Source organism: Anabas testudineus, chromosome 18 (assembly GCF_900324465.2).
Source record: "Anabas testudineus chromosome 18, fAnaTes1.2, whole genome shotgun sequence".
NCBI lineage: Eukaryota > Metazoa > Chordata > Actinopteri > Anabantiformes > Anabantidae > Anabas > Anabas testudineus.
The window spans coordinates 29,330,887-29,462,050 of record NC_046627.1 but is presented as its reverse complement, the minus strand read 5'-3'; the positions used below and the strand labels follow the sequence as shown (position 1 = coordinate 29,462,050).

The 131,164-nt window shown below is 39.7% G+C and overlaps 9 protein-coding genes across 16 annotated transcripts; 5 read left to right on the top strand and 4 right to left on the bottom strand.

Moving 5' to 3' along the window:
* Positions 1–2,958: 2,958 nt before the first annotated feature.
* Positions 2,959–15,599, bottom strand: slc1a1 (solute carrier family 1 member 1). Its single transcript, XM_026353156.2, has 12 exons — positions 15,340–15,599; positions 11,852–11,992; positions 9,875–9,967; positions 9,584–9,698; positions 8,522–8,564; positions 8,304–8,399; positions 7,739–7,923; positions 7,086–7,193; positions 5,544–5,666; positions 5,228–5,422; positions 4,724–4,858; positions 2,959–4,635 (listed from the first exon to the last, which is right to left on the bottom strand). Exons 1-12 carry the CDS (start codon positions 15,437–15,439, stop codon positions 4,395–4,397), a joined length of 1,575 nt encoding a protein of 524 aa, XP_026208941.1. The 5' UTR covers positions 15,440–15,599; the 3' UTR covers positions 2,959–4,394.
* A 3,770-nt stretch (positions 15,600–19,369) lies between these two features.
* On the top strand, positions 19,370–41,767 carry rap1gds1 (RAP1, GTP-GDP dissociation stimulator 1). 3 transcript variants are annotated; one of them, XM_026352917.1, is made up of 15 exons: positions 19,370–19,750; positions 22,890–22,997; positions 23,235–23,357; positions 25,962–26,087; positions 29,443–29,589; positions 32,503–32,631; positions 32,889–33,014; positions 34,076–34,219; positions 35,730–35,861; positions 36,077–36,211; positions 37,373–37,498; positions 37,610–37,749; positions 38,206–38,332; positions 38,705–38,833; positions 39,654–41,767. In XM_026352917.1, exons 1-15 carry the CDS (start codon positions 19,747–19,749, stop codon positions 39,779–39,781), a joined length of 1,824 nt encoding a protein of 607 aa, XP_026208702.1. In that variant the 5' UTR covers positions 19,370–19,746; the 3' UTR covers positions 39,782–41,767. The 3 variants fall into 3 exon arrangements, with proteins under 3 accessions (XP_026208702.1, XP_026208703.1, XP_026208704.1); XM_026352918.1 differs by lacking the exon at positions 29,443–29,589; XM_026352919.1 differs by lacking the exons at positions 19,370–19,750; positions 22,890–22,997 and having other exon boundaries at positions 23,306–23,418.
* A 444-nt stretch (positions 41,768–42,211) lies between these two features.
* On the bottom strand, positions 42,212–52,902 carry tspan5a (tetraspanin 5a). 3 transcript variants are annotated; one of them, XM_026352998.1, is made up of 11 exons: positions 52,524–52,902; positions 50,983–51,033; positions 49,554–49,700; positions 49,274–49,444; positions 48,561–48,686; positions 47,921–47,968; positions 47,042–47,158; positions 46,868–46,929; positions 45,376–45,490; positions 44,432–44,471; positions 42,212–44,316 (listed from the first exon to the last, which is right to left on the bottom strand). In XM_026352998.1, the coding sequence occupies exons 1-11, from the start codon at positions 52,602–52,604 to the stop codon at positions 44,288–44,290; spliced, it is 987 nt and encodes a 328-aa protein (XP_026208783.1). In that variant the 5' UTR covers positions 52,605–52,902; the 3' UTR covers positions 42,212–44,287. The 3 variants fall into 3 exon arrangements, with proteins under 3 accessions (XP_026208783.1, XP_026208784.1, XP_026208785.1); XM_026352999.1 differs by lacking the exon at positions 45,376–45,490 and having other exon boundaries at positions 52,524–52,899; XM_026353000.1 differs by lacking the exons at positions 42,212–44,316; positions 44,432–44,471 and having other exon boundaries at positions 45,417–45,490; positions 46,869–46,929; positions 52,524–52,901.
* A 1,326-nt stretch (positions 52,903–54,228) lies between these two features.
* On the bottom strand, positions 54,229–56,199 carry LOC113157827. Its single transcript, XM_026353443.1, has 2 exons — positions 55,914–56,199; positions 54,229–54,647 (listed from the first exon to the last, which is right to left on the bottom strand). Exons 1-2 carry the CDS (start codon positions 56,197–56,199, stop codon positions 54,229–54,231), a joined length of 705 nt encoding a protein of 234 aa, XP_026209228.1.
* A 2,381-nt stretch (positions 56,200–58,580) lies between these two features.
* frem1a (Fras1 related extracellular matrix 1a) lies at positions 58,581–82,888 on the top strand. 2 transcript variants are annotated; one of them, XM_026353208.1, is made up of 37 exons: positions 58,592–59,236; positions 62,423–62,806; positions 63,770–63,864; positions 63,956–64,266; positions 65,495–65,691; positions 65,793–66,116; positions 66,218–66,326; positions 66,825–66,956; positions 68,621–68,965; positions 69,059–69,201; positions 69,877–70,073; positions 70,151–70,241; positions 70,347–70,514; positions 70,602–70,810; positions 71,073–71,166; positions 71,258–71,510; positions 71,679–71,870; positions 72,158–72,343; positions 72,429–72,625; positions 72,718–72,928; positions 73,070–73,214; positions 73,315–73,456; positions 74,071–74,266; positions 74,346–74,610; positions 74,776–75,193; positions 76,786–76,987; positions 77,075–77,219; positions 77,302–77,431; positions 78,313–78,385; positions 78,930–79,076; positions 79,236–79,435; positions 79,525–79,572; positions 79,671–79,841; positions 80,208–80,339; positions 80,747–80,862; positions 80,963–81,048; positions 81,771–82,888. In XM_026353208.1, the coding sequence occupies exons 2-37, from the start codon at positions 62,561–62,563 to the stop codon at positions 81,977–81,979; spliced, it is 6,525 nt and encodes a 2,174-aa protein (XP_026208993.1). In that variant the 5' UTR covers positions 58,592–59,236; positions 62,423–62,560; the 3' UTR covers positions 81,980–82,888. The 2 variants fall into 2 exon arrangements, with proteins under 2 accessions (XP_033182675.1, XP_026208993.1); XM_033326784.1 differs by lacking the exons at positions 72,429–72,625; positions 72,718–72,928; positions 73,070–73,214; ... (14 more) ...; positions 80,963–81,048; positions 81,771–82,888 and having other exon boundaries at positions 58,581–59,236; positions 72,217–72,305.
* Positions 82,889–84,771: 1,883 nt separating this feature from the next.
* Positions 84,772–88,532, top strand: LOC113157826 (leucine-rich melanocyte differentiation-associated protein). Its single transcript, XM_026353442.1, has 4 exons — positions 84,772–84,935; positions 85,379–85,570; positions 85,687–85,764; positions 88,340–88,532. The coding sequence occupies exons 1-4, from the start codon at positions 84,772–84,774 to the stop codon at positions 88,530–88,532; spliced, it is 627 nt and encodes a 208-aa protein (XP_026209227.1).
* A 1,695-nt stretch (positions 88,533–90,227) lies between these two features.
* LOC113157372 (zinc finger MYND domain-containing protein 15) lies at positions 90,228–103,687 on the top strand. Of its 2 annotated transcripts, XM_026352836.1 has the most exons (14): positions 90,228–90,508; positions 90,618–90,864; positions 91,692–91,941; positions 92,430–92,615; positions 93,778–93,917; positions 94,738–94,881; positions 95,074–95,169; positions 95,328–95,444; positions 95,995–96,083; positions 96,536–96,637; positions 98,345–98,480; positions 98,683–98,741; positions 99,775–99,935; positions 101,579–103,687. In XM_026352836.1, exons 2-14 carry the CDS (start codon positions 90,627–90,629, stop codon positions 101,784–101,786), a joined length of 1,926 nt encoding a protein of 641 aa, XP_026208621.1. In that variant the 5' UTR covers positions 90,228–90,508; positions 90,618–90,626; the 3' UTR covers positions 101,787–103,687. The 2 variants fall into 2 exon arrangements, with proteins under 2 accessions (XP_026208621.1, XP_026208623.1); XM_026352838.1 differs by lacking the exon at positions 90,228–90,508 and having other exon boundaries at positions 90,544–90,864.
* A 157-nt stretch (positions 103,688–103,844) lies between these two features.
* paqr9 (progestin and adipoQ receptor family member 9) lies at positions 103,845–109,140 on the top strand. The gene has a single exon (XM_026352839.1). It carries the CDS (start codon positions 104,787–104,789, stop codon positions 105,948–105,950), a length of 1,164 nt encoding a protein of 387 aa, XP_026208624.1. The 5' UTR covers positions 103,845–104,786; the 3' UTR covers positions 105,951–109,140.
* Positions 109,141–111,907: 2,767 nt separating this feature from the next.
* On the bottom strand, positions 111,908–122,814 carry aco1 (aconitase 1, soluble). 2 transcript variants are annotated; one of them, XM_026353013.1, is made up of 21 exons: positions 122,734–122,814; positions 120,969–121,101; positions 120,700–120,868; positions 120,215–120,352; positions 119,989–120,058; positions 119,705–119,888; positions 119,359–119,498; positions 119,085–119,256; positions 118,801–118,901; positions 118,488–118,604; positions 118,232–118,391; positions 118,017–118,152; positions 117,486–117,570; positions 117,041–117,197; positions 115,397–115,521; positions 115,187–115,291; positions 114,525–114,667; positions 113,967–114,114; positions 113,710–113,832; positions 113,288–113,473; positions 111,908–113,206 (listed from the first exon to the last, which is right to left on the bottom strand). In XM_026353013.1, exons 2-21 carry the CDS (start codon positions 121,075–121,077, stop codon positions 113,090–113,092), a joined length of 2,685 nt encoding a protein of 894 aa, XP_026208798.1. In that variant the 5' UTR covers positions 121,078–121,101; positions 122,734–122,814; the 3' UTR covers positions 111,908–113,089. The 2 variants fall into 2 exon arrangements, with proteins under 2 accessions (XP_026208798.1, XP_026208799.1); XM_026353014.1 differs by having other exon boundaries at positions 122,726–122,809.
* Positions 122,815–131,164: the final 8,350 nt, after the last annotated feature.

Here is a 131,164-nt window from a genome sequence, read left to right as displayed (position 1 = left end):
CCCTCTCTAAATTTTGAAAAATCTGGTGACAACAGAACTCTTAAAAAACAATGTAATAATACAATTGCACCTAATGAAACTAAGTAATTTCTTCCTAGCACTTTTACTTTAATGTTTTCTTATTGGCTTAAATGTTTTGCTTGCCCTTGTACCTCACTTACAAGTTGCTTTGGATAAAAGCATCTGCCAAATGACTAAATGTAATGTTTCCCTTGTGTATCCTGCATCTATTTATTTTGCACATTGTGCACATCATCAGAAATAAATGCTACACATACATGAAATGCAGTTCCACAGTATGGCAGGTTCAAGCGAACTCCACAACAGCTTTCAAATTAACACAACAATTGTTTAAAAAAAGTAACAACTGCTTAGCCTTTCCCCCAACAACCTGCACCTACATACATGCCATTTATGTAAAGTATGATTAAGCTCTAGTCTCCCTCATGGCTAAATGCTTTAAACATAAACAAACTATGCAAGGATGTTTGTGAACAATGATGCTGATGGTGCTGCCATTATGTATAACTATGCGTTAGTAAACAGCAAATATATCCCCTGCCTAACATGAATAACATTGTATCACATTGTAAGTCGTGTTGTGGATATGGTGTTTTCTGTCAGGAGACAGAACAAAACAAAAAACAAAAAACTGTTTGCCTACCTAAAAACAATGATATTATCATGCTGGGATGCATTTTGAAACATATTTTGTATGACTAGCATAAATTGTACTACAGAAAACCCTCAGTCATACTAAGTCAAGTCTATTCCAATTATCTCCACCCTTCTAAATACTCATTCCAAACTAAAGTACTGTATATTCATGTGTATGTATATACATATACATGTATGTATATATGAAGCAAACACAAATTCTAAAGCCTAAAGTTACACTTTCAACTTGCTTGTTTCATTCATCAACTGGTTTAAAAATCTAAATGGCTTTTTGCATTGTGTGTTTGTTGTTTGTGCTTCATAAATAACTTTGATCCACGAGTCAGTTATCAAAGTGTAGTGTGAGTTATTCTTGATTGACAGACAAATTGCACCGAGTGATAAGCCCTTTTGAATTTAAGGGGCCCACAGCTTCTCCTTTAGTGCTGCTCTTAAGTGTAACATCAACTGAAGTTTTCAACTGAAGGAACTGCATGCCTATATTCATTTACCTTAATTCACACGTACTTCATGTCATGATTGGTCTGCAGAGTTGGGCAAGTAACTTAAAAACCATAATAAATTAATTATTACATATGTCTCGTTGAAAAACTAATTATATTACTTCACTAATTACTCATCAGCCCAATAATGTGTTATATTACTTGTTGCATTACTTATAACTCACTCACTTTGTATTTTGACAACTTTGAATATTACATTTAAATTTACATTTAGTCATTTAGCAGACGCTTTTATCCAAAGCAACTTACAAGTGAGGAACAAGGCAAGTTTGAGGGTAACCTCCAACCACCATCTGGTGTTGACTGACCCTTGGTAAAATAGCAAGCAAGCTAACAAACTATTAAAGTAATGGAGTGTTAATAGAAATAGTAATGGTAATATAATTTTGAAATTCAAATGGACAGAATAAACCTTTCCTGTTTTAAGTTTTATTGTGTCTCTCCCCTCCCTGTCACAGCCACTTTTTTCTCTTTGCTGTCTAGTTTGGCTGTTTGGATCAGGCAAACACAAGTGTGATTTCCAAAGTGGGAGTAGCACATTTTAAGAACTACTTCTGGGAGACCCTAAAGCAGCCCTTAGTTGTGCCACTGATAACATTGAAAGAACTGAGCACAAGCTGTTTATTTTGCCCAACAAGCATTGTTGTGGGATGTGAACATTGCAGTCTATAGATCACTAGCCCAGTATCACATATAGCCCTTTTTAGTGGTCTGTCTGTGTTGTGGCAGTGCAATTTAATCAGTCATAGCCCAATCGACACACGGCTGTCTGCACCCACATAGCCCACTTAGATAGTGAAAAACATCAAGGCTGTAAGTAGAAAGCAGATGCTGCTGCATCGTGATAGAAAGAAGCTTAGAAGAAAAAAGAGAAGTACTTTGACCGTTACCTTGCTATTTGGCTAACACAATAGTTTCTCATAGCAAAATAAAATATACAGTAAAATACATTAAATCATCAGCCTCCCTACCCTTTGCCAAAGAAATGCCCAAGCATTTATCCTAACCAGCTAGATACAAGAGTAATGTGTAATAATGCATTGATTAATAGAAGCTGATAATGTAATTTAGTTCAAAGGAAGCATTTGGTTAGTGTGGACATGACAGACAATGGTGGGGAAAGATGCAGCTCAGCAAGCTTACCTCGCAAAAATGATTTTCCTGTGAAAGCAAACTGCAATAGCAAATAAAGGACATTTTTTTAATCAGTGGCTGAATTATGTTCTGATGCAATATATTTTTTAATGAATAAATCATTTTACATTTAAATATTTATTGATATCTGAATTTGAGTGTTCAGACTACACCTATCATTATTTATACTGTGGCTGGATAGTGTAGTGGTAACATTGCCGCCCTCTATGCGGGAGACTGGGCCTACCTCCAGTAGGGGTCCCTAAGCAAGACCTCCTTGCACGCCTTAACTCAACCATATCAATAGTTTAATAATGCTGTACAGTATTCAGACAAACTGGATGACATATAGTCAAATTTGATATTTCGGTGGAAAAGTGTTTTCTGTATGAACATTCTGTATGTCATTTATATCAATTATCAACATATCCTGATTATGTTAAGAGAAACCACAATTAGCAATGTTCCTTACAAAATATACTCTATGTATGTTTGTTTTATGGGAATGTGACCTTTTAGAACACAGCGTAGAGTTTAGAAAGAAAAAAAAAACATTATTAATAATATGTAATAATTACTATTTAGTGTTTTTGAGTCACTACAAAGTACCAGTTTGTAGTCATATAGTCATTTATCTGCTGTACAAGGCGATGTTGTGGAGGGCCGAGTCATTTTGAGGTGAAAAAATTTGGTTTAGTTTGGCTGTAAACTATTGGGAAAAGTAAAAGTGACATTTTGGTTTTAGAGCTTTTAAGGCATGTGTTAGTAATATAAGCTAGCAGTTTCCCCATTTTCCCAGTTTCTATGCCAATCTGAGCCAACAGCCCTCTGAATACACATGAACTCTGTGCTTCACACAAAGACATGAAGGTGCTATTCCTGAATAGATGTGTACAGGGGTTTTCATGTGTTTTAACAAAAAGTGTTTATAGCCAAGTAAACTCAGTGGAACAGGTTGAAGAGGTTAAAGAGCATTTAAACATATGTTTAGAAGAAGCAACATTTTGAGTAATCATCAGATTATTATCTACAAAGAAGTCTCAGTATATTCTCAGAATATTCAGACTTTATTCTCAGTATATATTCAGATTTTAGTCTTAGAATATTCCCGTTTCATTCTCTGAATATTCTGACTTGCTTTATTTTTGTTTTACTGTGGCACTGAAACGCCATCATAAGTAACACAGAACTTAATTAGCTCATAGTCAAAATGGTCTGGTTTGAAAAAGTACAATTTGGGGTATTTTACATACTGTAATTTCCCCCCACACTGCCTAAACACAGACACTATTTATGATTACTATACTTTGCAATGCAGCAGTAAATGTCAGTGATGTGGGTCTGAAAAAATATCTTCAAATTTCACAGTGATTATTGAATTCAGAAGCCTTTGTCAACCATGTCCAAGCTCTGTCTAATCTAAAAAATAAGTCTGCAGTTAGCGATCAGCATTTCTTTAACATATTGCTTCATGCAACTCGGTGAAAAAACTATTTTTATGTTTGGCACAGTTTAAATATACACATAGATATACAGGCAGTGCGTCATGGGACATAGACATTTAACAACAGCCGCGCAAAAGGTGTTCAGAAAATTTAGAGAAATATTGTCTAATAGAGGAGCAAATAAAATACATAGAATTCATGTGTGGAATTAAGATTGTTTTTTGCATTAAATTCATATTTTCTTACACCAAAAAAAAAAAAAAAAAATTCCAAAAACAATGTTCTCATGCACTCACAAACACACACACACACACACACACACACACTTACATACACAGCTCATCTTTTGAGTGGCTCTTTGCTAGAAAGAACACACTGCTATTCAACGTTTTTCAATCTTGGCACAATTTGAGAGTAAGAAGGAAGCACTTTCATCAAGTCATGGTTGTAAATGTCCAATGTGAAGGGCGATCATCTGGGATAAGCTTAATGGAAGCTGCTATTGCTGATGTCTGAGCTTGGATGGGTCTGGTCGAATCCTCTCTCGTCATGGTGCTGATACATGATGGAAGGTTTTCTGCTTTAGATCCATAGCAGCGTGGCACTTTCTCTGCTCCGCTGAGACAGCCAAAGGCTAAAACTGGGAGGTTTCAGTGAAGGAGATGGCATCTGTTTTGTCGACAGTGAATCCTCCGTTCACATAGGATTTCTTCTCACACTCGTCGTCATCCAAAGTGGCTTCCAGAGCGAAGGGGTTGGCAACGTCCACGTCCGATGTCAGATCCATCCTCTCCAGTTCCCTCTTGGATAGTTTCTGTACAATGCCTGCTCCGTACGCATCACCAAGCACATTGATCATAGTACGGAACCGATCCCTAAAACACACCACAAATGAATCTACAATGGCTGTCTTGTAGAATTTACATTTTTCAGTAGGAAAGGTAAGAAGTCAGATAAACTTACAGGAGCCAATCCACAGCTACTATCAGAGTCACATCACTTGCAGGTAATCCTACAGCTGTTAAGACTATAACCATGGTGACAAGGCCGGCATTAGGGACTCCTGCTGCTCCAATACTGGCAACTGTTGCAGTTATACTGAAATAAAGAGACACAGCTTTATAAATGTTCCTCTTAAAAATGAAGATATTAAATAATTAGGTTACATCTGTGGATCCTGCACATTGTTAGTTTCAACTGCCAACACAAGGCCACAAAAAAATCATGACATCATTATTGACACTGTACTAGGGCTGAGTATCATCATAAATCATAGGGATTTATGTGACTGAATATAGTTTGACTATTTAGTATTCATTATATGTTGTGCTGTTTCATTGTTTTATGCTTTTATGTGTCCTACTATCAAGGTGTGTCAGAGTCATACAACTTTAATCCAAATGCTTTATTACTTTAATCTGCTGTATCATAACATGAGGTTATAAACACTGATTATCTAAACTGTACCTGATAGTAACGATCTGGCCCACATCGAGAGGGTAGTCATTGAGCTGAGCGATGAAGATGGCTGCCACCGCCTCATACAGCGCTGTGCCGTCCATGTTAATGGTGGCACCCACTGGGAGGACGAAGCGGGTGATCCGCTTGTCGATGCGATTGTTCTCCTCTGCACATCGGAAAGTGACGGGTAGAGTGGCAGAGCTGGAACACATTCACAGTGGTGTTGGATCTACTATTATTACAATGTCTTAACATTCACATAAGTAGTGTTCCTGTTAACATGTAGAGAATATTTGTTTGGCTTTAAGAGCACAATTCTGACCTTGAGGAGATCATGAGAGCTGTCACCAGGGCTTGAGCCATTCCCAGTGTGAATGTATAGGGGTTCTTCCTCACAATGATAAAGAAGATCAGTGGCAGACAAATGGTAGCGTGGATTGCTAGGCTAAAACAGATACATATCATTACAAAACAACACACTTCATCACTATATATTATAAGCACAACATTAGAGTCAGCATTTAATGTCTTCTAGTTCCCTCGTCCAAAGTCATTGTCACATTTTATTCTACGACATGAATTCGTCAGTGACTTCAAAAGGAGGTTGCTATCAAGTCATCAAATGAGACTCGAGAGGTTGTTGGGAACATTAAATATCATCCTGGCCAGTATACTTTTTCAATTTCCTCTGTAAAGAGGATGTGAGACTGACAAAACCACGAACACTTACACAACAGATCACACTAAGAGGAAAGGTTTTTGAGCTGAGTTCAGCAAATCAAATTACAACCTGCAAGCTTACAGGTGCTGACTTTGACGTCATGTGACCATGGTGAAGTTTTTTTTTATAGTCTAACAAAATCTTTTCATTTGTGATAGCTGTGTTTACTGTGGGTTTATAAACTCATAAACACAGTGTTTATTTGTAAACATTATCTTGCCAAACAAGACATGTATGTAAACTTTTGTTTATTACAGAGCTTATTTTCTGCAATAATCCAAAAGCAAATCCCATTGGCTTTATTTGGTTAATGATAGAATAAAGGATTTAGACAATTTGGAAAAAAAGGAACCAATCTGCTGCAGGTACTCAATTCTACGTGTGAAATCGCAATTTCAAAGCTAATTGCTTTGTTTTCAGTTAGCAGTTAGTTGTATGAAAAATTTTAATGCATAAACAGTCTTAGATACCTCAAGTATTGTTGTCCATGGGAAGGTAACTGGATAACATAACAAAAATGTCAGACTGTCTTAACTCCAGGGAAAAGAAATGTAAATAACTCCTTTTCTGACACTAATTAATTTGATACAGTCCTCCCTGTGTGGGGTATTAGTGACTTGTGAGTACACTCCACTTATTAAAGCCATAACAACATTTCTAATCAAAAGTAATGGCCAATGAATGCTGGACATACTGATTAGGATTCTGCATTAAGGGAGCAGAGTTAAATGTTTTCTGATTTATTAATTGATTTTAGCTGTAGTGTTTCTAAAATGGCTGATGTTTGACATTTATATTAGAATGGCTAAAACCTTTCTTAAAGTTTTTGTATGCTGCAATCATAACATTAGCAGAAAGTGTTAACACTGTAACACAAACGCACTCAGAGCCTTGGACTAACCCTGTGACCTAACTGGTGGGATTTACTGTACAGTTTTTAATGGGGCCACTTAAATTTAGAGGCATGAGCAAAGTTTTCATTACTGCATCTGCGGGTTGAGCAGTTTTAAATGTCCTTGGCCCTTATCAGCGCCCACACAGAGCATGGCTTTTACTCTATCACTGGGGGGAGAATTGGCCCAAATGTCAACCATAAATCCCAGTGTTTGGAGCAGGCGGATAAAGAGTAATGGGACAGCTTACCCACTCAGCACCGTCACCATATAAAGACCCATCTTCTTGAAGATCTCCCAGTCTTCTACCTCGATGATCTTAGCAGCAATTAGGAACAGGATCCCCACTGGCATGTAGCTAGAAAACACAACTAGAATAAATTATTGCTATAAGATAATAGCTAATTTTGTTCATTTCAACTACAGTTGAGATAACAAATTAATTCTATCCTCTCAAATGTATATTTTTGGTTAACTGTATATGTATCTTTAAGTCTCTGTATCTATAAGTTACTTATTTTGCCTCTTTGAAAGCTAAACAGTGGATCATGCCATTTCAAATGTAACTTGTAAATTGTCTGTCCATTGGTGTCATGTGTTATAAGTACAGTAACTGATGCTGTTTTTAGTGTTCTCCCTTTTTATAGAGCTTTCAACTGCTCTTTCTCAGTGCATATGCTTTGCTAGCTTTTGCTTCCCATGGCATCAGCAAAAAGCAGTTGTACCACATAGGATAGTATTCTTTAAAAAAAAAAGTGTGGGTTTGTCAGATCAGGGGGATCAACCTGATCTGGGTCTCAGTTTTACTCCGTGGAGAAGTCTAATGGTCCGTTCAGTTCAACACAGAAGGTTTACCTTTTGTTACCTTCGAAACCCAGCTGTAAACAAGTCATTTATACATACCACATAATTATCTGGACCAGTTTCATGGTTGCTTCATTCAGGGCATCGAAAAATTCCAGGAGGATGCGTCCCTTTTCTCCCATTTTTCCAATGACAAGGCCAAAAGTAACACAGAACACGATAATCCCCAGCACGTTGATTCCATCCGAATATGCCCCGACGATTTTATACTCCTTAGTTATATTCTACCAAGAAGAGAAACAAGGGGGTGATTCATTTGACTAAGACCCGTCCAGGAAGCTGCCTTCACAACCACATTAGCTGACTCTAAAGACCCATTGATGAGCTGTGCAAATGTTTTTTATGGGAGCACAGCCCACTGACCCATGACTACCTGCTGCTCATTATTGAGACATCTGATGCATTTAGATCAGACGCTGGTTGCCAGGTGCAGAAACATGAAACGTAAAGTGGAGCAGATGGCTCAACAAGGACAACCCTGTTGTCATGTTAAGATCAAAACCCAGGAGCCAACAGATACTGATGAAGACACTGGTAAAATAAATGGTAGCCTTAAGGTAGTAAGTGCTGTAGATGGACTGAGCAGAGACACTTGCACACCTACCTCAACTACTGCCATGACAGCATGTGTTACAGGTGGAATTGCGGTTGTGTTGGTTGAAACCTTTGGAGGCTCCAGCTCTTTGCGTGTTGTCTTGTACTAGAATGTAAGTAATTGCATTTCATCAGCATTACATTTACATGAAACATACGTAGAGATGACGCTGTAAATGTGTAGGAAGCGGAATAGGAATGAGGGATGGATGTTTAACAACCTCCTACCTGTTGAAAACAGGCCTGCACCAGATTTTCTGGAAACATATTTCTGTTGATGAGAAAAGACTGTTTGAATAATTTGGGGTAAATTACATTCCCAGAAGACACTGATGTACTAAAGTCAGTTCTTGACTAATGGGTCACTGCAAGAAAGTTTTTTCCTAAGTCAAATTCTAAGATGAGTTTCATATTCTTAAGTAGGCTGTGAACTCAAAAAATTAAGTCAACATTAAAGGTTGTTGGTTGAAAGGTACAACAGCTAGAATATGTTATACTGTGCAGGATACATGCCTACATACAAGATTTTTTAGCAAGGCCTTCCATTTTTAAATCTTACAATATTAACTTAAGTTCCATATTCTAGCGTTAACACATCAACACAACTCAATTATACACACAATCTTTAAAACACAATCTCTTTTAGTGATCGGGCTAGTTAATAAAGTTAACAAGTTAATATGTAGCAGCAGGCCAGAAAAGAAGTGACAAGAATGTTAGACTATGAAAGAGAAACACGAGCCTGTAGATTCTTTAACAAAAATCTGTCTTCATTTTAGAAGTTTGCTGCTTCTTTCACAAGTTATACAGGAAAAAAGGTTTGAGAGATTTGAGCTCAGTCTCAGTCCAAACTTTGCGATTGCATAATCACTGATTTATAACTGTGGCACCGATTATTTTTAGTATGTGAGAAGAATTGTGCAACTACATTTAAGTTATTTTAACATTTGTAATAATCGATGCTCTACGCACTTCCTGTTGACAATAACATGGATTCATTTTGACTATTAAAATTACCAAAGTAGTTACATCCAGTGCTTTACAATGTCCATTTTAGCTAAAATCTATTGCTAGTAATTGTGCTGAACCAAATGTAAGCTGTTTTTGTTTTGTTATTGTGTTTTTACAGAAGAATTAAGTAAAGTTACATTGAGGTTGTGCTCTCAAATTTAATCCCACTCTCAGGAATTAATGCTGTCATATGTTAAATTGCAGACTGAGTAGCATATTGAAATTTGGTTTGTGGTCTCTCAAACCTTTTGTCGTCAATATAATTCCATAGAAGTTCACCTGACAAGGTCCAAGAGTGTGTCAGTTGTTGTGACGTTGGGTGTGGTCCCAGTCCTGTCAATGTTATCAGCTGTCTGAGAGACTCCCGGTTTGATAGTCATCACCAAAATAATTCCTGCAGTGGATGACACTGCTCAGTGTGCTGTTAGGACAATATAGCCTACCTATAGAATAGTTTTCACATCAGTGCAGAAACTGACAGATTTTCTTAACTTCCTGTCTGTTAAAGCAACTAAAACAAACAAGAGATTTTAAATACAGTGATACTGAGTGAAGGAAACACCTACTCACCAAGAATAACTGCAATGATAGTTGTTGAGAAGTAATAAATAACAGCCCACAGACCTATCTTTCCAGATACCTCGGAGTCCAGGGCTGCAACACCTGACACACAGACACATGAGGTGAACATATTCTGTATACCTTTCTGTCATAGCGGTGCACCTGTAGAGCATGTACAATTAGGTACAGTGTGTCATAATGTAACCTGGGAACTTAAAAGTAACTAATGCTATTACTTGTATTTCTAGCTTGCATTTAGGATCAATATAATGAGATCTTATACTGCAGTTATATTTGGGGAACCTGTCCTAAAATGACAGGTTCAGGATGAACAGAACTGAGAGAGTTTCCACAGAAATGTACTGCCTGCATATCTTGTACCGTACTTAACTGTAACTAGGATGGATACTTCTTAGTAATACTGACTACGATGTAGCAATAGCATTTTTTACTATACTTGCCTTGAAATTAACATAACTTTGCTTTCCAAAAATATACAGTATCAACTGCACCAAGTTGCATGGTTTTATCATGCTACATTTGGATTTTACTTCCTTGAAATGGACGTCCTGCACAGAACTGAAAAGGTAAACTTGTTATCTACTGCTGTGCACCTTGCAGAGTGAGCACGGAAGCATGTTAAGAGCACCACACAGGCATAGAACAATCAGCCACTGAACTGTGCTGGTGAACTACACTTTCACCTGGTAGTCTATATCATTTTGAAATGAAATCATAGAGTTTCTTTGCATCTGCATGTTTCCGTGTACCTTCTAGTCTGTATTTGTATGTACTGTACTGGTACGCCACTGTTACGTTTCCTTATGAAATATGTAGTTCTGTTTTTTACAGCTGTGAGCCATAGGACTCAACTTCCTAATTACATCTCAGCTTGAGCCTTGATATGCTGCTGTGAATGACTAAAGGGAAATAGTCAGAGCAGATGTGATTCAGATCCTGAATGACTCTTCATCATTCTCCTCTGTACAGCACAGAATGAACTTCCACTTGAACACAAGGGTGAATGGATTTGATTTGGGTGGTTGTGTCTGGACAGACATGCATGTTAACTGCCACCTCAGTGCTTGGCAGATGCAAACAACCACAATAGAGAAATACTTTATGACTCGACCTTTGTAGCTTGTTTGTTGCTCTTTCAGATGTTTCTTCCTTTTTCCCATTAAAGGAGTTTTTCCTTATCTGATTTGAGGGTCTAAGTACAGAGGGAGGTGCAGATTGTTCGGCCCACGGTGGCAAAGTTCAAACCTCAGACATCAGGTAATGTTGATTTGACATGATTTTATATTAGTGAATTTATTTTTTAATGCATATGTGAAACATCTTTAATTGCCGCTGTGTATGGAACATGCTGTACAAATACATTTTTACTGCGACAACTGTGCACAGTCTGACTGTATCTCATCTTAAATACCATCAGCAATCTTCATTCTGTCTTATTTTATTTTGACACGCGGTAGCTAACAAGCAATGAAAGACAGCTTCTTGTTGTGTGACTTTCAGTAGGACAAAAACCATTAATTACTTATTATTAAGTCATTTGTATTCTTTATTTTATTTGAATTTTAATTATTTCCATATGTCATACGTCAACCTTATACCCATAGGGAACATTCATAATTATTGCAATAGTGGCAAGTTAGCAGCTAGAACACTTGGTTACGACTGAAAAAGAATTCATGATGCACAACATAGAACCTTGATACCGCTCCAGTGTGGGAAGTACATGTATATGAATGTTTTTAAATGCCTCCCTCTGTCCTCCCTTCTAGCTAAAAAGGACTCCATATGACATTATCTGCAGGAGATTTTGAGCTCCTCTGGTGGAACAAGTCAACCAAGACTTGATTCATTTTAGGATATACTGCACTAATCTCCAGTTTATGAAATGAAATCCTAGATTACCACACACTGTATCTTAAAGATCAGGATGAGAAATACAAGTCGAAATAGTCACATTTATGTTACCTGTTATCATGCTTGAAATAATCAGTGGAAGGATGACCAGCTTCAGCATTCGCATCAGGATCTCTCCTGGGAAGCCAAAATACTGCTTGTCAAGATTGGAGAGGGATGCATACTCTCTGACCAAGACACCCAAACCGATCCCTGTGAAATTGGAAGAGAAAAAGAGTCAAAAGTCAAATCGTAACAGCTGCTTACCTCCCTTTGTTAAAATGAGCTTAAACCATAGAACAGACATCTGTGATCTTGATGACAGTCAATGTCTGATTAGTTTTGAAGAATTTCAGAAACCACAGCCCTAAACAACCTACAACTTATCCTGCTGCTTTTGACTGCGGTGACACCGGTAACAGCTGTCTCATCAGTCCATAGAGGGTTCTATATGCTTCTACAGACTTCTACAGAAAAAAAATCTTCTGTAGACTAAATCTTCCTTCAGCACAGATATGTCTACCTCATGGAGTGTGTTCATCATCTGACCAGTTGTAGAAGAGAGTTTTTCTTCACAAGAGAGGAATGTAACACATTGTTAACTTGACCATACCTAGTGTTCCTTCTCTCTCTGAGAAATTATTGTAAATTAGGGAATAACACATCTTTTTTGCCCCCCCCCCCCATTTGTTATATATATATATATATATATATGCTCTCACAAATAAACTCTGGCCTATTAGAGTTTGGATGGTGACACAATTTGAGCGCTCTTGAAGGAAGCAAATAAGACACACATCAAGTGTTTTGTCTGGAATTCTACAGTGTTCTCAGGACCTTTGCACAAAAAATTGAAAAAGGGATTTCTAATAAACAGTTATCTATTTGTATTAATAAACCTGCAATAGCTAACATACTGTCCAGTAGAAAGACAGTCGAATATTTTCTGATGATAGGAATCAGTACATTTCAATAAATATTCCTATTACAAGGCAGTTGCTTCCAGTTACTATCGCCATTTACGACATCAAAAATGTCTACACAGTATTTCTGATCAATTTGATGTTGGTGAAATGTGGTTTCCATTTAAAACATGGTCATATCTATATGTGTCCAAACCTTTGACTGGTAGTGTGTATTCTGGTTGTTACCCTTTTCTTTGACAGATAGATAAATAGATTTATAGGACAACAATAGAAGTAAATATCAGGATACACTTATCTGGACCTGCCATACAAGTAGGATAAACACACAATAAAGCTAAAGTTTTATTTTTTATTGGTTCCTCCCCAAAATAACTAACCTGGACCACAGTTAAGCTGCAATAGCTGGTTTAAAATGTAAACTATAAAATGTCTAACACACACATTGACAGCACAAGGTTAGGTTTTTGCATTTAGATGAGGCACACTAGCCTCAACTGCAGCACCTGATATAGACCTGAAATCTGCTCATTCTGATAAATCACTGTGTCCTTGTTAATTTCACAGCTGCAATTTACTGTACGATGATGGTCATTGTAAAGACTGATGCCAGGATTTTATAACCGCACCAGACTGCATGCAATTTCCTCCCGTCCCACTTAAAATGTTTTGAAAGTTAATCTTAAACTGTGCTGAGTTGTAGGAAATGTGCGCAAAATCATGACCTTTAATACTGACTTCTATTTGATGGTGCAAATAGCGGGAAAGCTTATGTGTAATAAGAAAACAATCTGAAACAAGCCTGCTTGAAAGTAAGGTGGACTAGAGCTACTTCCACTGACAAAAAACACTCAAACTTTTTGAGAGAAGAATATGCTTATGTAAGCCATGCCTCACCAAAAGAAACTTTCAGAGGATCTATGATCATGATTTCAAAGACATACAACATTTCACCAGTCAGTTAGACAAACAATCTACAGTGGCTACTCTACTAAGAAATGGACGGCCAGTCTAAATGCTCTTAAGAGCACTACAAACAATCATTAATAAGGTAAAGAATTAACCCGGAGAGACAACCATACATTTGAAGGCGTTGTTGGTACTGCATATCATCATGAAAACATCATCCCAGTCATAAAGTATGGTGGAGGAAACATCACGATTTGGGCCTGCTTTGCTGCATCAGGGTCTGTTCGGCTTGCAGTGATTGGGGGGAAGATAAATTCAGTGTATCAAAAAATTCTTCAGAATAATGTGAGAATGTTTGTACTATGATCCTATGGAACTACTTAAAGAGAGCGACACAGGGGGGGTGGGGGATGGGGGGGTCAACCAGTAATTAATACCAAGGGTTCACATACTTTTAAAACTATCACTAGGTTTTTATGGTTGTTCTCAATAAAGACATGAAAGATCAGAATTATTTTGTGTTATTATTTTAAGACACAACTGAAAACAGGACTACTTATGTACTTACGTATATTTGTAGGATAGATATTGCCGATATTAGCAGGGAAGCTAGAATCTACAAACCAAAAAACTATTTTTCTGCAGCATCAGAGAAACATCATCACTCTCACCGGTAGAGTGGGGTCATGAAACTGATTGGTTTCTCAAATGATTACATATAATACTGCAGAGCATATTTTTTGGATAGCAGCTTGTCCACACACAGTTCAAGAGTCAGACCTCAAACCACCGACCCCAGAGTCAATGGACAGCCACTCAACCAACTGATCCACTGCTGCAATAGGCAATTAGCACAGCTTAGCATTAAGACTGGGGGAAGTGCAAAGTAATATTAAAAATGTCAATAATTGGATAACAGTTTTTCCACCTGCCCAATGGTTCTGTGCAGCATTGCTAGCAATAGTCAGCAAGCACAGAATTTTCTTTTGGTCTCCATATAAGCACAAAGATACCAAACTTTCTAAGCCACAGTTCCAGTTAAGGTACATAACCCACAGCTAGTTTTTGTGTTTTTGTGTCAGTTTTATTAGTCACTGAGCTCTGGTGCTGTGACGTGTATTAACCAGGCTATCTGTTTCCCCCTACCTCCAGTCTTTATGCTAAGCTAGGCTAATGTCCTAACTCCAAATCTGCACTTAAACCACAAACATAAGATTCAGATTCAGAGAAAGCAAATGAGCATTTTCTTTCCTCCTGTTTGAATTCATCTAACAGCAGACAGCTGTGATCAACCTGGATGTCACCCTATATGTTTTAAGTATCTGCAGGTAGATGGTCCTGTACCCACTACCTCACACCGACTCAGCATCAGTTGTCACTTTAGTCTGGTCACGTTTGACTGAGACATGTCCAGACGCTGGTCTACGAGACACGGACACAGGCTGCTTTCACTGCACACCAACCATTCTCTTATAAAATATAATTCAATGCATTTACTGCTTAACATGCATCTAACACATAGTGTTGCTGTTTAGACAAGCAGTGACCAAATGATGCAAAAGAGGCTGATGTATTTCAACCATGAGGGCAGAAGGAAGGAAGGCTGAATGGTGAAATATTAAGGAAGGAATAAACAGCAATGAAGACAAGGAATTATTGCATCACTGAAGGTGACAGAGTGTCTTTCTCTCAGCATACATGAGCAGACGTTAAGGGGCTTCCACATACCGAGCACCACTGATATAACAGTGGCAATCAGCAGCCAGTTCCTCTTCAGCAAGCCTTTAAAATTCACGCCTCGTCGCTCTTTGTTGCCCATCATGTCCATAGTGCTGCCTTTTCTCCAGAAAGGGTTCGAAAACAATAATGGCTCCCGTGGAGACACAAAAGGCTCCCGTGGTTGTGTGGATGTCAGATGCAGATGAGGCAGAGGAGGATGCAGGAGCTGCTGTGTTGCTACCCCAAATGGTGCAGCCTTCAGACGCTGCTGATAGCCAGCCTTGGTGTGAGGGAGGGAGAGAGTGTGGGGAGAGAGAGGGGAAGGAACAGAGGGAGGGAGGGTGACGTTTGCCTACCCCCTCCACCACCCTTCCCCCACAAAAGGTGTCTGACATTTCTCTTTTTGGAGTGACCCCAGCCTGTGTTGCAGGCAGAAGACTTAGCAATAAAACAGGAATTACAGCAAATTCTGTGGTTTTCCCCTGTTATAAATGAAAAGAAATCAAAGACTTGAATCCATGATGGATTGTGACCTCAACTAATTTTCACAGACTCAAACTGTTAAACTTATTTAATTTAGTAATTTAACATCACAGCATTAAATGTTTGTTGTCTTGTTGTGACTGGTGTATGAAAAGTAACTGGTTAAATTTTTTATTGCTTTATTACCTGGTTTGTTATTGCTGGACTCAACAGCAATATTTCCATCCCTCAGGTACATACAATAGCCTAAGCTTATGTCGCACCTGTACACGTACTGCAGGTTCAGTTTTCAGCCACAACCGATATCTTTCTAAAGAAAGATCACCACAATGACCACACAAAGAGACGATAGAGAAACAGGCACACAGAGGTGCAGTCACAAAGAGATAACATGATCCCAAAGAAGGACAAGCAGTTCACTAATGTTGCAATGTAGAATGAAATCGACCAGGAAAGGCAAAGGATGAGCAGGCACGGAGACAGATACAAAATGACGACAGAAAAGCCCACTGTGACAACCTCATGTAGGAGGGATAGAGCCCTCTACATGTCTGTGCCTGCATCTGTCATTGCTAGTGGCTGTTTGGAGTTCTAATGGTCTGTATGTCAGTATGTTCATATTAGAATATGTAAAGTTGCTTGTTTTTCAATGTTCAGGGTTCAGTGCCATGTTCAAGGACACCTTGACAAGTAGTTAGGATAGTATGGGAATAGAACCACTAACCACTGGGGTTTGTAGACAACTGTGTGTGATAGTTTTCTTCTTAGATGCTGCTGGTAGTAGATTTCACACTGATCAGTAGTGAGCAATCACTGAAACACCATTTGCCACAGACAATCTTTGTATCAAGTCAGAAGAATTTAACTGTCTGACGCTCAAAAACAGTGACCTGTGTGAGGGCACGCACTGCACCTTCTGTTACTGCTGGATCTTCCTGTTCCTCCTGACCACGTCTGCTATAAGTTGTGCAACATTGTGCGATAAGTTACAAAAAGTCAAAAAAGAAATGAGGAAGGACCTGTTTATTAATGAATTATTAATGAATAATATGTAGTAGATAAGGATGAGTTAACAGAGAACAGAAGTCTGCGCTGCTCATGACATAATCACTACTCTGCTATACGCAGCTTTGAAGAAAGGTGATACAAAGTGGTTATGTGACCTTTGCTGACCATTTTTGTGTGACAACAAAATGATGAGCTGCTACACAGTGAACATTAAATGAATGTCGAGTTCCATACATCCTGTTCAGGAACCACTTCTTAACAATTAACTAATAACTACTCTGGTGGAGCGTATTGTAAGTGTTACAGCTGCAACCATGTTTCAGTTTGGGTTCACAGAATAATACAATAATTTCACAATGATTAGTCAGTTTTACTCAGATATCAACATCATCAGTGTTTGTGAACATAGTTATCAGGCTGATCACAACACTACAGTGGATTCAACAAAAACGTCTTTTTGTTCCAGGCGTTTTGAGGGCCCTCGCCATGTTGAGGCCCCTGGTACCTGTTTCCTCTTATCACAGCTTTCTCCCCAGATCTGTGATGTCACCATGCTGCCATCTACTGTACCACTGACTTCTCACCCACACACGTCCTCATTTTAAGCTCATGTTTGAAAAGACGATGCATGTTGGATATTGAGATATTCTTTACTGGCTGTATACAAATATTGAAAGTTGAATGACATGTAGCAGAGAAGAGAGGAAATATCTTTATTCATTCGTTAGTCTTAAGGCCAAACATCCCCCCAAAAGAAGCTGCTGTATATAAATATTTTTAGAATATTTTCATGGTAGAAATATGCTCCAAATGAGTGCTGTCAAAGGCTTCTGTCACCATATTCATTCTTCTAAACTTCTAAATGTCTTAGTGAGTCTTGTCCTTCTAACAAATCCATCAGTTTCAGTTATTTTTGCATGACTGGTGAGTTTTTATTTATTGTAATTTCTTAAACCTTATACAAAAAGGCTTTGATGTAGTGGAGCAGGGAGAGGGTAGGCTGAACAAGCAGAGTGGATTATACTTTGCTAATGTAGTCTCATGCTATGAAACATTTTATTCCCAAACGTTGCATATTGTCACATGTTTACATGTTGATAAGTTGTGTAAAATGTAGATAAAACCAGAAAACAATGATTTGCTAATCATTTCTGAAAAAAAGCGCTTCTGCATCACTGCACTATGTTATTATTATTATTATTTATTTTTTTTTTTTTTAATGCAACATTTTTCTAGTTTTTGCTTGATAAACTGATGTTTTCAGCTACTCAACAGTTTGGGGCCTCCTTTGTGCTTGTTTTCCACCTAATCATGATACCGATCTTGCCAATTAACCAAATTAGTTGAGACTTTCCATGTGTTGTGTTTTTTTCAACACTGTGGGCCTTGGACTGTTTTGAATCAATTATAGGTTTTAAATGATTTGCAAATCATTGCATGGTGTTGTGGTGGTTAGCACTGTCACCTCATAATAAAAAGGACTTGGGTTTGTGCTGGGTGCCTTCCTGTGTGGAGTTTGCATGTTCTCCCTCTGTCTGCATGGATTCTCTATAAGTACTCCAGCTTCCTCCCACGTCCAAATACATGCATGTTAAGTTAATACACTCTAAGTGTGAATGTCAGTGTGAATGGTTGTCTGTCTCTGTATGTCTGCCCTGTAATGGACTGGCGACGTGTCCGTGGTGTACCCTGCCTCTCGCCCAGTGACAGCTGGGATAGGCTCCAGCAATGGTCTCCTCCGTGACCCTTCAGAGGACGAGGGGTTAAGATAATGGATGGATGCATTTTGGTTTTATTTACATTTTACAGTGTCCCAGCTTCTTTACAGACATGTTTTTACTTGGTAAGCCTGCCCTTGCTCTCTTCCATTAATAGCCACAGTTAGAAAGGAGTAATTCTCAAGCACCTCCTCAGAAATAATACACAGCGCAAGGGACAAATGAACCAAACGTCCATCATCAGAATCCTTCATGAACTGGATATTGGTGTCACAGTGCCCCTGTGTGGGCAAACCAGGATCAGAACCACTTAAAACCCCCAGTTTGAGTTTAGATGAGCAAAAGCTTCCGAAGTGCTGCTAAGTGGACCAGGCTGTGGGACTGTTTTATCAACCAGGAAGTTTATTTTAAGCTTATGCTGCATATTTTCCCAAAATCTAATCCTAGGCTGCAGTACTCAAACAAACAAAAAGATATGCTCAAATGTAACTATCATTTGGAAAATGCAACTGGTTTCAAACATCTTTTTAATCCTATTGAATGGAAAAATACTGCACATGGATTATTTTTATGTGCAGCTGCAAACTGACATACACTGCATGTACCACTGTACTGTATGTAGTGAGTGTAACACTACGACAGACTTTGATTACTGAAGAGATATCCACGATTTTACATCCAGTGGTTCCCAACATCTTTGCTTTGTGTGCCCTGTTCTCCAAAGTGAGGACAAATACACAGTATGCTTCGTTAGTTAACGCCTTTGCGCTTAGGCTGTTTTTTAAAAATGGTTTTATTTTGAAGGTTGGGCCCGGAAGTCGAGCGCTTCCTCTTGCCTGGCAGTGACGGTGTCATGCTAAACTGAGCCAGTCGTCCTGGGGCGCGCCAGCCAGCCGCTTCTGTTTGTTGGTGTGGCTGTGAGGGGAAATCAGATGTGTTAAGCTGGTAGTCACCTGGTGTACAGGCCGCTGTACAGCACTATCTCTCCAAGCGGGACTGTCCGACCGCCCGGCAGCTGCTCTCGCTAACGTAACCTAACTGGCTAGCTAGCTAGCTAACATCCATCCACTAAGTTAACCAGTTTAACTCGGTTTAAGGGGCGAACAGCGTTGGAGAAGCGGTGCCTCCCGGCTAGCACGACACGGTTCACAGCTGCCCTGGAGAGCTTAGCACCCCGGTTTATTTCCCGGAGCAACATCCTGCTGAGATGGGTGAGTACATCAAGCTAACGAGCTCACTGTGAGCCGGGTTAGCCAACACTGTTTTTCCTTTCACTATTTAGTTAAAGAGCAAAACGCTCATCACGAACACACTCTCAGGAGCCACGTTCACGGTTGTCAAGCATGAATTTCTTTGCGTTTCTGTGTTTCACCGTTTGTCATTTGAAATGCGTGCGTCTGCCTCAGTACTCGGGTGGGGTAGCTTCTCTGACTCTCTCCATCCGCTGTCCGCTCTCAGCTGGTCGTGATTTATTTATTTATTTATTTTTAATCTCTTTAGCAATGACAGCTCAGCACATCTCATGTACTGTAATTGCTTTCGCGTTTGCTTCGTGTTAATTCACCTGGGACTTGAAGCGGTGCGAAGGTGTCGCTTGGTATATGAATGCACATCCTCTGAAATGGCAGTGTGCTGCTGATGGTGTAGATGGCACTCCTCCATCTCCACAGCTGTTATGCAAGAGGATCCAGCAGCCCACTTTGTGTTGCTGTTAATACTGCACTGACTCTCTATACTGTTTGTACTGCTTGCCGATGATGGACACACACAGGCTACTGTTTGTTTGAGCACTGACCTACAGCTACTGCAGCACTACATCTTCCAGGAAAGTGAAGACCAAGTGACATGTTTAGATTCACTAAACATTACTTCACTCTTCAGAACCTTGTGGAGCAGGGGCATCCAGGGGTGGAGGGATAAAAGGATGGTGGATGGATGTGTGGGTTGTGCAGCTCACTAGCAACAGACAGCAACAACCAGGTCACTGCAACAGTGTCTGTAACCCTTATGTAATGTATCATCACCTGATTTGTAGGTACAGTGTTGGAAACAAGTCCATGAATTACTGGGACTTTATTTTCAGCTGATGATAAATGAGTAGTGTGTCAGCTTCTGGAGTAATTAGACTGCATTCTGGACAAAACATGACAGGGCAGTCCTAATCAGTTTATACTGATACTGAATCAAAATGCTGCCAAAATGAGGCTGCATACAGTCCTGGTGAATAAGCATCACCCTGGTTATAATGGATGTGCTGTATTTAAACTGCCTGCTTAATCAGTTTGCTCTAGTTATTATACTTGATTAATATGGGTCTATTGGATCAGACTGTGAATACGTCTATACTGTAAATCCAAGAGGTATTACTGTGGCGATGTGGGGCAGCTGTCAGATGTTACAAAATGTAGCTCATTTCTGAGAAGAACCTTGTGGCGAAGCCTTGATTAGTCACTGTTATATAATGTTATTAGGAAATGGCCACCCTGTAATTTGTTTTTTTATGCTCATTAATACGAATAACAACAATGATAACCTAATCATTTGTCATGTGCAGCAGCTATAAATCACTAATTTGTGTTCTGGCTGGGAGAGCAGCAGATTGACGATAATGGAGTAGAAGAGCAACAGTCAAGCAGAGATATAAAACTAAAAATAAGTAATTGACCCCTTCCAGTCAGTATTTAGTAGATGCAGCTTTGGCAGCATTGACTCTGTGTGGATAGGTCTCCGTTGGCTTTGCACATCTGCACACTGAAATCTTTCCTTCACTTTTTCTTGCAACTTGTCTTTTTCTTTTTGGTGCTGCCACCACAGCACTTCACGGCAGGGACTGCATGGTTTTGATGGTGATGATTGGATTGCACTTAATGTAGGGTTTAAACACAACCGTTCCATTTTGTTCTCATCACACCACAGAACTTTCTCTAAGACCATAGATGACTTCACAGTCTCCCACATGCCTTCTGACAAATTCTAACTTAGAAATAATATGAGCATTTTTTTTCTCTTTGCAACTTTCCCTTAAAGCTTTAACTGTTGAAGGACCCTGCCCACAGCTGCTGTGTGCACAGTCGCTTACCTCAGTTGCAGAAACTTGAATCTCCTTTAGAGGAGTCACAGGTCTCCTGGTGGCCTACTATTTACTAATGTCAAATTTCCTTCAGTTTTTGACAAAGTTAACTGTGTTTCAAGGGAGACTCAGTAAGTTAGAAATGTTCTGGTATCTTCCCCCTAACTTATAATTTACAGTAATCATTTTGCAGACTTTCTTGGAGTGTTCTTTAGTGTTGGTGTAGTTTTTGACTATGATACTAATTCACCAGTAACTTCTGGATCTTCCAGATCCAGTTGTGTTTATACTACACTCTTGCTTTCACTGAGCTTGGGTGATGTCAATTTAAGTCTGTATGACTTCTAAAATCAGAGATCAATATCGATAATGATATACTATAAATATTCAGCACCTTTATGATATTTTAAGCTAAATACAATCACCAGATGTAAAAAACTATTGTCAGACTATAAACAAACTTCACCACAGTCACATGACTTCAGCGTCAACCTCCTAAGCTTTCAACTTGTAATTTGATTTACACGCTTAGCCCTTGTACAAAAGTATATTCTCTTAGCATGTCCTGATCTAGAAGTGTGCTTTGCCGTGTCAATTGTTAGTCTTATGTCCTTTTTACAAAGACGGTCACAAAACTAACTGTTGTGATTACATTTAATGTTCCAATGCCTGTAGTGTCATTTAGACACTTGTTAGCAATGTTTATTTAAAACAAAAGCTTTAAAAGAATCACAAATATTTACTTTCATATTTTTGTTTTAGAATAAAATGTGAGAAATTCCTGACCTGGTATTAAACACAGACATTGTTATTTCAGCACTTTCTATCACACAGCCGTTTTTTAGAACAGAGGTACTCGCACAAAGATGTTAACCTGAAGTTTAGCACTCATGATACCAGTGTCTCTTAAATTATTTTGGTTGACCTTTAACATACCGTACTAACTATATCCTTCTAACTTGCTTTAGTGTCGGAAGAATAAGAATCAGGATATGCTACTAGATGTTGACACATTATGTCTGCCCAGACAGTAGTTGTTTTTATGTATAGGCTTGGATTGGTGTTTGTGTCACTGTTCAGTTTAGAACCGTTACACCTCACAGTACAAAATGTACTGTAACTGTTATTTAAATACATTAAGCACCTACAATAACTGCTCATAACACCTAAATATTTTTTTGACCTCGACTTGGATGTATTTTTATGCAGAGGTCCTTTAGAGCTTTTCCCTCAATTACAGCATTGTTTATTGCATGTTTATTTAATGTTTGTGTTTCCAGACAACCTGAGTGAAGCCCTGGAGAAGCTGAAGCTAGCGTCTACAGACAGCGCCACTGACAGCGTGGAGAGCTGTCTGGACTGCCTGCTCAAAGCACTCGCCAACAACAGTGAGCAGAGCTTTGATTTTTCTTTTGTTGCATAGAAAGTGGCTACGTGCCTACTTTGGACGTACTGCCAGTTAGATCTACACAACATCTACACAGCTCAAACGTAAATAAAGAGTAATCATAGGATTTGAGCTCTCTCATTAATGATGTTTTTCATCATATGAAGGCACCATGTATTTCTGCTTTTTTACAGCATGCATCAGTTGTATTGAAACTGATTCTGTTTTTCGTTCTCAGACACTGAGGCCAGTGTGAAGATCCAGGAGATGGGTGTTCTTCCGCTGCTCCCTACCCTGCTAAACCCCCAGTCTTCCTGCACCCCTAAAGTAGCCAACATCATAGCTGAGGTGGCCAAAAATGGTGAGGTTCGGTTTCCAAGCCCATCCACCCAGGAACATCCTGAGTTTCTGTTCTTCCATTCGTCAGTATTACATTTTTACACTTCCTCTTGCTCTCACTTTTTTGTTTCCTAATGTTTTTTCAAGAATATATTATTTGATGTAAATGGAGCAACCGTGTAAGCGATATTTTAGTACTTTTGTGTGAATTTGTTGAATTGAAGAATCAAACAGGAGTGTGTTTGATTGACAGGTCATTTTAGACCAGGGCTAGTTTTAGCAGCCCTCCTTCAGATTTCAGAGCTGATTTGTTGCCAACTGTGAGCTTATTGTGTGAGGTGTCAGACAGCTTTCTTTTTCCATAAAAGCCTCTGTGTGAGCACAGGAGAAGGTTTTTAAGTAGAAAAGAGCAGACGTGAATAGAACTCGGGGCAAGAAAAGGTTTGGATAATGAATGGGTTTTTAGCAACGTCAAGACTGCAGCTAATGATCACTCCCCAGCAGTTTGCCAAGCTTGGCAGCAACCCGCTGGCATTTATCTGTCACTGCTTCCGGAAAGTGTGCGAGCAGCCAAGTGACTGCTGGGCTAAAGACAACTCCCTTTTTCCTTTCAGTCTTGTCACCAGACAAGATTTAATCGAAAGCCTGTATGACTTATTAACATACCTGTAAACCATGACCACCACAGAGAAGAGTCTCTTCCACAGTACTACCGAGCAGAATCACTCTGAACTGCACATACAAAAAGTCATTATAATATGGTCACTGGTGAGAACATAGTGACTCACTGTCAGAGAGAAATGTAAACTGTGTCTTAGACAGTAGTGAGTAATCACCTCTTCCAGAGAAATCTTGACCCCTCTGAGTGAGATTTTGATCTCAGAACATTTGCTTGTAGATAACTGAGTGGGCAGCTCTGGAGATGCTGCGATTTGCTGATATTGTAAACCAAAGTCTTTCTATTTGGAATGACTTGAAATCTTGCCTAAGCCCAAAATCAGAAAAACAAACCTATAGAGTATATAATTTATACTTTACTCTGAACTTCCAACACTATAGATGTACTTATGAATGTAAACAGGGCTGGACTATAAAGCAATTTTGATAATTATTACAAAAGTCAAATTAAACCAGAATTCCTGTCCTGACAATTATAAGTTGATGAGTAAATTCTAACAATTAACAAACAATCTGTTCTGCACTTGAATCAATCCTCTGCATAGCCTTTTTGAAAGTTGGACAGCAATAGAGCAGTGTCTGTTGCAGGCAATCTGTGTCATACAGGAGACTGTCTGTTCGCTAAACGGCATTAGCACCTGAGTTTGCAAACAAGACTTGTGGTAACAAGCAGCACTCTCTCTTTGTACTACAACAACAACAACTTCAAATTTCATGAAAGTAGAAGAACAGATTTACACATGTTGCCTCCATGTAGTCCAGCTGCATGGCAGAGTCTAACATTAGCCTAATAACTGAATATACCCATGTAAATTTTAAATCAAAAGGTTAATTATGCAGTTTTATTTAACTTAATATTCAGTCTAATACATTATGTTTATGTTTGCAATCTGACAAACATGCTAAATGCATCTCTGGAATGAATTATTAACTATATCAATAACTCATACTGTATAGACCAATATAAAAATAATGTGATTATTGTTGGATGGGGTGTACAGTATTTGTCCCATTCTCAGTTCCCAGTCAAACCTAACTGTGGCCATCCAGCAGGTCCACCCAGGTTCCAACAGGCTAATGGTGGAAAAGTGAAACAGCTGGTCATGAATTGGTCATGTAATTTGATGAGATCATCTTAATGATCCATTTATACAGAGAATTAGGAAAATGCAAATAGCTGACTTACTTTTTCTTGCCACTCTATGTACACTATCAGTTAAACTGTACACATGATGACAGTTTTCCTGCATGTTTATTTTTAGCTTTTTCCTGTTAACTGTCACAGTTAAACTTTTGAGTGACCTACTCGAGGTTATTAGATCTGCAGGGTCAGTAACTTCCTTTAAATCTCTTAACACTTAATTCTACTATTGGAAAGCCTTCCCAGTTTTTATTTTGCTCCAATTTCTTTATTCGACTATTGCTGGGTTCTTTTTAATTATGTGTGCTCTTTTGTGTTTTTGCTTCTATTGTTATTGCCATTATTGCAATTTGTTTTGCCCTTGTGAAGCACTTGAAAAGGCAAGTTTAGAAAATACTCTATAAATAAAGATGATGATGATGATTATTATTATTATTGTTATTGTTGTTATTGTTAATTCACTATTTCATTATTTCATTAGTCCAACTTTGATGTAGTAAAAGAATTCATGATGAAATTTGTCTGCTGGAGTCCTGGAGTTTTATAGGGAATAATGTACCTAATGGTGCGTTTGTTTGGGATTGGTCAGTTTTTCAGGAAGTTTGACCTGTAACTTTTAAACTTTCTAAAAATTTAAAAGTGATTTAGTATCTTTGGCCAAACCAAAACACCACATTTAAAACAAATGTTGTCATTAAAGATTTTGTACATGTCTGTTAAGAGAGCAGATTGATGTTTTTAACTTTGACGTTGAACTGGTGACAGTTTTATTCTAACCTGCTATCTGATATGGTTGCTTCTCTCTAGAGTTTATGCGGAGCCCCTGTGTTGAAGCTGGCCTTATCCCTCCTCTAGTTCAGCTGTTAAACTCCACCGACCAGGAGGTTTTACTGCAGACCGGCCGCGCTCTTGGCAACATCTGTTATGACAGTCGTAAGTAGGAGTTTTCTTTTCTTAGGGATCACTGAATCCCTTGTGAGTCTTGTCATCACCATCACAGACCGGATAGAAGACAAAAAAAATTGAACTGCTTTGGGCCTACAATAGCCAACACTTGATATTTGAAGTGTTACAATTTAATTACACTTTATTTGTATAGTGCCAAATCACAACAGAGGTCATCTCAAGGCACTTTACAGTGTAAAGTATAATTGTATTAAGAATGATATAGAAAACCAAACAATCCCATTTGAGCAAACATTGGACAACAGTGAAGAGGAAAAACTCCCTTTAGAGGAAGAAACCTCCAACAGAACCAGGCTCATGGTGGGTGGCCTTGACTGGTTGGAGTGAGAACATTGGGCAGGTCAACTGGATTCTGTAGATAACAGCTTAGAGGCATAGAATACCTGCAGAGGTATAGAGAGAGGGAGACAGAGAGGAGGAAACACAACTACAGGAGAGAGAAGACACAAAGTTAATGACATGCATTGTGGTGGCATTTGAATGGATATAGGAGAAAGGAGAGAGGAGACGAACTCAGTGAATCAGTAGAGGTCCCCCAGCAGACTAACCTAGCAGCATAACTAAGCAGAGTCACCTGATCCATCTCTAACTATAAGCTTTATAAAAAAAATAAGTTTAAGTGTAGTCTTAAATGCAGAGAGGACTCTGACTGCTTTTACTTACACAAGGCTTTAATACATAAGGATTCTTTATAATCATAACTATAACCAGATCCCTTTTTCTGCATAGATGACGCTGCAGTCACTCCCTGAATACTTAATTTAGGTTTTGTCTGACACTGAGGCTAATGGTTTGGAGAAGTTGGAGTCTATATGCAATCATACATTGTGACTACTTACACTGCTCCACTTTCACAACTCAGGATTACATACATCATCTCAGTGATAATACTTTTTTCAGGTCCAAACTGCTTCATCCTTGTCTGTTTAATGTGCAGCTGTGTGTTTCTATTTCTGAAGGAGTTGGATGTTAAGTCACACTTAATGAGCAGATAGACACAACATGCATGAGCTACACTTATTTAGACATTCATCTAAATGAATAATCTTTAGTCTTTTCAGATTATATATATATATATATATATATATATATATATATATATATATATATATATCAGTGGGTTATTTGAGTATTGACCTCAGGGACAAGCAGCAGAGTTTAAGCCTGATTTTTGCAGCCTGCTTTGGAGGCTTCATTAACAGCTGTGTCATCTGGTATAGTTTCTCATTTTGCTGAAAAGCTTGGCATGTGTGGAATTTGGTGGGGTGTGACATTTGTTTTGAGTGGAGGGGGTGTCTCACAAAGGAATAAGAAAGTGTAAAGAAGCAGCTGCTAAACCAGCTTAAAGGAACACATACTTTTAATATGTGAGACATTGCTTCAGTTGCCTCAGTAAAATACAAGACAAACTGACTTTGGTAACTTCACTCTTCAATATGATAGTTCTGTATGAGTGTACATGTGCGCACCTGCATTCATCTCGTGCCCCATCCCAACACAATTGAGCAGTGTCACTTGTTATATCTGTAAACTGGATAATTAGTGCTTTGCTCATAGAGATACATTACATGAAAATCACATTAAGACAACAAAGGACTTTGCAAAGGTTAGCAACCACCAGGCTGCTTGACCTGGTTCTGAGGAAATGAACCCAATTCTTACAAGGACTTGCAAGGACTGGATAGTTTTTTTAGTGACACCAGCACCACAGAGCTTCACAGCCCTCTTCAAGCCATCCAAAGGAACATGGTCCGCAAAGCATGCGTAAACTGCGTGCAAAAACTACCAAGACATCTCTGGTATCCTTGCAAAGAGTAAAGAGGTGGTCTACTATCCTTATTGCTTCTCCTGAATGTCCAGAAATGTCCTGAAGATCCATCAATAAATTTCGAAATTCGAAATTTCAATAAATTTAGTCAAAGAGCTAAAAAAAATAAATCTGCATTTACCACTTTTAAAAGGACTCATATACCACCACTTTTTAGCATCTCAACAAGCACAGAACAGCAACATTTCCAAGTCTGGTCTGCACTGTACAAAAAACTTTGAAGAATAAAATCTATGTTGATACTGATTTTTTTTTTTTAAACCAATGATCAGTATTTATGTGCAATGCATTTTTCATAAGGATCCTTAAATTGGTAAATTACCAGTATCTAAGGTATATGTCACTGAAAAGTATATGTAGTCAAAGGGCCGAGATATCTGCAGATAATCTACCATTAGCAACTAATATATGCTCACCAATATATTGTTCTGGTCCTGCTGGAGATTTGCAGAGGATCTGTGAACACTTCATGCATTAAATGTGTTCCATCAAAAACGTAGTTCATTTATTCTTTTTACCCAGGGACAAAAGCTCAATGCACATAACTGACAGAGGTTAAAGCATTAATAATGGTCAGTAGCGCTTGCTTTTTTGTAGGTAGCTCTCACATAGCCCAACAATAGCTAAAATCTAACTCTTTAGAGACTAGCCACGATATTCAAGCTCCTGCTGATTTTTTTCTTGTCCTACCACTGCCTGTTCTTGGGACAGATTGTTGAGTCAGCATCACATGAACAGAGCAGAATTTCGTGTGCATGCCGTTGCCTTGTAGCTGAGAGTTCAGGCATGGCATACTGCCACGAGTAAATGAAAGTAGCAGACGCACCGATACTGAAAGGACTGACTTGTAACAATTTATTTGGCAGTTGCTCTACCAGAAAAAGAGAGACCTTTTCCCTCCTGTGTATTTGTTTCTCTAAAGAAGTGAAAGAACAACCAAAGCACTTGTGATGAGTATCAATATCAAAGGTAAAGTGTCCTGGCCTTCAAAGGACTGCTATCTGGAAATGGACACTGCACACAAAGGCTTCATTATGCAAAACAGAATCCATGGTCAATGGGCAGTTCTTTTCTGTTTTATTTTTAAAAATTGCACTTTCTTTGCTGTTGTGTTTAGTTTTAATTCATGGCTGCAGCAAAAAAATGGTATTAAGTTGTGCAGTGAGAGATTTATTTTTCAGGTTTCTGTATGTGTTTTATTCATAAAAAGGCTTCATCAGATGGACTATTACCCTCATGTGAATCCTTATTCACCACACTCAAAACATAGACATGGATCTGCTTAATGCTATGTAGCTGTGGTCACAGTTTTTCCATTGCATTTATTTTAATCAGCCTTGTGACTGTTTTATAGTTGTAGTTCCACTGATTTGTTCTGCCTACTTAGCATTGCTTTCATGTGTATTTTTCAAGTTGTGGTTAATTTTCTTTCTTTTCTTTTTTTTTTTTCTTTGCTTTGTGGTTGATTTGTGTCCTGACCTCTTTGTTTTGCAGATGAGGGCAGGAGTGCAGTTGACCTGGCAGGAGGGGCTCAGATAGTAGCTGAACACATTAAATCCCTCTACCAAAATACTGAGCCGGAAAATGTGAAGCTCTTGACTGTCTTTTGTGGCATGCTGATGAACTATAGCAATGATAATGGTAATGACCATCTTCCCCCAAGAAAAACTGTTAACAAAGGTCAACTAATCAGCGGATGTTCTCTTTCTTTTACACAGATAGTGGGATCTAACTGAACCAGATTCTGTGCTTTTCTGGTTTGGATTGACCTTTTCTATCTTTCTTCTATGCTCTCACTTGCTATTCTTCACCTCTGAGGTAAATTGCCATCATGAATAATTGCTAAGAGACAGCATTCATCTTTGAAGTACCCATTTTGAATCTATGTGTCCCTGTAAGTTTGCTTTGTTGATAGATTGAGTAGGTAGAACAGCCCTGCTAGTGGCATTGCTTCACATGTGTCCACCATTTTAGTCCACATTGACACAACTACACTTTGGAAGGTCATAATTATTTAGTTATTAATTGTTCTCAGATGATAAATTCCTTGATCCACTTTGTTGATCCATTGCCCTTTTTGTCCAGTCCCAACAGCAGCTCAAAGTTGTCACTTGTTCAGTATCTCAAAAAGATGTCCAAACATTTGTAGAGACATTCAGCTTCTGAGATGATGTATCTTAGGGACTTTGGCAGTTTGTGGTCAGTTGGACCCTTTTTTTTTGGAATTGTGATTGTGAGTACAGTATCACAGAATGAACTTGTCACTATTGGATGTGGCGCCACGACATTTAGTGCACATAAATTGTTCCACCTTCTGTCCCCAACATTTTCATCTTATGCCTTGAAACACTTCGGTTTATACAAATGAACAAAACGACTTCCACACTAGCCTCGACTGTTCCCTGTGCTTAGTACTAACTAATACATTTTAATATGCTAAATACAAAATTCAGATGGTGACTGTGTTAAAAAAGCATGTTAGCATTAGCATTGTAAGAGTGTTGCTTACTGACGTTTGTGCACAGATTAAATGAAAAAAAAGATGTTGTAAAGCTTTATTTTTAAACTTTGGAGAGTGCCAAGCTAGTTGTTTCTCTCATTTTTCCTTATGCTAAGCTAAGCTAAACACACCACTCCAGCTTTAACAAAATGAGAATCTGATGTTTTTAGCTCTCCACAATAAAATATCCCAATTATAAATATAAAGTAAAATAAAGACATTTACATTGAGCAGAAGCTTTTATCCAAATTGAATTAGGAATGAGGCACGAGGCCAAAAGTGGATCAATAGATCATTGGCCTTAGATGCAGAAGGTTCGGGGTTCAAACCCCGTCACAGACACCAGGTGTGTCCTTGAGCAGGACTCTCCACACTAGCTCCCCGGGCGCTGGGTTAAATGCAGAGGATCAATTTCATTGTAACATGTAAATGTGATATATGATGATTAAAGGCTTTCTCTCAAGGACCACTACTCTATGTAGTTCACAGCTGGGAGCGGTACTCTTACCACCACACTATGCAGCTGCACTGACAGACTGCTATAAACTGATGTGATCTTAGATAGATTGTGTACTATGTCTCCATCATCCATATATATTCATGTATCTCCGTTACTTTCAGTCGACTTAACTGTGATATTAACTTTACAGGTGTTTACGAAAGATGAGAGAATGGAACCTGTTCATCACTGTGTATGTGTATAGATGCTTGTATGGACCATCCTTCAGTTTGTGTCTTTGTGATAATGAGACTTGTTGAGAGTAGTAAGTATTTGGTCTGACAGACTCCTACCTCCTGCCAAAGTGTCTTTTGGCACTGGATGATGTTTAGATCTGTTTAGCTGCGGGGATAGGATGTTTGAGGTTGCATTAACAGTATAGGTGGGTCTTTTGGCTTTCTGCAGCCTTCAGCAGCCTTAATCATCTAGGTAACTCTTTATATCCAGCTAATGTTGAGACACTTGCCAACATTGAATAAACTGCCAATTCAAGGAATCTCAAGAAAACATAGACATCACGTCTGAAGAAGGCACATAACTTTTAAAAAAGGATTAGTACAGGTGTAAGTGATGCAAAGTTATAAATACAGGTCTATATTTAAATGTATTGGAAGCTTTTGTATTTATACTTTATTAATTGCTGTGTCTTGGTGCAGATATTGTAAACACTTTATGTGACACCATGGTTGATGTAATAAGGCTTCTGTCTCACACCAGTGCTTAAGTAAGATTTGTCTGTGCAAAAAAACCAGTAAAAAGTACAGCAACAGTTTTTAATGAAATGGCAGGTTTAAAGTTCAGTATAGTAAATTGTAGAACTCACATGAGCAGTGTCCACTTTCTGTTTTTGTTTTTTTTCTTTTTATGATTCTGATCTGAGAATCACAGTGTAAACAGCTGTGGAGGCTGAAATAACTTTGTAACACCATCTGTTGCACATCTTTTGTTGTTTCCAAACATTAAATTGCTCAGTGGTATTACATTGTATCACACAAATTTAATTTAATTTAATTTACTTTTACATTTTATGGTTTTATGGTTTATCTAGCACTGCTACAGCAAGTTTCCCACCGGCACTGAATAAGGATCTGACCTTTTTTCTTCTGTTCTGCTCATCTGCCCACCTTTGTCTACTTTGACTCTTAATTAATCTAATGTTTTTTATCTGAATACTTTAATACTTTCCCTGTGCTCTTTGGGTGCTTTCAATATTTGACAATTTCTACAGTTTGAACCCATCAGATAAAAAATGAGTCTATACTTTTCCTGTGGTTTTTGAAATCTCAGGCTGTTAATCTCTGTTTTTAAAAATTTGACAAATCTTTGTTCAGATTTTATTGTGAGTTCTAAGAAAGAAGAAGAAATTGGTTTTGGTGACTTTGTTATCGTGTCAATCCCTATGTAATGTAATGAAAATACTCTTTTAAAAACAGATTCATGCAGGAGATCTGTGTTTTAACTATCATAGCAGCTTTCAAAATAAGTTAAAATGTTGCATGTTATGTATAGAACGACAGATGGACTGCCCATCTTTCTGTGTATTTATTTATTGCAGACTCCTTGCAAGCCCAGCTGATCAATATGGGTGTTATTCCCACTCTGGTGAAGCTGCTAGGCATCCACTCCCACAACACAGCCCTGACAGAAATGTGTCTAATTGCCTTTGGGAATTTGGCTGAGCTTGGTGAGTACATCTATATATATATTCTTAACTCTTTAGTCAAGAAGTCTGTTATCTTGAGTGGCAGCTAGTATAATTTCTTGACCCGAACCGTTAACAAAACATTGAATGACTCAAGCTAAATGCAGAAAATATATAATAAAACTGAATGAAACACACCTGACATGTCTGAATGAGCAAGACATGCTTCATACTGTGTGAGCTTTGTATAGAGGGGGACTTTTTAATGCCACATCTGTGATAATTATCTTGTTTTTCAGAGTCCAGCAAAGAGCAGTTTGCCTCCACCAACATTGCAGAGGAGCTGGTTCGTCTTTTCCAGAAACAAACGGAGCACGAGAAGAAGGAAATGATTTTTGAGGTCCTGGCTCCACTTGCAGAAAATGGTAATGTGCTTCTTTTTTTTTTTTTTTCCTTAAGCTTTACAAAAGGCTGTATAAGAAGTCTAATTTCAAACACAGAACACTGAGAGACTGCTGTGCATGCCTTTGGATGAAAATTATGTCCACCTACTGTATAGTAAATTATCCTCTCAGTGTGACTCATGCGTTCCAGGCTAACTGCTAACTGCACAGTCATGACAGGCAGCTCCTGCATTTGCTTAGCTGCTCAGTTTCAAATGTCTGTGTGTGTGTGTATCTGTGTGTGTGTGTGTGTGTATCTCTGTGTGTGTCTCTGTGTGTGTATCAGTAGCAGAGAGAGCATCTTACTGACTGTTGTTATCACCATTTCAGGCACACTGAGTGCTCCCAGATTGTCAGTCTCCAGGACAACGTCCTACTTAACTCTACTCTAGAGAAAGCTCTCTCTCTACTTCTCCAGCTCTTTCATTTGCCTCACCGTGTGTTGTTGATTAGGTTTCTAGAGAAGCAACAATGGAACACTTGTACTTGATTAAAAAGTCAAAGGACAGCTGACAAATATTGAGTTTTTTAATTATTATTGAGTGCCTTATTTTGTCTACACTGGAGCAGTTTTAAATGAGAAAACAAAACCTCAACGGAACAGAAGTCTTTCCTAAATAAGCCAACAGTTGTTTGGTATCAATAATGTGTCAATTATTTTTTTTAAATCACCATTTATTGGCAAATTAATTTGTGATTCTTTGCCAATTTGTTAGTCAAGTGATACTTTCTGGAACTTGCTTGTACTACTATAGGATATACAAGACTTATTATACCAAGCAAAAAGTTAAAACCAAAATTGCCTTTGGGATGAGACGCAAAACGTTGTCTAGAATTTAGAGTCCAGTCCAGTTGCCACTGAGCAGAACCTTTGGCATAACCATGAACAATGTGTATTATCTATATTTTATATTTTTATATGGTAATTTGATCCTTTTTTTATCATAAAATGCATGATATACATCATGTGCCACAGATCATTTAAGTGTATTTCAAACTTTACTGCTCTGTGTCTGAATGTATTGCCATTGTTTTCTCACCAGATGTGATAAAGCTGCAGCTGGTGGAGGCGGGCCTTGTGGAGTGTCTTCTGGATGTTGTGGCTCAGACTGTGGACGGAGAGAGGGAGGAGGACATCGCTCAACTGAAGACTGCCTCTGACCTCATGGTTCTGCTGCTGCTGGGAGGTAAACACCAGAATTTGACCAACACATGGTTCCTATCTTAATAACTGCTGTTAGTGTCATCAGTTACGCAACAACCTTAACATGGTTGATGAAAAGAATCTTGTGTAACAGTAATTATAAATTCACAGTTTCTCCTGACTGCTGCCAGATTACAGTTGGAGCAAGGACCCTGCTGTATCATCCCAAACTGACCAGATTTGTAGATGGAAAATTTCCCCTACACATACCTATGACCAATGAGTACAAATGCTCGGAGTCCTCTGTCCATCACCGCTGTATAGAATTAATAATTCAACCCTTGTGTGAATATTTTATTGCAGTAGAATAGGGCTGATCATGGTGTGCTATAAAAATTGTCTTATGATCAGTTCACATTCTCTTGATGAGGTTCTGTTTAAGCAGCATGAGGCCTCTCTTTACTTTACGCCACCAAGTAGGGGTGGACGATCTGGCTAAAAGATCATATCACAATCCTTTTAACCACAATTACAGTCCAGCATGTGAATTGTGATTGTTCTTCTCAGTTTTTATATTTACATTAGAAATCAGACTCACTAGAAATGACCAAAGATAGAAGGCATTTTGGTGTTTCTCTCCTTTGGAACTTGTACACCGCATTGCATATGGCTGTAAAAGTTCTGGAAGTGAGACCAAAGCAGACACTAAAATGTCCACAGTCTTGTGTCGTGTTTTAGGTCTTGGTTTCAGAACTCTTACATGCCTATGTATTATATCATGGTTAGCAATGTGTATAAATAGCAACAGAAGGCCAAATGGCAAATGGTGGATGAACTATGTCTTCACACATTACCAGCTGATACACCTTGTTTTCCAACAGCTTCTTACTCTTGATCAGCTGGTGGTTGTACAAAAGAAAGTTTGCATTCTGTTCCAGTCAGAGCTACAGACGGTTCGCCATGGTTTTTCAGAGCTGTAATAGAGTGATGCCTCTTCCAAATCATCTTTGGCTTTCAGACAGCATTGTTGTGTTCAAGTCTGTCTCTCCACCAACCTACACAGACAAGATGTTGTCACACAAGCCTGACAACATCTTGTTTAATTTTGGCATTGCATCAGTTTAAGTGGTAAACTAATGTTAGAAACCTGACACGGCAAGGATCAGTCCCAGCTCAAAACAGGAAGCTTCTACCTTACTGTTTTCTGCACTCAGCTTTGCAAACGACAGTGGAAGAGCTCGACAGTCACTCACACTGGGGAACCCAAATAATTTTTCACAATCACACTTTTAGTTTGACTGGCAAGCTGTAAATCAAGTCTGTAAAACGTATAAAAACTGACTTTATCGTTGCATTATTATTATTATTATTATTATTATTATTGACTGATGACAAAGTGTGATGCTTCCACAGCACCACAAAGCACAGTTGTAGAAGTGACACTGTCCAACATTACTAACAACTAAAACATTTGTAAGTGGTCTACCTGCCAAACAGTAAGATTTGCCAGATAATAAATTGCTACTGAAACCTGTCTTCACTCTGTTGTGTAGATGAGTCCATGCAGAAACTGTTTGAGGGAGGAAAGGGCAGTGTTTTCCAGAGGGTTCTGTCCTGGATACCATCTCATAACCATCAGCTGCAGCTGGCTGGGGCTCTGGCCATTGCTAATTTTGCTCGCAACGGTAAGCTTTACTTTGTGTTGTTGCAGCAGCAGAAAATATGAAGCACCAAGGGTACAATAAAGTGCTCTGTCTTTTTCTGTAACAATAATCTGGTAGGTGGTAAAAGAACACTAAGAAAGAATTGGGTTATTATAAACTTCATCTAATATTTAAAAATGGCTTTGCAAGTGATGACATAGTGGCATTGATGCTTCCTTGCCTTGTATTTTACATAGATGGGAACTGCATTCACATGGTGGACACTGGGATTGTGCAGAAGCTTCTGGAGCTGTTGGATCGTCACGTTGAGGAAGGGAACGTCACTGTTCAACACGCAGCTCTCAGCGCCCTGCGGAATCTGGCTATACCTGGTGAGCTGCTACTAAGTCAAACACACAGGGGCTTGCATGCACATCTGTCAGAATTAGTGTCACAGTTCAACTGGGACCTGACCAAGTCCTGGGTATATTCAGTCAATTAGAGTTTGTTAAGGTACCATTGTACACTTAGATTGGCTCCAGTTCACTCTTTCTTGCATACTGCACATACACACCCCTGTGATGGTGCGTCCTCAAACTCCTACCTAGTTTTGATACATTTCTCTGTGTCATCATGCTGCTGCTGTCATCATGAGTTATTGCATTAATAAAGATTAGTGATTCTGTTTTTAGAAGCAGCTGTGCAGCTCAAGATATGATGCCATTTCCATTGTGCTTCACACATGAGCTTGTATGGTTTGATCATGGGTAGATCTGTCCTTCCTCCACACTTTGGCCTTTCCATCTCTCAAAAAGTTTATCTTAGTCTTCAGTCCATAAAACATAGAACTTCTCTGTACATTTCTATACAGTTCCAACATGGTTTTCAGATTCTTACTAATGATGGGAGGTGTGCATCTTGTGGTATAGCCTCTGTATTTCTCCTCATGAAGTCTTGTTGTAATAACATTACCCCTGGCCTGTGGTTGTTGGTGATGTCACTGACGGTTGATTTTGGGGTTCCTTTATAGCTCTCACAGCTTGTTTTGCTTAAGTGACCCCTCATGTGTATGTTGTTCAGCACACCAGTAGTTTCTTTCTTTTTCAGATTATTCCATATAACCAATGTTTGTACAGTGTAGGGTAAAATTATCTTTATACCTAAAACCAAGAGTCATTTAGAGCTAATTATTTGAAAATCAATCTTGCAGGACGTACCTGGGTAACAAGACACACCCGTCAATCACATGTTCCAGTTATTGTGCACATATAACATTTGACTCATCAAAAAGTGCCATCTTCTCTGTTGCTTCATGTACTGAGTTACATACCATCAAAAAAGTCTTATAAGCATTTAATCTTTTTGTTTACAGTAAAAATGGCAACAACTGAAAAACCTCATCATTCCAATACTGTAATTTGGGCATGTTTTTTAATATCAAGCTTGCCATGTGCAATTGTTGTTGTAGAAGTTAATGTGGTGCTATTGATGTGTGTTTAAATAGATGTTATTGCTTTCAAGCATAAAATACATTTATGGTTTTCTTTACCCAGTGGTAAACAAATCCAAGATGCTGTCAGCGGGAGTAGCAGATGTGGTGTTGAAGTTTTTGCAATCAGAGATGCCTCCAGTGCAATTTAAACTGTTGGGGACGTTACGTATGCTCATCGATACACAAGGTAGAGATTTGATCATTTCTTTGTCGTCTGAAATCCTCACAGCAAAGCATGTCTGTATAGATACCCCCTATAGATTCCTACATTTTAATGTACATCTTCTCCTGGTAATAGCTGAAGCTGCAGATCAGCTGGGAACCAATGGGAAACTTGTGGAGAGGCTAGTGGAGTGGTGTGAAGCCAAAGATCACGCAGGAGTGATGGGCGAATCCAACAGGCTCCTGTCGGCCCTCATTCGACACAGCAAGTCAAAGGTCAGACACCATATGTAAAATACAAAGCCTTAAGAGTAGTCAGTTAATTACCTTAGTGACAAACAGTCACGATCAGAGTGATAGCTTCTGATGTCACTAAATGTCCAGTCAATCTGCGCTGTAGAGCTACCTTGGCTTAGGAAGACCCAAACTATCACGTTTATCACGTTTAAATCTTTCTTCATGGCTGCTGTTACGTTTCTGTATACTGGCTATTAGGAGACAATACACAGGTATAAAAAAACAATAGTTCTGACAAGTGATTATTTCATGGAAAATCTATTTAGTTTTTAGTATTTAGCAAGTTACTGCAATTTCCTCTGTGATTGATCGTGTAAACAGCCTGTTGTCAGTTGGTGTGATGCTAAAAAACAGGAAATGACAAACATGTTCACTATTTCTGCACAAAACTGCAGCTTCTCTGTTTGTTGAAGTGATCTTATGTATGCATTTCAGGAAGTTGTCAGAACTGTCATCCAGGGTGGAGGAGTCAAGCACTTAGTTACCATGGCAACCAGTGAGCACATGATTATGCAGAATGAAGCACTAGTGGCTCTGGGTCTCATAGCAGCGCTGGATTTGGGTAAGAACAGTGACATTACATTTGGAATTTGGTTATTGTTTATATTTATAGTTTAGATTTTTGTATGTTTGAATTCACTGAAACTACAAATGTACTGCTTCTATATTATTTACATGCAGTGATCTGCTGATAGCTTAACACTGATCACAAAAAGGGCAAAGCAGAAGTGAGTGAATAAGTAGAGAGCGGTTTTCTCTGCCTCATGCAGGATCTGTGGAACAGAAGCTGGTAGAACTGCATGGGAGCAGAAAACCATTTTAGCTTGCATTATTTATCATATCTTGAATTTGACAGCAGTCTTTTGCACATACTGTAGAAAACCAAGACTCATATCCATCATGGTAACACATGGGCACTTCTTCTGCATTCCAGTTGCAGCTGAGAAGGACTTTGTTGGAGCCAACCTGGTGTCAGTGCTTCACAAGCTGCTGTCAGATGAGAGGAGTGCTCCAGAGATCAAGTACAACTCTATGATCCTCATCTGTTCAGTCATGGGCTCAGGTGAGACTTTCTACCTTAATTGTCACTTGAAGGACTTTGAGCTCCTCTCAAGTATTTTATGGTTTCTGTTTTACATTTGTAATTTCTGTCTAGTCACGCTTGACTTTTAATGTGAAACATCAACAGGAAGTGTTGCGTTTCATTGATAGTTAATACACACTTAGGATGAAAAATGTCAAAGCAGAAAATAATAAGGGAATGGAAAGAGAAATTCTGTTAATAAGAGAAATATTACTATGGTCCTGTTGTGTGTAAATGTGACAAATTAGTTCAATGCTCCTGCTTCGTTTTGTTAACAAAGCCAAAGGCCCAAACGTGTAATAAAAAAAAAGAAAGAAAAACTCGGTCGATTCTGTTTCCTGTTTAATGTCAGCAGCTTCACTCTCAGTGAAATCAGCGACTTCAAGTGATGCGAGGCCACATGTAAATGTCACTGTGGGTTTATCCTCTGTTAGTCTGTGAAGAAACACAACACTGCTGTGCAAAGTCCAAAGACTGAGTGTCTGACTGGAGTGTTTCTGTACAACTGGAACAAAATAAGAATCTCCCAGCTAAAGTTTTAATTCTTAAAATCAATGTAAGAATAAATAAAAAATCAATGTAATCATGATTTAATAAATAAAATGCATGGAATTAAGGAGGTACTGAGGCTTGCTGGCGATGAACATGTTAAGTAAAGAACAACATAAACATGATGGGAGGAGATGTCGATCACATATCAAACCTCTGTCAGAGACATTTTGTCTTTTAAAAAAAGTTCTCACATCTTTTTAAATTGTAGCTGATACTGAACAGTTCTTCCTGTTTCCTTTTGTTTTAGAACCTCTTCACAAAGAAGTCCAGAGCCTGGAGTTCATCGATGTGGTGTCCAAGCTGAGGGCCCACGAAAACAAGACGGTCTCACACCAGGCGTCGCTCACAGAGCAGCGACTAACTGCCCAGAGCTAAATGACTGTGTCCATACCCAACCCCACTCACCCTCCCAAATGCCTGCCTGACCACCTAATCACCTAATCACCCCTCTTGACTGCTCTCCCCTCTACCTGTACCCCATTGTTATGTGCCAAGGTACCACGTCACATTAACTGCCAGCCAGACATACAGTCGTGTCTTTACCCTCGACCCTCTGCCCCACCCAGCTCCACTAGGGTTAGACTGAAGTGGCTTTATGTTGAAGTCCTTCATTTGAGCTTTTTCTAATTACATTTTTAATTTTCAAAAACCCACAATCGAATTGTTAGGGTGGAAAAGCCGCTGGAACTTTTGACTCTAATCAAAACTCTGATTCTTCTGAAAGCCATAATAATAAGATTTATTTAGGTGGGTTAGCAGGTTGTTACGGCAGGATGAGGCAGGCTTCATTTCAGGCTTTACAGACTGATTCCCCCGAAAATACTCAGTGCAGATTATCTGTGTTGAGGTGGACACCACTGACTTGCATGTATCTTTTTTTCTTTTTTTGGGACGGGGGGGCAGGGTACACCAGTCTAGCCCTAGTCGCCACACCTACTTGTGCATGCATCTTCTGCTACAAGTAGCTCCACACGAGCTGAAACGCCATAGACAGCCATATACGCAATAGATTAAGAGACGACTCTTTTACGACCATAGCTGTGAGACCATCCGCCGGTACGCCACCAGTGAAAATGTGCACAAAAGTACAAAAAATGAGCTTTCTGTCGTGATTTTTCTTTTCATTTTTAAGAAAAAGCAGCCATCCATGATGTGCCCAGTTGTGTTCCATGTAGCCCAAGTATAAATTGACTAGAAGCTGTGCATGTTTTAGTCCTGTTGAAGGTGTGCCAGTGTTCATTTTCCCTCTCTGCCACCCACATACTCCAAAATACAGCCTCTCCTCTACTTACTCCTCCAGTCTCGTTTTGCACTCGTTCTTCAAGACTTGGATCTAGAGATTTTATTCCGATTTTTAATTCCACAACTGTCCAAACACACGTCCCCTGGTCCAACAGCTCAACCGTGAAGCTAGGGGCTCCACGTCTCCACCCCATCGCTGATAGAGAATCACGGAATAATCTCTGTAGCAGAGATGTACCACTCTCTGATCCAATAGTCAACGTGCTGATGTCTCATATTGCCTTCTCCTGGAACTTAAAGTGGCTCCTAAAACCCACTGTGGTAAATGAAACATAATGACGTCAATGTTTGGATGCTTTGCAGAGCCAGATGTTTTACGGGTAATATAGTTTAGGTTGTAGTGATGTGGACAGAATAAAATAAATATCAATAAAAGATCATTTTAAATATTTTTAGATGAGCAGCCAAGAACAAAAGAACTCAACAAAATGTCAGCAACAGACTACAAAATGAGAGTACCCCTGTCCAGGTTCAGGTTTCACTGTCACTGTCGTAACACACAGTAGTGCCCCAAAAATCTCTACATTAGCAGAGCTGTTGTATAAGAGAAGCAGCGAGTGTCACTTTATCAGTACGAAACCCAGCCGCCACCGTTCATGCCAGTGAGAGTGTATTGTTAATGCACGGTGTGGAGCAAAGTCTGAGATCTGGACAGGACGGGTAACTGAATGCAAACACAGAACATGCTGTGTGATGCTGTATTTGTGCTGTTGAACCCCCTCCCCTCCCCTCCCCTGCAGAGGACAGGTGTCTCTGGTTGGTCCTTCTAGTCTGAGGGATTTCTGCTAACATGCATATCTCAGCATGTGCGACACTGCACCAACACCCTGTGAATACCACAGTGTGTCTCCTGGTCTGGGCCCACACGTTTTGTTTTTTTTTAAAAGGTATGAATGGTTATTTATCAAATCTGTGCTCTTCTACAGACACATGCCAGTGGAGATGTATCCATAGTAAATGCGTAAATTACTCTAAACTTAAATGTTTGTTGTAAATGTCATGAGCTGTACATTTGGACGATTGTAACTCAGCACATAATTAAAAGATGATAGCTGGTGACGGCTGAGCTCTTTATTCCTACAGTGTCACATTGCATCATTTCACCAGTGTTCAATGATGTCTCTCCCCTTCTAAACTTCCCCTAATGTTCTCACAGTAAAGCTGCTGTGGACTGAACATACAGGTGCGTCTTTCCACAGAGTTCATGGTTACAGTGCAAAATGAGACCGTACAATGTCCAAGACGCATCCAGAATTTTTGAGGCTGTGGTGTTGAAATCATTATTATTGATGCAAGTTATGTGTCTTTTTTATGAGTTTTACCCATTCAGTCATATACAGTGACCAGGAATTAGACTAGTTAGACTCATATCAGCAGTAACGGACACTGAAGATGTCCAGGAACAGTGACAGATGATGTGTGGGAAGTGCAGAGCATAAACACATTTGTGTTTGTTTCTCTTTGCCAACAGCTTAGAGGAAAAATAACACTCGCAGAAAACTCTTGTGTTTTATCACCTTTATTAATTAATTTTACTTGATATTAAAATCCATCAAATCTGAGTGGGACATGAGACAAGGAAATGAGAGGAGGTAGTTACATTACAATGTTTGCGGGAAATACTGTGGACATTTAAACAATACATCTCATAATAATAATGACATCCTTTATTAATCCCTTGGGGAAATTGCTGTTGGGTAGCTGCGCATAAAAGATTTGGATGTCTTGTCCAAGGACACCTCGACGTGTGGCCAGGAGGAACCACAAATTGAACCCTGACCCTGTTGCATGAACTGTGTAGATGCTGATAAAACCGGCTTCAGTAGTTCTACTTCACTTTAACACAACTGGGAATTTAAAAAAAACCAAATCACAATAAAAATCACATATCAAAAACAGTGTTTATCCCTTTTAAGTAGCTTTACACATGTTTCAGTGTTTCCCACCTGAAGCAACATGAAAGTTAACACTTGACAACAAACAAAACAAGTGATGCATGCTCTCGGCAAATAATCACTTTAAACCATCAAAACCAACACTTTCCTTTTTTTCCCCTCAACGCGTCTCAACGCTTTCCACTTTCCAAAGGGAAATTTTATCTCTGCACTGGATTAAAAATGACGTGTGTAGCGACTGGACCACACAGTGAATGAAGTCAAAGGATACGTGTGGCAGATTTAATTGAAGTGCAACGATATGAGGAAAATATCGAGCATGTTCAAAAGTGGCCCTCTCACTTTTTGAAAAAGAAAAACTAAATTTGACAGTAAGTATTAGCAGGATCCAAGCATCCTGATGTAATTTGGATGACTCATAGACACAAAGCACACGATAAGCCAGCAGGGCTCATCACTTTCCTCACTCTTCAGCCAAATCTGCTGTTTTCCACTGGAAAATGACAAATTTCACTACAAATACATTTTTTTTAACAAATGAATCAGATTTGTTTCTACTGTAGTGTGTACATACTGCATTTTAAGAAATCAGGGAAATCTGTGGCTTCTCAAAACCTTTTTAGTAGTCTGAATTAGCCAAACACATTTAGCTTAAGATGGACTTTGTACTTAGCAACTGGAACAGAACTCTGCTCTGGTTAGTTCCACCTAAGTACTGTATACATGTGTCCAGTCCAAAGTGCAACATGATGGGAAATATAACCGCTGTGCACAGAATTTCCCCTTCAGTCCATTAATAAGAGCAGTAACTCATTAGTAGCTAAAGTCATTTGTGGCCACGTTCTCTCTAATGCTGGATGAGTTAGTGCAACAACAAGCATTCTGTAGATAAAGCAGATCATGCAGTGATGAACAAGTTGGTGGAACTGCTGTGACAAATAGTCCCTGATTCTCAACTTGCTGTGGTTCTACAGTAGGTCTTTAAGCACATGAACAGTATGTGAGGGGTGTTAAACTTCTACTGCAAAGTCACATCATCTAGAGGAGTTTGTCAGTGCAGGTGAAGCTGAAAATGAAGAAGTTGGTCTTCAACTTGTTGAACCCGAGCCCCCCGGTATAATACAAACAGCATATCATATGAAAGCTGAGGCTTTTAAATGGTGTTTGTTTGAAGTGCAGCTGCCCTCGATACCAGGGGAGCTCGGGTTTAACAGGTTAAATGATGCTTAGGAGAAAATACATCCAGCTTTCACTCCAACACCAGCATCTACTTGATAACTTGCTAACTTCTGTAACATCTGTGACTTGGTCCTCTCTGTCCTGGACAAGCAGAGCAAACATTGAACTTGGAGAAAAGTACCTTTGTTTGTTTTTTACAGTATGTCACAGATCTGTGTGATGGGATGAGCAATGGAACATCATTTCCACAGTGAAAAATGGCAATCTACTATCAAAAAGATGTATCAAAACCCCTAATCTCTACACATAGCTATCAAAAGTGGTGCACTGTGATGATCTGCATGTAGCACGTTTAATCATCTTCTCCAACTGTTAACTTTTTTACAGTAGATACACACAGTGTTATATACAGAGTGTTTTTCACACATTAGTGCTTTAAAAAAGGTGCTGGGTCAGTGAACTAAACTGTGCAGGTGATCAGTGGCATCCTCTGAACGGTCCCCGACTACGTGTTCAAGGAGGTGTCATCCAAGACTGGCAAAAAGATGAGACAAACTAATGAACAACATTCTATTTTTAATGTTCATGTGATGATGGTAAACCCTACGTTTCATGTCTAAATGTGTATTTCATTGAAAGAAGAGGTTACCTGGTAGAGTTGAATTGCTGCTCAGCATTAAGTAAAGAAGCTGGAAAAGAGCAAAGATTTAAAAAAAAAGTCAATAGAAATCAAAAACAGATGCAAAAGCTCCAACACTCCTGTAGTTCATCAAGTTTAAGATAGGTAAGAGGTAAGAGGACGGGAAAATAAGCAGACAGCAGTGAAGTTGAGGATTAGGTTGGGAATGCCTAGTAAAGCTTCTCAGCAAAGGATCAGTGGTCTATGCAGCAAACTGGAGAGAGAAAACTCAGGGTTACAAGTGGGGGCAGAGAAAAGACAGAAATGTCCTCAGCTGGACAGAGTCAAAGTGAACAGGGTGGAAGAAAAGGCCACAAAGAAAGAAAGAAACAAAGCACTGCTGTCTAAGTCACATGACTCAAAGCAGGATTAATGCAAACCACCCCGACTCTACAGCTCAGCGGGAACATGGAGGAAAACCCCTGGCATGAAATCACACAATTATCTTTCTGACTTGTGAGTGCATTTTGATTTAATGCCAACAGACTCCATCAATACATTTGTCTTGTGAGCAAACAAACTATTTAGTCAGAAAACAACTGTAGATGATATATTGGAATTACTGTAGACTTCTTGTCCTGTATGGACTGCATCTGTATTTTTTGGTCTTGGATTTAATTAAAATTTAAAAGATGTAAAAACATTCATGCAATTCAAAATGTTATGTCTCTGCTTATTATTTAGCACTTTTAATGCATAATTTTAATGATCTGCTTTTATAATTATCAAATTATGGAATTACTACTTTGGCACTTTTTTGCCTCCATATGACACTTGTGAGGTTAGAATGAATACAGCTGCTACTTTGCCAATATGGACATTAGATGGGACACAACACCAAACAGAGATCATCCACCCAATCACAGCAACGCTGAAGACAAAACAGAATGAGCAAATGGATCCTTCACACCCACCGGCCACAAACACACATACAGCATGTGTGCGTGTGTGTTTCTCATGAGTAGTAAGCCGATGCTTTCTTGCTGGAGTGAGGTGGGAGTCGACGCATGGAGAGAGGGGGGGGGCACCCTGACGAAGCATGGAGGAGGAAGAATGAGGTGTGAGGTAAGTTCTGGAATTGTGATGGTTAAGCTGAGCAAACGGTTTTCATGTTCCTGCCCTGAGTCAGCTATGAAGGAACTGATGCAGTTCTAGTTGTCCACTTCAATCTGGTAAGCTCATAATGTCATTTGTTTTTTAAGAGTTGTATGTTTGTACACTTCAACAGGAAGATATGTATTAGTGCCTATAAGCTGCAACTAAATTTCTTGATTTGTATAAGTGTCACTGTACAATAAATAACATTAACTACAGTGGCTTTCTATGGAAGCCCCGAAGGATCAAACTATGTATATCTGCTGTGAACAAGACGTTTGCTCACATGTAAATAATAACTTTTGTACTATATATGTATCTTTTGCAAACAAGAAAAAAAATAGTTCACAAAATATGGAGAGGTTTTCCCACCCAAGTCATTTCATAACTCGTTTTAGCCGTCATATTGGACGTGTTGCCAACTAGACTGCAGCACACGGGCTCCTGTCTGCTAATTTTTCAACTGTGCTTCCTACAATGTCTAAGTTGTTACTGAACAAACTGTTAAGTGGACTTGATGTCTGTCTCCATCTCTTCTACAAATAAACTGAATTTTTACCCTTTTTCTTAAAAACCTTCAAAGGTTGTCCAGTGTATGCCAAAGATGTTGAAATGTTTTCCAAATGCTGTATTTTGCACTGCACTGATTTGTTGGTACATATCGATTAACTATTACTTCACATCAAATGTCACGACAAATGGCGACAAGTGCAATAAGGTGAGGCTTCAGTGCTCGTATCTTGTACACAGCAAACAAGAAAACACCTTTTATCACTTTGTGATACTCTCCAGAACTAATACCAGAAAATAATTCAGCTTTCTGTTCATTGCAAAAAATATGGTATAGTGCACTGCTATGATGTCCTCTTGGAGTATAGAGATAACGAAAGGGCCTTCATTCTTCATATTATCCAAAGAAGTAAAAAATGTGACCTTTTATAAACTTTTACCTTTGCACATATGCTCACTGGCCACTTTATTAGGTACAACTGCACACTCTAATGCACGTCATATTGAGCAGTGGAGTCATACTGGAGTATATAGTATCAAGAGGTGGTCTAATGTTTTGGCCTCCTCATCAATTTAAACAGGGTGACTTGTAAATTATATCTAATAAAGTGGACAGTGAATGTGTGTAATCCACAGATCTATATTTACCTGCATTTATACTATGACAAAGAACTGGAATACCTTATTTTGTGAAATGGAAATAGTCAAATCATATGATAATCAGGGGAGGTGTGCTTAAAAGAACAAAACTGTATGCACACACATGTAGAGACAGAGTAGTGAAAAAGAACGTGTTCTCACCAGCTTGCCCGCACAGCCTCAATGTCACTCACTAAGTTTTGGGCCAAACAAATCCCAAAAATCTGTGGATGAAAGAAACAAAATTATGTTAACATTACAGATTTTCAAGAATGAGAGTGTATTGATGCTTTGGTTTCACCTTTTTTCTGAAAGTTAAACATGAATAAAACTGGCCTGCAGCAGTGCAACTCCTATGAAAATTCCAGCTACTAAGGTGAGGTTGTCCTGCAGCCACTTCTCAAACTGCGGCACACACCCTTTCACGTTGATGTAATCCTTCTGCTCTGAGTCCTGCGTGGACAAAACCACCTGTCGTCATCTTCAGTCATTTAGGCATTTAGTCATTTGAAGGAATGTATGTTTTGGATATACCATGCAAACTGTGTTTTACAAAATAACCAAAGCACAAAAAAACGTTATTTTGCAAAAAACACAGTGATTAAAATTAGAGAGCAGCAATGACTGTAGCGCAGAGAATGATTACAACAAAATGTACTCAAGGTTACAAAAGTCAACAATTGAATAACTGGATAGGACATCACTAGTCTGTCACCCTGCTCTGGAGGGATGTTGGTCCAATCTTAAGTGAACTTTGGACCATTTCTCCTCTGCCCACACAACATGCTCCTCAGCAAAGGTTAGTCCAGCCTTTTGAATCATTCTGCTAATGAAAGGTTTGGTCACTGCAGAGTGGGTTTTCAGTCCAAATGCTCTTAAATATCGAGACACTGTATGACGAGACAGATCTGTATCCCGCTCAGCACTGAACTGGCGAGCAATTCCAATTCTGACCTTGATATTTGTAGGTTGTTCTCTGATTTTGATCTCCAGTGTAGGTGTTAAATCTTTACTGTCACATTTAATAGTGGCTTAATTACTTCAATACTTAACGTACCTGTGACCTGCTTCAAAAGTAAAACACTAAACCAACACTAAGTCAATAACAAGTCAACAGACTAATAAAACCTATGGAATCTGTGAGTAAGCACCGGTAAGAAACGGTAAGAAATTGAAAGGTTAGATCCAGAGGGTATGTAGACATATGTTACTTACTGGTTTAGCTCGAATGTCGTATCCACACTGAGTGTTTATCACATCCTCCTAAAGACATAAAGAATATTCGATGTTAAGCAGATATAATGTTTACTGTGTTCACTATTCAAGCTTAGCATGTTAGCATGCTAATGTTGCTAGTAATTAAAGTTGCAATATGCAACTTTTGGAAAGCAAGATAGCAATAAAAAAAAGATATAAAAAATCAGTCCACTACACTTAATCGGTCCCTTCATGTATTATTATTATTACATTACAGTAAATAAGCAGCTGCAAAACCAGTTAAGAAATTCTCTGATTGGTTAGAAGGGTGAGTCTCACTCGGAAACTTCGTCTCTGCATTTAGGACATATTTCTACTATAGTAATTTAAAATGACATGCTCTACTTTAAGTATATGTACAGTTGAAACTGAAGAATGAATGACATGTCTATGATGGTATATTAGAATGTTTACTTCTCAGAGGTTTGATACATCTTCATCAACTTTTGAATTTTATTGAATAGCAAAATGTTTCAGGTTGCAGAAGTGTGTACAAGCATGTAGCTGCAGCCTGAAAGGCTGTGAACTGTGTTCAACAACAAAGCTGCCCCAAACTGTTGAAAGTGAGCTACCAGACCGTGTCCATGCAGGCACTCACCGCTGGGTCCTTGGTGCAGCAGGAGAAGGGAACTCCACACTTTTCCCGACTGGGATTTCCATCAGTACAGTTAAAATAGATGTTCAGGTTCCAATCATCTGCTCCAAAGGCTCCACAGCACTCCCACTAAAGTCAGGAAGACAGGACAAAAGTGTTTTTGTGTGCAATTCAACTTCAACAGAAATTACAAAAGACCATTGTGCAGTTTTAGAAATGGATCAAATCTGTGAACCAATGGTCTGACTGACTTGATTCATTTAGGAATTCAACAAGTCCAATGAGAACAGTTTGTAGCATTTCAAGAGTAAAGCCAAAACACAGCAGGTTAACCTCATCTAAAGTAGAGGATCTGCTGCTGTTGGCCTAACAGATTTCTGATCTCTGTAAGAACCTATACCTCAGTCGCTGTCCAGCACACGCCAGTGTGCAATAATAATATCATGAGTATGCTTACTGTCAATTTTACCTCCAAAACATGTGTTAGTGGTAGTAGTTTTGGCTCCACTGTTGACTTATTTACAACATGCCTGATCGTTGTTATATTGCCATGTCCTTAATAAATAAATGTGAGTATGCTCTCATGACATAAATACAGGTTGAGCAGTTAACTAGTAAGGCAAGTAAGTACTTACTTGGCTAGTAAGTGCACTTGTATAAATACATTTTGTCATCTATCTAAACTTTAAATGTTCTCCTCTGTCTTGTCAACGTACATATTCCTGAGTGAAATCGATGAGATTCTGTAGATCAATATCATCCCGGTATGCTCGGATGTTATTATTGATGAAAAGGTTGAGCTGGTCTTTAATCCAGTCCTTAAAGACAAATGCCAAGACTCCTGTTGTCAGCTCCAAGAAGAAGATGATTCCCAGGAACACAGAGAACTACAGCAGAACACAAAAGGATGAATTCACACACTGAGCTCAGCTGCAGTACTCTGAAAATGTTTATCATTCTTTTCTGTATTGGGATTTGTCATAATGTGGAACTTACAAACTTGAGAAGAAACGTGTTTTCCCGCAGTGCTCCAATGCATCCAGCAAAGCCCAAAATGAACATGACCCCCCCAACCACCATGAAAAGCCAGACTGGGTCCAGACCGCCAAGGTCTGTGATGGATGAGAGGTTGGACAGAACCCCCTGGAGGGGAGAGACAGAACATAACCACGCACTCAGTGTAAGCCAGGCAGCTGCGCCTCTTTCAGACACATTTACCAAAAGGGTCACAGTGACAGACGTGTAACTTAAATGAACTCAGAGTGGAAATAAGGCTGCACAACCTGGGTTTTATAGAGGGAACAAGCCTTTACTATATATTAGAGAGTGAATGCACAAACCCAACCTGACAGGGACTGTCAATACCCAAGAGTTTATGTTGGGTTCAGACAGAAATTTAGAAATCATGTTTGGGTTCAGTTATGGTCTAACTTTAGCCTAAGCAGTGAATTTACTTGTAGCCTACATCTTGTTACTATTTGGAACTAAAGAATGGACTGCATTAATCTCTATATCTTCTTTAGACTAATTTTAAAGTGATAATAATATTCAAATGATGCACTGGGTCTGCATCATTTGATGTGGTTTCACATTGAGGGGACTGGGACCTTTCAAACAAGGATGACCTACACTCTGTAATGACCCTGAATGCCTCTCAACATTCTGTACTGTCCCTAAATACAGCACACCAAAGCAGCAGCTGAGCTGATAGACCGCCAGTGCTACTGGGCCTGGGCACAAAGGCAAATGAAAGGTCCTTTTACAACCAGAAACATCAGACTGCAGGGATACTGTATCGAAAGTTGGGCCTCAGGGTTTATTAACATGCAAGAGACCGCACCACAGGAAAAGTGGGATGTGTCCTACAGGGATTTTTACTACAGGGATGTGTCCTACAGGCTGGCATTGGGTCGGGTGTCACAGTTCCAAGATTGTGGGTATATTCTTTGAAGTTTCATCTCACCAATCTGTTACACCCCTACTGCATATACAGTACATCTAATTTAAAAGTTAGAACAATTTGTTTTACGTATAATAAAGTTATTTTAAACATTTATATAACAAACATCAAAATTTGCCAGAAGCTCTACAATGTTCGTTAGCACAGTTGGCCTTATTACAGCGTGTTGACAGAAAACAGCTGTCAGCTGTTGATTAAAAGAGACAACAACCTGAAGGCTACTGCTGAAAGGGGGGGTCATTTTCTCTGTGTTCATCACTGTAAGAGACACCTTTAAAATTACACATCATTATTCATTTTGTTGTTAATAATAAAAAAACGTAGCAATGGCAGAGGGTTAGTATCATATTAGTCATGATTGAGGTCTGTTGAAGATCATTTCAAAGGAACAATTTCAACTGTTTTTAATGATAAATGTTGGGGTAAACTTTTACAAATACAACTATATTTCCAATAATAACTCACCTTCTCACTCCATGCCCAAAGTCCGATTCCAACCAAGGCCATGCCCAGCAGCTGCGAAAACACCACAGTCACATCATGTTACTGCGAAGATGTGATCATGCAAAATGACGTGATGTTAGTCTGTCTCAATGTTGTTAAGTCAAAATACAGAAACATTTCCTCTGAGGGCACTGTGACCCTGTGTGTAGGATCAGTGTGCTTTTTTTACTACCTCTCAATATTTAGTCAGTGCAGTATTACAGTAGTTTAGAGTATGGGTAATATTTTGCAAATGTTTCTTATTAAATAAAAATCAATATAAAGCATATCTTATATTAATAGAATTTATTATACTGTAAATTTATAGCATACTGAGCCTTATGTTGACATCTTTAACATTTTCTATGTGCCGATATCTTTTTATGACAAGACACAGCATATGTGTAATTTAACAAAGATGGGTCTACTTGGATTGTGTATTGTTTAATGTGGAAATGTATTTTTGTTTTATTTGTTAAAAAAAAGAAACTTTAAGTAAATCTAATCAAACATATGGATAAGGTTAATTGGCTATTTATACAAAATATGCATTAAAAGATATAATAAAGCTGACACATTATGTGAATTGATTTATTCATTATTTAACAGAAAATCCACTGGCAACATCAGATTTAATACTTTATTACTAATTTAATTGTTTGAGTCATTTAACTTTTTTTTTATGTAAATGATGGACTATTTGTTCCATGTTTTCTAATGTGAGAGTTCCTGCGTTTCCTCTGCTTTTACTATGTTAGATACCTCATTAGGAGGTTTTGGGAATCTGATGTCATACACTGCAGTCACTGGCTTTTTCTACACTTCTGTAAAAATGTAATTTAACTTGTGAACTTGATTTAAAGCTCCAATATACAGCTTAAGCTCACACTAACAATAGTGTCACCAGCCCAACTCTCCCTCTTGCGGGAATAACTGTAATAATCAACTAATGCTGCTGTATGATTACAGAATAAACAGAGGTTCAATCAGCTCCACCTTTTGTTTCACACCAACTCTCTAGGTAACTGTACAGAGTGTGTACTTGAATCTGAAAGTAGTTCTACTTCTAGTGGAGTATAGTTATATATAAATACTTGCACTCTTACTTGAGTCCTGGCTTTGTGTACTTCCTACCTCAGCTGTCACAGTACAGATGCTGTCAACAGTATGTATGTGTGTGTGTGTGTGTGTGTGTGTGTGTGTGCGTGTAGTCTCAGGTGGAAATGTCAAACCAGCCTCCAGTCTTTCACCGTCAGGTCAGTGGATGATAAGCCTGCTGGCTGCAGGTTCTCTGCAAAAAGCCGCTTATGTCTGTGCTGTGATGTGAGCAGGACCATTACAGGACGACCCGTGACAACAGCAGCTGTCCTGTCCCTCAGTGTGAAAGTGAAACACACAGCAGAGCCGCGCTAAGATGGAGGGACGCCTTCCTCTGTAGCGGCCGCTGGACAGGATAATAACGGGACTGTCCGTGGACCGAGGACAGGCGCCCCAAGCCCAGACCCAAGCCCAGCAGCTCTTACCCAAAACAGGATGTTGAATCCAAAAATGAAGTATTTGATGCAGCAGCTGACTTCGTGGCCTTTATAATGATTCCCCGACATGTTTGAGCATCACCCGCTGTCTCGCAGTGAGGGAAAACACGGCCTGCTTCACGGGCTTTGTGTGCGGGATGGAGCTGGTCCAGCGTCCCGGGGATGCATTTCACTTGGTCCGCTTCAGACGGTCACGCAGCCGCTTCCAAGCCACGATAGGAACATGGCGGACGAGTGAAAGACGCGCTCAGACGCGCTCCGTTTAAAAACAGAGACGCCGTTATCGCGGACTATAATAATGGAGGTCCTCGATACATGAGACGACTGCGCCTGTAGGAGGCGGTGTCGCTGCTGGGGAATGACTTGAAAGACAGACTCCAGAACCAATCAGAGGAAGGATGGCGTACTTCCGCTGTCGCAGATGACGTCACTATAAAAGGTTAGCATAATCCCATACCGACTGCTGCTAACCAAACTGTGTTAGCTATGTTTAATCTAACCATTAAAAAAAAGAAATCTATCTATCTATCTATCTATCTATCTATCTATCTATCTATCTACTGCCCATCCAAAAAAAGTCACAGCCTTTATGTTTGATTACTACATGGATTCACCATGGCATCATTTAATAAGCTTCTGCAGTGTCTCAACATTTAATCCCCCCCAGAGCTGTTTTCATTTTTCGCCAAGATCTTGTATTCATCATGGGAGAGTTGGCCGCTGCACAAAGTCTTCTCCAGCTCATCTCAAAGATTCCCAGTGGGGTTAAGGTCTAGACTGTGGTGGCCAATCCATGTTTGAAAATGATGCATGCTCATTTACAATTTAAGTCTGTGGAATCCTGGCATCGTCATCTTGGAATATACCTGTGTCATCAGGGAAGAAAAAATGATGATGGAATAACCTGGTCATTCAGTATATTCAGGTAGTCAGCTGACCCCATTCTTTGGCCACATAATGTACCTGAATCTAGACCTGACCAACTGCAGCAACACCAGATCATAGCACTTCCCCTCAGGTAGTTTAACTTGGAAAGCAGGGAGCAGGAGAACAATGCTGTATCTTCATTGATGATCATCTCCTGAGGGCTGCTGAAAGTTAGATCCCAGCAGTTGGAGGACAGTGGAAACAAAAGCAGAACCTGAGCCAACCGTGGAACAGTTCTGCTATGGGCCAGTACGTTCCTTCAGTGGAAAAGCCCTGTTAATATACAGCATCTATATGTTAACAGTAGCAATGCAGTTACCAATACTGATGCTACTAGTGTCACTTCTAATTAAGACAATATGGTAGATATTAGAGATGGTAGACTAGTTGTTAACACAGTTGTTTTTTCTGGTTAAGGGTATTACTCACTATGGTAATTACTACTTTATCCACTAGAGGGCAGTACATAATCATGAATGTTATACTAACATGACAGTCAATCTTCTAAATAAAAAAATATAATAAATATATATTATTGGTTAACAGTGTTAAATCAGAAATTGCAGCACAATGCAAAGGAATGTTTAAATATATATACAATAAAGGGTTTGTATCATATATTGTATTTTATCATATCATATAACTTTAAAATGGGTTTGAGAAGCACCCCCTTTTTTTAATTAAAAAAAACAACTATACTATACTACTATAAAGTAATCTATAGAGATTTGATTAAAAATAGTTATAGTAGTGTCCCCAGTAACAGTTAGATGTGGAGCGGCTGTGCCTGGTAAAGCACCAGTAATGGTTCGCTTAGAGAACCTCTGTTCAGACAGTACAGACTCTGTGTTAGAGCATCATGAAGGACCAGACTCCCAGTCTCGTCTGTATAACGCAGGTGAAAGCCCACCACCTCCAGAGGCTTCACATCAAGAACAGCTGACACATCAAACACATCATATCCAGATGAGGGTCGCTGGTCCAGGCTCAGCTGTCTCTCTTCCAGAGCTGGACTCTCCTTTAGAGCTCCCTGCTGTGAAGCTGTGACACTGTGCAAGGTGACGTTCACACTGAGGGGACTTGAGTGGAGGGTTTTTCTGAACAGAACCAGTTCTGCACCCATCATGGAGGGGTTCGAGTTGCTGACATTGAACCAGATCCAGCCTGGAGGAGCCTGATGTGCACCTAGACGATCCATAAGATCAAAATGAAAGGATTAGTTAGAACCTTAAAACGAAATAAAAGTAGCTCACCACAAATACATTACAAACACATGCAGTTGATTAGTCATGATTACTTCTAAGTCTGTGAAAACAGTTGTCTTCCGGGAAAATAACCCAACGTTGGAAACAACTGTTTTATAATACAAAGTCTTGGTGAACAATATGAACAGTTTCAAGGTAGAGAAGGTCTAACAAATGAGTATTATTTACAGTTGCATTGTGGGAAATGTAGTATCAATAGCAATTTTATAGTTTGACCCCAGCAAGGGGTCAGGGTATGTTTCTGACTTTGCTGAAGTTGGTCTGAAGGCATCATTATGTTTTTGAAGCAAATTCATGAGTACATTATTGTAAGTGTGATGAGAAAAAGATCCACAAACGCAGTGTTACTTTGGGCTCAACTCTTTCATTAACCTAGATGAAGCAGCAACTTGTGAGACAAGACTAGGATGTTTCTTCATTGTTAGATGCCATTAGGAGTTTGATGGTGGAAACGTCACGACATTTAGTGACCTTTATGTGTTAGTAGGTCCCAGCTCCACATGTCGGCTTACTGGGTTGTAATTATTCACTTGACCATTGTTGTCATGATCACAACAATAAATGCAGAACAGCAATGTGCTCCTGTTCAGCAACAGAAACTCAACACCAAAAGTGTGTTAGCTGTGTTTTTAATATGTGCATGTTACGTTTTTCACAAGAATGTTACAAAATGGACAAAGAGTCTAAAAAGGGAAACAAACTGGTGTCTATCGTCTCAAAGTCCAGTGTTTTGTCTCCATCCCGCCCACCCTGACCTATGCAGACTTTTAAGTTACATCAACCACCACTGTTGCTTTTGTCATCTTTACTAAAGCCACTAGATTTAAACTAATTGCCACATATATTGTAGACCATCTACTGGCCTGCTGATAGGTAGTAGGTACAATAATGACTGATCCTTCAGTTGCTTGATAACACTTGAGTTGCAGCCAGAACTAGTAATAATGTGTCACAGCAAGTGCTTTACTGAAGGAAACATCTTCCATCAGTGTCTCATTTGGCCAATGCAAATGCATAATCACATAATGTTTGTTTGATATTTTCTGTCACTTTCCTTTTCTTTCCTTTCCTTTATTAAATTAATGTATAATAGCTAATTGCTTATAATAATAATGTAACATTGTTGTAGTTATTAAAAGAAAGAAGGTAACTTAAAATCACATGGTCATTAATTCCAAATCCATACCAGCAACACTCCGAAAACTCTGCACCAGCGTTCCGTCCGATCGCCCAAAGTCTTGTGCCTCGAGTGAGTCCAGATGCTGATAGACCTTCTTCATGTAGGGATGTGGTTTGGCCTGATGACTCGCAGACACTTTATTGATGTGAAGCATTTCCAAAATAGCTTTGTTGAGCTCCTGGTCGTCTTCTGCATCTCTGCGCTGGTCCATCTGCAGCAAGCCTGTGACAGAGCACAGCAGGAGGAAGACCAGCTTTACATTACAAAATTCCAGACAGAATGCTCGAACCATTCTGTGGTGAAATAACTTTCCACCACTGGGATATGATTCTGTATGTGCACTCCTTTCTCTGACTTGTTGCTGAGATTTTCATCTGGCACAGTAGTATACCAGTCTGTTCACTAGCAGGTATGCAGGAACCACAGGAGCTGTTAAGACTTAGTGAAGCAGTCCCTTTCTCAAGCTGAAGAATGTTACTTCCTTTTGACAGACACTGTAGCGTGGACTATAATGAAGCACTGCATTGCTCTGAACAGGCAGCTGCTGGGCTGATGCACTGACTGGAAACTCTCCACTGTGACTTGAATGGAACAACATGAGCCACAGTAAATGACTGTGGCAGTAATAACTACCGTGTGTGCAATATGAGAAATTCACACTCATACACATTGAGAATTCTAATTCAAAAAGAACAAATGGCTGGGAAACTGGTCTGATGATCTCTCTTGCCATTTCCAGTCAGAACTCTGGCTGCAGCATTTTGGATTAACTGGAGGCTTTTTAATGAGTTATTGGGACAAACTATTAATAATGAATTACAATAGTCCAGTCTGGAAGTAACAAATGCATGGACTAGGTTTTCAGCATCACTTTGGGACAGGATGCTCCTAATTTTAACAATGTTTCTCAGATGAAAAAAGGCAGTTCTAGAGATTTATTTGATGTATGAAGTGAAGGAGATATCCTGGTCAAAGATAACTCTGAGATTTCTCACCCTAGATTTCTTAACCTATTGAGGCCAATAGTGTAACAATATGTTTAGACATCATGTGTCTGGAAAATGGGAGGCTCGAAACAGGAATAGAACAGAAGGTTTATTAACACACAAATTCAAAAACAGAGAAGGACCGGGAAACTAAGGGAGGTGTCAAAAGGACACAAAAAGAAAAATGACTAAATATAAAAAGAAAAGTGACAACCAAGAAAAGTAGCAACATAAACCACAGATAATAAACAAGTAATAAACAAAAAGCATCCAAAAGTATGCAAAACCATCCATGCCAGTTGCAGGGAGCATCTGATCACTTATTTCTCTAATAGTTATGATTTAATTAGTAAAGAAATTCATGAAGTCATTACTTCTGAGAGTTGAGGGGTGACTAGGCTTGTGTCAGTCTGGCTGCGGTGCTGAAGGAAGCCTGGGGTTGTTCTTATTTGCCTCTATGAATAAATAAATACGTGGTTCTAGCTTTATGGGTTTTTTATATATTATTAAACTATCTTTCCAGGCTAGGTAAGATTCATCTAACGCCACCTCCTTTCCAGCTTATGTGATCTCTGCTTTAAGCTACAGATTTGTGAATTGTACCATGGAACTATCTTCCTCTGATTCACTACCTACCTTTTTGGAGGAACAATAGTATCAAGTATCTTGTACTGGAGTAAAGTTAGGATAACTGCCCTCCTCTGTGTTTGTACATGACTCCAAAATAAAAGATTGAATCAGTCCCTTAAATCTGTCAACAGCTTTTTCACACAAACATCTACTGTAGTGAATCTTTGAAGTAAAAACTGAACTCAGGGCTCATTCAGGGTGAAGCCTTCCTTTGTGTACCATACATTGTATGATTTACTCAACATTGCCAGTGTTAAATTAAAGCTGTGCTAATTGTTATTGTATATTAACACTAGGTCAAAGAATTATGTGTTAAATAGCCATGCAGCCCCATTTTTTTCAGCCCACAATTTTACTGTTTTGGTTGAAGCTCACTGCACTCATTAACCATTTTTCGAGCAAAAGCAGGAAGCAAGATGACTGATAAAACCACTGTACACTGTCTACCCCCAACCAAACGGCAGACAAAGGGAAGGACTAGCTGGTGAAGACTGCACCTCAAGATCTGTGTAGATCATCAATCCATCCATTTTTTTGTCTTCCAACTTCTCCTGGATGATCCAAAAACCCAGACCAGATGAAAAATAAGATGCCTTTGTTGTGTTATTGACATGAAGGAGCGGTTCCCATACAAGTTCCCATAGGCTGAGTCCCTACAAAGAAAACTCATTGGTGAAGGCTGGAACATGTAAACTGGTAACTTGAGAGATTTGACGTGTGGCTCAGCTAACTGTTCCTCACAATAGTTGGGTGAGATGTCTGCATTATTCTGCTGCTGCACCTATCCATATGTAACTCTGCCCTCACTAGTAAAAAAAGAGGCTTTCACTGGGGGCAACAGCTCGGTCTCTGCCAGCTACCATTTCCTGCAAAGAACCAGTCAGTTGTTATTAAAGTTGAACACTTGGTGCATATAGCGTCATTCTCTGACATTATTTGCAAGACATAACATGTCGGGAAAACATTGGTCATAGTTTTTTTGAAGAAGGGCACTCTGAAAAGGTTAGTTCCCCGACTGTGCAGTGTGCGACTCATTACACTACACGTTAATCACAGGGACATTTGTTGTTTTTTTTTACGGTATATCCAAAATGTTGGGCTAAGATCTGTGGCAGAAGAATAAAAACCGAACCCAGTTGAAGCAGCGGGAAAGTGTCAGAAGTTAGAGTTCTTAACAAAGGCCTCTCATTCCAAGACAACACAGTGTTGCCTTACAAAGGCGAACAGCAGGAGCCCATAACCCTTCACATCTTCTGCTCTTACAGATGTACGAGTCACACTTGTGCTCTGTGGGTTTTTTTTTTCCACATTTCATTTTCTCTCCTCACATTACTGACGTGTTAAGCCTTTTATCTTTCCCCGCTTCTGTTCAGTAATGACAAACCACCAGGCACTTTGGACCAAGACTTTGATCTCAGAGCCCAGTGTTTGTCTTCAGGTTTTTCCGCTCCAATTACTGATCCCCACAGCAGCAACAAGAGGAGAAGGAAGTCGTCTCCCAGTCGCTTCTTCCTGCCCTCTGCCTCTGCCTCTGCTTGATCCCTCCCTCTCTTTCCCTCTCTGCTCATCTCACTCCGTCAGGGGTGGAGTTTGTCACTGAGGAGTGAGAAACATTGTGTCAAAAGGTAGTGCCTGCTGAAAGCACGAGACAGCAGCCAGGTAAGGAGGAAGACGAAGAAGAAGCAGAGGCAGCGCTTGATATTAGCACCTCAGGTAAGGCATTCAAATCAATGTGTAGCACTCTGCTGGGGAGAGTTCCTGTTCAGGAACATTGTAATAAGATGTTTGCTTGGATTTAATCTTCCACTCCTCTCTTATCTTATTTGCACCATCCTTCTCTTTATCTTCCCTCTATCTCATGACTTACCATTACTTTGGTAGTCCTTGTTTTCAGTAGTGATGCTGCAGTTTAAATTTCTCCTAAACATAGCCATACCCAGCATCATCTGTAATAGTGTATTTAAAGGTGAATCATGCTGTTGTATGTGTAAAATGCACCAATGCATGAAGCTGGACTACGCGGCTTGACGCTGGCTAAACGTTAGTTGCTTATGTTTTCAGCAGAATGCTTTCTTCTTCCCCTTTCTTTGAAAGCTGCTAGTTGCTGAAGAGCCCTGTCATTATTGACATTATAACAAGAAGGTGCTGCTGTGAATGGATGTAACAGGCATTTTCCCAGCTGTGGAGGAGCAAAACCACTTGTTACATGACACATTACATTCCCTCACAGCTGTGTGCTTTGTGTTCATCACTAGTTTGTGGTCTGCTCAAATTCAGCTGGATTATGGAAGGTTTACATATTGTGAGTGTACAATTATGAGGTATTATTGAACTTTTATGATTTTTTATTGTTAACCTTGAAATGAAAAAAACATGCCAAATCATTTCATTATATTATCTTGGAGTAAACTGATCTTTCTTGGTTAAATTTGTGAAATGCTTCTTTAAGAGCATGTGGCCCAGCTAGAGAGAGTAGTACCATGCCACCCAACACTGATGTTTTGTTTAGGCATGGATTAGGGAGTGCATGTTGCACTACCTCAAGCTTGAAGGAATTTAAATGTGGTCTGTCATTAGAGCTGCTGGTTTTGACACTGAGCAGATGCTGAGTGTTCTCTGAGATGACATGCCAGTAGATGAAACAGTACGTGTCCAACATGTGAGGTTGACTCAAGGTGTGCTTGGTGGTCTATCCAGGGGGCTAAATCCACAGTATCCAGCATGACAGGAAATAACAACTTGCGTGGATGTCTCATGTTGACATTATGTTGTATGGCAACATGAAGCTCTGCCAAAACAGGAAAAGACTGCAAAAAGGCCCAAGACGTCCTGAGTTTTCCAGGCAGCTTAACATTAGGACCTTTCCCAACACTCCCACCTCCCATCTCCTGCCTCCCCACAGGGATTCACTTTACATCCACATGTTTTACAGGGATATTACTAAAGCCTTTGTACTGTGACACTGAGAAAAACATTTTAGCTGTTATCTGCTGATATGTGATCTACTCTCAACTCTGGCATGCAGTCGGACTTTGTTTTACTCTGCATCTCACTTCTGACAAATCTGTCGCTGACAAAAAGACAATTGTTCCTGTACTTTACACACACAAACTGATTAAAATTTGTTTTAAAGTTGGAAAGCTGCACTAATCAATATTTTACAGTTTTAAAATGGATCGAATTAATATGTGAACTGCAAAATAATTTGCTTTTCCCAACTGTTTGTATTTTCCCCCCGTTTTGTGTGAACTCACATTGACATGTAGACAGAAATGTATGCTAATGTTAGTTAATCTGTTTACAATGTGTGAATCAGTGATTACAGTTATTTTGCTGCCCACCAATAACCAAAAATCAATGTTTTTTACTGCATTTTTGTGATGTTATAGCATAAAAGTCACCAAAATTAATTTATTTGGACATGAATAAGTCTGTATATAATGCTTCTTTGCATTGCACGTTTGGTTAAATATCTTTGTATTTTGCACAATGACAATAAAGTTTAATCAAATGTCAGATCTTTACTTCAAACAGAGTCTGAGTTGGAATGGAGATGATGATTTGAAATACAGCCTTCACACTCAGCTTCTTGTATGAGATCAACTCCCCCAGCACAGGCATTGTTCAAGGAGGCAGGCTATAACATGTTCTCCAATGCACAGGCTGATAATAAGGTGCTTTTCTGTTCAAGGTGCTGTCTGTGTGAGGTCTGTGTTAGGTGGCCTAGACAAATGTTGAAGGAATGTGGCAAGGTGACATCTAAAACCTGCATTCAAATACAAAACAGCTTCACTACACATCCTCAGTGGAATCCGGGCTGAGATAAAATGAAACTTTACAGAGCCTCTGGAGAAAGAAGGAATTAGGTGCTAGGAGCAAATAAGCCAACTAGCTGTGATTGTAAAATTAAGGAAGAATGACCTTCACCTTTGCTTACTGTACATTAAAAAAATAAAAGTAAAGTAAATTTTAAGGATTATTATTCATTTTTCATTCTTTCTTTTACTAATTATTGTAAATCTTGCAGAGATTAGTCTTCTGCAGTGAGAGAGGCCTTCAGTATGTTGGGGGGACTCTTTAAATGTAAAGGGTCATGTCATTACTTGAGAGAGCGCCTCAGGGAAAGGGCAACATTTGTTCATAATGAACATATTTCCTGACAGACTAAGCACAGAACAAGGCACAATGCCATTAAGAGACCTGGAACATGTCTGGAGGTGATTAAGAACTCACATTGATGCTATTATTTATGTTACAATTGCAAAAACTAAGGAAGAATTGCACATTCCAGTTGTTTAACCAGCAGTGTTGGTCTGCTGGTACAGACTAGGGTGTGCTTTTGTTGGTGCTTGTATATGCACACATATAAAGTATTATATAGCAACTGTAACATGAAGCTCTTCTAAAACAGGAAAGGAATCAACTGCAAACAGGCCCAAGACTCTGAGTGCCCCAAGCAGCTTAACATTAGGACCTTTCCCAGCACTCCCACTTCATCCAGTGCCTCCCCACAGGGATTCACTTAAGTCGCAGGTCGTCCACATCTTTACCAAGAGGCTTACTGAGGCCCTTGTACTGTTACACTGAAAGTGACATTCAGTCAATTAACAGTAAAAACAACACTAGACAAGCTGCCATCTGCTAAAATGTGATCTACTCTCATCTCTGGCATGCAGTTGGACTTTGTTTTACTCTGCATCCAATTTCTGTCAAGTAGCCTAAAGTGTATCCAGCTGTCACTAAGAAATGGTTGCAGCATGTACATCAACTTGTCTTACAGCCTGTTTGAAAAACAGTTGTTGTGCATGAGAATATAAACAGAATTCACTCATATGTAAATCACTGGTATTTCCTGTATGTACATATGTCACAGACTGAATCCTTTTCCTTTCTTTACAGGTCTTTACCCATCATGTGCACTGGTGACGGCTCACAGCCACATGCAGTAGATCTATCAGAGGAAAATGTAACTTCTTCTTAGGAACCTTGCTTGGTTTACTGAAGTCTACCACTAAAGTGTGTTCAGGACACAGACTTATGATGGCTGCACAGGGTCAAACACTGGCCCGGGCCTTACTTCCAGTGTTTCTTTTGGGAATGACCTGCTCAGCACACAGTTCACTAGTCAAAGTCAATAAAGGTTTAAAGGTGAAACGGGGTCAGTCAGTCTACCTTGATGAGGGTGACCTGCAGTTCCATATTCCCCGTCAAAAGGATGCATGCAAGGTGGAGGTGGTGTTAAATGAGCCTATAACTCAACGAGTGGGAAAACTTTTGCCCCAGGTAATGGCAAAATGCTTTTCCATGTATGTTCCAAACTATTCATCATGTGTATTAAAACCAAGTTGTATAGTCTGAAGGCATGTGTGACAGCATGCCCTTTCATAGCACTGTTTGATAACTAACTTGTAGGAAGCCATGTACGTGTGGTGGTAATGATGACAAGAGCTCAGTGCTTCTCCATTTTTGGTCGATTCCATTAAGGTGCTATGAAATATGTGTATTCTGCACACATATTCAATTCAATTTAATTCAATTTTATTTGTATAGCACCAAATCACAACAAAAGTTATCTCAAGGCACTTTACAGTGTAAGGTTTAAGATCTTACAGAGTATAATTGTGTAACAAATTGCAAAAAATATGAAAACCCAACAATCCCATTTGAGCAAGTATTAGGCAACAGTGGAGAGGAAAAACTCCCTTTAGAGGAAGAAACCTCCAGCAGAACCAGGCTCATGGTGGGCGGCCATCTGCCTCAACTGGTTTGGGTAAATGAAGAGAGAAAAGAACAGCTGGCAACAAAAAACAACAACAACAAGCAGCAAGAAAATTGGGCAGGTTGACCGGATTCTGGAGATATACAGCTCCAAGGCCGAGGATACCTGCAGAAGTACAGAGAGAGAGGGAGACAAAGAGGAGGAAGCACAACTAGGGAAGAGACACAGCATTTAAACCTTCAATTACTGCTGAGTTGTTATTATAGCTACTTCAGAGTGTTTAAAAATCTAACTATATGATTGCACTTATAAGTTCATTTTATTGTTATTTCAAATACATTTTATTTTAATGGGTGGATGGACAGCATTACTGTGCAGTGTTCAATAAGAGCTGTTTGCCTGAAAGTATTATATATTGAATATTATATAATATTACCTATATATTAAAAATCCAGGTAGTTTGTACTGTACTATAACCTACTTATATTATGTGATAATTTTTCTCCCTTTTGCTCTTGTTTGTCCAGGTATTTGACTGCCACTATCTGACTGATGAGGTGAAGTATGTCCACAATGGCTGTCCATTGTTAAAAGAGGACACTATCAAGCTGCGACTGTACAGGTGAAAAGCATTAAAATTGGAAATGCATGTATTCTCTCCCTTTCTTGTTCTTGCTGTGGTGGTAGGTTGATCATCCTATATTTTTGGCCAGGTTTACAGAGACAGAGACACACATAGAGGTGTTCTCTCTTCATGTGGACATCCTGGAACCTGAATGCAGCATTATAAAGCTTGGCCCCAAATCCCTGGAAGTTTCTGAATTCTACGGCCTCTCCAATGCTGTCGATGGCAATGTAGTGTCCTTCCACTATGAGAAGAGGTCTAGTCTGGAGTGTAACATTCATCTTAGTAGCCATGAGACCCATCTACCAGCTCTAGGCCAACTGGTCACTGGCGAGCCAGAGAAAGCTACCAAGAGAGGGGATGAACCAGAAAGCTTCATCCCCCTACGTCAGCAGCTAGGTAACCTATGAAATTACTGTGAAATACTGTGAAATAGAGTATATACTTTAGCTGACACCTCTTGGGCAAAAATTGTATTTGTCAAACCGGCACTAGTTTTCTGGTCTAGCGCAGGTTTGACGTGTGAAAGCTGATGTTTGTCCAGGTCAGCTTCACTGGGGAGTGGCTGCTTACCACGCTGTATTTCCCAGTATTGCCAATAGGGGGCACTAAGTTGGAATTTCCAAATTACATGTTGAGTAACTTTAAACATCAGTCAAAATATGCTATTCAAAGGACACAAATGGAAGTTACCATGTTTTTAAAAGAAAGACACACATGGAGGCCTATCATCAGCAAACATGGCTTCTGCCTTCCAATTGCACATTATGTTTGCTAATGCAGGTTTACTAATATAAACGGATAACAGATCATTAAAAAAACATTTTTTAATTATCTGTCTATCTTCATTGATGGTAATACAGCTGAAGACATGTATCTGAAGACAGTGTCCAATTCTATACAGAAAACTTAATGTAGTTTGACATTTAATTTATTGGGTTAAACAGTCAGCCTTTAAGAAATATTAAAGTTAAATTAAAGTACTTGTACACTTGAGCAACAGTGACATAGTAATTATTTAAGGTTTAATGACAAGACATTCAGGGACACTGTAAGATGTAGAAAAGACTGTATAGTATCTGGCCTTGTCAGTTTTTAAAGATTCCAACATTAAGAAGTCAAAAGCATCAAAGACAAACTGAAGATGAGGATTTTTTGTGGACTTTCCTTTTCTCCTTCACAGAAATAATTGTGTCATAAGCATATAAATGCACTTCAATGTACTGATTAGGATGAACAATGTTAAATTGGTATAAAGTAATTGTAAACTGGAGTCAGAATAGTTCCATGTGGCACACCATTACTATTGGAAAAATAGCTTTCCATCATCTAAACACTGAACCAATTCAGTGTGTAACTGTATAGCTCAGCGGTAGGCAACCCTTGTCCTAGAGAGCCACAGCCCTGCTTCTTTTTCAGTTGTCTCTGCACTTACAGCTTCTGATTGGCTAAACACACCTGATCCAGGTAATCAACAGTGGGAAGGGCAGGGTTAATTGGAAAACAAGCAGCGCTGCAGCTCTCTAGCACCAGGGTTGCCATCCCCTTATGTTGCTCTTGCACTCATTAGGTAAAGCAAGAATGAATGTTAAAAATTTTGTTTTGGGACGATTGTGTTATTATTCAGATAACAAAGCCAGGGCTATGTGTAAATCGGAAGATTGCCTGAAGGGTCTGAAGTTAGTGAAGTTCACAAAAATTCCCTGTGATGACTTCCTGGTGATGGGGCTGAAGTATCATCACATACAACCACCATCTCCAGATATAGACTACATTGCAATCCGCTTGGACCTCAGAGACACAAGAAGTGGCAGCACATATAAGGTACCAGTCATTTGGTTACTTTACCTTATGGTCTACGTCAGCCCAGATTCCTCTGAAATATTACTTTTGTGAATTTTATCTCTTTTTATACTGTGCCGTAGTCAGAACAGGCCTGGATCCCAATACGGATACTCGGTGCAATGCCCAACCAACCTCCGAAACCATCATTCATGTCCATGTTTATCTTGGAAGTAGACCAGTTCATCCTCACTCCACTGTCCACTGCTACACTAGATGCCGAAGATGAAGAAACTCCCAAACAGCTTTTGATTTTTAATATTACCAAACCTCCTGTGGATGGTTTCATCACCCATCTGTCCGACCAAACTCGTCCAATCTCCTCCTTCACATGGCTGGATCTCAATGACATGCTCATTGGATATCAGCCTCCAAACTCCTCACACAGCCAACGTAGGAATTACGAGGTAACATTCTGTCTCATACCTTATATTTATCAGCCAGTGTGTAAGCAATAATTTTGGTAAAGCCAGTAGAAGCTGAAGATTTCTGTCGCCTTTCAATACAGGTGGAATTTGAGGTTTATGATTTTTTCTTTGAGAAGAGTCCTTCAATGACTGTCCACATGTCCGTAAGGAATGCAGACACCAATGCACCCAGAGTGTCCTGGAACATGGGTATGATAACACTGCCACATCAGAAATGTCCAAAACTTTGAATTAGAGCAATGCACCTGATTCCTACAGCAGAGAGACAAAGGTAAAGACTAGATGGTGGAGAGAGTCACACAATGTGCACATATGCAGTAGAGGCAGATATTTGTCGGTGGAGACAAAAGCAGCCTAAAATGTCAGCACTGGACAACTGCATATGAATTGGATGGACAGATACAAAACTCAAAGAAATGTTTATGAATAAAAAGTATATAATACTTATACTTATAATATATAAATTAAAACCAGTGTCAATAAAGCACCTGCATAATACTGGCTTTACTTTACGTAGTCCTAAGGTTAGAGATTTACCCATGAAAGGGTAATTTCTTTTGATCCAAAGGCCCAATGGTGATGCAGGGTAAATTTAACCCAGTATTGTGTAGGTGCTCCATTGAACCAACACTGACTCAATAGTTTTTAAAGTGTAGCTAAGTGTAGTTTTCTACAATTCCCATATAGGTCTCAGCCTATTAGAAGGTCAGTCTCGCCCAATAACCTGGGAGCAACTGCAGATTGTGGACAATGACAACCTGAATGCTGTTCGGATAATCAGTGTGGATGGCCTGCAGCATGGACAGCTCACAGTCAGAGGTACAACTTCCAATGGACACAGACAAAAAATTCCTCTTCTGATTATCTCTTCTAACTTCATGCTTATACAGTAAATCTGGCCATAGCACATACCTTAATACAGTGCATCCAGAAAGTATTCACAGTGCTTTACCTTTTCCACATTTTGGTATGTTATAGCCTTATTCCAAAATGGATTTAATTTAAGTATTGACAGTCTGTTTCCACTGATTATCCTTGAGAATTTTTTACCAACGGATTTGAATTCAGTTCATTGGACATCATTTGAAAAGGCATACACCTGTCCACATGACACCTGAACAAGGCCCCACAGCATGATGTCCAAGAATTTGTCTGTAGACCTTAGAGACAGGATTGTTGAGGCACAGATGTGTGGAAGGGTAGAGAAAATTTTCTGCATCATTGAAGGTCCCAATGGGCACCGTGGCCTCCATCATCCATGAATGGAAGAAGTTTGGCTAAACTAAGCAATCAAGAGAGGCGCCTTAGACAGGGAGAACCCGATAGTCACTCCAAAGAGCTCCAGCGTTTCTCTGTGAAGAGAGAATAATTCCTGAAGAACAACCCTCTCTGCAGCACCAATAGCCAGACAGAAACCACTTCTTAGTGAAAGTTTGCCAAAGTGAAGAATTCAAACAAGCTTCTCAGGTCTGATGAAAAAAAGATTGAAGTCTTTGGCCTGAAGTCAAGTGTCATGTCTGGATGAAAACCAGGCACTGCTCAGCACCTGGCAAATACCATCCCTACAGTGAACCATGGTGGTGGCAGCATCATGCTGTGGGGATGTTTTGTGAAGCTCACAACCAGGATAACAAATGAGTGGCTCTGGGACAACTCTGTGAATATCCTTGAGTGGTCCAGCCAGAGCCCAAACATCTCTGGAGAGATCTGAAAATGTGCACCAACACTCCTCATTCAACCTGATGGAGCTTAAGAGGTTCTACAAAGAAGAATGGGAGAAACTGCCCCAAAAAAAGGTGTTCCAGCTTGTAGCATCATACTCAAACAGACTAGAGGCTATAATTGGTTATTAAGTTGATTAAACAAAGTATTGAGCTAAGACTGTGAATACTTAAGTTCATGTTTTTTAACTTCTTTCACGTTGTCATTATGCAGTATTTGTCGCTTAATTTTGAGGAAAATAATGAATTGAATCCATTTTGGAATAACATAACAAATTGAGGAAAATGCACTGTACATTACTGATTTTTTTAGGGCTTTGATAGCCAGAGAGACCAGCCTATTACCTGTGTTGCTTCATTCACTGACTTGCACATATAGTAAGTTATTACTGGGCATGATGACAAATAAAAATAACTGGTTATTTATTGTTCAGTTAGCAACTGAGCTGCCTTGCTGACTGACAGCTTTTAAAACAGACAACTATGAAAGCTGCTTTAAATGACTACTGCATAATAGCCTGATAGTCCTGTGAGTAGTCACTTTGTATTTGTATTTGTATTGCATTTATGAAATATTTAAAATAACATTTTGGGAAAATACTCTTTCTTAATACAAATTAAGGGACCTGGTTAAACTAAAGAGACTTCCACTGGTCGGTATTAAGAAACATAACCCATTTATAAAAAAGTGATTTTCTTGTAAAAAATAAACTAAATGCGAGAAAAAAAAGTTTAAAAAAATTCTTTATGTGGGACTTCCAGGTGGAAAGGGTTTCATGTTCACTGTGAGTGACATCAAAGCAGGTGTTGTTCGCTATCACCATGACGACAGCGACTCCACCAAAGACTTCATCATCTTCCGCATCACAGACGGTCACCATCAGACCCGGCACAAGTTTCCCATCAAGATCCTCCCTAAGGATGACAGCCCTCCATTCCTCATCACCAACATGCTTTTGGAGGTGTCCGAGGGCCAGACAGCTCTGCTGAGGGGCTCAACCCTCCAGGCTTCAGACATGGACTCCAGTGACGACTACATCCTCTTTAACATCACCCGGTTCCCTCAGGCAGGAGAGGTTATGAAGATTCCAGGGCCAGGACTCACAGGTCAGCCAAATTAACATTCCTATTTCAAATGTCCTTTTACATGTAGCTAGTTTTTAACCACATCACGTCACATTTGCGTTCGTTTTAAACCAGGTTATCCTGTTAGCCACTTCCTGCAGAAGGACCTGTTTCATTCCATCGTTTATTATCGGCACCTTGGGAATGAGGTGTTTGATGATTCCTTCGAAGTGGTGCTGTCTGATTTCCATGACCCCCCCAATCTGTCAGAGCCTCAAGTAGGTAACAGAAACAAATAGTTTAAGGTATGTAGTAAGTTACTTAAGGAATGTAGCTTTAAACATAATGTATTGAAAAACACAACTAACAGGTGAAATACATTATTCATGTGACTTAAACATCACTCAGGCTTCTATGGAAACATCTAATCTGTGTGGACTGATGAGGAGACTGTAATACATGAAACATAGAAAAATGCTATCATAAGCCTTTCAGAAATTGCATTTCTATGCAGTGAAACTGCAAAGTGGATATGTTTTTGCAGTAAACATAATCATATAATAAATATGATGTGCAACATTTTTGACTAAAAGTAACAAAGTTTGAGTCCTGTGTCAAATTAGGTTTAGGCAAGAGAAGCACTCTGGTTAGGGTTAGATCAATATCGTGTTTTCGTTTCAGTTTCAATACAGTTCTGTAGCTGACTTTAACCAATTGCACTGAGCAACTAAACACATTATTAGGAATGTTGGACTTAAAAATGTGGATGTTGTAAGATAGAAAAAAATAGACCACGTATTTTGACTGAAAAATCCCCACAAAAATGTTTTTGTGATTACAGTTTAGTTATATTTAAAGACAGGGTTGAGTTGTGAGTTTTACTTTAGTTTAGGTTCTGCCTGATCAAACCAGCAACTGCAGAAGACATACAGATCATTCATTTTTTTCTCCAGATTGTGATAGTGCATATAGAACCTGTCCCAGACCAGTCCCCAAAAGAGGTTCCTGGAACCAGCCGGTGTCTTGTGATCAAAGAAACAGATGTCATCCACATAACACGGCAACAGCTTCACTTTGTGGACCAGGAGACCCCAGACAGTGAGCTGACATACACAGTTACTACTCCACCTTTCTACACCGGTCCCCACAGGTCAGTATGTCCTCAGCATCATCAGTGGAGAAGCATATTGAACAGTCTGAATCACGTGCTTCTGTTTTGATGAGCAGCAGTCCTGATGCAGGAAGGTTGTTTCTGGTGGAAAGCATACCCAAATTCACTAAAGACTCCAATGCACCTGTGCTGAGACTCTTCACACAGGTTTGTCTTTTAGTTTTTATTCTGAAACACACAGTATTATAGGTACTGTAGATGTAGTGAGAGTGACATATCCAAAATAACCTTTTTTCGTTTGTTTGTTTCTAGCATGCAGTGAACTTCATGAAAGTAGCCTACATGCCTCCTATCATGGACATTGGCCCTTATCCTCAGTACATTCAGTTTGTTCTCTCTGTAACCAACCATGTCAGCAAAACAGTCACTGGGATCTGCTTTAATGTCACTGTGATGCCAGTGGACAACCAGCCGCCACAGGTGGAAAAACTTTTCTCATTTCTATCTTTTTTATTGCATGTTGATATGAGGACATATAGAGAAAAGTGTGCATATGTTGTGTTTCAGGTCATCACCAACCCTATGACTGTAGAGGAGGGAGGGGAGTGCTGGCTCAGCCCTGAACACTTGCTGCTATCAGACATTGACTCCATGGAAGAAGCCTTGCAGGTGGAGCTGCAGAGGGAGCCACGACATGGAGCTCTGCAGCTAGATGGCCTGTCCCTGAAACTAGGCCAGGCTTTTACTGTGCAAGACCTGAAAAGCCTTAAAGTTAGGTCAGACATCTTACTTCATTCATGTCAAATTAGCCAAACAACACACACCTATTTCACCCTGTCGTCTTAACACGAATGTCATGTAGCTGTTTTCAACAGACATGTCAGCTTTTTTGAACAATATCTTTGGTAGATAGCAGTTTCAACCGTTTACAGCTCAGTGTCTGTACTGTGTTATTATGTTGTTAATTGTCTGACTTTATTTCAAACTATTTGTCTCCTAACTCATAAAACCCTTATTGTGTCTGGTATTTGTTTACAGGTATAAGCACGACAGCTCAGAAACTGTAGAGGACAACATTGAATTCATTGCAACAGATGGCATAAATTCAGCCAGTTTTGTTCTGCGTGTGGAGGTACAGTAACTGCTCATATCTGAGAAAATAACAAAAAGAATCTAGTTTTAATAGCTTTTACATTCTTGCTCCCTGACTCGCTTATTTCCAGGTGATGCCAATCAATGATGAGATTCCAGTGTTGGCTGCTGGTTTGAAACCAGTTCTCAGCTGTGCTGAGGGACAGGAAGTAGTCATCACAGTAGAGTATATCTATGCCACCGATGTAGACAGCGACAACAGCACCCTGGCCTTCCTAATCGCACGGCAGCCGTATCACGGCGTGGTGCTCCGGAGTGGCGTTGTGGTGGATCGATTTATCCAGGCAGACATTACTGCAGGGATCATCACTTACAAACACACAGGTAGACAATGGAAACTGGAATATAAATCATACGTAGGACAAATTATTTTACCATGTAGAAAGTTGTCATCAATTGCTCCATGACATTTTTTGGTTTGTTCTTTGATTGTTTATTTTGAAGAGTTAAGAGTCTCTAAGAGTTCTTCGGATTCTATATTTGTGGTTTTAGAGCTGGAGATTGGACTCAGTCCTCGCCATGACACCATCACCTTTGTCATTTCTGATGGAGGGACAGAAAATGCTGGGGGGAGAAATCCCATTGGGACCAGAGGCACGACTCATCTGCAAGACAGTCTGCCTGTGTACGACCTCCACATCACAGTGTTTCCTGTGGACAGCCAGGCACCTTCACTACAAACAGGTGGTCCATTTCTGCCTCTTCTTTGTCTTCTGTTGACATTCCAATGTAAAGTAAATGACATCACACAGTGGCAAAGAAACCAACACCACACATGTACACAACAATGGTACATTTACTATACACAACTTATAATTTCAAATCATTTTAAAACTGCAACAGGTTAAGCTAATAAATGACTGGAAGAAGATGTAAAAGTACACGTTTTATTTATTCTAGTGCACGCTACTAGTGTAGGTACAGGAACTTAATCATGATGTTTTAGCAAAAATGTTCCTATTTGTCTGTAGGAGACATCTTTAAGGTGGATGAAGGTGGGACTGCCCCAATAACTGCATTTCATTTGAAGGCCTCTGATGCGGACACTGTCGTAGACCAGCTGGTGATCAGTCTGATTTCTCCACCCCAATTTGGCTATGTTGAAAACGTCCTACCCAGTCCTGGCTTTGAGAAAAGCAACATGGGCATTAGCATAGGTAAGCACTATGGTTTTTTTTGCATCACATAGGTGAAACCAAAAGTAACTCCACATGTTTTTGTGTCTAACCTACTTCTTCCCAGCTTCATTTTCATACAAAGACCTAACTGATGGCCACGTGAACTACGTACAGTCCAGACACCAGAGGATGGAACCCACTTCTGACCAGTTCATGCTCTGCGTGTCAGATGGAAAACACAGCTCTGCCCATGTGCCCTTCTACATCATTATCAACCCAACAAATGACGAGATCCCAGAGTTTGTGGTTCAGAATATCACAGTAAGTTCAGATGGTCTGGAGACCGAGACACTCTTCCATCATGTTGTTCACAGAAGACAATCCTATATTCATTGGTGTCCCCTTGTGATGAGGTACGAGAAGGAGAAATGAAGCAGCTGGACTCGTCCATGTTGCATGCCATGGATCTGGATGTCCCCAGGAATGTCCTGCTGTTCAGCGTAGTTAAACCCCCTCAGCACGGCAGCATCATTAACCACACCAGTGAAAATCCAGGCAACAGAAGACGAGAGGCCAGTGCCCAATCAAATGCGGTCGACTTTACCATGACAGATCTAACTAATGGTACTATATTATTATATTGTTGTGTTCATGTATTATGGGATGACTTACTGCACCATTCAAAACAGAACAGAACACAGCAGAATGACGTCAAAAATTGTGAACCTTTTACTAAAACAACTGTGTTTCATCTTTTGCTTGCAGGGATGAATCTAATATATAAGCACGATGACTCAGAGAATATGCAGGACAGTTTTACCATTAGATTAACAGATGGCAGACACCACCTCCACAGACAGGTGATGGTTAAAGTGCTACCAGTCAATGATGAGGAGCCCCGTATCATAAGGTTGGACTAACACCTTCATTACAGTTTAATTTAAGTGGAGTAATTATAAGAGTGATGTAGAGAACTAATGTGGAAAATGAATCACTCTTCTTTCCTTTAGGAACAGTGGACTGGAGGTGGAGCCAGGAGAGACTAGGTTGATATCCAGCCTCACACTATTTGCACAGGACAGCGATACTACATCCTCAGAGGTCATGTACATTTTTGAGAGTCTTCCTACCCAAGGTCTACTTCAGCTTAAGGTTAGTGAAATAACATAAAATTCATAGAGATACACATCTTATCTTGTCTTTACTAATAATTAACCATAATTTCTAATGAATAAACACCCTGGATGACAGAAACTGCCATCTAAGTTTAAAATATTAGATGGCTAACTCTAACAGAAAAATATCAGCTATCTTGCAGTTCTCCTCATGTGCACTGATCATTTTAATTGACGTTTCATCACCTTTCAGCTCATTGTTTTTGGTTGTCTTTATTCGGCCCAAAAACAATTCGTGTTCCTTTAAAACAACGTTAACGCCTGCAGTGGGAAGTAATTAGAACACTCTGTTGGGAGGACATTCAGTTGTTCAACCTGCAATAACTACTCAAATATATTTAAATTGCATGATGCATCACATCTAATCAGAGGCTTCTTTTTGGACATGAAAGATTTCTGCAGCAAAGTTTTGTTTAAAAAAGATCACCTGCCTGTATAAACTAAAAAAGAGAATTCTGCATTTTATTTAACTAGGAATTTATTAACATTCCTAATTCCCATGCCCATGGGAAATACTACTAAGTGGTGACTGTAAACACTGGGATAACACTGAGGGTGCTTTGCTCCTACTTGTGATTGATGCTGTCTCAGGATGGTCGGCAGTGGGTGACACTGACAGCTGGGAGAAAGTGCACCCAGGAAATGGTGGACATGAACCTTCTGCGCTACGTGCACACAGGTCTGCATGGTGCTAAAACTCAGGATATGTTTGTTTTCTATCTGCTGGATGGAAAGAATCGATCACCCTCACAGCACTTTCACATCTCAGTCAAAGATCTTGAGAAAGGTACAAAAATCCAGTCTTAATCTTTTCAATATTGGTTTGCATCAAATGTTCTACTTGTGACTTTTAAATGTTTTTTCAGGAAATATTGCCATCTTTGTGAGGCCAGTTAATGTCAGCAGGGGTGATCGTGTGGTTCTCACCACAGATGTGCTGTTAGCCACAGACAGCACAGACAAGCCTGAAGAGCTTCTGTATGTCATCACCATACCTCCAGCTCATGGACATGTAGAGTACATCAAGCACCCTGGACTGACCATCTCCACCTTCAGCCAGATGGACATAGCAGGAAACCTTGTTGCATATGTCCATGACAACCGAGCCACCACGCCCACAGATGCCTTTCAGTGAGTTGAGAAGCTATTGTGCAACCTGCCCAGGAATAAGTGACTAGAGATAGGGTTGCTTTTTAAAATGCTGTATTACCACATGTAATAGCCCAGTGTCTAGCTTTGACCCACATCTGTCTATCAAATATTACTGAAATTACTTCCTGGTTGTATTTTTGGCAGGTTTGTTGTGAGTAACGGTAAAACCAGCCGAAATGGAAGCTTCGAGATTACAGTGGAAATGGTGGATCGTGTCCTGCCGACTCTGTTGTCCAACAAAGGCCTTTCAGTACCCCAGGGTTCTTCCACAATCATGGGTCCTGACTGTCTGGCCCTGTCTGACCCAGACACTCCATCTAGCACCTTGACATTTGTCCTTGTGCAGCCCCCACAGTATGGCAGGCTGCTTATAGCGGGTACCACACTGACCACTGGCTCAAACTTTACTCAGAGAGACATACAGGAGCTGGAGATATCATATAAACATGATGGGGGACCATCGCAGATTGATCGATTTGCCTTTACTGCCTCTGACAGCACCAATCGAGGGTTCCTTCTGGACGGGCGGCTGCATACAGAACCTATGTTCTTTACTATTCAGGTGGGTGATAAAGAGTGTCCTTCTCTTCTCTTCTCGGATGTTTTTTTCATCATCTGTCACCAGGTCATATTGTTCATGTTAATCTTGTTAGTTAAACAAAATAACACTTTCACCTGCATAACCGTCAGTAGCTGATTCCTTTGCTCTGTTGGCATTCGTGTCAATGCACTGTAGTTGTCTCCTGAGTTAACATTGCGGTTGGAAGGTTGACTGTGATTCTACTACTAAGCAACTCACTGCATCCTCCATGTAACTATAACTAAAATCCTTGAAAAAGTAGTTTTAAAGCAATTATGTCACCACCTGCAAAGATTTCCAGTCAGAATGTAGAGGACATCATAGTACAGAAACAGCACTGGTAAAGGTCACTAACAATCTCTCGGACCATAGACTTCTCTCTATCTTTGTCCTATTAGATCTTAGTGCTGCATTAGACACTATAGTTCACAACATGTAATTATACAGACTGGAAAATATCATTGGGGTTAAATGAACAACATGTGGCTGGTTTAAATTGTATCTATCAGATAGATTCCAGTTTGTGCATATTAATAATGAGTCTTCCATGCACACAAAAGTTAGCTGTGGAGTTCCACAGGGTTCTGTGCTTGGACCGATTCTTTTCACTCTATATACAGTATATGTCCCCCTTAGGCAATATTATTCAGAAACACTTTATACATTTCCATTACTATGCAGATGTATAGCTGTAGCTATACTTATCTATGAAACCAGAAGAAACTAATCAATTAATCAAACTTCAAGCATCCTGAAAAGACATAAAGGGCTGGATGGCCTCTAATTCTCTACTTCAAACTCAGACAAGACAGAGGATATTTGTTAGGTCCTAAAAACATCATAGACATAATGTCTAATCATATTGTTACCCTATTGGCCTCAAGTAATACTGTAAGGAATTTCAGAGTTACAGTATCTTGGACCAGGATATCTCCTTTATTTCATACATTAAAGAAATATCTAGAAATGCCTCCTTCCAACTGAAGAATATTGCTAAAATTTGGAGCATCCTGTTTTAAAGTGATGCTGAAAAACTAGACTATGCATTTGTTGCTTCCAGACTGGACTATTGTAATTAACTATTGATAGGTCCTTAAAAGCCCCCAGTTAACACAAAAAAGTTGAAGCCAGAGTTCTGACTTGAATCAGCAAGAGAGATTATATCATCTTCATTCTTTGGGCACATAATGTTGCTGAACCTAGACCTGACCAACTGACCAGATCACACAGCACAGCTCCCACAAGCTTGTACGGCAGGCACTAGGCATGATGGGTGCGTGACTTCACCCGCTTCTCTTCTTATCCTTTCCACATCCACAGGATGTGTCTTCCAACATATTTTTTTAAGAAATGAGAAGCTGCTCACTGCATCAGTTAGAGTTAAATAACTTGTTGCCAGCTAAAAAATAATCATCTATGCAGAAATAATCCAATGGGAGGCTCTTACCTATTTGCTTATTGAAATCCAGGTGGTTTTTTTGGACAGGCAGTGTATTTGTGATAATCAGATGTCCAATCTACTTTGTTCTTGTCAATCAAGCACAAATGTATTCACAAAGTAAGTATGATTTCAGATCAGGCCTTTGGATAAGTCGCCTCCTAAGGTTGTGACGCAGCTTCTTCTTTGGAAAGCTGAGCTTTTACCTGATGGACGTTATGGGATCTTTCTGTCATCTCGGGAGCTGAAGGCCCAAGATAGTGACAGCAGAGAAGAAGAGCTTGTATTCCACATCGTTCGCCTCCCCTACTTTGGTTACCTTGAAAACATTACTACAGGTTTGAGCGTTTGACGTTTCAATTTAAGTTTTAATTTAACTAAAGATAAAAAAGAGAAAAAAAAAGGTCTTCTCCTTGTTGCTGCAGGTGGTTTTGTGCTGCAGCACTTTTCTCAGATGGAGCTGAACAAGAGAACAATGGTCTATATTATCAATCCAGACAGGGAGTCTCTATCCGACAGTTTGGAGTTTACAGTTGCTGATCCTTTAGGGAACACTTCACCCACTCATATGTAAGAAATGAATACCCTGTTTTTTTTTAATTACATCCTCAGTTAATAGTTTAGTCTTAACTGTTCCAACTTGTCTCTGTAGACTTGAATTTAGCTGGTCCAGTGTGGAGTGGTCTCACTTTGAGTACTCTGTGTGTGAGAAGGAGGGACATGTCTCACTGGAAATCATTCGAAAGGGAAACTTGGCAGAGTCTTCATATATCACTGTCAAGGTCAGCAGCCATTTTTTTTCATTGAAACTGATGAGTTATGCATGTTCAGTTTATTTATATATTCAACATAAGCACAGTTATATTAATATAGCTTCTCAAACATACAGCGGCAAGAAAAAGTATGTGAACCTTTTGGAATTTCATGGTTTCTGCATTAATTTGTCATAAAATGTGATCTGATCAAAGTCAAGACCATTAACCAATATAATGTGCCTAAAATAATAACACAATACAAAAACATTCTAATCTTTAATGTTTATTTAGAACAGCCATAAAAACCTTATAGTGATAGTGGAAGAATTAATTACTGGTTGACCAACCATCCCCCTTGGCAGCAACCAGGTGCTTCCTGTAGCTGTGGATCAGACCTGCATATTGTTCAGGAGGTATTTTGGCCCATTCTTCCAGACAAAATTGCTTTAGGTTTATCATATTTTTTGGATGTCTCCTGTGTGGCTCTCTTAAAGTAGTTCCATAGCATCTCTGTTGGGTTGAGGTCTGGGCTCTGACTTGGACACTCCTAAAGACAGATTTCATTTTAGCCACAGTCTCCATTTGTAGATTGTTTGTCTAAGTGTAGACTAGTGAATTTCTTAAGTCTTTGAAATCACTTTGTAACCCTTTCCAGTATTATGTAAATCAACCTCAGCAATTTTTGATAGTAGATCCTCTGAAAGCTCATTTTGGCCAGGGATGGTTCACATAAGCACATTCTTCTTGTGCGGCGCAAACTTAAAAAGTTTATACTCTTGACTTACATAAAGATCAGATCACATACTTTTTCTTGCTACTTGTATGTATACTCTACAGGCTACATTGGCACAGATACTTTATTTTTGCTGTAAATTTGATGTATTTCTGAATCTTATTTCTGTATCTAGGTAATGGCAGTGACTGCAATACCTGGCAAAGATTTCCTCATAAGTCCTTCAACTCTTCTTCAGTTTGATCCAGGTATGTGCTCATTAGACTACAGTGTAACTCTACAGTCTATACAGATTGTCAGAAAATACTTTTAGATGTAATCAACTGTTCAATAAAGTAAGAAAATACACCATTCTGTTGCCAAAACAACACTTTTAACCTTTGTAACCTTTTCTTTACATGCTGTTTTTAAAACGATTCTCATACATTTACAGTTTTTGTTGTAGTACAGTATATAATGTACATTGATGTAATATCTTATTTTGTACTTTTTCATAACAGTCTAAATTCATGCTTCTGTTGTATTAGTAGTAGTATCTGGGCTTTCCTAGAGGCTATAACTCACAAACTAAGCTAGAACTCTCAGCTGGATTGTTTTTCCAACTCCAGTGATGCCCTGTGCTAATATTGTCTTTTATTGTCTCATTTAGTAACATTTCAGTGTTTTGTCCCTATAGCTACAAAAGCCACAGTTCATTTTGGTAATTAAATGTGCTGCAGGATAAAACATACAAAACTGAAAATGTCACAACAAATCAGACAAGGACCAACAGTGATGCTTCTGTCTTTGAAGGGGTGTCAAAGAGGAGCTGGCAGGCAGAAATAATTCAGGATCACCTTGAGGAAGCCGAGGAGATGTTTGAAGTCCAGCTTGTCTCACCTGAAGGCACAGTGATCGGCAACACCTATACGGCTGTTGTCACCATCAGAGACATCAGAGGTAAAAATAATTTCAGCTTTACACCTCAATAATGTTACATGAAAGAACCAAATTATACACCAGCCAATTATAACCATCTGATTAAAAACCCATGTAAATGATATTTACAGATACATATGTATACCATCTATATAGATACTAATGTGACAACTTTAACAGGGCCATGCAGCTTGAACCAGGCTCCTGTCCTGGGAGGTAAGGAGATTCTGTCAGACACATACCCCCAGCATGGATCTATTCAGCTAGAGAAACTTCCCCTAGGCACAGAATCAATCATCTTGACCCGTGGAGACAGCATCTCCACGCCTGAAGCAGGTCTCTCTAAAAAGAAACTCCGAGTTTTGGGAAATCCAAAGTCTGTAAGTAGACTACCTACTCTGAATATGACATTTTTCTTTTTGTCAGCTTTTTTCTAACCAAATTTTCTTCAAATTTTCAAATCTTTCAGATTGCTCCTTCATCAGTTTTTCGCAATGGCACAGACACAGTTTACACCGTAAGCAGCAGCAACAGCTTCTAGTAATTTCACCTAACCTCTCAAGACATTTCACCTTTAATTTATTCTCCTATATTCTTTATTTTCTTTAATCCCAGTATCACGGCATCATGCAAATGCAAGTAGTAGATGACACTTCCCCAGCGAGGAAGGGCAGAAAAGCAAATATCCGTGTGATTAGCAAGGGAGCACAACAGCAGGCAGCAGCAATGCTAAATAAGTCCAAACTGGATTCTCAGAGAACGATGTCTGGACTGCCTAAAGGACATGTGAGTATATAAAATCACTAGACCTTGTCTGATTCTTGGAATATTGGCCTAACTGTATGTTTTGCCAGGCTCTCTCTGTCTATTTTAACTCCATCTGGAGTTAGCACTTTGTTTCCATTGTCTCCTGGGTTGACATTGTCTTCAAACAATTTCGGTTTGAAATGGGTGGACCTTTTAATTTTGTTTTGGCCATCCCTACCAAGATGCATTAGTGTTGCCAAAGGAAGTGATCCAACATAGAATTTCTATAATTTAAAGCATCTACCGCACTGTAGGATGCTTTTTACCATGCATGGTACAGTGTTGTATCCAACATATTGTGCACACTGCTTCTGTGACACTCAATATAACTTTTGTGGCCCATAGGTTACTGCTGATAACTCCATCCCTAAGCATTGTGTTCCAGCACTGATGGGACTCCTGCATTATAACCAAACCACCAATCAGCTCTTTCACTGTAATGGTGTTTCATGGAAGCCCTGGGAACCAAGTGATCAGGTATTCCAGCTTCACAACAGGTGGAAATGGACCTGTAATAAAACCAGGGTCAAGCTTATTTGCATCAATAGGAGAAAGAAAAGGGTTTGTCTTAGCAAAATTCTATAAGTCTTATGATGCAATGTTGTTTTACTTGTGTACTTTACATGTGGCTGAAAAGCTAGATCAGAATCAATGGAAACACGCAATTTTTTGTCAGGGTATAATTTGCTCAGTAAAAGAGCAAAACTTAAAGACGCCAATACATTTTATTGCTTAGATTATCTGCACAAAGGGCTATGTAAAATTGGATCTCATCTGCATAGAGATGAAAGTTAATACTATATACTACTACTACTGTATCAGTAAAGTGATTTTTGTTTACCCACAAATGTCAACGTGTCTGCACATCTCCTGTTGAACTACAGATGGTGAGTGCTCAGAGGTGTCCTCAGGGCTGGAGTTTTCATGGTGGTCAGTGTTACATTCTCAGCACTGAGCACAAAGTAACCTGGAGCGCAGCTAACAGAGTTTGCAGGGAGAGGTACAGTTCAAGTAATACACCTGCGTTCACACCAACCAACACGTATGTGTTAAAGGTTAAATAAGACAGTGATGACATTCATTATCATTATTTATTCCAGGTATGGAGGAAGCCTAGCAAGTGTCCTCTCTAAAGATGACATGGACTGGCTGTGGAACTTTAGTGGAAGAAAACCATTTTGGATAGGTATTTCTTATTGCCAAATCATAATAAAAGTCATCATAAGGCACTTTATAGTGTAAGCTTTAAGACAAAATATAACTGTATATAGATATATTATTATTATTATTATTATTATTATTATTATTATTATTATTATTATTATTATTATTATTATTATTATTATTATTATTATTATTATTATTATTATTATAGAAACCCCAACAATCCATGTCTGTTTCTAATGTATCCCTAATAGGACATAACTTTACTGCAATTTTGTTAAAGAAATGGAAAAGAAAAGGTAAGTAAGAGCAAGAAATTACAGTAGATTACCACAGCAAATGGTATGGAATGTGGATTAGTCAGGTCTGGCCCTTCCTCTTATCCAGCTCAGTACTGAGGACCATAATGATACAGTAAATAAGTTCAGTGGCTCTTCAGTACACTTCTCACCTGGTAGACTGATGATAGTGCTGTTCATACAGCTTTTTGAAAGTACCACCTGTAGGTTCTTAGGCCATATTCCACTGAGGAAGATGTTCTTTTAGCCGCTTCCCAGTTCCTGCTGTGTGATGGTAGTCTCCACAAGAGCTTGTGGGGAATGAAATGTCAGAGCTTAGTTCAGACCCTAAACGTACAAAATAACCAATTTCACATGAAATGTTCTTCCCAAACATCACTAACAATAACTTGAATTACTATAGTATGTAAGTTATACTTACTAAGATTTCCTCCTACTGTTTAAGGCCTGAATGACAGGGAAGGCAGAGGACGCTGGGAGTGGACGAATGGAGAACCAGTCACCTACACCAACTGGCGAAAGACGCCACCTCGGTCAAAAATGAAGCAAAGGAAAAAGTGCGTCCTTGTGTGGAGAAGAGCAAAGTGGCAAATCAGGGACTGCAAGACAAGCAAAGGTCATTGCTTTGTGTGCTCAGTTAAAAGTCGAATATGATGGTGCATCGAACCTCAGTGCAGCAAGAGCTGCAGGAAAAGGACTCAGGACAGATTGCACAAATAACTTTCAAATCCCAATTTGCTCAAACTGTGTGTATGATTTATAATAAACTTTGAGACAATGTGCTTAAAAAGTAACCTGCCACAATAAGTGACCTTGTTTACAAAGCCTTTATTTTAATGAACTATCTAAAGTATGTAAAGAAATTGTTTGAGTATTCTGGAAGTTACTTATGTTAGACTGTGACAACACTAGACCACCAGAGACCCTGAAAGTCAAAATTGTATAGTGTGTCAGTTGGTTTAAGGTCCATGATAATGTTTGTTTATGCAAGTTCAAATGCTTTTATTATTTTCATTTATACTGTGCTTATGCTGTATTGTACATATTCCACATTGAATAACTACCACAGCGGACACACTAGCAGAGCAGTGCTGTTTGGTTTCCATGTCTAAGTAAAATGCTTTGTTTTCTCTGCTGTGTGTTCTGTACTTAATTGGAATTTTAAAGCAAAGAGGGTAAATATACAGTTAATAGACCGTAGTGGTGTTGGTGGGGAGGGGGGAACAATGGGGGCCCAGTAACAAACCTTCGCCTGGGGCCACCTAAAAGGCAAAGCCTGCCATGGAGATTTTTAACAAATATGTTCCTTTGTGTTTCTGTGAGGCTTATAATGAAGCTTAAATTAATGTATTATCTTTAGTTTCATACATCTTCAAACATTTTTAATGCCACTGTTAGACTGGTTTATTTGGCCGTGTGCTGTGAAACAGAAAAAGAATATTTCAAGATGAAATAATCTGTCTAAATTAAACAGTAATTTATAGAAGTTGCAATATGCCATTTCAATTGTATAACTTGTGTAAACTGTCTTTACAATACTATAATAATAATATATATATGTATAGCTGAGCATGCTGATTTCTATCAGCATGCTCTAATCTGGAATGTTTTAAGTGACTGCAGAGAAATGTGTCTGTGAACTTGAAAATAAGCTCACGTTTTAGAGGGTATGCTATTTCCAAATCCACTAAGATATTGTACGATTTAATCAGTAAAAGTATCTACATTAGTTTTAAGCCACAGTTATGAGCTTATGTTGTTCTTGTTGTTCCCTTCTTTTGAAAATCCAATACTGTCAATGTTATTTAGAGCCGAGCCAGTGGGTCCAACGAACCACAAGGTTAAGCACCAATGTGATTATCACTATCATGTGATCTGCAGCCGGGGTATGAAAGAGGGCATTTATAAGAGCTGCAAGCAGTTCTCAGAGGTTTGAATGCACTGAGAAGATACAAGAGACCCTCAGCCCGGTGAGTTCCACAATTCACATCTATAGCAGATTATTTCACAGTCTCACAGGTGACAGGTAGCAAGACAACATCAAATATCTGTTGTGTTTACAATAAGTGGTATGATGTTGGCACTATGACAAAAGATATTTTGCCACACTTTGACTGATGATTTACTCTCAGTGTTCAATGGATCTGAATTATTTTCTTGCACATCACAGGCTAAGTGCATTAGCAGTTGCTCACTGCTCTGTTATCAATAGTTTATCAAAATCAACATCATGTTAAACACTAAAATCACCCGTTTGTTTTCTTTAGTGAAAAAGAATCAATAGTTAATTAATAGTGTCTGTAATGAAGACTACAGAGGGCTTACAGCTGACATAACACACCCTGCGGTGCCAGTTTCTGAGGTCATCACATTATGGCCTCAATGCCTGTGGAGATCATTTTTCATATTTAATATTTTGCATGTCCACATCTACCTTTGGTGACAGATTTGATCCTTTGGATCCTGGATGATACCAGATGCCAGACAAATCTGTACAGAGATGCTCTAGATGATTCCTTATAGCTGCTCTTTGCTGGAGGGTTTTTGTTGCTCTGCTTTCTGCTTTAAAGTCTCCTAAAGATAATCTAATGGATTCAGATCGATTCGGGTTTTTAGTTTTTACTTTGTACTTGGTGTTTGGGATCATTGTTATATTGTAAAATGACTCTACTGCTGAGCTTCTTGACACTGGGAATCATCTTTTAATTCAGTCTTTAGTTTTGCAAACTTGACTCATATGACACACACTCATCTGCACACTCCCACCTCCCAGTCAGCACTAAGCAGTCACTCTGGTCGTCCTGGCCAGGTCAGCAAACATGCTGAACCAGACTTGTTTATTCTGGCTTCGTCTGAACAAAGAATGTGCTACTAATAATCATCGGGCTTCTTTCCATGATGTCTGGCAAAGTTTGATCTGCAGTTTTCTGCCATCTTGTGATCAAGTTTTTTTTTTGTTTGTTTGTTCTTTTATTTTTGTTTTCAGAGGTTCTGCCCTGAAAATGATGGAAACATATGAGGGCTAGCTAAAATAAAAGGAATTCCATTAAATATATAGTAATAAAATATTTAACAATTGAATATGTATATATTCTGACACACGACAGCTTCTATGGTTGTGGAGTAAGGATTTAACTAGATCTTAAGACATATTTTCCAGGTATGTATCTACAGAGGGCGAATGAGAATAGCTGCCCATGTATTTTAGTGTTTGCACCCTAGGTGCCCCCACTTAGTAGATATATCTTATGGAATACAATTTTATTCAAATGATAACCCAAGAGGCGCCATCAGTGTATTTCCGGGCCATGCGTTTCTGTTAGACCTTTGTCATGTTGTTTTTTATTTCATGTTTGACCACGGCATAATGTTCTGACCTCCCTTCTAACCTTCATCAGTACAAGTTGAGAGAAACTGAAGAGGTTACAGTGCTGGTTTTTTTGGAAATGGATCATCATACTTCAGGCCAAGCCAGTCAACCATGCCACACCACAAGCTTTCAGTGGCTTTCCTTTGCATACCAGAGCCTGACAGAAATCCCATATGAAACTATACTAATGCAGACAGACACCCTGGAGGTGCTGGACCTGAGTTACAATCTGCTGGAAGAGTATCCTTTTCTTGATAACTAGAAACTACAGGACAAACTACAACATATAACAACTGCCACTTAGCCTGTATCACTAAATTAAAGCTGCAATAGTCAATATTTCCTAACCATAGCTTCTAAAATTACATTTCTACACAACTAGAATGAAAGAGTAAATACACCTTTAAAGGAAAGGAAGATCAGATCACATTTTATGAAGGAAAATGACAACCCCCTACACATAGTCATTTGAACCATTGTTATTGTTAAAAATATTGATTCATGCTACTTTAAATGTCCCCACTTGTCTGTGGCCTCAGGGCATGAAGTGAGAAACAGGTCACAGTCTGCCAAGCTCAACTTGGAATCATCTAAAGAATTTCCCATCTCATGAATCACACATTAAGCTTCCTTTTAATCCACTTTAGCATTTTGAAGAGCATGCCGTGTTCTCCTTCATTCAGTCCTTATCGGAACCCGGCTCTGCTGGGTCAGCTGGAGAAGCTCAGCACTCTGATTCTGGACTCTAACAACTACACGTCTCATGTCAAGTTCCCCTACATGCCCAGTGTCACCACAGTGTGCATCAACAAGAACAAGATTAACAATCTGCCGGTGTTTGTGGAGGAAATCCGACGAAAATTCCCAAACATCAAGTGAGTCTGGAATTATGTCATTTCTGCTGAGGACCTGTAGTTTTGTGTTACAGATATTTTCTTTGCATATAATAACAATTATAATTCTTCTCCTTTATGTTTCTTTTCAAACAAAGGATCCTCAGTATGATGAACAATGAGGCAGCACCTAGCTATTTCAATGGAGGAAGTCTGACCCAGTACAAAGACTATAGGTGAGTATCAAGGTCCTGGTTAGTTGGAAAATATGTAGTCACTTATCACAAAACCAAAATGATCCAAACACCCACAGTTCACTTACTGCACTGTGACTTTACTGCTTATGACAATCAGTATTACAACTTAATGCAATAACTGTGATTATAAAATAAAAGAAGCATATTTTATTTCGGAAAACCAACCATTTAGAATAGAAAAATGTTTATGGGTGAGAATTATATAGTATGATTTCTAGACTCAGAACATGCAAGGTTATCAACATTCAAAAGCAAAAATGAAATGATGAGTGATTGAATGTATACATTTTATTATTATTATTATCATTGTTGTTGTTATTCACCAGAAGAAGGCAATGTGGGGAAATAAACCTGAGAAATGTGGAAATGAATGATTATGGTAGTACGTAGTAGACTGGTCCTACGTTTGGCCACTGACCAAAATACAGATCATGATCTAAAGAGAAAAAAGTGTTGCTAATGAACAACTGATGCAGAGCTTTTAGCAGTCAAATTTACATTTTTTTGACTTGAACAATGTCACCTCCATGTGGCTCACTAGTTCAAGAACACAGTTTCAGTTCATCAACCCTAGAATTACAGTTGTTTTTGTTTTTTTTTTTCAATCCATAGATTTCATGTTTGATTAATAGACATTTCAGACTCTGATATACAGTGGCAAAAAAAGTAGGTGATCTGATCTACAAATATAATATTCCTAAAATCATTACGCAAAATAATTCTGATCATTCATATTTATTTAAAACAACCATTAAAAACTCATAGTTATGGTGGAAAAAGTAAGTGAACACTTGACATGAATTGAACTTCGACTCAATCTTAACTTATGCTAACACCTGACTTCGATTAGCTTTTTGTGTTATTACTTTAGTCACATTATATTTGTTAATACTCTTGACTTAGACGAAGATCAGATCACATTTTATGACAAATTAATGCAGAAACCATAAAATACACACACCTTTTTGCCACTGTATACTGCTTTTCACATATGAAGTCACAATAAGAAAAGTCAGTTTCTTTTCTTTTTATGTACAGTGATTTTTATGCTAAGTAAAAACAAACTTATAACTTAATGGCACACATCTCTTTATCTGTGACAGGAGTGCCAGTGTACCTTCTACGTAATAATTGCACAACCAAAATACTGTACCATCATCTCCTTCAACGTACATAGTCTCATGTATGCTCCTGTGTATTAACTTTATTTATATTTATTTTAACATATATCTAAGCCATTTATTAGCATTGTGTTGTTGTTCACTGAAGCATCCCATTGTTCTGTGGAAATGTGTAGACCCATATTAAACACAAAAACTGTATGCCTCTGTCAGACTGATGTCTCTAACAAGCTCATTATTAAACATAGGCAACACGAGAACAGAGTTGAGTCAACAGCCAAATGTCATGTTATAGAAAACAAAACATCAGTTTAGTTCATTAGGCTTCATCATCTCTCATTCTACTAAGAACTTCTTGCTTCCTTTTCAAGCTTTCGTGCTTGTTTAAACGTAGAAATGCTACTGCAATGTCTTACTGACGGAGTTACCAACATGCACTATCAAACCCCTCCAGATGATCCAAAATGCAGCAGCACGTCTCATTTTTGATCAGCCAAAAAGGACACTGGCTTTCTGTAGCTGCTCGCATCAGGTTCAAAGCCCTGAACCTTGACTACAAAGTGGTCAACTCAACAGCACCGGCTTACCTGAACTCCCTCATCCTGGTCTACAATCCCTCCCGTCCACTACACTCTGCCAGAGAACGATGTCTTGTGGGCCCCTCACCTCAGCTCAAACAATCCCAGGCAAAACTTTCTCTGCTTGCTCTGTGGATCAACCTACCCACCTCTACGCTCAGCTGCCTCACTCCCAATTATCAAAACTTGCTATACCCCATATAACTATATATACTATGTGCTTTAGATATTTACTTGCTTAGTACCTCATTTGTATCTCGCTTTGGATCAAAGCATCTGTCAATGACTTGTAAACATAGAAATATAAGTTCTCCTGCCTTGAAAATGTCAGTTAACTGAACTTAGGTTTAAGAGTTGGTCCAATGTCCTTTTATGAATTTTGAAAATGATTAAATTAGTTCATTAAGTTAAATTTAGAGTAAAGAGCAAATGTGTACAGGAACTTCTTTTTTCCTTTTTCCTTTTTATTATTATGTAATGAAACAACCAGGGCATACAGTCTTTTCATTTTTAATATTTAAAAAACAGCTTCTCTCATCTCTGGTGTCTCTGGAGAGTTTTAACTCTCAAACAATACATGCTGGGAAATCTGCTAGTTTGGTTTCTTTAAAAACCTAACTGGTACCTATTGATTTAACTCATTATTATGTTAATTTATAATTGACTTAAACTTAATTATCAATTAAATTAAAGTCACAATACTAAAATAATTTATTTTGTTAAATTACAAAACAATTACATATTTATATTAAATTAACAACAAAAGCTTAGTGGATTTGACTAAATTCCTATATGGTGTTTTACAGTGTAGTCTATCTGTAATATGACTATGTGTTTCTCTTTATGCCTTCTTAGACAGTATGTCATCAGTCAAATGCCAGGTTTAAAGATTCTGGATGACACAGAGGTCCTGGAGAAGGAGAGAGCCCAGGCAAGAAAAACCTACAGGCTGCAGCAAAGCAGTCACAGCAGCAGAAAGCGGAAGGAGGATTCATGCAGCAAACAATTGCTTATGCGAAAAAAGTCAAATACTGTCATAGGAAAATAAGTGATAGTAACTTTTTAAACCCTTACCTCAAAAACGTCCCTTTTCGTGATACACTCTCAACATTATCTTATCCATGTGTTCTGTATCTGCTTTTTACATGAAGTCAGCATGATATATTTGATAAATGTAAATTGTCTACATCTGAGTATTGAATTCTGTTGGTTTTAATAGTACTTAGTCATATAGCCTTGTGGAAACTGGACACAACAGTTGCATCCACAGGCCGGTTGGAGTGAAGTTGCCTGCATTGCAGCTTTTGTACTACCACTAGGGGGAATCAGAGTCAAATTGAAATCTGCAGGGAGCCTTTGAACTTTGGTAAGGCTTGATATACTGTAGTTTCATCACTATTTTACTGATTTCAGTTTTGAGGATTTCAGACTAATGTATGGCCTTATAATAGGGTTATAAGATTTATTTATATTCAATGCCTGTGTTTTTATCTCACACTTTGTGACCTTATTGTGTGTACCTGTTGTGGAAGAAATTAGATACATGTAGTATGCTCAGATATAACTTAATAAATAAAGCAAATTTTTATTTAGAATTTCACTCTATTTCTTACTGACTTGAGTTTTTCATCAAAAGGAACATTATGTAAAAACATCAGCATTAAAATTATTTCTAAACAGCCCAAAATAGTTTGCCTAAGTTTATGTATAGCAGTATGCATATTCAAGATCTCTAAATAGAGTCAAGGTCAAAATGATTATCCATCAAGGAAGTGTTGAACATTTCTCTAAGATTCCGTATAATTATTCCATCATTTATAAAACCTTACATTGTGAAACATTCAACACTGTTAAGGTTCCTAGTTGGTATATATGTCAATCTAAAATAAATGTTCATGTTTGCTTTATACCAGAAGATTTTTGCTTTTAAAACAGACCTGACAAATCAATCATATTTCCATAACACCTAAGCAAGCAATCAGCATTGAACTTTACTTAAGAGACTCCAGCAAACAGGCAGTCAAATTTTTGGTAATAAGTCATTACATCATGCCAAAAAGTATAGAATCAGTCAGGCACAGGGAACCTTTTTCGGGTATATGGGATCATGAAGCATGATTATGTTGACATTTTCAGAGATAATGTAAACAAATCTGCTGTCTAGCTTTAGGCTTTAGGTTGCTGTTGGGTCTTCCAGCAATACCTGAACATCCAAGTTGGTCCGAAATTTTTGAATGACACCAAAATCAAGGTCCTTGAGTGGCCCTCTTGGAGCCCAGATCTCAATCCTTTTGAGAATCTATGGCAGGAGCTCAAGGATAACTTCCATGCTAGAAACCCACACAATTTAGATAATCTGGAACAATTTACCATGGAAGAACGAGCTTAGATCCCTCAAGACCAACCTAGGTAACAGTTCAAAATCCAGAAATATAGTTAAAAATGAATGATCAGTGTGAGAGTTAAAGAAAATGACTCCTTTTCATCATTACTGATGCTTGAGATTTGACCAAAAAGAAGTCAAAATTAAATTCATAACCCAGATCTATTTACTAATTTTTTATTCATCTCCATTCAAGATTCAAAAACTTTATTAATCCCAGAGAGAAATAGTTTTTCTTGTTACAGTTGTTCTCAACACAGAAATAAATAAAGGGAACCACAACCAGGAAAGATCCACATCAACACAAATACAGAACAACACCAATACAACTATATAAGTATATATACAGACTATGTGAGGTGGATGAAAACAGGTCAATAATTATACTCCAGGGTGGAATGACTATAATCATTGACCTATTTTTATCCATCTCACATAGTGAAAGTTCCAAAAAGAGCTAGCAAGAGAAACTGGAGTTACAATTTGAGACCGTTTTCAGAATAAATAATGAATGTTCAAGATGGAACTAGTGTCAAGGGTGTTTATAAAATAACAATTTCATCGTAGTTACACTGGTCATAGCATCCTCATCAAGAAGCTCTGCCACCACTATTGCTCAGCTTATAATTGAATTACATCAGGTAAATCATGGGCTGGATAATATTAAGGCAGCAAAATAGAAGCTTTTACAACAACAGAAAGTAAAGTAAAGCTTATATGTTGATGCAAGCTCATTTTGAACCTCACTAGTCAACAGGAATGGAACAGAAAGAAGTAGTGTGTGGTAACCGGGACCCGTTCCTGGAGTTTGCGGACACCATGGCTCAGTGGTACCACTCCTTCAAGACTGCCAGGTCAAAGCAGAGAAATATGACCAACAGCAGTAAATACCCCCTGGACGGCTCCCCATACTGGATTGTACATGTGATGGACTGTACTGGGCCTGTTCCAGCAGTGGGAAGGCTGAAGAGGGCAGGGATACGCCTGTCTGAGCTGAGTGAGTGCGGAGCCTGTTGGGGTGTAGGCCTATGATTTAGGATGTCTCCAGATGTTTAACTATGTAGCATTAAGCTAGCTAATTGTCCTTGTGCTCCTGTAAAGTCAAGCAGCATACCTTGATGTTAGCTAGCTACGTGGCTAGCAAACAAAACAGCATCTTGTCTGTCATCTGGTCAGTAGATAACATTAATATAATAATTTAACATTAAATTAGGTTTCTCTTTGTAGTTGTGAGTAGAAAATTGATAGTTAATGTTAATGTCTTAACCTAGCAATGTGTGGGTGTCTGTAACAGGACATTGATAGCCTAGCTTAGCATGAAGGCTAGGATTAAGGCATACTATAGGGGGATGAAAACATATTGTTACTCACCTTATTTTTAAGGTTTAGGCAGAACAAAGCTAGCTGACAGCTAATGTATGCTAACCACACTCAGCACCTACTTAACACACAAAAATGAGATTGATATCCATCGTCTCATCTCTCACGTAGACTAGCCACTGAGCCACTGAGAACTACTGTATTAACATAGAGACTTATCAGTTATATGAGTGCATCCAGAGACATTCAAATAGAAAGAAAGCTTCTTCTACAATTATGTCAACTATTGTGTGATCGAGACGCTGATAAATTAACAGTGTTTCTTAGAATTTAATTTAGTGAATGTCCAGTGAATGTGCTTGTATCAGGAGTAAACACAAATTCATAAATTGCTTCCATCTCCACACTCTGCACAGATTTGTGCACACAAAGTACTAAATGCATTGGCATTGCAAAGCAGTTCTCTTGAATGATCTATGTTGGGTTTTGGTTGTCTCTGTACAGAGAAATTTTATGAAAAAAGTATGCTGATGGTTACTGATGCATCTGGACTTCCACTTGGTTTTGACACCTTGGATGAAGAGTGGTCGTCCTGCACTTGCTTTAAAGAGCTTGCACGAGGGATGTGCTCAGGAGCCATGACAACTTTCTGCAAGATAGTTGATCTGCTGCAGAGGTGCATGGACGCCCCAATGGGTGGTGGGACGCCACGCCAGTTCCGCAGACTTAAGGTCAACGACAAGATCCTCCACAGGTGGAGCAGAAGCATTTCCTCCCATCTTACAGTACTTATTAAAACTTAGTTATGAACTGTGTTGTGTTTCACAGCATCGGTAAGAATTAAATGTGGGGTTTGCGGTTGATATGGGGTGGTCGGACAAAAAAATGTGTGGGGTGGTCAGTTTTCCTGTGCACTGTTTTCTCTCTGTTAGTCTAGTCTCTGTTTGGCATTCTAATTTTGTCTTAGAGTTTATCTAAAGCTTCGTCCATGCTATGCTGAACTGGGATGAAGTAGAGCAAAATGTTCCTCATACTCTTACCACAACCGTCTCAGACATCAAAAAACATGTCTGTAAGAAACTACAGTAGCCAGTTAACTACTTAGTTGAATTCCTGTAAAATTGATATCCTTTGAAGGTCTAAAGTCAATCAAAGAAAGACAATACCTTACCTAAATGCTTCATTCTGTTTGAAAAAACTATCATCCCACATCTGACTGATATTTTACTTGTTTATTTTCAGGCTGCTGCAACAGCTCTTGTTCCACAAGGGAAACAAAATGTTAGATGCAGAGCTATGGATTCACAGACTCAAAGACTGGGAGCCCCTAAATCAGGAAAGGCCCTCTGCCTTCAGTCTGCGCTGGCCTCCAATACACTACTGTAACATCTGTAAGAGTCGCTCCTTCCCCAGTCAGCTTCAGGAATGGTAAAGTCAGACCGTGCATAAGAAAGCACAAAAGAAATTCCCTTAAGAAAGATACAGTACAAGGAAGAAATAAGAAGAATCATAGTTAATGAAAGCTTATCTAAAGGGGAAGTTCAGATAGAGCTTTGCTCATGAACATTTATAATTGAGATAAAAATGTGTCTTTGCAGCCCTAGTGCACCATCTGAGCATGTGTCCCAGAAGTAAACCAACCACTAATTTCATACATTGACGTATATAACATTCATTCAAATGGCACTGCTATCATGAACAAATACAAATACTATTTAGTTTCACTTTTTCACAGTGGTCAGTCCAACACAACAAATAAACAAGTGTGTCTTCTTGCTGTTCCTACTCATGGCATCATGTTTTTGAAGTGCATGAAGTGCACTACTTACCTGTAGTGCAACTATGGTTCCATTAGAGGGCAAATGGGAAGTAGCCTATTAACTATAGGCTTTGTCTGTAAGCTATAGCACAACAACATAGGAAATAACAACAATAAACATAGTTAAAACACAAAGCAAAACAAGATTACTTGTGCTAGGCAGAATAGAGTGCATCCCCAGAAGCTCATGGTATGACATTGTTTGGATGAAGTTATATAATTGTAGCTCAGCAGTTTCAGTTCTACAGTAACATAAAAAAAAAACAAACATTCAGCCAGTTTCATATCATCAACATTATGGTCAGAGTTTGCCACACACTGTAACTGTCACGGTGTAGATCATGTGGACAGTGTTCTCCTCTAACTGACAAGGGCTCATTTTCTCTGCAGATGTTATGGATGTCCAACTTAATGTTAGATTTGAAGTTGTAAGTGGAAGAGTTCAGTAGTTTCAGGAACTGCATTTAACAAAATGTTTAGTTTTGGGGAACTTGCATGGCAGGTCAGAGACAAGAACTATTAACTAGTTCCATGCATTGTTTCCCTCTTGTTGACACATACCAACTTCTTACCACATGCTCCTATATCAGGAAAGGCTTTTTTTTTTGTTCTTTCCAATGCCACAGGGTTCATATCAATGCTCCTTTCGCCACTAGTTATCTTATCTCAGTTCCTTCCTCTGCTAGTGTTTGACTCCCTGCTTTAGTACTGGCTGTTCCCCAACTCCCCCCACACATCTCTTTAAAAGCCTGTTTCTGTGTTTCATTGCAGCTCCCAGTGTCAGGCTGTCTTTTACTGTGCAGACAAGTGCTCTTTGGCAGACAGTGAGCATGAGCACTGGTGTGCCAAAATGGCCACTTATATGGGCCATGAGGGACTGCTGGCAGACCTGCCATTCAACTATGCAGTAGGTAAAGGCATGGAGAAAGACGGGTGGCATTGAAATGGGTGCTTCATTACTGTATGCTTACACCAAAATCATATTAAGTTAATTAAATAATTAAATTAAGTTTTGATCATAAATCTGTACTTCCTGTTGATTTACAGTGTTGCCTCATGAAGCAAACAATGTTAAAGTATTATGTAACAGAAATATCTTATAATATTTTTTATGTTACTTTATTTATTATATTTTATAATATTTACCTAATTCAGCCCTAAATTAAAAAGAACTCTGCATCATTTCATATGTTGTGGTGTCTAACAAATGTAAAACCTCCTGTTTAGCTTGCTATCACACAAATATAAGCATGTTTAAAAAGTATACAGTTATAGCATATAGGATTGCTACTGTCAAATCAGTTCAATTCAATTTTATTTACTGTAGTGCCAAATCACAACAAAAGACACATCAAGGCACTTTACAGTGTAAGGTTTAAACTTAATATAGTGCACTGTGATGACATATTAGACATAATGAAACAAAGACAGTATGCAGCCTCACAGCAGTGGCAGATCTTCTGTGGGGGTATGTGAACCCTACAACAGGGAGGGCAGTGGCCCCCTTCGTCCCCCTATTGATCCTCCCCTGCCTCATAGAGCTGCTGGTGTGGCCTTACACTTGTTTTAGAACATTAACAGTTTATATTTAAATTTATATTTATAACAAATAAAAAGATTTTAAATGTCTTTTCATCGTTCATCATTTTTCAATTTTTGAATTTCTTGGAGATAATTTGAAGATATAACTACCATTGTGCACCATTCATCTCTCTCCCTCCCTCTCTGTAGAAGTCACAGCAGAGGACTTTAGTTTAGAAGACTTCCTTTGCAAAAACAAACTGGTGAGCAGCTACTGGGTGCACTGGAGCCTACTTGTGCGCTCTCCGCAGCCTAAGATAATCCCTGCAGACACCTACTGCATCTGGCTAGAAGGTTGTTGATTAGGTTGATCTGATTATAGAACTGTGCATGTCTTTACCTTTTATACCTAACCATACATTTAGCTTTTTACATATCTGTATATAACTAAATATAACTAATAATAGCAATTGAAGGTGGTAGGATTCATTTGCACTGAAGGAACAAATGAATAAAATAAAAATGACAATCCATGTGTATGTCCAGGTCACAACAAAGCCTATGAGCCTCTGGAACAAGAAGCAGACAAATTGATGTTTGGTCCAAACCCCAACAACCGTCTTTCCCTCAAGAAACCACTTGGTGTGTACAGTAGATCTGAACTAAATTCCAGAATGACCCTGAATGTATGTTATGTCAAGACCTAATTCCTGTCTAATAAGTGCCTGAGAGCATGAGATGTTATATAACTGTATAATTAACAGTACAGTGAATTTCTGCCACTACTGTCTTCCCCTCAGTGTCATGGCATCAGTACTATGAATGGAGAAGTCTCAGTCTGTCCTCTGTAGTGGCCCCTCTGCTCAGTTCTCCTCTCTCCATCTACTACATTGTAACTTCACTTGTCCCAAAGCACTGTAAGTGTTTTTGTCATGTTTTATTTGTTGCACATAAGGTTTTAATTTAAGTCAGTGGTTTTCTACATTATTATTATTTTCAACAATAATAATAAATATATTACATAAACTATTATTAATTCATTATTATTAAATAATTAACCATGATTAAATAATTACCTGTCTATTCACTGTAATGTCAGTAAATCCAGAACGGGATTTTAGCTTTTCAACTGTGCCATCGAGCTCCGCCTTGTGCTTTTTTTCTCCTTCACTCACCCCAACCAGTCAAGGCAGATGGCCACCCACCCTGAGCATGGTTCTGCTGCAGGTTTCTTCCTCTAAAAGAAGTTTTTCCTCTCCACTGTCGCCTAAAACTTGCTGAAGTGGGGTTGTTGGGTTTTCTATATAATTCTGTATACAGTTATATTTTGTAAGGTCTTAAACCTTACACTGTAATGGAATTGCTGTTGATTGAGTAAAAAACACATCGCTTAGCCACACTGTTGTACACTGTACAGTAAACAACTGATTATGTATGTACTACTGTATGTGTGTCTCCTTTTCCCAGTTCCAGAGCTGCACATCCTGAAAAAGCAGTCGCTAAGGATTCACATGCTTGAGTCGTACAAGGAGTTCCACACTCTGGTGACCTTTTGGGTGAGTTCTTCATTTAATTACTGCAACTCAACACTTGCATCTCAGCTGAGATGCGGGATAGAATGAGACATGACAACGGAACAAATGGATTCTGCACAAATGTGTAGGAATTGAATTAGCAACATGTTTCAAGTAGAACTAAACATCTGCAGTTATTTATTTAAATGTTATCAATGTTATCAAAAGAGATTTTTTTACAAACTTGAGCATCATGCCCCAAAATACCATCTGCTTCTTCAGCTCTCCGTGTTGATGAAATTATCATAATGCAAACCACACAGAAACAGCTCAAATACATATTTAGGGCAAAATATCACTTTGTGTCCTTCCCCACACTTTTGTTAACCTGACTTTTCTACAGTTTGTCAGTGGTAATTTGCAGAAAATATACAAACTCTGCATGGTGTTTAACTGGGCATCAGTTTAATCCTCTTGTCTTTCCTTGTCAACAGGAGCTATCAGTTCTACTGCCTCATGTGAACTTTGAACTTGTGTTTATCTGTGGACACCTTCCGTCCTGGTGTGACAAAATGCAGCTCTGCATACAGAAAGTGGTGAGTATACCTTTGTACTAAAAGAGAGGGACTACAGATGCCACTGGTAAACAACAAACATACTATAAATATGTATAATATGATCATCAAGACCATTGTATTGTACAAAGACAGGCTCTGGGGTCCTCCATGTCTTTACCTGTTCAGGAACCTCAGGTGTAAATCAAGTCATTGCTGGTACCATACCAGATCATACCGGACAAAGACTTTAGTGGCCCTTTCTCATAGAAAAGTTATTTGGTGCTCCTCTGTCTTCATGCAGTAACCTCATTAAAAAGTAACCAGTACAGACAAGTACCAGTATTTACAGTGGTCTGTAAAAGTGCACCTCATGGCACTTGCTTTTTTTATTTTCTTTCCCTGAATGACATGATGATAAATAAGGAGTAGCCTAGCATATGGTGGCCTTGAGAAGTAAGATAAGGAGTAGGCCAAGAGCTCAGTGCTCTGACAGGCTGTCAGACCAGTGTTCACTACTGTGCTCCGTTTGCATGAGCTGCTAGCATCATGAAAGTGACACTCTCACAGAAGAACACCTGCAACAGTGAGATCAGGGATGCTATGTGTCCATGGCACTGAAACACTTAATGTTTTCATTGTTTTTCATCAACTATATATGTGTTTTTATTACTTGATTAAAAAGATTTAGTAATCAAATGTTAATGACCATGTTTCCAAAAGTTCACACTTTCAGATTTTATTTAATGTTATTTACATCTAGATACATTAAACAACATAAACCATAGCACCTTATATATCAGGTGATCAAGATTTTAAGAGAGCAAAAGTAATGTGAGATTAATTATTCAAACAGTAAATAGCTTTAAATAACTGCTTTTGGTTTTAGCCTTGGGAGTCGATGTCTGTCAGTAGCAGAAAAAACAAGGTATTTTTAACCCTCTGTAAAGAGAGTAAAACAATCAAAGACATTCCACAAAGACTGCGTATAGCAAATACCACAATATGGAGAAAGAAAGAAACCACTGGTGTACAGAGGAACACTCACAGAACAGGTCAGCCAAGGAAAACAACCGCAGTTGATGACAGAAGCATTTTAAGAGCTGTAAAGAAAAATGCATAACAAGGTTGAAGGTATTATAAACCAACATTCAAGACTTAGGAGCAAAGATATAGGCCGCACCACAAGCTGCAAACCCCGCGTCAGCAGAAATAACCTGAAAGCCAAAGGTCTCGAAACAGTTTTATGGCCTGATGAGACCTAAATTAATGTCTTTGGGAAGGCCAGTGTGGAGAAAGACATGATCTGCTCATGATCCAAACCATACAAGCTCATCTGAGAAGCACGAAGAAGGTTGTGTCATTGCTTGATCTGCATGGCTCGAGGAACTCAAGGGACCATAGTCCAACTAAACATGCATTTCCTGCTAAGGAGAAGAAAAGTAAACATACAACTGATGGAGGCTGCAGTAAAAGCATGGAAAGACATCGTGATGTCAGTGAGTCACAGGCTTGTTCATTGCAACAAAACCTAAAAATGTCAAACGCCTTCAGTGTAAAAGAAAAAAAAATTATCTGACACAATTCTGAGGTGAATGCAGATCCTGGCCACAAGTAGATGACACTATTTATATTACATGGACCTTTGCAGACATTTGTGATTATGTGGTTCCAGAAACCATAAGTATCTTAAGACTGTCAGACCCAACCAGTAAGCCTTTCAGTAAGCTAATAAGACTGTTCCTTCAGAATGGCCGAGTGACTGTTACCGACCTCAGCCAGATGCCACTTCAGAAAGCTGACAGGAGGAGCATTACAGTCCGAGTGTATCGCAACTTCTACCACAAACTGCAGGAGCCTGAGCCTGAGCCTGACCTAGTCATAGGTGAGTCAGGTGTTTGTCATATCTTTCAAAGGACATAATGTTTACTAAAGTCTTGTTTTGTGTTTGTGTTAAATCTGTGTATGCATGTGTGAAGTGTATTGTTAGCTGTTGAATGGTGGGAAGGAAGCCAAAGCATCCTTTCCATCGACAGGCAGCCAACCAGAGTTTTATGATCCCCACAGTGCGTGTGTGTGTTTCACAGGTTTCAAGCCTGCTTTCCTGCTCAATGACTCTTGGTTCGGCACTCTTCCCAAACTTCAGGTAAAAAATACATGCATTTCCTGTGCAATGACCACATTCTTTTTATGCTACAACTGCTGACACACCTGATTGCACCCACATGACTTACACGCAGTAGTAAAAGAAGGATTCAAGCATTGAATTGTTCACTTAAAGAGTAACTGCACCCTGACTTGTTTTAGCAGTCTACTGTCACTATCTGGAAATGTTTTTTTGTTAACTGGGATTAAAAAACCATACACACAAAATGTGACTGGTATCAACAAATAAAATATCCCAGTGTTCAAATTTAATCAGTTACTAGGTTATTTATAAAATCTGATGTTTACACATGGAAACAACCAACTTGCTTTTGAATTAGGGGGAAACCAGTATGACAACTCATCAGTAGTTTGCATACCAAATATACTCTCCACCAGCAGTAGTAAAACAAAGTAGTAGTAGTAATAGTAGTGTCATATTAATTCTACCTGTATTTAGACTTATCTTTTTATATGAGCAGTAGAAGTTATACAGGTGACAAATTACGATAAATGATTACACACAACCATAACAATTCATCCACTATCTAAACTGCTGATCCTGTTAAAGGTCACAGGTGTGCTGGAGCTGATCCCAGCTGTCACTAGGTGAAAGGCGGGATGCACATGTTAGTATGGTACATGTCATGTACACAGCTTCTTTTGTTCCACTGCTTTGAGTGCACTATATAATGAACATGTTTACACACCCAACATTCAGAGTCCACTTGTGTTTTGCACTACAGTAAAGAGGGAGGGATTTTAGACACTGAGTCACTGATGTTGACCAGTAACTTTTCAGACTTTATTCTAATTTAGGCTAAGCATAGACTGACAGCTCATTAATGCATGAGCAGGAAGTGACATTATTCCCCTAAATAAACAGTTCCAGTAATGTCTTATTTCTAACATCAGAGTCTCTGTTTTAAGGCCCTCTTTATCTACATCAGCACTGTTCTGGTTACTTTCACCTTCCGGGAGGCTTAATAGGATGACCAGAACACACATTGTTGTAACTCTGACTGCCTCCTCAGGCTCTGAGGGTTCCGGCCTTCTTCTGTGAGATCAGTGAGCTCAGATGTGAGAGCAGTCAGGAGGTGATGAACAAGGCCACAGGAGGCGCTGTCTCCCCCCCAACCATCAACCCATTCCACTGCCCTCTGCGTATTAACGGAGGAGACAATAAGCTGCCACGGTGAGCAGGTTTTGAACTGTAATACCACTTTCAGGGTTTAGCATAGCAGACAGAGCAAGAGCATCACAGAGTCTGAGTCTCATGGTACCACTGGTTTAACATGAACATTATGTTTGAAGCAATTAGCTTATGAACTGCTTGAGTTTCACTTAACCTGTATGTTAAAGCTGCATATTTGAACACGAGCACTTGTTCTGCCTTAGGAGCTGCAAAAACCTGAGTGCAGCTATATGATTTTTAACTTTAGGATATCTGAACCTAATTATATCAATAAGTGATATAAAGCTGAAGCTGAATTCATCTTTTGGGCGCACCTCACCGTTTGTGTGTGTGTGTGTTGTGAAGACTGTGTAAATGTCCATATTGCTCTGGTGGAGCAGTGGCGCACCAAATATTCAAATTAGATAATGTGGTGTTGTTTAGCACAGCACCAACGAGGTTTGTTGCAGTAAATATTGCTCTGACCTGTAAAGTGACTGGAGGTAAAAGGTGTTTTTAGACAATGAGTGACTGCTGTCACTCATAGCATTCCAATCCTATCAGCCTACACCACAGACTGCTACTTTTCACCTATAACACTTATCATCTGTGAACTCCAGCTTATAATTGTGGAAACAGCTATGCAGTATGTGATACCGACTACAGTGGTATCTTAATTTTTTGGCTCGACCAGATAACCAGACTGTAAAACTGATGCTCCTGCACCATTTGCTGGCATAAAAATAGTGTCAGCAGTGTCATTCAGCTCACTGCTTGTAAAAGCAGCTCCTGTATCATTTTGCTCTCTGTAGTTTCAGTGGTTGCCATGGTCACACAGTAGGCCTCTGCTGCATGTTAAAAACCACCATGAACTTCCTCAGCCCTGTATGGTAATAGGAGGAGCAACCAACCTGCTCTCTGTTGCCATGTACTGTATACCTCTGATGTTTTAAATATAAATGCACTCTGGGAAACTTTGCCTCTATGCTACAATTGCTGTGATTGGGTATTTCCTGCTGCTAACTCCACTGTTTACCTGCATGGAAAAGTGAAGCCAGTTCCTTTATTTTTGTTGTAGACTAAAATCATTTGGGTTTGACATCAAAAGATGAATATGAGACAAAAGATCAACATTTCAGCTTTTATTTCCAGGTGTTTGCGTATTGATCAAATACACAATTTAAAATATGTCACCTTTTATTTGAAGTATAGGTAGTTGTATCTGTGGAGGTCCCCCAGCACACTAATCAGACTAATCTATAGCAGCATAACTAAGAGTCAGAGTCACCTTTTTCAAGAAATCCTCTCAAGGTGTTTCTATAATGTCACCTTCGCAGGAACTGAATAGATGTGATGTTCATGGTGACCCTAACTTTTGACCAATAAAAGCTGATCAGTTCATCCGTTCAAGAGGATTAATGCCAATATCAAATACATTTGAGCACTTAAGAAATGTCTGCCCCATATAAACTGACACATCAACAGGAACAGTTCCTGTTTACTTGGACAAGTTCTGACAATGCTGCCTGTTACTGTGGGGCGTCACTGCTCTCAGTTAGGAAGTGTTTTGACAGATTCTCACTTCATCATTTGTGTTGCCCTGTTCTGTTACACTTTAATAATTTAACTCCATCCTTCTACTTTATTCTGCCTCTGCCTCCTAGGTATTCCAACGGCTTCATCTTCCGCCTCCTGTACAAGCCCTTAGCCAACATCCAGCACCCACTGCCTGTTATTAGCTCCAGGGATCACACACAAGCTCTCTTTGAGTCACCTCACCTGACCTTCAAGGAGAGGAGGGCAGCTGGCCTGCACTGCAGACACAAACGGGCAAAAATGACTAAAAGAAAATGTTCCACTGTGTTTAAATAAAAAAAAGCAAAAACAAAAAAAAACAAGTGAGAACACGTTCACTTATCTTTTTATGGCTGCAGGATGTAAATATTTAAAGGCAGCAACATGATCTGTCAAGCGAGTGACTTGCTGCATATTTGTTGAAGCTGCAGCAAGTCTTTCTCTTGCTGATACACGTAGACTAGCTCGGGTTTCTCTGTTTTAAAGTAAGAGCTTTTCACAATGGTGTTAGTAGGTCAAAGTGCTGAAGGACCAACTTTGAAAAGTGCCCAGACCGCAGGGAGCCAAGAGTTCTCCCAGCTCCCAGAAAGAAGATCATATCCTCAACTGAGTGAATAGTGTCACTAATGGTGTCTTAGAGAGTATTATGTGTCATGAATCCTTCCAATGTAATAAAGATCCTAACACTGTTCTACTGAATATAATGTTTCAGTTCAGCTCTTCCTCTGGTCGTGTAATACGGATGTCCCCAGCTATTTATGTCCATTAGATCAGTATAACTAGCTACAGGTGTGGCTCCACATCCATGAAGTCATTTCTGCCTGTCAGTCACTAATTAAAAGAGGCGCTGTAGCTCTCTCCCCATCTGCTGTGTAGTGAAGTGTGGCCTTCAGCAAACAGCAGACTTCTCCATGTCAACGACATGTTTACATCTGAAATTATAAATTGACATTAAATGTCTTACCTTTTGCCAAACAATCTCAGCCAATCAGCTTGCTTGACATGCACTGTTGAGCTTGGGGACATGTGCACATCATGCTCCCAATTACCCATGACACCCCCCTCTACACAGATGTCTGCAGAGACGTTTATGTGTATCTTTTTTTTTTTCCGGCCTGATTCCTCAGGGGGATTGGGAAATGGCCACTCCACCACCCCACCTCCTCCACCCCATCCTGTCAAAAGAGCTGGTTCAAAGACTTCCTGACATCTGGCCACAACAGGCCCTGCTGGAGGGTGAATGGGAAGATGGATCTGTCTGTGGGCCTGGTCGACTGACGCACTCGACGATACGTGAGACGTTTCTGAATTTAACATGAATTTAATGATTGAATTGAAGACAACTGGCTTATAAATGAATACTGGCTATTGTCAGTGCTGTAGGTAACACATGTACATACAGTAGCACTTTATACATGGACTCTAGGACTTTGTATTGACAATATGAATTATAACACAGGCCTATAGATCAGTGTTGGTCTGTGGAGCAGCAGAGGGCAGGGCACCTTGTAAAAGATTAAGATATTCAGAGGCCCAGAGGGGGGCTGGGGTGGGGGGCACAGTGCTGCTCTAACAGGATTACTCAACAGGACGGACTGTGCATTTCAAGCAGATAACGGGAACACCGTTAACACGGCGCGGCCCGGCTCGGCACACTTTATCTGCTGCAATTTAGCTTTCATCTGTTCTGGTCCGATCTGTTCTCCCGAATGTCAAACTGTCGATGCAAAATAAACGAAATGAAAAATACATAGTGAGGAAGGCTTAGAGCTCTGAACCGCATCAAGAGAGGCAGCGATGCAGAACGGGGACGGAAGCCAAGTGAGGTGACCTTCAAAATAAAACTGTTATTCAATATGTATTATGTCAGTATTACCATGTTTACAGAGTCACATTTCAGAATGCCAGAAAAAGAAACATTACTACAACATACTAACACCATGAAATAACTCACATCACTTCATTAATTAAAGAATATTTAACTTAAGTAATAATAATTATAAAACTATAAAAGCTATCAGATGAAATCAAAGAGAGGAGGTCAATGTGAAAATGCAACAAAAACACAGGGTACATTATTTTTCTAATTCTGCACTCTGGGGCTCCCTGAATGACACTCACAGAGCACTGCATTACATCTTCTTCATATAACTATCACCTCATCGTGTTCCCATTTGTATGTGCAAGTGCTATCCCTCTTTCTTCCACTGAATATTCTATATTTAGCCATAATTAAGACAGCCTTTAAAGAGCCTTGCCTTGTCTCTTGCAGGCCCCCTGGGTCAGCTCAGCAGCACTGATCAGTAGTGTTACATCACGGCCTCTGGGTTTTATTTTGAAACGCCCAGGCGGAACCCCTGGCTGTTGTCGCTCACTTGACCACCGCTGGTACCTGTCAAGCTGCCTCCTGTCTCTCAGTGTTCCGCTCAAATGCCGGCTGGCTTCAGCCTCACAGGGCTCGACACTTTCGGCAGTGCTCCAGCCTCCGCTCGGGAGAATGTTTGTAGGAGTTGCTGGTGATATTATGGCGTTTTTAATCGTGACCTTGCGTTAGGGCAGAACACCGGCTCCGGCTCCGGCTCCGGGGGGTCTTCCTCTCTGCAGCGTCCTGCGTTGCAACGGAATGGAGCTGGATGGATTAAGAGTCGGGACGTGGAAACAGACTGAAGGAGCAGGAACAACCTGAGCAATGGAAGCCTGCTGTAGCCTGATATAGTACTCGGGGCCAGCATGACCTACATACCACCTCCAGGACATCTCTGCTGCGAGGACCCTTGAAGCAGTGACTGACGTGCTGTTCAACCTTGTACCACAGTAACAAGTGACCTTCATTATATTTGCTGCTGCAGAACTATGCATAACAGGATTATCCATACACATCATGTCCTATGCAAAGTAAGGGAACAAGACCAGAAGCATGAGAAGCAGTGCACGCTGCCTTGCTGGATGTTTTGCTCACCTTTTCTAGCTCTCTGGGGTCAAAGAGGAAACCAAAAAGAAACATTAACCAAGCAGGTGGCCTCTGGGTACTGCACGCTCCCTGGCTGCGTCTCTCAGTATACCGCTGGACTACACACCTGTGCTGCTCTTTGGATTGCCCTACAGCTCGCGAGGACATGGGGTCAAAGATCCACCTCTTCATGCCTTATCCACTGTTAAGCAACTGATTGTATCTTAGTGATTACTAATTATGCTGTGGTCAGCAATAAAGTAAACAGCCAAGCAATATAAAGGGAAGCTGAAAAACATCTTGTCCAAATAGACATTTCTCGGCTGTCAGCGACATAATCCCATTCCATGATGCTTCTGAACTGTGGTCAGCCATTACCTCTTCTGAGGCATACAGATGTACCACCTCGGGTGACAGAAAACTTCATCTTGACTGGCTACCGCTTCCCAAACTATACCCTAAGGGACTGCTTACTCTCAGCCTTCAGGCCTACCAATGAAACAGGCAACTTCTGGACACACTTCCTCCCAGTTTTCATCTTTTTATACTACTTTGTGGAAGTTTTTGGTTGGGAAGGTGCACCACATAGTGATGCCCCATTTTTCTATCCATTGTGGAATTACTTCATTGGAGTGTTCTGTCTTCTAATGGCTAGCAGCATGGCCCACCTGCTCAATTCGATGTCTCTGGTAGTAAGAGAAGTCTGCTTCTTTGTGGATTATGGCACTATTAGCGCCTACACAGTTGGCTCATCATTGGCGTACTACTACTACATCCACCCTCGGGCAGGGATAGCTGTGACAGGAGAACACAATGGGTCCCTTATGGACTTGAAACATGAGGCTGCACCAGCTCCCATGTCATCCTATGCAATCCCAGAGTTCAACATGTTCTTTGAGACCTTCTACATCCCAAGCGCATGTGTTGTAGCAATCATTTGTGTCTTGTCTTGCTGCAATACTCGCCAACAGTGGAGGCAGCATCGATACATCATACGAACCCTTGTTTTCCTCCTCCCGTTCCTCATCTCTTCCACACCAGTCTTCTACCGCCTCCTCACCACATCGCCTTATTCCACCACCTCGTCCTCCTTCACTGCTTCCACCGCCATGTCCACCTTCTTCTATCGTCACTGCTTGTGGCTGCTAGTTTCAGCTGTCTTCAACATCAGCAAACTCCCCGAGCGGCTAGCCCCGGGTCGCTTTGACATCTGGGGACACAGCCATCAGTGGTTCCACTGCTGCACATTTCTGTCCATCCTTGATGAGCTTCACATGATCAAGACCGAGGTGAGGGCAATCCTGCTTAGCTCGACTCTGCTGCTGCCCCCTGCCACCCTATCCCGCCTACCTGGACCTACCATAGGGTCTACCTATGGAGTGATGTTTCTCCTCCAGTCTACCATTGTCTCCATCATTGCGTGGTTCTCCTGGTGTGCCAGCTGCATCTATGGACCTCAGATTGACCAGCTAGCAAAGGAGCACCCCAAGAAATACCTGAAGTGTCACTGACAGACATCATTTCTCTAGCGTCTTGACTGGGATGAGATTTGCACAAGCATACAGAGCCATACCACAAAGAGAAGCGCACAAATATTATTAGAAACAATATTTGTATGTATATTGTATGTTTTTTCCAGCTTTCATGACAGAAATTGGGGACAACAGGAGATGAAAGGATTTCATTTTGAGCTCACCATGGATACCGAAAAACCTTGACAGTTCTTTTCCCTGAGTTGCTCCAGCATGTTCCAACAGCATGTCTGAGCAGTGGGGATAATAACTACCTCTTGGGGCTGTATACATGAGCACAGAAGAAATGTGTTGGTACCCACGAGAACATGTTCGGGTAATTGAGCTTAAAGGTCTGAATGGCCGTTTACAGAAGTCACTGATGCATTGATGCTGTCGAATCCTTCCTCCTGTTGCATTTCCCCTTCCTCTGACCTTAAATGGTATCTTTCAAAAGGTTTCTTCTGTGACTTCAGTTAAACCCATTGTTTCACACATAGTTTTTTCTGACCTCTGTTAACCATATCTTCTCTCAAACTTACACTCACACGCAGTCTCACTTCCTCTCTTTCTTTTTAAGTGATCCTAGCAGGAGGAAGTGTGGTAGCCTTGCCGACATAACAGAAATAGCTGAGAGCTCATATCAGCCTCACAGTAAAGCACTTTCAGGGGGCCGGTCAGACTTGCCCTGACATTAAGAAGCCATGCTCGCTTTCAAAACCTTAAAGGACACTGAACATTTGTACAGTATAGCATATAATGATGTCCTGCTTTCATGTTTTATTGGATTACTTGGGTTATTTAGACGCGAAACGTATTCATAAGCAGCTTTTAATGGTTTTCATCACACTGGTGACTAGTTTCCCATAGATTATGTGCACAAGTGCTGTTGTTCAGGTTGAATGCAATGTCTTTCTGCAATGTCTTTTTTTCAGTCTGTTTGAAAAGAATAGTAGATTTTAGTAAAAAAAAAAAAGAAAAGAAAAGAAAAAAAAATAGATTAACAGAATAAAAAAGGTTTTAGCAGCTTTTTCCTGTTTCAAGGCAGCCTCTCAGATTGAAAGCCATAGTTTGCAACAGTGATAAGATAATGGCAATATTGTAGTTGTACTACATCATCAGGAACTTCCTGGATAGATTTGCACTGGACATATACATCAGGTTAATTATTCAACTAGCAGTTTGCAAATTTCATGTATTATCATTGCATTTGTATCACAGATAAAAATGTTAGGCCACAAAATCTTTGAAAAACTGAAAAAGACTTAACTTAAACTTAACTTTTTAATTCACCACTCTTCTGAAGATGTGTCTTAAATCCTCAGTGATTGCCAAGACGTCTACCAGGAAAGATTGTATTTATATATAAGATTATAAAATCTGGTGAGACTCTGGGGCCTACATATTCACGATCCAAAGAAAGACAATAGTCCAAAATGTCCTTACAAAATTTGTACAGAGAAAACCAAATTTACAGATGATATTGGTCTAAATCAATGTTCCTGTTATTTTCCACAGCAGGATACAAAGCCGAGATGTAACCAGGAAAACGATTTTATGACCTGCTGGGGTTTCAAAGATCACTAAGTATTGATCATTTCAGAAGTGACTAGACTGAAATACAATGATAATACGTGCAAAAACAGGGGCTATAGTTCACCGCGTAAATGAAATGCTAACCTCAATGATTAAACGTATTTATTGATTGCATGAAGTGAGGTTTAACACTGTTGCTAACTAATATCTATCTATGTGCTGTAGGATAATATATTGCCTGCAAAACATTTGCTATCACCTCTTGTCAACATACCCCTTTAAATGTCTGCTTTGCTCTCGGGGGTGTTTGGTTATGTAGAATTCTTTTATCCGACCCAAATGACAGACACTGGACTCAGATGAAGTTCAGCTTTGGTTGTTTTAGATCCAGCTATACTGGGAAATGATCTTTTGCTCCCCCTGACTGTAATTATCTTTGTCCATGTTGTCATGTTTAAGTTAGGCACCCTCCAGGAGAGAAGTGGGAAGGAGAGATAGTTCAGTGTCGTGTCGTGTCGTGGTGGCCTGGTAAGCCAACACTCAGTACAGATCAGAGGCATTTCCCTTTCTGCTGTGTCACCTGTAGCTGCAGCTTTGTTCACCATGATTAAACTCAGCAATTTCTGTCTTCAACAAAAAAAAAAACTCAACAAAACGTCTGATGTAACACCCAATCTGCTGTGACGTCCATGAACAAGACACGTAGTGCTGCTGAGTTTCTCTGCCCTCCGTGAAGGAGGAGGAACCAAGACTACAGCTGGGCATTATAAATATGATTCCTGTGTTTTGAGTTGATTTGCACACTGAAAATGGACCGTCAGTCCCCACACTGACTTTTACAAGAGAATGTGTGTTTTCATGTTCTTTGGGATGTTGTTGTCAGAGAGTGACTGTCTTAAACTGTAAACTCTTAGTCTAATGTCACATTTACGTGTTGTTTGTCACTGTCTAATTTCAGAACTTGTATGATAATAGCTGTTAGTTCGAACCTTATCTGGACATGTGTGTCAATGCGCTCACTTGCACAAGAGAAAATGATGATGAGCTGGATGCTGGATGATCATTTATTATGTATGACACTGGAATGAGTACATGAGGACCATATTGACTAGTTGTGATAATCATGCTGTTATGGTGCACTTTAAAGCTTCTTCAAAGCTCATTTAAGGGTCAACCCTGCAGTACTGTATTATTGTCAACACATTTCAAGTTTAGGTTTGTACTTGGACTTGTGAGTGAATAATCACATCAATTCATCAGATGCATCGGGTATTGAAGCAATGCTTCTACCTCAGTAGGCATTTGTGTCCTGAGAAGACCCATCGCTGAAACGGATTTCACCTCCTTTGACCTCTCTAGACCGTGTTTAAACAGTGTGCATGTGTTAATGCAGTGCTCAGTATGTGATTGTTAGACTTGCAGACTACTGTATCCTACCTAGTGAAGTACTCAGGGGTGGCTGAAGAATGACATCAATATATTATTTATATGTGCGTTTCATTTCTGAATTACCAGAGGTGGAGATTAATTATACAGTAGTACTCAGTGTCTGGTAATGCTGAAACAATGAAATCCTCTTCCATCATGTTAACTGTATCAACTAGCCCGAATAATGTAGATGATTTGAGTTCTACTGAATAAATTATGCAGATAACTGGCTGGTATCATTGTTTTTACTGTGGGTTGTGTGTTAAAATGAGATTTGGTAGCCTCACCAGCAGCTCAGATGCATTTGGTCCAATTTGATCCACAGACAATGTCAACAATGAGATTTCCACTAAATTTGTTGCAGTTATTCAAGATCGCTAGAGCATTAATCCAGAAGAATTTAATGATCTTAATCTAATCTAAAATTATTTCCACTCAACCAAAAGTACCATTAACAGAATGATTCATGTCACTCACCTGTACTTAGAGAGCAAAACGAACACATCCTGATGGAATTGCATAATGACATGCTAAATATGAAGCACCAGAGTGGATTAGTATTGTATTTAATCTATGAATGAAGTAATTAAAAGACAGACTGATAGATTGATAAATGCAACGTTAGTATACTAACAACCTAACATTACAAATAAGCAGCATGACAACATGCCATGTTACATGCCAAGCATTAGAAAAGCATCCCAGCTGCAGTTCACCTGCTAACATTAACCATAACTGGCTCTGTCCAAAGTTCAACCCGAGTTTAAATGAACATGCATCTAATTTGTTTTATCCAAATGAAAACGTTTGTTGCTTTAGAGCTGAGACAGGCAACATGCGACCTCTACAGAATATTTCCAACATCAGCTATACCACAAACTATTGTTATTACATTTGAAATGAACAAGACTAGTCACACCCGTGTGTTATTATTATTATTTTGAACTCTGCTTTGAGTCTTTAAGCTACAGGCTAACTATGTGACTCCTGGATTCATGCACAGGCATAAGACTGATGTTGATGTTGAAAAATAAAATATTGATCTAGAATTCAAAGTTCACGGTGAACATGTCTGGCTGACGTCCAGATGACCTTAACTGGCCACTGCGTGCAAAGACCGGCCACTCTCAGAGCTGCCGTCGTGGCTGTAGACCTTCACACCTGGACTTGTAAGAGTTAACTGAGTTGATGTCAGTGGTTTTCCAAGGTTTGAATAATTCAAATGTTTTCAAATGACTTTTAGTCCAGGTACTGATTTGAAAGCCTAGTGCTCTCTCAGTTTTAGTGCATATGTTTTTGTGTGTGTGTGTGAGTATGTGCCACTGCTGCAGGTGTACTGGACCTTGACAGGGTCATGTGCACAAGCAACACGTGTCGCTGGCTTTTTATGTCCACCCCTCCCCCACACAGGCTTTTTCCATCCCTCTGTCTCTTTTTACTTGTGACGTCCCGGGTCACAAACAAATGGCTGGTGAAACATGAACCACAGAGAGAAGATCGTCATCGTGTAGTGTTGCTGGCGTGGACGGTGGAAATGTTTCTCTAGTAACACGAGTAAACGTGACTGGATTCAGAAGACGGATGACAACGAAGGAACTTCAAGACCAAAAGTGCAGAACTAGATCATGATTCATGAAATCATCCTTCTTAGATTACATTTACTTCACTTAGTGTAGGAAAGAGAGCAGCTTCAGGGGTGCACTGGATTTAGACAGTTTGTAGACAATCTCCCAGTCCCAGCTGCTGAGAAGCTCCCCTATAGCCCCTGCCATGCTTCACTGTAGGGACGGTATTAGCCATGAGAGCAGTACCTGGTGATCTCCAGACATAGAGTGCATCCACAAAGTATTTACAGCATGTCACTATTTCAACATTTTGTTACGTTACAGCCTTCACACATCTGGAGGTTGAGTCGTGGCAACTAGACGTCCTTCTTGTCTGAAGATAGAGAACACAAATTTATCCTCCAGGTTTGGTTTCACTCCATCCTTTGGGCTAAATAGTCTTGTTGGGTGAAACAACGGTAGGGGAGGATGTGAAGGATGTAATAGTGACACCTCTGCCAACCCCTCTTATGGGTCATTAGGTGTGTCCAACCTGGTGAGCATCATACTCAAAAGACTTATAGCTGTAATTTGTGCTAGAGGTGGTTCAACAAATTAATGAGCTGTGAATACTTATGCACGTCATTATAAGGTATTGTTTGTCTAATTCTGAGTAAAATAGTGAAGTGTGTCTATTTTAGAATAAGGCTGTAACATAACAAATTGTAGAAAAAGTTAAGTGCTGTAAATATTTTCTGGATGCACTGTAGTGCTGCTCTAAGAGTTTTATTTTATCAGATCAAAGAATCTTTGTCCTCCCCCAGAGACTTCTAAATGCTGTTTAGCAAACAGCCTGTGACCTCCATCCATGAAGACCTGATTGGCGTGTTAGTGTCACTCACAGGGTGATTTCCTTATCTCTGCACAGGACTTCTGAAGCAGTTAGGATGACCCATCAGTCACTCTGTCACCAAGGTCCTTATTGTCTACTTACTCTAGAAGAATCCTGGTGGTTTTAAACTTCTGATATCTAATTAGAGTTCCTTTTTTCATTGGTGCTCTGTATTTAGTACAAGTCAAATGTTGTATTATCAGCATCTCAGTACCATCTCATGAAAGCTACTCACAGCACCCTCTAGTGGCTAACACCAGGAGCTGGCCTACATAGAAAATGTCTCCAACTCAAAATAGGAAGGTACATCAGATGATAGAAACACAAAGCTGTCACCTCTCATATCACTTTCTTTCCTTTAAACTGTATAGTAGAAGAAAACTCACTTTGTTTTTTAAATATCACAGTGTATGATCAGCCTCAAGGCTATTTATGGCACTAAATGACTTAGGGAATTATTTTAAGACTGTTCTCCAGTGTATTGAAAATTAAAAACAATAGAGTAAGAAAGCATTCCAATAGAGCCCCGTAATCACAAATGAAAATGAGCTTCAAGCTGACTGGCTTTGTGTCTTTTATTCTGTTTAACATCGTTATTCTGCAGCTCAGTAGATTCAGAATGTAAAACAGTCCAACAAAAACATGGCTGGGTCAGTCAGGATGTAGATATATATAGATCTTTGAATGACGATGATCAGACATGTAATTAAGGCAGTCAAAGACGTTAGGACACAGGAATGTTTTCTATCAAAATCAAGTACAGCAAGATAAAGACAAAAATCCAGCCTGAAGAGAGACAAGCACAGAGGTAAGTGTGGGGAAAACAGCTGAGGGACAATGTACAATAACCATTAGCGTCACACAGTATTTCGATCTGGAAGTGTAATCGCAGTAATATAAAGTCACACCTGATTCTTCCTTCATGATTTGGAAGAATGTGTGATCCACCCAAAGTTGATTCTTGAGGTCTCAACACAAAGCGTGTTTTTAAAGGGCAAATTCACTTTTATTACAACTTTTCAAATGTTTCTAACTCTTGAACATCCTGCTGTTCAACAGTTACTGTGGACTAGAGAAATAAGTCCTACAACAGTAAATGCTCCACAGCCATTAGGTGTCTGAAAAAGGAGGTTGCTTACGAGTGTCTAGAGAGGTTGTCAGCAACATTTAATACCAATGCTATAAAGGTGACTAGTTGTTAGTGTTTTCTCCTGCAGGTTTCTGAAGCTGCTGGAAACTGATGAGAGTGATGACTACAGTCACACACAGGTCGCATACTAGTCAAACTGTTGTTGTTACAGCTATGGCCTCAAGCACGGGCGTCACTAACTCAAGTAAAACATAACTACGCTTTGGGCTGGACTACAATTGCTAAGTTGTAATAAACTGGAATGATTCATTATCCTAGTTCTGATGTACCGTTTGTAAAATAAAACTACCGGTGTGTGTGTGTGTGTGCGTGCGTGTGTGAAACCGTCACGTGAGCTTGATGTGACACAGTGTCTTTCTTTAAGGTTTTACTCAGCCTTGCATATGTTCACTACGTAGGACTATATGTTATTACACAAGTTAAACCGGACTCGTCGCAGCATTCTCAAAAATGAGAACATTGTTAAGTATGGAGTGGTTTCTGATTGGATGATTCCTGGACGGCATTCTTCTGTTAACCGTTACATTACAGCTGTTGGACTCCAACAGAGAATTAGAAAAATTAAGTGCTTCTTTCTTTCTGTGCTTTGTTAGTTTGTGGACATCTTGCGGATCATGTAGTTGAGGATGCCTCCGTTGTGGAAATACGCCAGCTCCACGTCCGTGTCGAATCGCATCCTCACTTGGAATGTTTTTCCTGTGTCGAGCTGTTAGGGCAGCACAGAGGCGACGTCAGGTGCGGCATTACAGGTAGATTTGGAACCTCTTGAAAACTGAGCTTAACCTACCTTAACGTCGACGTTCATCCTGGGAGTGAGCTGCTCGGGGATGATGACGGTGTAGCGCTCTTTGCCGGTCAGCCCCAGACTGTCAGCAGTGTCTCCAGGTAGGTACTCCAGAGGAATCACTCCCATCCCCACCAGGTTACTGCGGTGGATCCGCTCGTAGCTCTCTGCCAGGACTGCCCTTATACCCTTAAATATTTCAAACATAAAAGGTCATTTTCAACCCTCAGAAACACTAATGTTTTTCCAGGCAATGTTTTCCACAGTGCAACTGGAAACTGTATTCATTCGGCTCGTTCTCCTTTAGGAAAAGCCAATAAGTAAAGCCTTGAGTTTTCTCTAAATCATTCCAGACTACGTCAACACAGCTATCCTGTGTTTTTCTTTCTTTCATGAGGAGCAAAGTGAAGGTAAATTGTGCTCACCAGTAGGAAAGGACCTTTCGCTGCCCAGTCCCTGGAGCTCCCTGAGCCGTACTCCTTCCCTGCAAGAACCAGCAGCGGGACACCGGACTGTTGGTACCTCTCTGCAGCATCGAACACATCCAGCTAGATAAAAAGAGCAGAAGGTGCAGGAGGAGTCAGATTATCCAAGATCAATGAGTTATCAACATTTCTGAGGAAAAAAGGAAACAAATATTTTCTGGTTCCAGCTTGTCAAATGCTGAAAGCTTGAATCTGACCGTTTCTCCACTTGGCAGGTGAATGGTTTGTGGTGCCTGCTTGTTGAGGAACTTGTTGAAGAGACGGATGTTGGCAAATGTGCCTCTCGCCATCACAGCGTCGTTACCTCGTCGAGAGCCGTAAGAGTTGTAGTCACGAGGGGTCAAACTGTCAAAACAGAGAGTCAAACAGAAAGCTGTTGTGACCAGCTGTTATCAGAGTGCAAATTATTAAAAAAGATTTTTCCTGCAGCAGAAGTGAGTGTTTCGCACCATAACCTACACTCTGAGGTCCATGTACTGCCTTCTGGTTCTCTCTTTAAGCAGCCACAAGCTACAACCAACAGATACAAACACTCTTTTCTACCCTCAGCTATCAGTATGGTAAACTCAGAGAGAGGACAGTGATGAAAGCGCCCCCCCCCCCTTCCACTATGTACTTTTTGTGGACTGTGTCTGTTTTCTCTGTGTCATGTGCTACTATGCTGTTAGAAAAAATGATTGCCCCCTGGGGACAATAAAGTTATTGATTGATTGTTGAAGACTGCTGCTACAGCAGAGAGCAGGGAAACCACTCACCCCCTGTTGGTCAGGTAGCGAGCTGCAGGGCTGTTCCTGGCAATGTTCCCTGCAGGAGAAATGTGGTCGGTGGTAACAGAGTCTCCCAAGTTCAGCAGCACGTGGGCATCGTGTATGGACTTAGGAGGCTGTAGTTCCATGATCTGAATGTGGACAAGATGATGCACGAAATAGCCATGACAACACAACACAACAGTACCACTGTCTGATGCTAAAACAGTTCTGTCAAAATGCTGTGTGGTAAAGACTCTTCAGGATGTAGCCGTGCTGGAAGAAGCACCAGTTACTGTGGCAGAACAGTAATTGTTGGAAGCTTGGTACAGACGTTTACCTTTAATAAACAGAGGTTTATTAAAAGTATTTTTTTTTTTTTGTTGTTGTTGTTTTGAATGACATTTGGCAAGAATTTAGTAATAAGATAAAATCAGGACAATTGCAAATCAAGTTGTTCATTGTCACATTTATCTAATCTGACAATTAAAAAAAAAAGTTTCATGTTCACTATTTGTTCTTTTAATATTGTTTTGCCTTGGACTAAGCAGTAATTGGTCACACATTGCCAAGCTTTTTAATTTTTTTAATTTCAACTAATTTCAGTGTGAACAATTACATTTGTGGTAATTAAAAATACAAATAGGATGAGGTTGTGATTTTATATTTACCAAACCATCAAAGAATGGTGGTGACTTGATGTAGGTTGATTTGGGGTCCCAGGTATACAGCTTGTCAGAGGGAGCAACAAGAGAGTTCCAGCGCTCATTGACTTTCTGTATAAACACACATAAACACACACACACAGTCACACTTACTACGGCTGCTGTTTATCAAACTGTTGGAAAGCTTTCTTTCCCAGTGAATTCAGTTTACACTACCTCAATCTTCTCATAGACTTCTTTGAACATTGATGGGATAACAAACGTTCTTTCCACAGCCTGGATCTCTTCTCGTGTCGGCCAGATATCCCTTAGGAAAATCTCTTTGCCTTCAGCGTTAATGGCTACAGAGGAGAAAGTTGACAAGAGGCTATCAAGAAGGTATAAAAACAACATTGTTTTGTGTTTTAACCTAAGTGACTGTTTTGGCTGAGAATCTTATTCATAGGTGAAGTTAAAGTTAACCTTTCAAGGAGTTTAGTGTTTGAGAACCAGTAATTTGGAAGTTCAAAAACAAACTAACACACTGGGGTGGCTGTGGCTCAATAGGTAGAGCAGTCGACTGCCAATCACAGGATTGGTGGTTTGATTCCCGGCTGCCACGTCACATGCCAAAGTGTCCTTGGGCAAGATACTGAACCCCTAGTTGCCCCCGGTGAGTCAGGTCAGCTGCATAGCAGCTCTGCCATCGGTGAGTGAATGTGTGTCTGCTTGTGTGTGTGAATGGGTGAATGAGACGCAGTGTAAAGCGCTTTGAGTACCAGCTAGGCAGAAAAGCGCTATATAAGTGAAAAACATTTACCAAACCTAATCCAGCAGTATCCCTTGGTGAAAAGTCACTTTTATATTCAGGGGACAGGGCTACTGTAAGGCTCTTCTTTCTGGTCTGCCCAAAAACAATATAATTCAGTTACAGCTGATCCAGAACTCCACTGCTAGAGTCCTATCCAAAACCAGAAGCCAGAAACAGTTTTTAAGTCACTGCAATGGCTGCCTGTCAGTTCCTGTTTTATTTTATAATTATTTTACTAGTTTTTCTAATACTTCATGGTTTTGCCCTGGACCTATATGTTAAACATAATTTCACTGTATAAACCAATACTTTCTCTGAGATCCTTTGCACAGGCCAGTGGTAATGCTCAAACCTACTACTGTAGCCTGGCTTGTGATTAAAACATTTTGTGGCTTTGGGAGGTGCAGGATGCCACCATAACACTACTTCACTACATCTATTAGGTGTAGGACTCACACACCACAGTTTTAACTGGATCACCACAGGGCTGTGTTCTCTCTCCTCTCCTATACACAAATGATTGAGTATTAGCAGGTTTGAAAATCATCCCATCTTAAAATGTGCAGACGACACAATGATAGTCAGCCTGTCAATGTGTCGGCCACCATAAGATGACTCGTCTCATGGTCCTGTGGTGGATTCATTTTTAGGTGCTCTGAATCCTTCCTTGAGTTGAATGTAACAAAAACTAAGGAAGTGTGTATTGATTTTAAGCGTAATGCACCAGGTTCTGTCAGCACTGTAATAAATGACCAGACTGTAGAAACAGTCGACTCCTTCAAATACCTGGGCACCATAACCAATAACAAACTGTCATTTTGGCAGGAGAAGCACCAGTAGTGGCCAGTGAGATGTTAAAGGGGCCTGTGTAACCCCTGGTCCCCATGTCTCCCAACCTGCATGTATACAGAGCAATTTCACACTTTTTTCCTGATGTCAGCTGTAGTTGTACATATGTACCTAAAAAGCAGTGCAACATGTTCTGTACTTAACATGAATAATGACTAATGTGCTGATAAACAAAAGTTCCATCATACATTTCTTTGGATGTTAATTTCAAAACTACTCACCAATGGGCTCTTTCTCAAAGTCTATCCTCACTGTGCCTGCTATAGCATAAGCAATGACTAGTGGAGGAGATGCCAAGTAGTTTGCTCTGGTGTTGGGGTGGACTCGCCCTTCAAAGTTTCTGTTCCCTGACAGAACGCCTGCAGCAACCAGGTCTCCCTGAAACACAAGGCAGTGTAAACAGGAGTAAGTACAAAATACAGTATAAACTTAACATATAAGTGTTGGTCTAACTTGAAAGGAGAGACCCATTTTAGGACAACAAAAAGTGCTTGCAAAGAAACATTAACACGGGAAAAGACCAGTTTAATGTTTGCACAGTACAAGTGAAGAATGCTAGAAAGAGGAAAAGATACGTGAGGGAGAAAACCAGCTAGAGTGAGGCTGAAGAGGCAAAATAACACAGTAAAGATGTGCAAACAGCCTCTTACTGCAAAACACTGGTACCTTGGTTATGGCCTCCACCACCGGCTCTGGAAGCGGCCCACTGTTGCCTATACACGTCATGCAGCCATATCCAACAACTTCAAAGCTAATGGGAAAGAAAAATGATTATTTACAGGCATGCAAATCATGGTCTGTTCCTACACTGCTGCTTCTTGTTGCTTCATATTTGAGTTGGTTCAATTGTTTGGGAGTACTAGTTTTTACTGTTAGTAGGAAAAAAAAAATCTTAATCCATGGTTAAGGTTTTAACTGTTTGCTCAGTTCACATTAAGTGTGGGGCTTGGTAACGGGTGGTTGTTGCCACTGTGTTATTGTTTATAAAGCATATAAACATAATCTACATCTTTATGAGCTATATCAGTGACAGCTGAGCAAACTCTGTGTGTGTGTGTGTGTGTGTGTGTGTGTGTGTGTGTTTGTGTGTGTGTGTGTGTTCAAGCTCAACATTGTCATTGTCCTTTCTACATGAAACTCATGTGCAGGGTTGTCTATAAATGAAGGCAGGTGAGTAAAATGATCTGAGCAACCTACCCTAGCTGAGAGAGGTAGTCCATGACGCCACTCTCCTTTAGGTAGTAGGTGACCACTCCACTGCCAGGGGACAGGCTGGTCTTGATGTACGGCTTCACGCTCAAGCCGCACTTTATTGCCTTTTTAGCCAGGAGTCCTGAGGGAACAACATTCACCTTCATTTACTCTTGTCAAGAAACTGTGACAGTAATGGGATAAAGGAATGATATACAGACCAGCTCCAAGCATGACAGATGGGTTGCTGGTGTTGGTGCAGCTGGTGATGGCAGCGATGACCACTGAGCCGTGGCTCAACATGTACTCTTTTTCATTGAACTGGAAGGGGACCACAGTGTGGTGATGCTCAGGGGGCACATTGAAACCCTTAAAACCTTGCTGAAATGCATCATGAAACAGAATGAGTCATTTTGATTTATAGAACACATAAACAGTTATTAAATAAAAAAATATTATAGATGTACTTGTACCTACCTTTGCTCCCAGGCAGGTTTCAAAATCTGTTTTCATGTCAGAAACAGGAATTCTGTCCTGGGGTCTTTTGGGACCACTGCAGCACGGAACCACTGTGCTCAGATCCAGCTCCACAACCTAAAAGAGAGATACCAGGATATATTAGTATCAGTGATTTATTTTATTTTACACTTCATGACATCTCTCCACCTGATTCCCTCTGCATGTGCACCATAATAATACAGCAACACACACAAAAGAAAATGTGATTCTAGCATTGTCTGTCTTCTGACTGATCAATCAAGAACAAAAAGTGAAATGCACTACAACCAACCTGAGTAAAATCTGGATCCTGAGAAGGATCATTATAGTCTCTGAACATGGCCACCGCCTTCAGGTACTTTGTAATGTAAGTCAGCTTGTCTGCTTCTCGACCTTAATCCAGACAAAGAAGGTAAAACACGGAAGACTAAAACATATCTAATCAAATGGTGGAAAAATTAAATGTGGTCAATGGTAACAGATCTGTTATAGACATGTGGAGGTGGTAAAATCAACCAAATTTCAATCCAACATTTATCTAAGGACATGACAGTGAAGTGTTTCCCCTACACTCACCGGTCTGCTCCAGGTACTGAATGCTGACATTGTCCACGGGGAAGAATGCTGCCGTGGCTCCGTACTCTGGACACATGTTGGCAATGGTGGCTCGATCTGCGATGGACAGCTGAGCCACACCTGGGCCGAAAAACTCCACAAACTTCCCCACTACACCCACTTGACGGAGGTGCTGAGAGCACAAGGAAAGTGGAAGATAATGTGAGCTAAACACTAAATATGACAGAAGTTTCTGCTGTGTTGTAAAATGATTAACAAAACTGACTGTAAGTACCTTAGTTACTGTGAGGACGATGTCAGTGGAGGTAATGAACTTATCTGGGGTCCCGTGCAGCCTGTATCCTACCACTTCAGGCAGTACCATGCTTATCGGCTGACCCAGCATCACAGCCTCAGCCTCAATTCCACCAACACCTTTAAGTTTTACAGCAAATCATTTTTAGGACTTCAGTCCACAGTTCAAGTAAGATAGTGAGGTTTTTATTTATGTTTGTTATTGGCTATCTTTGTGCCGTATTATTCAGTGAGATCAGCAATCAGAATGAACAATTATAAATCTTAAATCTACCAAGACATAGATACAACTTTTAATATCATCTACAGTCAGGTTATCTCCTTACCCCAGCCGAGGACACCCAGGCCATCGATCATGGTGGTGTGGGAGTCTGTGCCTACGAGACTGTCAGGGTAGAAGTATCCATCATGGTTAAACACCACTCGGGCCAGATACTCCAGGTTGACTTGGTGAACAATTCCTGATCCGGGAGGAATGATTCGCATGTTCCTGAAGACTTTAGAGCCCCACTGAAGAAGAGAGCACACATTTAAGAGTTAAAGGAAAACCGTAACAGTATTAAAACCTACAGTATGAAGACCTTTCACTAAGTTTGTTAACTGTTCACACCTTCAAGAACTGAAATCTCTCTTTGTTCCGGTCAAACTCCAAATCCTGGTTTTTCTGAAGGCTGTCAGACCTAAGGCGATTCACATAACACTGTTAGAACCTTAGTAAATACAATGGGTCCATGTTACTGTGTGTTGCATCTCCAAAATAATTCAGTATCTTCTGTATGAGCTCCTCATGCCATAGTGGCGCGACAGTGGAAAGTGTTTGATGACCCTGGTCTTACTTCCTGTTGTAGTCCACTTGGATGGAATGATCGATGACAAGGTCAGCAGGGCAAACTGGATTAATCTTCTCTGGATCACCGCCTAGTTTCATCACTGCATCACGCATGGCAGCAAAGTCCACCACAGCAGGGACACCACTGCAAGAAGAGGTAGAGACTCAACCAGTCAGGGTGAGTCCACAGCAGAGTAATATCTCAATAACAACAAAAGAAACAATGCAATTGTAAATACACCCAAGCAAGAGTCTTTCTGCTTAAAGTGGATGTTAATGATTCTTTGTACTGAAAAATAAACAGAGAAGCATTGGCTTTGACTGAGTAACACATTTTTGACATTTCACAGTTAATAAACCTCTAAAGCTTTTGTTTAACTCCGTGTTGCGTTTTCATGGCACATGTAAATAATCAACATTTCTTAAAGAACAGTTAACGACCTCACAATTCATAACCAGTGACAAAAAAGTTAGGTGGGTTCATAGACATACGTAAAGTCCTGGAGGATGACGCGGGCCGGCCTAAATGGTACCTCCACAGTTTGAGTCTGAGTCTGCTTCCAGTTGAGGATGCTTTCTACATCTGAGCGCTTCACTAGGAACTCATCACAGTTCCTGACAGCAGACTCCAGGAGGACGCGGATGGAGAACGGCAGACGGTCTGAGAAAAAGAGTAGACAGTTAACCTCTCTGGAGCATATGCTGGCATAACTATAACTTACACCAACTATAATTTTTACAACTACATTCATTGTTGTTACCATATCTGGGATCTCCAAGTTTAGAAAGATTGAAAAACTGTTGCTTTGGTTCCTTGGGGTCCAGAGGCTCAACTATATGATTAAAAGGATTATTCATAGTCGCAGACATCCTCCTCTAAGTGTGGGTACAGCTCTAAAAAAAAGGAAATGAAAAGTAAGTCAATAAACATACAGTATTATGCTATGTCTGCTAAAGTGATGATAAAATTATTGCTACTTTTAGCATTTTCTCCTTCAATCTTTAATAGCTCTTCATGAATTCTACTTTAATTTTACTTTAGTTTTTGTTATTTGTTTGTGTAGAAAATGTCAGAAAAGTGATAATTCTACTATATATTTAATATGGAGGTTTTAAAAAATGTTTCTAATGTTTTGGCCATTGTATTTATTTAAATTAGGAGATTAGTGAAGTGGTCAGTGAGTGTGAATGGAGATATTGTTTTTTTCCTTCACACACTATATACATAGAGGATTAATCTGTGTGGCAAAGCATTAGCCTGTAACAGCTTGTGCAGCATGGTGGAGCTGAGGGTCGGTGAACTTTTGGCCCACGCTTCACAAGTGTTGCATAACTGAATCTCTTTAGCAAGCTAATAAACCTTTCAACGGACAAATGTGAAGCTGCAGGTTTGACAAGCCAACTCTCACTTAAAGTGAATACAAACTGAGGTGAAATTCTGGAAATCTGGTTTCACTACAAGGGATTTCCTTGTGTGAGGCGTTATCTGTGTCAAAGGTGAAAATGATGAAAAGATTACTTAACTGGGCCTACGTCTCCTTAACATCTACATACTTGGCTTCCAAGTTGAAATACAGGTAAATGTTACACTGCTGAAAAAGGGCAAAGTCACATTATGATACTTAGATTGCTGAGTGATGTAGCACGGTCAGAGCAATCCCAGCAGCACTAATGTTTTACCCTGAAGATGTGTTGAAAGTATCAATCTGACACTACAAGAATTAAAACATGTAAATGTATTGATATATATATATATTTAGTGCTGCAGACTTAACACACTAGAGCATGATCAAAAACCATCAAAAGGCTGACACCACATGTTTTGCACTGTCACAAAAATGAGCAGACAAAAAGAACTCCCACTGTCTTTGATTATCTGCTTTCTAGTCCAACACAAACTTAAAGCAAACTTTAAGATGGCTATGTGTAGAGATGTTTTTAACAAGTAAGTTAAAAGATTGCATGTCTTGTAGATAAAAACATGCTGGGCATATCACAGTGAAAATACAAAAAGATATATAAAATAAAATACCATTAAAACCTTTTTTTTATTTGATAAAAGCTTTCATTCTTATCTGACTGACGTTAACTGTACATAGTGTTTTGCTTAGCTAAGAAATTAGCGACGTTCACTCTGTTCTATTAGGTTTATTCATGTTTCTTTATTCCTCCTGTCAAAGTTGGCCTCCTGTCATACGTTAGCATTAGCTACTTGGTCAAAGTTCAACATTTGCAAACGTAGAGACTTCGAATAAAAACAGAAAATGAAGAAGAGTCAGAAACATAACTAGTGTTTTCCATTCACCGTCAACACGACTTGTTAGGAAGACGTGAAGCTTTTGACGGTGACAAACCAAACTTAGCTAACTAACGCTAACGTCAACGTTAGTGCACGACTCAACTACTGTGAACAACAGAACCAGAGGGTTCCACTGACAGACAGGTTAGCAACTACTGCCTCCCTGCTAAAACACAGTTAGGTTAACAAAATGCCATGTTTTCACACTTCCTTACTCACTGACTTACTTGAGTGTGCAGCAGAGGAGAAGGAGCAGAAGATGAGCTGTTGTCTCCTGAGCAGCTAACCGACATACACAAACCCCGAGTTCCGCCCCAGCAGCGTCATCACGCACACTTCCGCTCAGAGCTTTATTCACAATAAAAGCCCCACTTCAATGAGGAAACACATTTCAAGAGTCACCTCTTTTTTCCTGTGATATTACAAAGACCCCACTGACCCCACTGACCCCACTGACCCCACTGACCCCACTATCTACTGACAGTGGGAACCACAACGCAAATGAAAATCATTTCACAATGCTTCAACTTTCCAAAAAGAAAAGTCACTTTCTACCATGATATAGAGACATTACATAGCATATCAGGGCCCCTGATCCTCAGGGGCCACTGTTCTGCTTATTTTGCAACCAACAATACCATTAATAATCATGGTGTTTAAAGTGAAGTTGCTTAAAAGTGAAATTTCAACAGCTCGCTTCTATTGCTTTACCTATATTTACCAGCTATCTGTACAGATTCCTGCATGTGTTGGTCATTATTTGCTCAGTTTTGATCAGAACATCCCCGATTACATTTAAAAATTAGATGTGTATGTGGCTCACAGCTTTTCAAAAAAATGTATACATCTGTATATAACAATTAGATTTTAAAACTTTCTTTTACTTAATTACATCACATTAAGTAAGATTTGATTACATTACATTGAGTAAAAGCAAACTTTTTTTCATTTCTATCTCTCACACATTATTGAACGTTGTGTATTAACTGTCTCTTTGGTGCCTAATCCACTAAAGCAATGTCCTCTTGTGATCACTGCAGCTCAAGTGTTTTCTGTCAAAGGCTGATTTTTCTGTCTTGGAAAAAACATGACAGGGTAGTGTGCATTTATATATATTTTTCAAATAGCCGATTTTTTCATTCATTTCACTTCAGTATGTTTGTTCCAAACAAATATGTAGAATAATATTGATACAATTGCTGCTCATTAAAATGCCACTAGGTGGTGCTGCTGCAGCAGCCATTCTAGCTGCTGTCAGCTCCAGAACCATCAGGATTGTGCCCTTACATCTTATTTCTTTGTATTTTTCTCTTCTGCAGTAACAGCTCAGTGTATGATGGTTTCATTTATTTTCACTATTGCCATACAGCAGAATTGTGTTAAATTTACTAAATCACCATAGCACAGCATGTTGCGCTTGGCCGTTATTTTCAGAACCTCTCTCAGACAAGTGTTTAAACAATTTCTTGTACAGCGTCTTGTTTTAAAAATCAGTTACCACTTTTAGATGTCGTGCCTGCAGTGTTAATACATGTAAGGGTACACAGTCACAACATTCAACACATCTGGTGTAAATACAAGATTAAAAGTCTGCTGAAGTAAAAGATGGCAGTTTAGATCATGTGTCTACATCAGATCACAATGTCTGTAATTCCCAAATGTGGACTCGTCTGACCACAGAACACATTTCCACTTTCAGGCCGGCTGCATTTCTGCACAGAAATGATGTGCGGTTTTTAGAATTTTAGTTGCATTTCTGGATGCAGCAGCGGTAACTGAGTTAAATGACGATTATATTACGTACTTCTTACCTCATTTCACTATATTCATCACAGCTGCATGACAGTGCCTCGTGTAGTGCAGAAGGTCACACGCGTTCCGTGGTGCTTTCTGTCCTTGGCCTTTGTGCACTGAAATTTCCCTAAATATTTTTTGTACTGTACATGTTGAAAGACTAAATTTTCCTTTTGAACTAAAAATGCAAAAGCTTTCCAGTTAAGATGCATGTGTTAAACTGCAATTTCCTTGTAGTGTCTTGTCACTACAAAAAGGCTTAATCAATCTTTCTAATGGACTAATGGTGTCTCATACAGCATGTAGCCCATCTGAATACACATAAAGTAAATATTATATGCAGCATTCATTGGAAAATCAATAGAAACATTTATATCATAATAATCACTGCAGATATGTGTGTGTAGTGGAGTATGCTTTGAACCAGACGTCCTTTGTCTCAATGTCAGAGCCAGTCCAGGAAGGAAGGTGACAGAGTGACTGACAGCTCAGTCTGTTCCCATGACTGAGAGATATTTTTCCGTTCAACTCAACAGTCTCCACTGCCCAGGCACTGTGTAGCCTCAGCAGTTACAACAGACACACACATGCACTGCTGACAGCAGGGTGAGATTGGCTAATTGAATATTGAAGACATGGTTTAAGGAATGTGATCCGTGACATCCAAGATGTCTGGGTGATTGCTACAATGTGACCAGATCAATGAAGGTGACACATGTTCACACTCGTGTAGCCTTTGGTTCTGGTTTATTTCTTTCCTTCTGTTGCCTTTAATCCAGAAGAAAACCTCCTGTTCTATTTTTTTTTTCTTTGTCGACATATCATCCAATCATTACACATTAGTGGATCAGAATAAGACACGCAGCCAGGCTGAGCTAAATCAGCCCTGAGTGTATCAGACACTGACTCAGATAGAAGATGACGTCACACCAAGCGCCACAATGGTTCACTTCCCCTGCAGACGTACACAGAAGATCCATGTGTAGCACAATTTGAAATGAAGTGCAGTGAAGCAAAATCATTCGTAAATCAACTCTGGACACTAGACAGCACAGCCCGAGGATTACACAGTGTGCTTTAATTCATGTCTAGCACTCGTGTCACGATGTCTTCAGAGCAGACAGGTGACTGCAGGGAACGCTGTGTTTGATCATGCAGAGATATACATGCCACTTATTCATGCATGTTCCACATCAGCCACCGCTGGAGTATCCAAACACCAACTTCAGCTGTCTATAAGAAAGTACATATGGACAAGTGGGTACAAATGCAAATGCAAACACTACAGCCCTGCTCTCTAGCTGTCAATAATAACAGTCTCAGTATTTTGACACACCTGGTCACCTACTCATTCATCTCCTCCCACACTCACCTGTGTTCCATTAACATCAATAAACAGTCAGTATGTCATTCACCAGCCAGTGAGCTAGATCAATCATTTAGTTATAGTGAGTGCACCTAGTTATTTCACCTGAACATCACCCTCACCTCTGCTCATTGCTTTGGTGAAGTTTACTTCTCGTTTTGGATCTCCTTGCCTCATCAGCTCTTCTCTCTGCTTATCAACGACACTTTGAACGTCGATTCTTTTCCTGCTTTGCATGTTCGCTCAACTCAAACTAACTAACTGAACCTGAATCTAAGTCACTTTCCTGTGATCTGATTTTTTATTCTGAGTATTCAAAGATTCTAATTATTTAATGTCATGTGGACAGTGAGAAAAACATGTTTCCCTGTACATTGAAATTCCTCCTTTGCTGTCTGCAATGATTACCAAAAATATGTACAAATATACATTATAAAGAGGTTAATAAATATAAATTAAAGTATGTGCAGTAATGACTTGTAGTGCAAAACAGCAAATATTATGATAAACAGCATTATTATTAAGAAAATGACTGGGCTAGAAAAAGGCTGAGTGGAAAAAAAGAGTTCCTCAGCCTGGAAGTCCAGCATTTCACACTCCTGTGAACTCTGAGGTGGTAGATAGTCTGCAGCTGAGACACCAATGAAGTCCTGGTGATCTTTTCAGCAGTCTTTGCCACTCTGCAGACGTCATGTGTCCATCACAGTGGAACATCCGTACCACATGGTGATGCAGCTGGTCAAGATGCTCTTAACGTAAGTGTTTCTCCACATGGTGGTCCTGTAGTCTGTGATGTGCTGCAGGCCTTGTCACATCCGCCTGGCATCAGCAATTGAGTAGAAACTGTCCAGTTTCTCTCTGTACTGCCTCTTGGCTGCTTCTCTGCACAGGTTGCACAGGCAGGGCTAACAAACTACTGAGTACCATGATGAGTTGATGCAACCTGCCACATCTTTTTTTTGAGTCTGTTTGAATTCAGCCTTCTGTGGGTTGATCATTTTCATTCATAATATTACAGTTAATATTTCCAGCAACCCTCCTTATGCCCTTTTGGGACATTTTAATTACACGCTCTCTATTTTATCAAGAGTTAACACTTACTCACATTAGCTTGGTGCATGACTTCCAGTAATTCTAAAGATGTCTAATTTAACTGTTGTTGTTTCTAACTTGTCTTAACTATGAGCATTTAAGAGTGTTGAACTTCAACACATACTGTAGTGTCAGTAAAACACCTTAGTCTGTCTTGTGGGGTATATTGAAATTTATGACTTGTGTACAATAGTGTTAATATTGTGTCAATAACCATTTATCTAGTGCTACTTTTGATGAATAAAGTTAAGTTGTAGGAAAGCAATGTCCTCATTGAATTGATTTTCCAAACAGCTGAAACAGCACTAAACCAGACCTACGATAGGTTTGGCAGGTTAGGCAAACTTATTTAGGATTGTAAATTTACTAAATGAACTGTCCTGTGTTTGGTTTAATTATTTGCGTTAATTATTTGAGTCTCATTTTTGTTTTCTACACACTAAAAAAGTGGATTCTCTGAGCAACAACAACTCGCAGACAATGCATGCTGGAAGGTCAGATATACAGTAGTGTGACCCATTCTTCAGAAAATACATTTATGTACCATGATTACTCCGTTTATTTACATTATTCCTAATTAGTAGATCTCAAGACATGTTTCCAATGCCTAATATCAGGGTTACAATTCATGTCTGAAAACGGTCCAGTCCAATCTAGTCCTATATGCATAGGACACAATTATACAGAAACACAGCAGCGCACCCTTGTTTCTCCCTCAGGGCCACTGCAGTCCTTGTTCTCTAATGCTGGAGGTTTTCACCCAGCTGTGATATTCTCTGACAGGTGAACTGAGTCATTCCTGCCCAACACTAAAATAACTTCTCTGCCTGCTCTCAGCCTCACGAATACACACCAATATTCCTGCATAACACACAGAATTCTTAAGATGAACTTATGAACTGCTATCTAGATGATACCATTGCTGTCCAGGAGACGTCTTGATTCTCTCCATCATTCTCTAATTAACAAGATTTGTAACCTTTTGGTTCCAGTTTCGTCTTCACTCAGGCACATAACATCATCCATCTTTCTTTCAATTACCACAGACAGCTCACTTTTGTTTGCTGTAGCCCACTAAGTGAATAATTGAATCAGAAACCCCACCCACTGCCAGTGGCTGTACACTGAAGTGTAGGAGTAAAAAGCTGCTTCAAGGTCAGATGTGCTTCTGAGCGCTATTCATTTAAGGTCATCTAATCTTTACAGGACAGAGGGGATGATATGTTAGGATCTTGACAACTGCAACAGCTCGAGTATTGATGTTTTGACTTTTAAGACACAGCCAGCTCTGTTCACTAAATAAGATTTAATTGTCCCTCAGGTAGAGGACAACTGAGGACATTTTGTTTATGTTGACCAGGTTTGGGCAGAAATGTATACATTATGTTTGGAGAGATTTGGTCAAGTAGGTCTGAATATGACTACACCAAACAAATAAATAGAGCACTCAAATGTCTGCCTTGTTTAATGATTGAGGATACTGATGTTTTAACACAAAGCATGAACGAGGCACTTACTAGAAAATCAGAGCACAAAGTGCCTCAGCTCAGGTCGTGTTTGGACATGATATGTAATGCTTGCTGGGCTCATGTGGCCTGAACGACAACAAACACTCCCTAACCTAGTCATTTTCACTCAAACCACAATATTTAGCGTTAAAGCTGTGAGCAAACTGACATTATCAGCTATAATAACGATGTTAGGATTGCCTTTCTGGGACCAGTGGCACCACAAGCTAAAGCTGATAGCTTGAAGTTAGTTTGATTTTAGTGCAAACCTATTTTTCTCACCCAGTGACTGAACCTGCCTCAGACTTGGTTTATGTTATTGATCCCCGCAGGAAGTTATAGGTGAACATCTGCACAGTGTCTGGCATCCAGGAGTAATGAGGATTCAAACCAACCCTGAGGTTTTAGGACAACTGTTCAACAAACTGACACACAGCCAATATGGATGATGGTGCACAGAGGAAGATGAGTAAAAATCACTTGGTGTAAGGTAAAACAGCCCAATCTGACTGTGTTAATGCTTATGGTTGTTGTTTTTGTAAACATTTGGCAAATTATTAGAAATCATCATTAAATAACCAGTCCTCCTTTTTCCAAGTGGTGCTTTTGTGTCACCAAATTCTTGCTTCTCCTCCAATGTAAAATGTGCAATTCCCTCTCTGGGGCTGGGGCTTATCCATCCTGAGCTGCTGTAGAACTGGGCTGTGTAGTGGCAAGAATCTGGCAACATGCTCCATATCAAGGTTATAATTCAGTATGTTGCGATACAGTAAACAAGGCGATTTAATGTAACTGATATAGTGTCACAAAACATAATATCATGATACTCAAGTGTTCTTTACCGTACACTCCTAACGTGCATGGCGTAGAATGGGACCTGTTCCCTAACTCTAATAGAGCCCACACTATTCTCACTATCTTACACACTGACCATTTTAAATGGTCATTTGAAGGTATGTATGTGCATTAAGAGGCAAAGTTGTATGTTTCTAACTGATTGACCTACTGTAAGCCCACTCAGTCAATATCTCCAGATTGATTCACTGCCTAAATCAAACCTCAGTGCATTTATCTATTATCCCACAGGCGTTTGACTATAAAAAGTTACACTGGGATTGAAGAGACTGCTATATTTAAATGACAATGTGTCTAAAGTCCACACTCCTTCACTGTTTGGGGTGTGAGCAATGCCTCTTCTCTGGGGTCACCCAGGGGGCCAGTCAGTGTCACCGCCTTTAACCAGATTAACTAATTCTGTAGAACCAGCTGGGATCCCCGCCTCTTCCCACATCTTCATCCCAGCACCACACCCCCCTCCCCGTCATCTCCTGTGACAAATCGGATAGCTAGGGGTCCCTTCCCCCTGTGGGTACCCCAACCCCCACACAACATCCCACCCATACTATCCCTCCATAACCCGCTCCAGATTGTGATAAGTGGCAGGTGCATGCATGAAACACCTTGCAGAAAAACTTTGTTGTGGTGTGACAGGTGGACACGTTAATGACGCTGAGATGAATTTCACAGCAGACGTGCAATACAAACCTCACACTTTGACTAGATATGTGTGAGATTTGTGTGAAGGAAACGGGACAGTTCATCCAATTCAATTCAAATGAGCTCTTCTAACAGTTGCAGTGAATGAAATTGCTGCAATTATACAGTTATATTATGTTGATACCACAGGACTCATTCTATCATGGCTCCTGGCATGTCATAACACACACACACACACACACACACACACACACACACACACACACACACACACACAACAGAAAAGAAGAAAGAGATGTCATGCAAAATGTGAATCTTCTTCTATGTGGGCTGTTTTCCAAAGCACAGTGAACTGAGATGAAGTCAAAGACAGAGAGGAGAGTGTGTGACACAGAGGGAGGGAGTGTGTGTGTGTGTGTGTGTGTGTGCATGAAAGAATGAGTGAGAGATCCGGGGAAAACGTCATCTGCCTGGACTGGACTATCGGACTACAAGCATACGAGCACCGGCCGGAGGAGGGACAGTGGCTGCACTGTGCAGCCGGACAGAGAGGCTCTGTGCCCGGACAGGAAACCATTAGCGTTACCGGTCCTCTGGTCCTCTGTGCAGCAGCAGCAGCAGCAGCAGCAGCTTCGGCAGCGGGACTGAATGTTGGAGGACACCGCGGAAAAGTGACACCAGGAGCAGTTCTTACTGAGAGACTGACTCGGGGGGGGGGGGGGACATGGCTTCTTCTCCGGTCACCCCAGCATCGCTCGAAGGAGGGACACCTTCACCCACCGGGAACGAAGAGCCCGCTCCCCGACAGGTACACGTCTGCGCCCTCTTTCCGTGTCATAGCCCAGCGGGTGTGGAGAAAAATAAATAAATAAACAGACCGAACTTGATTTGAAAACACATCATTTCAAGACTTGCTCGCGTATTTTCAGGCGTACTTACACTCTGCAGCACAAACGGAGATATGTTCTGATTCAGAATAAAAGGCTTTTTAATTCGGCTCACATTTAACACTTTGACCAGGACGTATTTTAAAATGAAATCCAAAATGAATGCGTTTTACCAAGTGACAATTTTCTAAACAAATAAACACTGTGCCAGCTATAAAAGTTGGTACTTTCTTGAACCGAGCGTCTCTGGTTAGTTCAGTAACAGGACAGTAAAGCGCCTGAGTCACTCCTGTTTTGTCTGTGCTGCTTCTGTTTGTGCTGGAACCAAACGGACGGTTAATGGGACATATTTCAGATGGAGTCTGGTGTGACGTACTGACCCGCGCTCAGCTCATCCCGCACACAGACCTCTCTATGTGACACTCGCATGAACTTCTCCATCTCTGCTGGAAAGTCATAAAGTTTCTTGGCCGCTAATCCTGTTGTTATACAGAACCTGAGATAGTGGAAAATA

Coding starts and splice junctions, on each gene's coding strand:
- slc1a1 (XM_026353156.2), bottom strand. CDS start 15,439: ATGGACATGATGGGCAACAAAGAGCGACGAGGCGTGAATTTTAAAGGC. Junction 8,565..9,583: donor ACACTCTTGGACCTTGTCAG/GTGAACTTCTAT, acceptor TCTCATCAACAG/AAATATGTTTCCAGAAAATC. Junction 5,423..5,543: donor GCTCTCATGATCTCCTCAAG/GTCAGAATTGTG, acceptor AATGTGTTCCAG/CTCTGCCACTCTACCCGTCA.
- rap1gds1 (XM_026352917.1), top strand. Junction 32,632..32,888: donor TGGGAATTTGGCTGAGCTTG/GTGAGTACATCT, acceptor CTTGTTTTTCAG/AGTCCAGCAAAGAGCAGTTT. Junction 36,212..37,372: donor GCGGAATCTGGCTATACCTG/GTGAGCTGCTAC, acceptor TTCTTTACCCAG/TGGTAAACAAATCCAAGATG.
- tspan5a (XM_026352998.1), bottom strand. CDS start 52,604: ATGTCGGGGAATCATTATAAAGGCCACGAAGTCAGCTGCTGCATCAAA. Junction 51,034..52,523: donor GATTCAACATCCTGTTTTGG/GTAAGAGCTGCT, acceptor GTGTTTTCGCAG/CTGCTGGGCATGGCCTTGGT. Junction 46,930..47,041: donor TAGGAGTTGCACTGCTGCAG/GCCAGTTTTATT, acceptor TTTCATCCACAG/ATTTTTGGGATTTGTTTGGC.
- LOC113157827 (XM_026353443.1), bottom strand. CDS start 56,199: ATGGTTCGAGCATTCTGTCTGGAATTTTGTAATGTAAAGCTGGTCTTC. Junction 54,648..55,913: donor GAGTTTTCGGAGTGTTGCTG/GTATGGATTTGG, acceptor TGGATCGTCTAG/GTGCACATCAGGCTCCTCCA.
- frem1a (XM_026353208.1), top strand. CDS start 62,561: ATGATGGCTGCACAGGGTCAAACACTGGCCCGGGCCTTACTTCCAGTG. Junction 79,077..79,235: donor CACCATCAGAGACATCAGAG/GTAAAAATAATT, acceptor CAACTTTAACAG/GGCCATGCAGCTTGAACCAG. Junction 80,340..80,746: donor CCTGGGAACCAAGTGATCAG/GTATTCCAGCTT, acceptor GTTGAACTACAG/ATGGTGAGTGCTCAGAGGTG.
- LOC113157826 (XM_026353442.1), top strand. CDS start 84,772: ATGGATCATCATACTTCAGGCCAAGCCAGTCAACCATGCCACACCACA. Junction 84,936..85,378: donor AGTTACAATCTGCTGGAAGA/GTATCCTTTTCT, acceptor TCCTTCATTCAG/TCCTTATCGGAACCCGGCTC. Junction 85,765..88,339: donor ACCCAGTACAAAGACTATAG/GTGAGTATCAAG, acceptor ATGCCTTCTTAG/ACAGTATGTCATCAGTCAAA.
- LOC113157372 (XM_026352836.1), top strand. CDS start 90,627: ATGGAACAGAAAGAAGTAGTGTGTGGTAACCGGGACCCGTTCCTGGAG. Junction 90,865..91,691: donor GATACGCCTGTCTGAGCTGA/GTGAGTGCGGAG, acceptor GTCTCTGTACAG/AGAAATTTTATGAAAAAAGT. Junction 95,445..95,994: donor TTCACTTGTCCCAAAGCACT/GTAAGTGTTTTT, acceptor TCCTTTTCCCAG/TTCCAGAGCTGCACATCCTG.
- paqr9 (XM_026352839.1), top strand. CDS start 104,787: ATGATGCTTCTGAACTGTGGTCAGCCATTACCTCTTCTGAGGCATACA.
- aco1 (XM_026353013.1), bottom strand. CDS start 121,077: ATGTCTGCGACTATGAATAATCCTTTTAATCATATAGTTGAGCCTCTG. Junction 119,499..119,704: donor CCTGGGTGTCCTCGGCTGGG/GTAAGGAGATAA, acceptor TAAAACTTAAAG/GTGTTGGTGGAATTGAGGCT. Junction 117,198..117,485: donor TGGTGGAGGCCATAACCAAG/GTACCAGTGTTT, acceptor CTTGTGTTTCAG/GGAGACCTGGTTGCTGCAGG.